The 144179-nt window shown below is 44.7% G+C and overlaps 1 protein-coding gene across 1 annotated transcript; it reads right to left on the bottom strand.

Annotated features, from left to right (window-relative positions):
- Positions 1-42834: 42834 nt before the first annotated feature.
- fam83hb (family with sequence similarity 83 member Hb) lies at positions 42835-120026 on the bottom strand. The gene is made up of 5 exons (XM_078535865.1): positions 119890-120026; positions 91538-92008; positions 90485-90649; positions 47191-47315; positions 42835-46719 (listed from the first exon to the last, which is right to left on the bottom strand). Exons 2-5 carry the CDS (start codon positions 91982-91984, stop codon positions 43782-43784), a joined length of 3675 nt encoding a protein of 1224 aa, XP_078391991.1. The 5' UTR covers positions 91985-92008; positions 119890-120026; the 3' UTR covers positions 42835-43781.
- Between the last annotated feature and the right edge of the window lie 24153 nt (positions 120027-144179).

Genomic DNA, 144179 nt, shown 5'->3' with positions numbered 1-144179 from the left:
AGACTTGGTGGTCTTATTACTGCTGAATTCAAGGCATGCATCTCGAAATTTATACAAATTGCAAAACAGATTGTGGCAGTTGTTTCAAATTTCCCTTTGCGATTTGAACAACTCAGCATTTACCATTGGATGTGCCATAATATGTAAGAACCACTGTATTTCTTGATATATATTAATGACCTAGACTTAGATGTGTAGGACACAATTTCAAAATTTGCAAATGATTTGCAGATTTGGTAGAGGTCTTCAAAATTATGCGGGGCCTGGACAGAGTAGATAGAAAAGAGAGAAAAAGAAAGACTTGCATTTATATAGTACTTTGCATGACTACCATTTGTCTAAAAGCGTCTTACAGCAAATGAAGTGCTTTTGAAGTGCAGCCTCTATTATAAGGGAGGATGTGTGACAGCCAATCTGTGTATAGCAAATTCCCACAAACAGCAATGTGATAATGATCAGATAATGTGTATTTCTGATATTGATTGAAGGGTAAAAATTGGTCAGGACACTGAGGATAACTCCCTTGCTCTTCTTTGTCAGAATGCCATAAGACCGTTTAATTCCACCTGAACGGAGAGGCATGCCAGCTGGTGGGGAAACTTTTAGAAACTATAATCTGGGACAAAATGAACAATCACTTGGAAAAATGTGGATTATTTAATGAAAACCAGCACGGATTTGTTAAAGGCAAATCATGTTTAACTAACTTGATTGAGTTTTTTGATGAGGTAACAGAGAGGGCTAATGAAGTTCACGGATTATTGTACAATTTTCAGTAACATTTGCAACTCCTCAGATATGAAGCAAGACCTGGACACTATCCTGGCTTGGACTGACAAGTAGCAAGTAACATTCGTGCCACACAAGTGCCAGGCAATGACCATCTCTAACAGGAGAAAATCTAACCATTGCCCCTTGACATTCAATGGCATTACCATTGCTGAATCCCCCACTTTCAAAAGCCTGGGGGTTACCATTGACCATAAACTGAAGCGGACTAGCCATATAAGTACTGTACTTATAAGTACAAGAGCAGGTTAGAGGCTAGGAATCCTGTAGCAAGTATCTCACCTCCTGACTCTCCAAGGAGACATGGCACAAGTCAGGAGTGTGATGGAATACTCTCCAGTTGCCCGATGAGTGCAGCTCCCACAACACTGAAGAAGCTTGACACCATCCAGGACAAAGTAGCCCCGCTTGATTGGCACCACATCCACAAACATTCACTCCCTCCACCACCGACGCACAATAGCAGCAGTGTGTACCATCTACAAGACACACTGCAGGAATTCACCAAGGCTCCTTAGACAGCACCTTCCAAACCCACGAGGTCTACGACCTAGAAGGACAAGGGCAGCAGATGAATGGGAACACCACCACCTGCAGGTTTTCCTCCAAGCCACACACCACCCTGATTTGGAACTAAATCGCCGTTCCTTCACTGTCGTTCGATCTAAATCCTGGAACTGCCTCCGTAAAGGCACTGTGGGTGTACCTACACAACAGGGACTGCAGCGGTTCAAGAAGGCAGCTCACTTTCACCTTCTCATGTGCAATTAGGGATGGGCAATAAATGCTGGCCAAGTCAGTGATGCCCAAATCACATGAAAGAATTTTTTAAAAGTTAATGTGGTTGATGTGGTGTAGATGGACTCCCAAAAGGTATTTCATATATGTTATAAAACATGCTTGTCAGTAAAGTTGAGGCCAATGGAGTAAAAGAGGTAGTGGCAACATGGTTACAAAGATTGCTGAGTGACTAGAAATAAAGAGTAGCGGTGAATGCTTCTTTTTCAAATAGAAGGACAGTTCCTCAAAGATTGCTGTTAGGACCACTGCTTTTCTTGATCTATATTCATGATTTGGACTTTGGGAGCTCGAGGCAGAATTTCAACATTTACAGGTGACACAAAACTTGGAAGTATTGTGAACAGTGAGGAGGAAAGTGATCGATTTCAAGAGAATGTAGACAGACTGGTGGAATAGTGGACATTTGGCAGATGAGATTTAATGCAGAGAAATGTGAAATCATTCATTTTGGTACAAAGAACAGGGAGAGGCAATGGAAAATAAAGGGTACAATTCTAAAGTGGGTGCAGAAGTAGAGGGACCTGGAGATGTATGTACAAAAATCATTGAAGGTGACAGTGCAGATTGAGAAAGTAGTTAATAAAGCATACAGTATCCTAGACTTTATAACTAGGGGAATAGAGTATAAAAACAAGGAAGTCATGGTGATCATTTTTTAAAAATCTGGCTCTGCCTGAGCTGGAGTATTTGTCCAAAGACGTGAAGACAAATTGGAGAGGGTGCAGAAAAGATTCACGAGAATAGTTCCAGGGATTAGGAACTTCAGTTAAGAGAATAGATTGGAGAAGCAAAGGTTGTTCTCCTTACAGAAGGTTGAGAGGAAATTTTGATGGAGGTAAACTAGAGATAAACTATGATGGGTCTGGACAGAGTAGATAGGAAGAGACAACAACAACTTATATTTAAAAAGCACCTTCAAAGTAATAAAAAGTCCCAAAGATGCTTCACAGGAGCATTATAAAACTAAGTATGACATAAGGAGATATTAGGTCAAATGACCAAAAGCTTAGTTAAGAGGTAGTTTTTAATCAGTGTCTTAAAGGAGGCGAGCACAGTGGAGAGGCAGAGAAGTGTTGGGAGGGAATCTCTGAGCCTGGGGCCTTGGCAGATGAAGGGAATGATTAAATTCAGAGATGAACAAGAGGCCCAAATTGGAGGAGCACAAATATCTTGCAGCGTTGAAGGAGGTTATAGAGATTAGGAGGAACGAGGCCATGGAGGGATTTGAAAACAAGGATGAGAAACTGCTCGGATTGGTGGAAGGGTCGCGAACCAGAGGCGACAGGAGGAAAAACTTATTTTTTACACAGTGGGTGGTCAGGATCTGGAATGCACTGTCTGAGAGTGTGGTGGAAACATGGTCAGTCGAGTGGTTAGGATCTGGAATGCACTGTCTGAGAGTGTGGTGGAGACATGGTCAATCGAGTGGTTAGGATCTGGAATTCACTGCCTGAGAGTGTGGTGGAGACATGGTCAATCGAGTGGTTAGGATCTGGAATGCACTGTCTGAGAGTGTGGTGGAGACAGGGTCAATCGAGTGGTTAGGATCTGGAATTCACTGCCTGAGAGTGTGGTGGAGACATGGTCAATCGAGTGGTTAGGATCTGGAATGCACTGTCTGAGAGTGTGGTGGAGACGGGGTCAATCGAGTGGTTAGGATCTGGAATTCACTGCCTGAGAGTGTGGTGGAGACATGGTCAATCGAGTGGTTAGGATCTGGAATACACTGTCTGAGAGTGTGGTGGAGACATGGTCAATCGAGTGGTTAGGATCTGGAATGCACTGCCTGAGAGTGTGGTGGAGACAGGGTCAATCATGGCATTCAAAATGGAATTGGATAATCATCTAAAGAGAAAAAAAATTACAGGTCTACAGGGAAAAGTCAGGGGAGTGGGACTTGCTGAGCTGCTCTTGCAGAAAGCTGGTACAGTCACTAATGGGCTGAATGGCCCCCTGTGCTAATCAAATCCTTTGATTCTATTCCTTTTAAATTTTGTCCACCTGTAGTTTCATCTAGTTCTGATAAAGTGCCTAAATCTGAATCATAATTTGCTTGTTTTCCCCAAGTTCCCCTTTAAGTTGCACTCAGGTCCTCACTCATGTAAATATCATCATTCCTTCACCATCACTGGGTCACTATTCTGGAACTCTCTATCAGAGCATCATCATGATGCAGTGATTCGTCCAGAATTATCTTATCAATGCAGCTAGGGACCATAAGACGTAGGAGCAGAAGTAGGCCATTCTGCCCATCGAGACTGCTCCGCCATTCAGTGAAATCATGGCTGATCTGATAACCCTCAACTCCACTTACCTGCCTTTTCCCCATAACACTTGATTCCCTTACTGATTAAAAATCTGTCCATCCTTGAATATACTTAACGACCCAGCCTCTACAGCCCTCTGCGGTAAAGAATTCCACATATTGACTACCCTCTGAGAGAAGAAATTCCTCCTCATCTCGGTCTTAAATGGGTGACCACTTACTCTGAGATTATGCCCTCTGGTCCTAGACCCTACCACAAGGGGAAACAACCTCTCAGCATCTACCCTATCAAGCCCTCTAAGAATCTTCTATGTTTCAATAAGGTCATCTCTCATTCTTCTAAACTCCAAAGAGTACAGGCCCAACCTACTCAACCTATCCTCATAAGAAAATCCCTCCATAGCTGGGATCAACCTAATGAAATTCTCTGGACTGTCTCCAATGCCAGTATATATTTCCTTACATAAGGGAACCAAAACTGTTCACAGTATTCTAGGTGTGGCCCAACTAGTGCCTTGTATAGTTTTAGTAAGGCTTTCCTATTTTTATACTCCATTCCCTTTGAAATAAAGGCCAACATTCCATTTGCCTTCCTTATTACCTGTTGAACTCGTATGTTAGCTTTTTGTGATTCATGCACGAGGACTCCCAAATCCCTCTGTGCTGCAGTCTTTCTCTATTTAAATAATATTCAGTTCCTCTATTCTTCCTGCCAAATTGCATAACCTCACATGTTCCCACATTATATTCCATCTGCCAAGCTTTTGCCCACTCACTTAACCTGTCTGTATCCCTCTGTAGAATCTTTGTGTCATTCTCACCACTTGCCTTCCCACCTATTTTTGTGTCATCCGCAAACTTGGTGACAGTACATTAACTTCCTTCATCCACGTCATTAATATATATTGTAAATAACTGAGGCCCCAGCACTGATCTCTGTGGCACTCTATTAGTTACAGGTTGCCATCCTGAAAATGCCTCCCTTATCCCAACACTGTCTTCTATTAGTTAGCCAATCCTCTATCCATGCTAATATACTATCCCCAACACCATGGGCTCTTATCTTATTAAGTAGCCTGATGTGCAGGACCTTATCGAACATCTTTTGGAAATTCAAATATGTTTCATCTACTGGTTCCCCTTTATCTATCCTGCTTGTTACCTCCTCAAAGCATTCTAGTAAATTTATCAGGCATGATTTCCCCTACATGAAGCAATGCTGACTCTGCTTGATTATATTATGCATTTCTAAATGCTTTGCTATTACATTCTTTATAATAGACTCTAACATTTTCCCAATGAAGGATGTTAAGCTAACTGCCTATAGTTACCTGTTATTTGTCTCCCTTTTTGAATAAGGGTGTTACATCGGCAGTTTTCTAATCCTCTGGGATTTTTCCAGAACCTAAGGATTCTTGGAAGATTACTACCAGTGCATCCACTATCTGTGTAGCTACTTTCTTTAATATCCTAGGATGCAACCCACCAGGTTCAGAGGACTTATTGGCTTTTAGCCCCATTAGTTTCCCCTGTATTTTTTTCTCTAGTGATAGTATGGGAAATTAATGCAGCAATTACAGTGTTTCACATAGTTGAGAACAAATAAAAAACAATCATTTATTCATTCCCAATACAACTATTTTCTTGAAATATTACATTCCTGCAAACACTATCGTTTTGAGCAGTTGCTTTCCTGTAGTGTTACTTTTCTGACAGTGAGTGACAGTATTGTGCTTTGTAACTGATGTCATAAACATTTTAGTCATGGGAAATGGTTCATCTTCAAGAACTAAGATCACTCTGGAAGAATTTGTGTTTTTAAAAGACACTGTCCCTTAAAGGGTTAATGCAAGGACTGGTTGCCGCTGTTCCTAGAAAAGACAGCATTTTACCAGAAAAGGTAATTAAGCAGTTTTAAAGAAGCTGGAAACCTCTTGACACTGGTGGACTGTTTAAAGAATCACACGGTGGTTTATGGCTTTGGGAAAGAAGACATGCTTTGGAAAACTGTTTAAAAGCTGGTAGGCTGTTTTGCTTTGGGGAAAACGAGAAGGATCAACTGCTTGGGTAAAGAAGACAACAGCTCCTGACCCAGTCCAGAGCAGTGAATGGATTGTAGATGGAAGATGCTCTGGAGTCGTTTTAAGTTCTGAAATCGACTGCCTGCAAGATCTTCTCGAAGTTCGTCTGAAAAGTTGTGCAGTCATTGATTGTTCCCCAGGCCAGTGCTGAGAGACCAACCGTGTAACCCGGACACCATTGCACAGACGCCACCATTTGCCAGCTTCCCTTGAGCCATTGACTTTTTTTTGGTGTGTGTGTGCGTGTTATGGCATTTTGAAAGTGTAATTATTATACTTTCATATTTCACACTGTATGTTAATGAGTTTTTCCTTTCTCCTTGACCAGTCTGGTTTTATAATAAACTAATAACTTTGTTGTTTATTGAAGAAACCTGGGCATTGAGTGGTCATTCTGAGATTAATAGATAAAGCAGATATTTGGCTATATAGCTAGCTGGAAAAATCATGTTGGCTCATAACCTCCGACTAGCATCGGAAAGTGCTGGCCCGCAGGAATTAGAAGAAATAAATGTTTACCTGCATGGCCTTGAAAATTATGTTGACACTTCCGATGGCCAGAGCTGCTTGGGGCCTGCATCGAAATACTCCTCGCAGGCCCCAGCGAAAGTAGCTCCAGCGAATTCAAGAAGGCCACGCCCCCTTTTTTTTACAGCACTCGCTGCTGTAAAGCAGGAGAGCTTAAAGGGCCAGGGAAATCGACAGGCCAGGGGGAAGGTAAGCGTCTAAGGTAACTGGATAAGATTTGGGGGGTGGGGTTGTCCGGGGGCGGGGTGGGAGTCGGAGGTCTGGGGTTGCGGGGGACATCCAAAGTCCATGGGGAGGGGGATGGTCTGAAGTCCAGGGGGTGTGGGAGGTATTGGAGGTTGGGGTGTTGGGGTTTAGAGCTCAGGGGGGGTGGGTGGAGCCCCGTGGGGGCGGGAGGGGGGTTGGGGCCGGGCGTGTGCGGGGAGTCCCATGGGTTGGTATGGGTCTTTACAATGGTTACTCAGAGGTTAGAAGACGTTTTAATTCTTCTAACTTTATCTGAGTCCTATTGGTAGAGCCTGGGCGGAACCATCCGAAGTGTGTGATTTAAACCGCGGCAGATTGTTCCACAGGGAGTGTGCACTTCTAGACAATTGCTGTGCAAACTCTTACCTGGGAACTTCCCAGAGTGTTACCCCAGTGCATCTTTGGGGTACCCCCCAAATCCAACGCTGGAGAGCTATGGGCTGTAGTGACCCGTGGAGTAGTGGGACTGGAGACAGACAGTGCACTCCACCCATCTTGGTTGTAACACTGATGCATTGAGTATAAATTTATGACAAAGAGAAATCTCAATGACAGATTGAAGGAGACTATATCTGAAAGTGCAATGCCCACTGTAAGTAGGTGAGGCCAAGGGATTTAGATTTGAGTGTATTTGGTGCACAAATTCTTAAGACATCTATCACCGGATCAGATTGGATCACATTAAATGTTTTCCTCTGGCAAATTGCTGCAAGATTATCCCAGAAAGCAAAGTTAATTCCTTCTTTTCTCCATGACTGTCTCCTGCCTTTTCCCTTTCCTACAAAGGTAAAATCTTCTGAAAAACACCCCTTGCTCTAGTCATAACCCTGCATTCATTTCTTCCTCCAGTTTGTTTCCAAATCCCCCATGACCCTATTCCCACTAACCGCCTGCTGACAATTCAGCTTTCTTTTCTGGCCTTTGCACTTAACTGTTTCAAACAGTTCCCCACCCTTTCAAAACTACCATCATCACTCCTTCTCATCCACCCTTCACATCTTCACCCTTGAAAATTACTTCAACCTCCTTTTCCTCTTCAAATTCCTTGAACAAATTGCCTCCTCTGGTGCTGTAACCATTCTTTTCTCAAATCTGCGTCTATCTTTGCACTACTCCACATCTGAATCTCTCCAATCATGTTTCCACCCTGCCACCGTGTCAAAGCAGCCCTGACCAAAGTCACAAATCACACCCTTTGTGCTATTTGTGCATTGCCCTTCTTCATCTTCCTCAGCCTGTCTTGCTTTTGGCACAGTTGACTCACTAGATTGACCAGGAATGGAGAATATTAACTATGAGAAAATATTGCGCAGGTTGGAGTTGTTTTCAGGCTGAGGGGAGATGTAACTGAGGTGGTATAAAACTGAGGGACCTAGATAAAGTGGATAGTATGAGAATGGATGTTATTGTTGCTAATGTTTTGGGGGATATTGTGTTATTCTGTAAAGAAGGCTGGATGTCTGTGGGCAGGATTTTTTGGGGGTTATCGGGCAGGCGCAGTGGGCGACCGCTCCTGGGCCCGCCTACCCCGCCCGTCAATTAACAGCCAGGCAGCGTGAAACGTGCACTGAAAGGATCAGCGCTGCTGGGGTAGAGGCGGGAGGAGAGCGAGTGCTGAGGCCTGCGCAGATGTGGGGCAGCGCGCAATGAAAGCTCCCTGAAGGCAGAGAGCTGCCTCAGGGACCTGAAGAATTTTAAAATCAAAAATAAAGATTTGGAAATTCTGGAAAAGATTTTCCCCACATGGAACTTTCTCACATGAACATGTACAAAATAAAACTTATGTCAAAACATTATTATTTTTGTTTAAATTAATGTGGGAAGCCTCATCCCGCCCGTGGATGACGTTTTCTCAAAAATGCAAAGGCCGCCTGGCCGATCGCCTGCCCGCCAACCATAACGTTGGACAGGCAGTGAAAAATCTCTCTTAATTAATAAATTAATGGCCTTAATAGGCTTCTTAATTGTCGGCGGGTGCACTGCTGACTCTTGCGTGCACCCGCCGACCGAAATATCGCCCGATGACATCGGGAAGCTCACCTGATGTTATCGCGTGCTATTTTATGCCCAATCATGTCGAGCATATGCCCACCCATCAGATGTAAAATTCTGTCACGTGTGTGTGCGATTTAATTAAGCTGAGCAAGAGATTGATTGGAGTCAGGTTGTCTGGCGGTTTGGAAACAAAATGGATAGAGGTGTAAAGTTTGAGATACAAGTAAATAGGTTAGATCTAACATTTGCATTTTTAAATAAGTTCAGAGGTTGTCTGAATATTAAAGGGAAGTCAGAGGTGGCAGAAAAATATCTGCATCTTGCAGGAGTTCGTAGGTAAACAAGTAGTGGGGATATTTTATTGACCCAAAAGCAAAGACAAGGTGGAAACATGACAGATTTTATATCTGTAAATGTTTGAGTTTTAAAGAGCTGTGTGAGAACAATGGAACGAAGATGAACGGGAAGAAAAGTAGTTTAGAGTTACTGTGGATCTGTGTTGAAGTAGTGATGGCTTTATAGCTTTTAAGCTAGAGATGGTTGGAGGTAGCTGGAGCTGTTTGACCTGTTAAGAAGTCTTAGGCTGCAGCAAACAGTTTTATTCTGAAGCAGATTCCATAGCGGAGTGGAAGAGGGCAAAGGTCATATGGTATAGCTTTATAGAAGCTACAGCAGTTTACCTTGTATAATATTACTGGATTTTTCATATTTAAACATCTATAAGGTAGTATTGCCTGGAAGGTGTTTACTTGTGGGTTTAACCAAGTAGAGAGTTTTGGAGGGAATGTTTTGTATAACTAACCTTAACTGTGTAACTGTAATCTTGTGTGCTTAAGTTATCTTTTATTTCTTGTTAACAAAACTTCTGTTTTTAATTTTAAAAAAACCCAAAAGTGTTATAGGACCTCGTACTGCTGAGATTGGTACATCATCTCCTCCTTATCAGAATACAAAAAAAAAGGTTGTGGCCTGTACGCCAAGTATCCCTCTGGGATTTGATTTTGTTAAGAAATAGAGACAGTATAAGTAAGTTATATTTTTATTTATGGGTGTTAGGAATGAGTTTTAACTTTAATGTTTAAGGTTTTGATTCGTATTTCTATATCTGTGTGTTAAGAAAGGTCAAATTGAGTTTTAGTTTCATTTTAAAAGTTGCCTGCATTTCTGAGCATTTTTGTGACTATGGCAGCTAAGTTAAATGAACAAGAGTGGAGAAACTGGGCTGTTGCCTAGCAACATAGATCCACAGAAGCAGGTTTTGAGTTTAGTTTGAAGAAAGCTGCCAAACAGAAGCTACCTAGAAGGGTAAGATTGCCAGTCCCAGGCTAAAGGAAAGACCCCAAAATCCAGGGGAGCGGAACAGGAGAAAGTTCCAAGGAGACCTTCTCGTCAAAGGAAGGACAGGAACCTGGAGAAGGTCCTGTTAAGTGAAGTTAAGATTGAGGGGCAGGGAGAAAGGCCCCAATCTTCAAATTTAAAGAGGCAAAAGATGCATAAAGCAGATTTAAAGTGAGAACAGCTTGCAAGAGGCAAGAAGGTCCAAAGAGATGGCTGAAGGTCTGTAACTCTTTGCTATAGGCATGTGAAGCAATGGTGTACTGTTTGAGGTGGCATCTGTCACTTGGCTTCAGAGTGTGGTGTGTCTGACCACAGGTCACCTATTGGTACATGGACTGTGGACGTTAGAGAATAAGAGTTTTTGTAACTTGTGTTATCTTTACAAATCTGTATATAGTTGTGGGTGAAGGAGTATTATAATATAGTTCTTTATTAAATGTTGTATGCATATGTTAAACGTTTCTTAGCTGACTCTGGTGACTCTGTTCAGTAGTCCCTCTCCACGTATCTATACAAACAAATTAAAAATTAGGATCAATCAAGCTGAGTTCATCCTGGGACCAGGCTTGTCCAGGGCTAATCTCAGCTGGGATCATAACAGTTTGCACAGTAATTAACACCAGCTATGGTCATAACAATCGGAAGAACTTATTTCCCTTAGTAGAGGAGCATAGATTTAAAAGAAGGGTTAGAGAAGAGTTGAGGAGGTCTGCTGAGGTCCAAGAGGTATATGCATCGCTGCCAAAAGAAGTATCGGTGGATTCTGATGCAGTAAAAAAGGCTATTTTGAGTGTGTATGAGTTGGTTCCTGTGGCGTACAGGCAGCAATTTTGGAATATGAGAAGACAGCCTGATCAGACTTACATTGAGTTTGAGAGAGTAAAACAAAGCAATTTTGACCGCTGGATACAGGCATTAAAGGTAGAAACAACATATGCAGCTCTTAAGAGAAGTAATTCTTTTAGAAGAATTTAAAGATTCACTTCCTTCAGTAGTTAGAACTGATGTGGAAGAATAGAAGGTTAAAATGGCAAGGCAAGCAGCAGAGATAGCTGATGATTGAGTTAGTCCATAGATGTTAACCTTTGTTTCGTCCCCCTTTTAAATGCGAGAAGGATAGAAAGTGGGAAGGTTAGTCAGGGAAGAGAAGGAGCAGCTAGAAATTTTCGGAGAGTTTCTCCTCAGACCAGAAAGGAAAGTGCTGAGGGTAGAAGTGACACTCAAAGACTTAAATGTTTTCACTGTAATAAGGTGGGACACATGAAATCAATGTGCTGGAGATTACAGGGAAAACCTAACGCAGTAGTTGGAATGCAGAAAATTTCTGGAAATAAGAGTATTGTGGATTCTGAGATCCAGGGGCAAGGAAAATCAGTGGTTTGTATACAGGTGGAGCAGGAAGAATCAGTGGTAGGTAAAGAAATGGGAATGTGTTCACAATTTACCCAAGGGAGTTCTGAAGGGCAGTTTACAGAAATGTTTAAAGATTTTATGTGTGATGGGAAAGTCTTCCCATGTGTACAGGGTGGAGGAGGCAAAGATATTAAAATTTTAAGGGATGCAGGTGCTAGTCAGTCCTTAATGTTTTGGAATAGTGCTATTTTATGTCCAGAGGGAGTATTGCAGGAAAGAGTGGTAATAAATGGAATTCATGGAGATACTAAGTTGAAAACAGGTGAGGCGATTGTTGGAGTAGTAGAATAATTGCCCAATGCAGGGGTTCAATTTATCTTAGGTAATGATATAGCTGGGTCACAAATGTTGGTGATGCCTACTTAGTCAAGCAGCCTGTGGAGATGCATTCAACAGAGATGTTGCAGAAGGAGCATCCTGGATTGTTTCAAGATTGTGTAGTAATGAGATCGCAAACTCATAGGTTGAAACAGGAAGAGGAAGAATCTAAAAGGCAGGGAAGGATGCTGACATCCAGTTAGCTGGATCTGTCTTTGAAAAGATTGTGCAGGAAGAGAAGGTTGAAGAGAACAAGGCAGAAGTGTTTAGTTCAGTGAAATTGGTAGAGTTACAGCAGAAGGGTTCACGAATAAAGAAGTTATATCAGACAGCTTATTCAGAAACAAAGGCAGAGTGTATTCCAGAATGTCATCACCTTAAAGGTAATGTGTTAATGAGGAAATCTCATATTCCAGCGGGCGGTAGTACATCAAATAATTATACCATCTGGATACAGAAATGAAATATTTAGAGTAGCTCATGAAATTCAAATAGCTGGACATTTAGGAATTAGGAAAATTCAGGCGAAAATACAAAAACATTTCTGTTGGCCTGGATTGCTTAATGATGTAATCAAATTCTGCAGAACATGTCAGGTGACAGGAAAACCTCAAGCAGTGATTAAACTGGCACCTGTAATCCTGATTCAAGCATTTGAGGAACCTTTTACCAGGATCCTGATTGATTGTGTAGGGCCCCTCCCTAAGACCAGTACTTGCTGACAATCATGGATGTGTCTATAGGTTTTTGGAAGTGATACCTTTATGAAATATTACAACAAAGAGAATTAGAGAAGTTGACCAAATTAGTTTTTACAGGATATGGCTTACCAAAAGAAATAGTCAGATCAGGGTTCGAATTTCATGTCACAGCTGTTTAAGAAAGTAATGAACAGCCAGGGGATAAAGCAGTTTAAATCATCAGCTTATCAGATAAAAACAAAAAGCTAAAAGCTACTGCGGATGCTGGAAATCCAAAACAAAAACAGAATTACCTGGAAAATCTCAGCAGGTCTGGCAGCATCGGCGGAGAAGAAATCAGTTAATTCAGCTTATCACCCTGAATCACAAGGTGCTTTAGAGTGATGGCATCAAACTTTTACAACTATGGTGAGAGCATATAGTCAAGACTATCCACAGGACCAGGATTGGGGAATTCCATTCTTGTTATTTGCTTTTAGGGATGCACCTGATAAATCGACAGAATTTAATCCTTTTGAATTAGTCTATGGTCATGATGTAAATGGACCACTTGAGTTGATTCAGGAGAAAGTAGTGGCTCAGAGTTCAGAAACTACTCTCCTGGATTACGTGACCAAATTCAGAGAAAGATTGAACCGAGTATGTGAGTTAGCTAGGAACATTTAAAGATGACACAGCAGGTGATGAAGACAAATGCAGGAATGAGGGCAAAAGCTGGTAGATTTGTGGCTGGGGAAACAGTGTTCGTTTTGTTACCAGTGTCCGGTGAACCATTAAAGGCAAGGTTTAACGGGCCTTACAGGACTGAAAAGAGACTGAGTGACGTAATTTATTTAATAAATACTGTCATAGAAGACAGAAGTAGAGGATGCATCATGTAAATATGCTTAAAAAGTACTTTGACAGGAAAGACAACCAAAAGGAGCAATTAGTAGCGGTAGATAAAGAGAAAGAGGTAGAAATGAAGGATTCTGAAAACGACTTTCCTATAATCAAATTGGATAATGAGAGTGTACTTAAAAATTTAAATTCAATATTGAGTTACCTTCCAGACAAGCGTCAAAGTAGTTTGGAGAAACTACAGCAGTCACACAAAGCTACTAGTGGGAATAAGCTGGGGAAAACAGCTACACAAGATGTAGATGTGGGAGATTCAGTTTCCATAAGGCAACATCCTTAGAGATTAAATCCAATAAAATTAGCTCAAGTGCAAAAAGAAATCGAATTCATGCTTTAGAATAGCATCATAGAGTCTAGTTGCAACTGGAGTTCACCTATTGTGATGGTGCCAAAGCCGGATGGAACGCAAAGACTGTGTGCGGAGTATCGAAAAGTAAACGCTGTGATAAAAGTGGATTCATATCCTATTCCAAGGTTGGAAGATTGCATCGAGAAAGTGAGACAATCAGAATTTATCACATAACTTTGCTCTTGCACTGCTGTGCAGGCTGAACTCCATCGCTGAGGCCATAGTTGGCCTTCCACAGTGTGTACGCGGGAGGGGTGCCGGGCAGCTTGATCTCACTCCAGCTATCCCTTCTCCTCATGGAGTCAGCCTGGGGCCCCCCAGGCATCCATAGGGAGGAGGATCAGGAGGTGCACACTCTGGGCCCATCCACCCAAGTGACTCTGAAAGTGTCTGGCCCATCCGACTCCCCTCTTCCTGTGACCTCAGCAGCTCCAGCTCCACAGGCCGAGGAGGGTGTCACTGCCACACAGCAGGACCCTGAATGTAGGCCGGGGCCCTCCAAGTCTCAGCCCTCCAGTGGACACCCGCCAAAGTCATCACAGACAGGGTGTCACAGTCAGCAGGCTGCCTCCACCTCTGCTGTGGATGTCTGGGGAGCAACAAGACGTAGCGGCAGGATTAGGAAGGTTAAGGAGAATTAGTTGCACAGCCTGGGACATGGGTGTTAATCACTTGTACATAATGTTCACTATTGTCAATAAACTCCTAGTAATGTCTCCCTGCCTGTGGCTCCTTGTTTTGATGAGCAGTGTCCTTGTCACTCAGATGTGAAACCTTTCTGCGCAAGATAAAGGCAGGAGTCTCAGTCCAGGGCCTCTTTGCCGTGCTCTGTGCAGCCTTCAGACCTAAGTGATGGTCCAGCCTCACATTCCCTTGTCAGGAAGAGATATTAATGTACACATTTATTTTTTTTAAACTAGAGGTTTAGTCCAAGTGTGTGTTAATTGGATTAAAGCCAGCTAGCCTGGTTGCTTTGATGTAGAGTAGTTTTGAGATGTAAACAGTATGTAGAGGGGACATTTTCATTTTGTTGAATAGAGCAGGGGGGTGCCAGAGGACTGGAGAACAGCTAATGTGGTTCCGCTATTTAAGAAGGGTTGTAGAGATAAGCCAGGGAACTACAGGCCAGTGAGTCTCACGTCAGTGGTAGGGAAACTATTGGAGAAATTTCTGAAGGAGAGAATCTATTTCCACTTGGAGAGGCAAGGTTTGATCAGGGATAGTCAGCATGGCTTTGTCAAAGGGAGGTCAAGCCTAACAAATTTGATTGAATTTTTTGAGGAGGTGACCAGGTGTGTAGATGAGGGTAGTGCAGTTGATGTAGTTTATATGGATTTCAGTAAAGCCTTTGACAAGGTCCCTCATGGGAGACTTATAAAGAAGGCAAATGCACATGGGATACACGGTTTTTGATAAAGTGGATTCAAAATTGGCTTAGTTGTAGGAGACAGAGGGTGATGACAGAAAGATGCTTTAGTGACTGGAAGCCAGTGTCCAGTGGCGTACCACAGGGATCTCTGCTCGGACCCCTATTATTTGTCATTTATATAAACGACATAGATGACTGTGGGGGGTAGGATTAGTAAATTTGTGGATGACACAAAGATTGGCCGGGTGGTTAACAGTGAGGTTAAGTGTCTTGGGCTACAGGAAGATATAGATGGGATGGTCAAATGGGCAGATAAGTGGCAGATGGAATTTAACCCTGAAAAGTGTAGGGTGATACACTTTGGAGGGAGTAATCTGACAAGGAAGTATTCAATGAATGGCATGACACTAGGAAGTTCTGAGGAACAAAGGGACCTTGGTGTGTGTATCCATAGATCTCTGAAGGCAGAGGGCCATGTTCGTGGGGTGGTGAAAAAGGCAAATGGGACACTTGCCTTTATCAATCAAGGCATAGATTACAAATGTAGGGAGGTCATGTTGGAGTTGTAGAGAACCTTGGTGTGGCCACAGCTGGAGTACTGTGTGCAGTTCTGGTCACCACATTATAGGGAGGATGTGATTGCACTGGAGGGGGTGCAGAGGAGATTCACCAGGATGTTACCTGGGATGAAACATTTAAGTTATGAAGAGAGGTTGGATAGACTTGGGTTGTTTTCGTTGGAGCAGAGAAGACTGAGGGGTGACCTGATCGCGGTGTACAAGATTATGAGGGACATGGACAGGGTGGATAGGGAGCAGCTGTTCCCCTTAGTTGAAGGGTCAGTCATGAGGGGACATAAGTTCAAGGTGAGGGGCAGGAGGTTTAGGGGGGATGTGAGGAAAAACTTTTTTACCCAGAGGGTGATGACTGTCTGGAATGTGCTGCCTGGCAGGGTGGTGGAGGCGGGTTGCCTCACATCCTTTAAAAAGTACCTGAATGAGCATTTGGCACGTCATAACATTCAAGGCTATGGGCCAAGTGCTGGTAAATGGAATTAGGTAGGTAGGTCAGGTGTTTCTCACGTGTCGGTGCAGACTCAATGGGTCGAAGGGCCTCTTCTGCACTGTGTGATTCTGTGAGCATTCAAGAGTTGGGGTGAAATCTTGCACCTAGCTAGGAGACACCAAGCAATGTTTATATTACTAATAAGGTTGGTACTATGAAAGGAGTTTTATTGTTAGAAGAGGTGTAGTTCAAAGGGCCTGTTTATAAAATGCGAATTTGTATTCAAAAGCGATGGCTAGGTATAATCTGAGAGGAGTTTGTGTGTGCAGGTCAGAGGCATGTAAGATCTAAGCCTGTAAGCCTATAACTGTCTGCAAAGGAACAAATTGAAAGAAACCTCATTTTGACGTCGTAAGGTGAAAATGCTTTGCCTGGTGTCTGTTTAAGTCTATTGGTTATTGTTGCCTTAATGGAGATGAATTTGGGAATTTGTTAAAAGCTATGATAGTAGTAATTTGTAGCCATGTTTATGTGTTTAATTTGTTATAAATTAATAAATGTTTCATTTAGTTTTATATAAAAACCTCAAAAACTGGTGATCTTATTCCTGAATTTAGAGCTGCATTTCAAACGTACCAATTGAAAATATAGGTTATGACAGTTGTTTAACATTTCCCCCTGGGATTTTAAATATCAGCCTTTACCAACTGCTGTGTCATAATACCCTCATTATTGACGCCTGCATCTCTGTGGTGCTTGTCATTGCTGCCAGAATGTAGTGGGCAGGCACCACAGAGTTCCCTCATTCTCTTGGTGTGCTCTCAGCACCTTTAAGGAGGGGTTGGCCCCCATCTCTTCAATATCTGTGACCACTGATGCCCTGCTCCAGCTCCTTAAGGGGTTCAGGTGCTAAGACGGACAAAGCATCAGGTGCTTCTAATGTTTCATGGCTGCGTCTCTATGATATGATCCTGATCATGGAGCGCAAGAAAGCTGCCCTCAGCCAGACAGGAGTCAGACAATCTCAGAGGCTATGTGAAGATCTATGGAGTGTCCTCATTGCATGTCGTCATCATCCTCCTGCATTCGAGCGACTATTAGAGCCTCCACTGCCTCTCCATGACAGGAGCATTCTCAGACGGTATTCATGCTGCCGTAAACCAAATGTTCACAAATGTGATGTGAGGAACTATGGGTCACCTCACTGCATGTCGTCATCATCCTCCACAAATCTAGCAGCTATATGGGCTTCCCAAGCATGCCTGCCTCGTCTGGCCAGTGCATGAGCCTCATTCCGCTCATCACCGCCTCCGAGGACCTCCTCAGCCTCATCCCCATTGGCATCCTCCTCATCGGAGGAGATGTACAGCTCTTCCATCTCCTCCTCAGCCAGCTTGTCTCCCTATTGGAACGCCAGGTTGTAAAGGTTGCAGCAGACAACGACGATGTGTGAAACCCTTTGCAGACTGTATTGCAGGGCTCCACCAGACCGGTCCAGGCACCAGAACATCATCTTCAGCATCGCAATGGTCTGCTCCACCAAGGTGTGAGCTGCAGCATGAGCCTTGTTATTACCGTCGCTCTGCTGCAGTCTGAGGCCACCGCATGGGTGTCATCAGCCACGGCTTCTGTCCCCAAGGAGCCACCTCTGCATCTTCTGTGGACGCTGGGAGACTGCAGGGATCTGCGAGTGACTCAGGATGTAGGCATTGTGCACACTCCCTGGAAACCATGCACAGACCTGCAGGATGTGTTTCTGGTGGTCGTACACCAGCTGCACGTTCAGCGAATGGAAGCCCTTGTTGTTGATGTAGTCCACCATATGTAGCGACAGGGGTCTGAGCACCTCATGAGTGCGATCGTACACTGCACCTGTGGAAAACCCGAGATCTGGGCGAATCTAATTGCTTCTGGTCCCGGGGAAAATGCATAAAGTGTGTCCCCTCGCAAAGATGGCATCCGTGACCTCATGGATGAATTTGTGGCTGGAGGCTTGAGAAATCCCACTGGCAGTGGATACCCTCCATGCCCCCGTGGCACCAAATCTTGCAGTAACTGGCAGATATGAGCCCACAAGTTCCCTAGACATTCGCAGTCTTCGGCGACACTGGTTCTCGGTCATCTGCAGGAATGAAAGACGGTGACTATAGACCCTGGGTGTTGCTAGGCGCTGGCCTGCGATGGCTCGCTGTGGTTCTTGGACGCCGTGTGAGGGAGCCCCAGCCATCCCTTCTTCCTGAGGTTGCTTCTCCTGCCTCTGTGCAGTGAGGAGCCTTTGTCACTCTCTCCTCTGTCTTCTTCGCTCTCTGTAGGCCATCAGGCATACAGCAATTTCAGCAGGCTCCATGATCCTGATGTACTCCTCCTGCAGGACGAAAGAGAGATACACGTGGTTAGCAATGGTCTACTAAGAACCTGTCCTGGTTCAGTGTGACGGCCCCTTAACGCTTCCTGGAGAGTGCTGGCCACAACTTGGATGGCCAGAGATTAGTGCGCTACATGGCTGCCCTGTTAGCTTGAACCATGGGGGAGACTGGTCCAAACCGGAACGCTGACATTGCAAAGGGCTGTAAGCACCTCCAGCAGTGACTGTGCCATGGCCAGTGAGGAGATTGTGTAACGTGTGCAGTCCAACTGCTCTGCAGTCCACTAAAGTGCAACCTCTGCTGTGGGGGAGGGGGGGCAGAGCTTTGGAGAACTTGGTGGCACTTTCATGCCTCTGCGTCGCTTGAGTGGGCAGATAAGCTAGGAGCCCAACCCCAATCATAATGTGGCTGCGCCTGAACTGTCTCAGTTGCAGAGGAATGGTCACTTTCTACAGGTTTCCCAAATGTGTGGCAGCTTCCCTCGCCCACGCTACCCCCCCCACCCACCCCCCACCCTGAATGCTTCTGTGCTATATTCAACAGCAGGGCTGCTTTTACCCCCACCACCCACCACCAGTCGCCTCATAGGCAGGGCCGCCCTTAACCGCCACCAGCTGCCTCAACAGTAAGGCTGCATTTGTCCGCCCTCACAAGTCGCCTCAACGACAAGGCTGCACTTTCCCCTCGCTTCTCCTCACCCTCAAAAGTCGCTCATAGGCGGACCCCCTTGACACCCCAACCCCGGTGTCCCTGAAGCCTGCAAAGCAAGAGATGACCCTGGCGAATTCTGCAGAATGTTGCTGTGCACTCACCTCCAGTTCACCCAAAGTGCAGGCCATCAAGTGCATGTCACCTCTGTGCTGTTGTGAAATACGTTGGTGTGTTCCCGCTGACATGGACAGACGATCCAGCGGGGTGCAAGAGCCTGGCAGGATGGCCTGATAATGATATGCTGATATATTACAATGAGGTTCCCGACGACCAATGGCGGAAATGTGGTTCGCTGTTGGCTCGCTGAGTGGACAATCATGACCTGCCTACCCACCGTCGTGAAACCGATCACCATTTTATCCGCTCACACCACTTTATCCACTCACACCACCTATCACACCCGCTGCCAGCGGGCACGGAAAATTCTGCCCACATTGTTAGACGTTAGCAATTTATATTTCTATCTTTTGACACTAGTTAAAAACAATTTGTTCAAAAAACAGTTATTTACTCGATGCTGTGGTGCCTTCTAAGAATTGCCCACAGGAGACTCAGGTACAGGTTAACGATTGTTTATTCATGGAGGGTCTGCCTTAGACTGGCCTCTGCATCTTAGACTAAAACCTAACTCTACCAATTACAGGAAAACCATCTTTTTATACACAACTTTTCACGTACATATTGCATTATTCAAATTCTAATCTTGTCAGTACATAATCACACGATAAGCAGATGTCCCCAGTCCCAGGTACACATCTTTCCTCACCCAAGCAGCGCCTCTTCATCTCGTCCTAGCCTGGTTCTGTCCCTGGCACTGTTTGTCCTTACACTTACCTGTTTATCCTCATCCCCCTTTCTGTCTCATAAACAGTTAATCCTTTATGATCCCCAAGGTCATTCTGGAGAGCTCTGCTGATATCGGCCCTTACGGTGTACAATGTTCGTTTGGAGAATTCTGTTGACCTTTGGTTTTACTAAAAACATAGAAATCCCTGTTTAACTCTTACACTTATTAAGTTCACAAACCTGGTGCTTATATTCTGTAAACCTAAACTAAACAGTTAGGTAGAATTGGGGACAATCTGATGGTTTGGTCAAACTTTTCATATTTGTTGCAGCTTGGGGAGCAGTGGGGCCTGATATTACAGCGCACTATCCTCAGTGAGTCATGACAATGTTTGGGGGCTCAGGTCCAGGATATTTTGGAACAAGAGACAACGACGATTTGGTAAGTAATAAAAACTGAAAGGAAGCACCAGGTTTGTACTGTCAAAAATAAGATGGCACTGGAAACTGCTAAAGCTTTCCTGCAAGTGGAAGGGATGTCCCTGACGATTTTACAAGGGATCCCAAAAGCCAGGTTAATCGAATTGGCAAGTAAATTAAGAGTAGGATTGCCTGCCAAAGCGAGGAAGGCACAGATAATCAAAGAGGTGGCACAGCATTTGAAATTGGAAGGAATACCCGAGAGACCGAGTTCTTCAAGGAGTAGTTCATTGGAATGGGCTCAAGTTCAGTTGCAAATAAAAAAAATGGAACTAGAGGCAGCACAAAAGGAAAGAGAAATAGCATTCCAAAGGGGACAGGCAGAAAGGGCAGAGAAAGAAAAAGGAAAGAGAGTGAGCATTTCAAAGGGGACAGGCAGAAAGGCAGGCGAGGGAAAGAAAACAAGAAAGCGAATTAGAAATGGTGAAGTTAGAAAAGGAGGAAAGAGAAAAAGAGAGAGAAAGTTCCAGCTTAGAAGGCTGGTAGTTAAAAAAGAGATACCAGTAGGTGATGCAGGACTTATTTCCAGATAAGAGCCCAGTGGGGAGATGTTTAAATTTGTACAAGCACTTCAAAATTTGAGGAAAGGGATGTCGAAACATTCTTTATTTCATTTGAGAAGATAGCTAAACAGATGAACTGGTCAAAGAAAAACTGGGCATTGCCCATACAGAGCAAATTGACAGGTAGAGCACAGGAAATTTATGCTTCACTGTCAGAGGAGGTTTCTATGTATTATGATGCGGTGAAAAAGGTCATTTTGAGTGCATGTGAGTAGGTCCCTGAAGCATACAGCATATAAAAGCTTTGAAATGTAAGGAAACAGCCTGGGCAAACTTGCATTGAATTAGAAATGATTAAGCAAAGTAGTTCTGACAGGTGGATACGAGCATTAAGAGTTAAAACTACCTATGAAGTTCTCAGAGAGACCATTCTCTTTGAAGAATTAAAAAATTCCCAACCTTCTGTAATACTATCTCATGTTGAAGGCCAAAGGGTTGCAACTGCTAGACAGGCAGCAGTAATGGCTGACAATTTTGAACTGATCCATAAAACTAAACATTTTTTCCATCACCCCCATAAATTTGAAAAGGATAGAAAGTGGGAGAGTGAAAGGAAGGCAAGTAGTCAGGGTAAAGAAGGGATAGCTGGGAATACCTTGAGATCTCCTCCCCAGATCAGGAATGAAGGTACTGAGGATGGAGGTGAAACTCAAAGGCCTAAGTTTTTCCATTTTAACAAAGTGGGACACATTTGTTCAGAATGCTGGAAGTTGCAAAGGAAGCCCATGGGACTTATTGGAGTTCATAAGGATGAGTCCGAAAAGCGAACTCAAAATGAATATGCAATGGATCAAATTGTAGCTTTAAATAAAAATAAGGGTCTGGAGGTAAACACTGCTGTGAATGCAGGTGGAGTGAATAAGGTAGATGAGAGATATAAAGCATTTTCGTCTAAAGGAAAGATAACCCCTTTTTCATTAATTGATGCAGCTAAACCTATAACTATATTAAGGGACACAGGAGCTACTCAAACTCTTTTCCTGGAGAAGGATCTAGTTTTCCCTCCAGAGGGTTCAATGAAAGCTAAAGTATTGGTAAACGGGATAAGTGGAGAGTATATCCCGGTTCCGTTGTACAAAGTACAATCGGAGTGTGATTTGTTATCTGGATCAATAGTGTAGGAGTGGTTAAGAAATTACCCGTGGATGGAGTTGATTTGCTTCTGGTGAATGATTTGGCAGGAGTGAAGGTTATAGCTTCACCCAGAATTACGGAAAGTCCGAGAGAGGCTAAAGAGATGGAGCAGTTACAAGAACAAGTTCCTGGTATTTTTCCATCTTGTGTGGTTACCCGAGCAATGGCTAAACAAAGTCCATCACCAGAGGTCAAAGTAATACCACGAGCAGATGTTAGGGTAGCTGAAACTTTCTGTAAGGATGAGGATAATTCAAAGGAAGTGTTTGGCAGGTCTTCATTAATTGAGGCTCAGAAAGCATTTCCAGAGTTAAACAAATTAGCACAGTCAGCTCACACTGAAGCTGAGTCTGAAGGAGTTCAGGAGTGCTATTACCTTAAAAACAGAGTTCTGATGAGGAAGTGGGGATACCCTCACAGACCTGTGGATGAGGAATGGACGTTTGTTCATCAGAAAGTGGTACCGCCCAAAATATAACAAGGAGACATTGCGAGTAGCACATGAAATCCCTGTGGCGGGACATGTAGCAATGTGGAAAACCCAAGCATTGCTAAACAGACATTTTACCTGGCCAAGACTTCATAAGAACGTAGTGCAATTTTGTAAAACATGTCATATATGTCAGGTAGTAGCTAAACCTCAACATGTAATCAAATCAGCACATTTAATACCCATACCAGTTTCTGAAGAACCATTCAGTTGGGTTTTAGTAGATTGTGTAGGGCCATTACCCAAAACAAAAGCAGGACATCAGTATATCCTTACAATCATGGATATGGCAAAGATAAAAACAAAAAGCTAAAAGCTACTGCGGATGCTGGAAATCCAAAACAAAATAAAAACAGAATTACCTGGAAAAACTCAGCAAGTCTGGCAGCATCGGCGGAGAAGAAATCAGTCAACGTTTCGAGCCCTCATGGCCCTTCAGCAGAACTAATAACCCAATTTCCAGAATCTATTCCTTTAAGGACAGTTACTAAGGTGATAGTGGAAAAGTTAACTCAGTTTTTCACTCGTTATGGCCCTACCAGTTGAAATACAATTTGACCAAGGTTCTAATTTCATGTCTAAAATTTTCCAGGACATAATCAGCAATTTGGCTACCAAACAACTAAAGTTTACCGCCTATCACCCACAGACACAGGGAGCTTTAGTTTACCGCCTATCACCCACAGACACAGGGAGCTTTAGTTTACCGCCTATCACCCACAGACACAGGGAGCTTTAGTTTACTGCCTATCACCCACAGACACAGGGAGCTTTAGTTTACCGCCTATCACCCACAGACACAGGGAGCTTTAGTTTACCGCCTATCACCAACAGACACAGGAGCTTTAGCGAGAATCCATCAGATTCTCAAAACCATGATTAAGACCTATTGCCATGAACACCCAAAGGATTGGGACAAAGGATTAGATTTCTTACTATTTGTTACCAGAAATTCTCCGAGTGAATCTACTGGATTTAGTCCATTCGAATTGATCTATGGTCATGAAATAAGAGATTCATTAAAATTGATTTAGTAAAAGTTCCTAAAGCAGAAAGGTGAATCCTCCATGTTGGATTATGTGTCCATGTTTCAAGAAAGACTCACAGGAGCTTGTAAAGTAGCACGAGAGCAGACTAATGGAAAAGAGCTGGAGTAACAAGTCAAATCAAAATCCAGCACATGTGATCAGGAGCAGAGTCATGGTAACAAGGTGGAATCCAGAAGTGGAGATCATAAACAGAGCAAAAGCAGAGAGCAAGAAAAAAGGGCTAAATCAAAACCTTGAAGCCGAGATAGTGAACAGAGTAAAGACAAAGATAGAGGGAAAAGGGACAAATCTAGAAGGAAAAATAGGGTAAAAGAAAAAATAAAGAAAGAGAAAAACATGCAAACTGAAGAAGCAGAGGCAGGAAACAAAAACACAAAGAAAACTGGGTTAAATCCAGCAGTAATGATGCAGAACAGGGCAAGAGTAAAGATCAAGAAAAAACGAGCAAAATCCAAAAGCAAGGAAAGGGATAGAGAAGCCGGTGGGGTACTTTTCCAAGAAACTAAATCAATATCAGAGGAAGTCCTCCACAGTAGAAAAAGAAACTCTACCATTGTTGTTGTCTCTTCAATACTTTGAAATTTATGTCTGACATGATAACAAAAAAACACCAATCTACACTGACCACAATCCACTGGCATTCATTGAAAAGCTTAAAACTCGAAATATGAAACTGTTTAGATGGCGTCTATTGTTTCAACCATTCAATGTAAAGATTGTTCACATAGCCGGTAAAGATAATATGATTGCGGATGCATTATCCCGGTTGTAAAATACTAAAATAAGTTAAAGGGGTAAGAAATGCTGAAGATTGTATAAGGGGGAGGAAGGATGAATGAAAGTAAGTCTTCTGTTTTGTTGTCCATGTGTCACATACCTTGTGATGAAGCACATTTTTGAAATGGCATTTCATCTCTTCTAAGGGTGGAGGCATATAAGGAACATCTTTTTCTGTTGGACTGTTGTAAAGAACATATATTTTTATTTTCTGTTGAACTGTGGTAAAATTACAATGGGTGCAGTTGAAAGACATGTCCATTGGAACAGGATGAGAGATGTATACAATGTTGCAGTCCTGGAACAAAGTGTGCCATGAAAGACAGGATGGTGCTGGAGAGAAGTCCTGGACCAAGGGAGCTGCCTGGCAACAGCATTTTAATTGGCTCCTGACCAGGTGACCAGGTTTTGTGTGAGTGCAGCAGAATAGCTCCTAACCTGAAAGGAATAAAACCAAAAACCTCTTTCTCTTGTGTGTGGAAGATTCCAGTAATTCCACAATAATAGCTAGCTGTTTTTTTTTCATTCTTCTCATATCTCTATAACCTGCTCTCTCTGAAAAGCCCTGTCAAGAGGCAAAGGGGAAAACCATTGTTAGAGACATTGAAAGGCAAGTGCTCAGCCAGTGAACTACAGACCAGGTGCTGGAAGACCACCTCGTGTCATCAACAAGAACTGAAAGGAATTTGGAAGACATCAATCAAAATCAACCCATCAAATCCTGTACTCCGGATTGATGCTACTGAACTGTTTTATCCCACCCTTAAAATCCATGTTTTGTGTGTCTTATGTGTCTTGTGTGTGTGTGTGTAGGGATTTAAGAAGGGGGTACAGTTAAGTTAGTGTTAGAAGTTAGCAGTTCATATTTTTCTTTTGACACGAGTTAAAGACAATTTGTTCAATAAACAATTATTTACTTATTAAGTTGACAAACCTGGTGCTCATATTCTGTAAACCTAAATTAAACAGTTAGGTAGGATTGACAGCAATCTGGTGGTTTGGTCAAATTTTTCACATTTGTCGTGGCTTGGGGAACAGTGGGGCTTGATATGACAGCACACTAACCCCAGTTAGTCGTGACAGCATCTAATTTAATTAAACTAGAGACAATTAGACTGCAAGGTTTAAATTATCAAAGAAGTGAGGTGTAAAACAGGCATTTGAAATGGAGATGAGTAAAGCTAGGGTGAGGTCAGCAGATACAGTGTGAATGAAATTTGCATTTTTAGATAAGTGTTTGATTTTCAAAGAGACTTGGAAAATGTTTATAACTGGCAAGATAATTAAGGCAAGGTTATTACGTTGATTTTTCCCAAAAGTGCTGGCCATAATGAGAACATGAACGATTTTTATACTCTGGGAAAAGTAACTTCTAAAGACAAGTGTAAGTAATGGGATTTACAAATTAAAAGGGATAAAATATATTTAAAGAAGGTTGGAAGGCTCCGAGAGGTATGGCCGTGTGAGATCTCGGAAGGCGACAGTGTGAAACACACTTGCAAAAATGCCTCTAGCCACCCTGCAGAAGTTTGATGTTCTCAAAACAAAAGTTGTGTTAAAAGCCTTTGGAATTCCATTGTTCAATGGGTGCTTGTGATAATATTGCTGGATGACTTTATAAATTTGGAATCTATTTGGACTGTTGCCTTAAAGTGGGTGTGTAGTTGGGAGATAAAAGCAAAATACGGCGGATGCTGGAAATCCGAAACAAAAACAAAAATTGCTGCAAAAACTCAGCAGGTCTGACAGCATCTATGGAGAGGAAGATAGAGTTAACGTTTCAAGTCCGTATGACTCTTCATCAGAACCAGTCTTCAACAGTGTAGTTGGGAGTCTGGTTAAGTAGAAATTTTGGGAACTATTATAACTGTGTAACTGTAACCTTGTGTGTGTGTTTAAGTTTTTTCTTTTTTTATTAATAAATGTTTTAATTTAATCTTTAAAATCTCTAAACGTGGTAGTGAACTCATGACTTCTGACTTCAGTGCACCAGCCTTCTCGTAATAAATACAAATTGCAAAATAGTTGTGATAGCGTGGCCAAGTTTCCCTTGTGGACTTGGTCAGCCTGGCAAAGACCACCTGCTGTATCATAGCGCTATAGATATTTAAATAAGAAAAATTAACAAAGTGAGAGTTGGTCCTATAAAAAATGCATCTGGGGAATTGTTAATGGAAAGTAGGGAGATGGCAGATGAATTAAAGAGGTATTCTGCTTCGGTCTTCAATATGGCAGACACAAATAACATCCCAGAAGGAGCTATAAATTAGGGAATGGAAGGGAGGGAGGAACTCAGCAAAATTACAATCACCAGGGAAATGGTATTGAACAAATTGTTGGTGCTGCAGGCTGACAAATCCCCAGGTCCAGAGGGACTACACCCTAAGGTCTTGAAAACTGACAAGTGAGATAGTTGATGCATAAGGTTTTAATCTTCCAAAATTCCCTAGATTAGGGGAAGGATCAATTAGCTTGGAAAATAGCAAATATAACTCCTTTATTCAAAAAAGGGAGGAAAACGGAAAGCAGGAAGCTATAGGCCAGTTAGCCTAACATCTGTCATGGGGGATATGTTAGAGGCTATTATTAAAGGTGTTATAACAGGGCACTTAGAAAAATTCACGGCAATCAAGCAGAGTCAACATGGTTTTGTGAAAGGGAAATCATGTGAAGGAGTCACATGTGCTGTGGATAAAGGGGAACAGGTGGATGTACTGTACTTAGAATTCCAGAAGGCATTTGATAAAGTGCCACATCAAAGGGTATTGCGGAAAATAAAAGCTCATGGTGTAGAAGGTAACAGGAAGCAGAGAATTGGCATAAATGGGTCTTTTTCTGGTCGGCAAGATGTCACGGTTGGTGTGCCACAGGGATCAGTGCTGAGGCCTCAACTTTTTACGAGTTATATAAATAACATGGATGAAGGGACCGAAGGAATGGTTGTTAAATTTGCTGATGACACAAAGATAGGTCGGAAAGTAAATTATGAAGAGGACATAAGGAGGCTACAAAGGGACATAGGTAGGCTAAGTGAGTGGGCAAAGACCTGGCAGATGGAGTATAATGTGGGAAAATGTGAAATTGTCCATTTTGTTAGGAAGAATAAAAAAAAAAGCTAATTAAATTGTGAGAGATTGCAGAGCTCTGAGATTCAGAGGAATCTGGGTGTCCTAGTGCATGAATCACAAAAGGCTAGCATACAGGTATAGCGGGTAATTTTTTTTATACGTTCACAGGATGTGGGCGTCGCTGGCTAGACCAGAATTTATTGTCCATCCCTAATTGCCCCTGTTCAGAGGGCATTTAAGAGTCAACCACATTGGTGTGGGTCAGGATTCACATGTAGGCTAGACCAGGTAAGGACGGCAGATTTCCTTCCCTAAAGAGCATTTGTGAACCAGATGGGTTTTTACAACATCTGATAATGGTTTCATGGTCATCATTAGACTTTTAATTCCAGTTTTTAAAAAAAAATTGAATTCAAATTCCACCATCTACTGTGGCGGGATTTGAACCCAGGTCCCCAGAGCATTACCCTCGGTCTCTGGATTACTAGTTCAGGGACAATACCACTAAGCCTCTACATAAATAAGGAAACCAGCGCTGTACACAGAACTCCAGATGTGGTCTGACCAGTGCCCTGTACATTAGGAAAGCTAATAGAATGTTATCATTTATTGTGAGGGGAATTGATTACAAAGGTAGGGAGGTTATGTTTCAGTTGTACAGGGCACTGGTCACACCACATCTGAAGTATTGTGTACAGTGCTGGTCTCCTTACTTAAGGAAAGATGTCAATGTGTTAGAAGCAGTTCAGAGAAGGTTTACCAGACTAATATCAGGAATGGGCGGGTTGTCTTATGAGGAAAGACTGGACAGGTTAGGCTTGTATCCACTGGAGTTTAGGAGAGTAAGAGGCGACTTGATTGATACTTTTAAAATTCTGAGGGGTCTTGACAGGGTGGATGTGGGGAAGATGTTTCTTCTTGTGGAAGAATCATGAAATAGGGGTCACTTTAAAAATAAGGGGTTGCTTATTTAAGACAGAGATGAGAAGAATTTTTTTCTCTGACAGTCATGAGTCTTTGGAATTCTCTCAAAAGGCAGCGGAAGCAGAGTGTTTGAATATTTTAAAGACAGAGCTAGCTAGATTCTTCATTAACAAGGGGGTGAAAGGTTATCGGGGTAGGCTGGAATGTGGGGCTGAGGTTACAGTCAGATCAGCCATGATCTTATTGAATGGCAGAGCAGGCTCAAGGGGCCGAGTGGCCTATTCTTGCTCCTAATTCATATGTTCCTACGTTTATGGGAGAAATCCAAAAATACCTTTGATGATGTGGAATCATCCCCCGGCCTTGGAAGGGACTAGTTCAGCCTTTTCTGAGCATTTGAATGCCCTGAATGCAGGGAGAAAGACATTTATCAAGGCTGAGGTTTAGGAGAAAATTTGGCGAGCCTTATGGCACCGCCTAAGGCCATCAGAATTAGTTTAATCCAGAGGAGATGGTATATTACAAAAGAGGAAGGCTGAATGAATGGAAAGGGCCTGGTAAGGTTATAGGCAGCGACGGAAAAACAGTAATTTTACAACATGGGAACCAAACTGTTAGGGTACATTCCTCGAGGCTAATTGGCACTGATTATACATTTACAGAATTTGAACAGGGCATAGAAGGTGAAGAGGGACCATGCACTTCACATACACATATGTTGGACATTTACGAGGGGCAGAAAATGACAGATAAAGGGCTGACTGAATATGAACAAAGTGACATTGAGGCGCAGGAGAAGACTATTTATCCCAAATTAATAAAAAAAACTACCCAATGTTGGCACTCGAGTAACTCATTTGTCACTAGGGGCCAGTGTGTGGAGGAGCACATGCCAGGAGCAGCACCAGGTATACCTAAAAATGAGGTGGCAACCTGATGAAACTTCAACACAGCACTACTTCTGTGCCAAACAGCTGAAGCAGCATTCAATAGACAGAGCTAAGTGATTCCACAACCATTGGATCAGATCTAAGCTCTGCAGTCCAGCCACATCCAGTCGTGAATGGTGGTGGACAATTAAACAACTAAAACAAAAACAGAATTACCTGGAAAAACTCAGCAGGTCTGGCAGCATCGGTGGAGAAGAAAAGAGTTGACGTTTCGAGTCCACATGACCCTTCAACAGAACTGAGTGTAGTTAGGAGAGGGGTGAAATATAAGCTGGTTTAAGGTGGGGGGGTGGAAGGAGAGAAGTTGAGGGCGGGGTGGTTATAGGGACAAGCAAGCAGTGATAGGAGCAGATAATCAAAAGATGTCACAGACAAAAGGATCAAAGAGGTGTTGAAGGTGGTGATATTATCTAAGAAAAGTGCTAATTAAGAATGGATGGCAGGACACTCAAGGTACAGCTCTAGTGGGGGTGGGGTGGAAAGACTGACAAGGTATTAGTTGTAGATTTAAAAATAATAGAAATAGGTGGGAAAAGAAAAATCTATATAAATTATTGAAAAAAAACAAAAGGGAGGGGGAAGAAATGGGGTGGGGATGGGGGGAGGGAGTTTAAGATCTAAAGTTGTTGAATTCAATATTCAGCCCGGAAGGCTGTAAAGTGCCTAGTCGGAAGATGAGGTGCTGTTCCTCCAGTTTGCGTTGGGCTTCACTGGAACAATGCAGCAAGCCAAGGACAGACATGTGGGCAAGAGAGCAGGGTGGAGTGTTAAAATGGCAAGCGACAGGGAGGTTTGGGTCTTTCTTGCAGACAGACCGCAGGTGTTCTGCAAAGCGCTCACCCAGTTTGCGTTTGGTCTCTCCAATGTGGAGGAGACCGCATTGGGAGCAACGAATGCAGTAGACTAAGTTAGGGAAAATGCAAGTGAAATGCTGCTTCACTTGAAAGGAGTGTTTGGGCCCTTGGACGATGAGAGAGGAAGTGAAGGGGCAGGTGTTGCATCTTCTGCGTGGGCATGGGGAGATGCCATAGGTGGGGGTTGAGGAGTAGGGGATGATGGAGGAGTGGACCAGGGTGTCCCGGAGGGAACGATCCCTACGGAATGCCACCGGGGGGGTGAAGGGAAGATGTGTTTGGTGGTGGCATCATGCTGGAGTTGGCGGAAATGGCGGAGGATGATCCTTTGAATGCGGAGGCTGGTGAGGTGATAAGTGAGGACAAGGGGGACCCTATCATGTTTCTGGGAAGGAGGAGAAGGCGTGAGGGCGGATGCGCGGGAGATGGGCCGGACACGGTTGAGGGCCCTGTCAACGACCGTGGGTGGAAAACCTCGGTTAAAGAAGAAGGAGGACATGTCAGAGGAACTGTTTTTGAAGGTAGCGTCATCAGAACAGATGCGACAGAGGCGAAGGAACTGAGAGAATGGGATGGAGTCCTTACAGGAAGCGGGGTGTGAGGAGCTGTAGTCGAGGTAGCTGTGGGAGTCGGTAGGCTTGTAATGGATATTGGTGGACAGTCTATCATCAGAAATTGAGACAGAGAGGTCAAGGAAGGGAAAAGAAGTGTCAGAGATGGACCATGTGAAAATGATGGAAGGGTGGAGATTGGAAGCAAAATTAATAAATTTTTCCAGGTCCCGACGAGAGCATGAAGCAGCACCGAAGTAATCATCGATGTACCGGAGAAAGAGTTGTGGGAGGGGGCCGGAGTAGGACTGGAACAAGGAATGTTCCACATACCCCATAAAGAGACAGGCATAGCTGGGGCCCATGCGGGTACCCATAGCCACACCTTTTATTTGGAGGAAGTGAGAGGAGTTAAAGGAGAAATTGTTCAGTGTGAGAACAAGTTCAGCCAGACGGAGGAGAGTAGTGGTGGATGGGGATTGTTGGGGCCTCTGTTCAAGGAAGAAGCTAAGGGCCCTCAGACCATCCTGGTGGGGGATGGAGGTGTAGAGGGATTGGACATCCATGGTGAAGAGGAAGCGGTTGGGGCCAGGGAACTGGAAATTGTTGATGTGACGTAAGGTGTCAGAGGAATCACAGATGTAGGTGGGAAGGGACTGGACAAGGGGAGAGAGAAGGGAGTCAAGATAACGAGAAATGAGTTCCGTGGGGCAGGAACAGGCTAACACGATTGGTCTGCCAGGACAGTTCTGTTTGTGGATTTTGGGTAGGAGGTAGAAGCGGGCCGTCCGAGGTTGGGCGACTATCAGGTTGGAAGCTGTGGGAGGAAGATCTCCAGAGGAGATGAGGTCAGTGACAGTCCTGGAAACAATGGCTTGATGTACCGTGGTGGGGTCATGGTCCAGGGAGATGTAGGAGGAAGTGTCTGCGAGTTGACGCTCAGCCTCCGCGAGGTAGAGGTCAGTGCGCCAGAAAACAACAGCACCACCCTTGTCAGCGGGTTTGATGACAATGTTGGGGTTGGACCTGAGAGAACGGAGTGCAGTAAGTTCAGAGGGAGACAGATTAGAATGGGTGAGAGGAGCAGAGAATTAAACAACTAACCGGGGGAGTAGGGTCCACAAATATCCCCATTCTCAGTGATGGGAGAGCCCAGCACATCAGTGCAAAATACAACATTGAAGTATTTGCAACAATCTTCAGCCCGAAGTATCGAATGTATGATCCATCTCAGCCGCATCCTGAGGTCCCCAGCATCACAGATGCCAGTCTTCAGCTAATTTGATTCATTCTACGTGATATCAGGAAACGGCTGATGGCACTGCAAAGGCTATGGGCTTGGACAACATTCCAGCAATAGTACTGAAGACTTGTGCTCCCGAACTAGCTGTACTGTTCCAGTACAACTACAACAATGGCATTGACCCAACAATGTGGAAAACTGCCCTGGTATGTCCTTTCCACAAGAAAAGGCTAGTTTGTAGTGGAGTTCTCTAGAAGTTGGCGTTAGGATCCCTGCTCTTCCTGACATATATTAATGGCCTAGACTTAGGTGTATAGGGAACAATCTCAAAATTTGTGAATGGCCTGAAACTTGCAACTATTGTGAGCTGTGAGGATAGTGTTAAACTTTAAAAGCACTAGACAGGTTGGTTGAATAGGTGGACAAGTGGCAGATGAAATTTAATGTACAGCTGTATGAAGTGACATTCACGCCACACAAGTGCCAGGCCTTGACCATCTCCAATAAGAGAGAATCTAACCATCGCTCCTTGACATTCAATGTCATAACCATCACTGAATCCCCCACTACCAACATCCTGGGGGTTACCACTGACTAAAAACTGGACTGGACTAGCCATATAAATACTGTGGCTATAAGAGCAGGTCAGAGGCTTGGAATCGTATGGGAAGTAACTCACCTCCTGACTCCCTAATGCCTGTCCACCATGAGATGCAAGAGAGGTAGTGTGCATTTGCATTTTTTGAATAGAGCATTCAAGAAGTGGGGTGAAACCTGGCACCTAGCGAACAGAGACCAAGCGATATGTTTATATTGCTAATAAAATTGGTACTATGAAAGGGGTTTTGTTGATACGGAGAATGTACATTCAATGAGCTGTACTAGGTATAGCTTCAGCAGTTTTGTGTGTGTGCAGAGCAGAGGCAATGTAAGATCAAAGTAGCTGTGAGCCTCCAACTGTCTCCACAGGAACCAAAGTGAAAGGAACCTCATTTTGAATTTGTAAGGTGAAAACGCTTTGCTTGGTGTCTGGTTAAATTCTATGGCTTGCTGTTGCCTTAGTGGAGATTAGTTTGGGAACTTGTTAAAAGTTATAATAGTAGTAATTTGTGTATATGTGTACATGTGTATATATATTTTAACTTGTGTAAATTATAAAATGTTTCATTTAGTTTAATGTAAAACTTCTTGAGAATTGGTGGTCTGACCCCTGAATTTAGAGTTGCACCTCAAACATGCCACTTTTTTGTAAAACAAAAACAGAAATACCTGGAAAAACTCAGCAGGTCTGGCAGCATCGGCGGAGAAGAACAAAGTTGACGTTTCGAGTCCTCATGACCCTTCAACAGAACTAAGTAAAAATAGGAGAGGGGTGAAATATAAGCTGGTTTAAGGTGGGGTGGGGGGGCGGGGGGGTGGTTGTAGGGACAAGCAAGCAGTGATAGGAGCAGATAATCAAAAGATGTCACAGACAAAAGAACAAAGAGGTGTTGAAGGTAGTGATATTATCTAAAAGAATGTGCCACTTTTTTGTAAATTCATTCATGAGATGTGGGCCTTGCTGGCTGGGCCGGCATTTATTGTCCCATCCCAAGTTGCCCTTGAGAAGGTGGTCGTGAGCTGCCTTCTGTGAGCTACTCATAGTGCTGTTAGGAAGGGAGTTCCAGCATTTTGACCCAGCAACAGTGAAGAAACGGTAATATATTTCCAACCCAGGATGGTGAGTGACTTGGAAGGGAACTTCCAGGTGGTGGTGTTCCTATCTATCTGCTGCCCTTGTCCTTCTAGGTGGTAATGGTTGTGGGTTTGGAAGGTCTAAGGAGCCTTGGTGAATTCCTGCAGTGCATCTTGTAGATGGTACACACTGCTGCTACTGCGCATCGGTGGTGGAGGGAGTGAATGTTTGCGGATGTAGTGCCAATCAAGCGGACTGCTTTGCCCTGGGTGGTGTCCAGCTTCTTCAGTGTTGTAGGAGTTGCACTCATCCAGGCAAGTGGGGAGTATTCCATTATATTCCTGACTTGTGCCTTGTAGATGGTGGACAGGCTTTGGGGAGTCAGGAGGTGAGTTACTCGTCACACGATTCTTAGCCTCTGACCTGCTCTTGTGGACACAGTATTTATATGGCTAGTCCAGTTCAGTTTCTGGTCAATGGTAACCCCCAGGATTTTGACAGTGGATTCAGTGATAGTAATGCTATTGAATATCAAGGCGCGATGGTTGGATTCTCTCTTGTTGGAGATGGTCATTGCCTGACACTTGTGTGGCGCGAATGTTACTTGCTACTTGTCAGCCTAAGCCTGGATATTGTCCAGGTCTTGCTGCATTTGGAACTGGGCTGCTTCAGTATCTGAGGAGTCACGAATGGTGCTGAACATTGTGCAATCACCAGCGAACATCCCCACTTCTGACCTTATGATGGAAGGAAGTTCATTGATGAAGCAGCTGAAGATGGTTGGGCCTAGGACACTATCCTGAGGAACTCCTGCAGTGATGCTCTGGAGCTGAGATGACTGACCTCCAACAACCACAACCATCTTCCTTTGTGCTAGGTGTGACTCCAACCAGCGGAGAGTTTTCCCTGTTTCCAGTTTTGCTAGGGCTCCTTGATGCCACACTCGGTCAAATGCTGCCTTGATGTCAAGGGCAGTCACTCTCACCTCACCTCGGGAGTTCAGCTCTTTTGCCCATGTTTGAACCAAGGCTGTAACAAGGTCAGGAGCTGAGTGGCTCTGGGGGAACCCAAATTGGGCATCAGTGAGCAGGTTATTGCTAAGTAACTGCCGCTTGATGTTGATGACGACATTACTGATGATCGAGAGTAAACTGATGGGGCGGCAATTGGCCGGGTTGGATTTGTCCTGCTTTCTGTGTACAGGACATACCTGGGCAATTTTCCACATAGCTAGGTAGATGCCAGTGTTGTAGCTGTATTGGAACAGCTTGGCTAGGGGTGCGGCAAGTTCTGGTGCACAAGTCTTCAGTACTATTGCCGGAATGTTGTTAAGGCCCATAGCTTTTGCAGTATCCAGTGCCTTCAGCTGTTTCTTGACAGCACGTGGAGTGAATCAAATTGGCTGAAGACTGGCACCTGTGATGCTGGGGACCCCCGGAGGAGGCTGAGATGGATCATCCACTTGGCAGTCGTGGCTGAAGATTGTTGTGAATGCTTCATCCTCATCTTTTGCACCCTTTGCTAGGCTAATCCATCATTGAGGATGGGGATATTTGTGGAGCCGCCTCCTCCAGCGAATTGTTTAATTGACAACCGCTATTCACGACTGGATGTAGCAGGACTGCAGAGCTTAGATCTGACCCGTTGGTTGTGGGATTGCTTAGCTCTATCACTTGCTGCTTATGCTGTTTGGCATGCAGGTAGTCCTGTTTTATAACTTCACCAGGTTGACCCCTCATTTTTAGGTATGCCTGGTGCTGCTCCTGGCATGCCCTCCTGCACTCTTCATTGAACCAGGGTTGATCCCCTGGCTTGATGGTAATGGTAGAACGGGGGACATGCCGGGCCATGAGGTTACAGATTGTGTTTGAGTACAATTCTGCTGCTGCCGATGGCCCACAGTGCCTCATGGATGCCCAGTCTTGAGTTGCTGGATCCGTTCGAAATCTATCCCATTTAGCATGGTGGTAGTGCCACACAACACAATGGAGGGTATCCTCAATGTGAAGGCGGGACTTTGTCTCCACAATGGCTGTGCGGTGGTCACTCCTACCGATACTGTCATGGACAGATGCATCTACGGCATGCAGGTTGGTAAGGATGAGGTCAAGTATGTTTCTCCCTCTTGTTGGTTCCCTCACCACCTTCTGCAGACCCAGTCTAGCAGCTATGTCCTTTAGGACTCAGCCAGCTCGGTCAGTAGTGGTGCTACTGAGCCACTCTTGGTGATGGACATTGAAGTCCCCCACCCAGAGTACATTCTGCGCCCTTGCCACCCTCAGTGCTTCCTCCAAGCGGTGTTCAACATGGAGGAGCACTGATTCATCAGCTGAGGGATGACAGCTGTTTAAAGTTTCCCCCTGGAATGTTTAAATAACTCAGCTTTATCAAACTGTTGCCTCATAACACCTGTGTAGTGATGACAGTGTTAGAAATAGGCAACATCCATAAAAGTCAACCCTTTTGTTCTTGAAGGAGCTGCAGTGATTGACGGGACTTCTTATCCATGGATCTTGGGGTCTTTTCCCTCTGCTGAGGTATATTTATTATCACCAGTTTTCCTGCAGGCATGCAGTAATTAATCTCTTGCAATTTTTCTTCGGTAACCGAGAAATAATTGTAGCCTTGCCAATATCACCCACATTCCAAAAACAAAACTAATAGTTATACACTTACATCTCAGACCTTCTCCGTCCTTCTGCTGTGATTCTGAGCCCACTGTTCCTCTGGTCTGCTGAGAATGACCCCTCCCCTTCCCTTCCATTATCTTTAGCAGAGCCTTAATCTTTTTCAGCATTGCCCTCTGGAACTCCCTCCCTAAACACCAGATCTGTCACCTGTCTTACCTTCCTTCTCCACTCACGCTTGGCTATTTTTGCTGTTATACGAAGCCCCATGCAATAATTTTTCTACGATAAAGGTGCAAAGTGAATGTAAGTTTGTCACACAAAAAACAGCTGTTTTACACAAATAGAATCAAAGCTGTGAGAAATGGCTCAGTGTAAACCATATAATGTTTATTTAGCTCTATTGTACAGAAATACAGGAGAATGTGATTGATTACACTGAACTGAGAAAGACAGAACAATACCCTCATCAACCAATCCATTGCAGAAAAATAAATGGCATTTTTGTTCCAGTTATATTTACATGCTTGTTAAAGCTTCCCTACTGCTTTGCTTCTCTTAATCTGTGTCCTACGCAACCCCCCCCTCACCAAGCTGGATAGCCCATCTATTGCAGATTTGGCAAATAAATTTAGAGGGAATTGGTCCCCTTCAGAAGGCCATGTTTTGTGTAAATTAAAAAGAAAGTTTATTGCCCCAGCCAGGTCACTCTGATCTCTCATTTAACACAGCTAGGTCATCATCACATCTTGGGTCCTGCTAAAGGTTAATGGTAAATGCTGCTGCCCTGCATTCCCAGTCCCCATGGTAATATTTCATCATTATTGTCAATTCTTAGACAGGGAGTAGGCATCTTCACTGGTATCATTTACCCATAATTTTGTGCAGGGAAAACTAATGTCAGTGCAGCCTGAGGCTGGGCTAAGTCGCCTGAGCAGCTTGGACACAACAACTGGTAAGAAGAGTTCTGGGAGAAAGGGTGTGTGTCTGAATGGGTATTGCTGAAGTCACAATGTCCTCCATGGCTGGTTAGCTTGTTTGGATCCACTCAGGAAGAACAGCCAATTGGGGAATCTGTATGAGGGCACTTAGCAATGGGGGAACCATACCCAGCACAAGCCAGAAGACTGGAGCTAAATAAGCGTGAACACAAAATGATCTTCCCAGAGAAACAAGTTTAAAAAAAACCTTGTCTAGTGGACATGGAATGTCTTAACATTGTCTCTGGCAGTTATTACTTTCAATTTCCTTTTAGGTGTAAAATATATTTACATACACGGACAAAATACTAAAATTATTTTAATTTAAACATTTCCCTGTTTTCTCTTCTGTTAGAAAAGTACAAATTTAAAACAAAACAAAACACACTTTCTTGAGCCCAAGACTGTCATGGTGCCCGGGAAAATGGGTAGGCTTACTGTTTTGGGCTGCTGTCCACTGTGATTTCACAGCAGAGATTGATGTTATACATACATATGAAAGGGAAATAGGAGTAGGCCACTTGGGCCCTGAAGCTTCCTCCACCATTCAGCAAGATCATGGCTGATCTGATTGCAACCTCAACCCCACATTCCCACCTATCCCCGCTAACCTTTCACCGCCTTGCTTATGAAGAATCTACCTGCCTCTTCCAGCAATATTACCAGCTATTGTAAAGTGGACTTATGAAAAAGGGTGCAATTACATTGTTCGGTGTAGTCTATAGACTGACAAATAGTGAGAAGGGTGTAGAAGAACAAACCTGTAGGGAAATTACAGAGAGATGCAGGCATTATAGAGTAGTTATAATGGGGGACTTTAATTACCTGAATGTAGACTGGGACAGTGGTAGTGTACAAGGCAGAGAGGGGCAAAAGTTCCTAGATTGTATTCAGGAGAATTTTCTACAGCAGCATGTGTCCAATCCAACAAGAAAAGACGCACCATTGGACCTGGTTCTTCAAAATGAGGTGGGGGAACATTTAGGAGACAGTGATCATTGTATTGTATGTTTTAGGATGATGATAGAAAAGGACGATAGGCAATCCAGGATAAGAATAATTAACTGGACAAGAGCTGACTTCAATGGGGCAGGAACGGAGCTGGGCCAGATAGACTGGAATGAAAGATTGGTGGGAAAAACTGTAGCTCAACAATGGGCTGCCTTCAAAAAAGAATTGGTTTGGGCACAGTCAAGGTATATTCCATCGAAAGGGAAAGGTAGGGCAAACATATCCAGAGCTCCCTGGATGAAAAAGGAGATAGAAATTAAGATAAAGAAGAAAAAGCGTGCTTATGACAGGTGTCAGGGAGAAAATACAATTGAGAACCAAGAGGAATACAGAAGGTTCAGAGAGGAGGTGAAAAAGCATATTAGAGAAGCAAAGAGGGATTATGAGAAAAGACTGGCAGCCAACATAAAGGGGAATCCCAAAGTCTTCTATAGGCATATAAATAGTAAAAGGGTGGTAAAAGGAGGAGTAGGGCCGATTAGGGACCTAAAAGGGAATTTACACATGGATGAAGGGGCCATGGCTGAGGTATTAAATGAATACTTTGCATCCATCTTTACCAAGGAGGTAGATGCTACCCAGGCCATGGTGACAGACGAAAAAACTCTGTCACTAGAAGGGTTCAAAACTGATAAGGAAGAAGTATTGAATAGACTGTCGGTACTTAGAGTTGACAAGGCACTGGGACCGGATGAGATGCATCCAAGGATATTGAAGGAAATGAGAGTGGAAATTGCAGGAGCACTGGCCATAATCTTTCAGCCTTCCCTAGACTCAGGGGTGGTGCCAGAGGACTGGAGAATTGCAAAAATTACACCTTTGTTCAAAAAAGGTTGTAAGGTTAAGCCCAACAAATACAGACCAGTCAGTTTAACTTCAGTGGTGGGCAAGATTATAGAAACAATTATTTGAGATAGAATCAGTAGTCACATGGAAAAATATGGGTTGATAAGGAAGAGCCAGCCTGGATTTCTAAAGGGGAAATCGTGTTTAACTAACTTGCTGGAATTCTTTGAAGAGGTAACAGAAAAAGGTCGAGGAGGGTAATGCTATTGATGTGGTGTACATGGACTTTGAAAAGGCATTTGACAGTGCCACACAACAGACTTAAAATTTTTTATTTTTAAAAAATTCATTCATGGGATGTGGGCTTCGCTAGCTGGGCCAGCATTTATTGCTCATCCCTAGTTGCTCTTGAGAAGGTGATGGTGAGCTGCCTTCTTGAGCCGCTGCAGTCCATGTGGTGTAGGTATGCCCACAGTGGTATTAGGAAGGGAGTTCCAGGATTTTGACCCAGCGACAGTGAAAGAACAGTAATCCAAGTCAGGATGGTGAGTGACTTGGAGGGGAACTTCCAGGTGCTGGTGTTCCCATGTATCTGCTGCCCTTGTCCTTCCAGGTGGTAGTGGTCGTGGGTTTGGAAGGTGCTGTCTAAGGAGCCTTGGTGAATTCCTGCAGTGCATCTTGTAGATGGTACACACTGCTGCTACGGTGCGTCGGTGGTGGAGGGAGTGAATGTTTGTGGATGTGGTGCCAATCAAGTGGACTGCTTTGTCCTGGACGGTGCCAAGCTTCTTGAGTGTTGTTGGAGCCGCACTTATCCAGGCAAGTGGGGACTATTCCATCTCACTCCTGACTTGTGCCTTGTAAATGGTAGACAGGCTTTGGGGAGTCAGGAGATAAGTTACTCATCACATGATTCCTAGCCTCTGACCTGCTCTTGTAGCTACAGTATTTATATGGCTAGTCCAGTTCAGTTTCTGATCAATGGTAACCCACCCAGGATGTTGACAGTGGGGGATTCAGTGATGGCAATGCCATTGAACATCAGGGGGCGATGGTTGGATTCTCTCTTGTTGGAGATGGTCATTGCCTGACACTTATGTGGTGCGAATGTTTCTTGCCACTTGTCAACCCAAGCCTGGATATTGTCCAGGTCTTGCTGCATTTGGACATGGTCTGCTTCAGTATCTGAGGAGTCGCGAATGGTGCTGAACATTGTGCAATCACCAGCGAACATCCCCACTTCTGACCTTATGATGGAAGGAAGGCCATTGATGAAGCAGCTGAAGATGGCTGGGGTGAGGACACGATCCTGAGGAACTCCTGCAGTGATGCCCTGGAGCTGAGATGACTGACCTCCAACAACCACAACCATCTTCCTTTGTGCTAGGCATGACTCCAACCAGCAGAGAGTTTTCCCCCTGATTCCCACTGACTCCAGTTTTGCTAGGGCTCCTTGATGCCACACTTGGTCAAATGCTGCCTTGATGTCAAGGGTAGTCATTCTTACCTCACCTCGGGAGATCAGCTCTTTTGTCCATGTTTGAACCAAGGCTGTAATGAGGTCAGGAGCTGAGTGGCCCTGGCGGAACCCAAATTGGGCATCAGTGAGCAGGTTATTGCTAAGCAAGTGCCGCTTGATAGCACTTGTGAGAAAAGTTATTGCTCATGGCATAAAAGGGACAGTAGCAACATGGATACAAGATTGGCTGAAAAATAGGAAGCAGAGGATAATGGTCAATGGATGTTTTTTGGGCTGGAGGAAGGTTTGTCGTGGAGTTCCCCAGGAGTCGGTCTTGGGACCCTTGCTTTTCCTGATATATATTAATTATCTAGATCTTCGTGTGCAGAGGATCATTTCAAAGTTTGCGGATGATATGAAGCTTGGGAGTGTTGTGAACTGCAAGGAGGACAGTGTGGAACTTCAACAGGACATAGACAAGTTGGTGGAGTGGGCAGATAGGTGGCAGATGAAGTTCAATGTGGAGAAGTGTGAGATGATGCATTTTGGTAGGAAGAACATGCACAGACAATATAAAATAAGGGGTCAAATTCTGAAGGGGGTTCAGGAGCAGAAAGACTTGGGTGTATATGTGCATAGATCATTGAAGGTGGCAGGGCAGGTGGAGAGAGCAGTTAATAAAGCAGATAGTATCCTGGGCTTTATTAATAGGGGCAGAGAGTACAAGAGCAAGGAGGCTATGCTGAATTTATATCAGACACTCATTAGTCCTCAGCTGGAGTATTGTGTACAGTTCTGGGTGCCACATTATAGGAAGGATGTGAACACATTGGAGAGAGTGCAGAAGAGGTTTACGAGAATGGTTCCAGGGATGAGAAACTTCAGTTATGAGGAAAGATTGGAGAAGTTGGGACTGTTTTCCCTGGAGAGGAGAAGGCTAAGAGGAGACTTGATAGAAGTTTTCAAAATCATGAAGGGGCTGGACAGAGTAGATAGGGAAAAGTTATTCCTACTCGTAAAAGGATCAAGAGCGAGAGGGCACAGATTTAAAGTGATTTGCAAAAGAAGCAAACGTGATGTGAGAAAAAACTTTTTCACACAATGAGGTTCGGGTCTGGAATGCGCTGCCTGGAAGTGTGGTGGAGGCAGGTTCAATCGAGGCATTCAAGGGGGCATTAGATGATTATTTGAATAGAAACAATGTGCAGGGGTACAGGGAAAAGGCAGGGCAATGGCACGAGGTGATAATGCTCATTTGGAGAGCTGGTGCAGAGGATGAGCTGAATGGCCTCCTTCTGTGCTGTTACGATTCTGTGATTCTTCTCCCTGGCCTTAGCATTGACAGTTTAAGCTTCTTGAAAGGCTTGTCCAGGAGAATGGAGGACTTTGCAACTCAGGCACACAGTACCACTCTCAGGGCAATTAGGAACAGGTTAGACACAGAGTGAAGCTCCCTCCATACTGTCCCATCAAACACACCCAGGGCAGGTACAACACAGGGTTAGATGAAGTAAAGTTCCCTCTACACTGTACCCATCAAGCACACTCAGGGCAGGTACAGCACGAGGTTAGATACTGAGTAAAGCTCCCTCTACACTGTCCCCATCAAACACTCCCAGGGCAGGTACAGCATGGGGTTAGATACAGAGTAAAGCTCCCTCTACACTGTCCCCATCAAACACTCCCAGGGCAGGTACAGCATGGGGTTAGATACTGAGTAAAGCTCCCTCTACACTGTCTCATCAATTATTCCAAGGCAGTGACAGGACAGATTAGAGTTGGAGAGTAAAGCAGATTCAATTTGTTACAGATAGCCTTCCCTTTATCGTATTTAACACAAAACAAAGGCCTTTTGTGAACATATATAGGCAGTAGACTTGCACAGTATCAAAAATATTTACATTGTGTACATTGCAAAAAGAGATGGTTACAAACAGGCTTACAGGCACAGGGTACCCATTTCCTCTATCAGTACACTCTCAGTGGCATTGAACTTCCACTAAGTGAAGGAAGAAAAACAGCCGGCATGTTAATCTAATCATGGTCATGATCTATCAATCTAAGATAATCACCAAGAAATCAAAAGTCAAATAAGGAAATAAAATCTTTCTTTACACAGAGTGATAAGGTGAATTTTATAGATGCATTTAAGAGAAAGCTAGATAAACACCCAAGGGGAAAAAGCAGAATCACCTCTGTGTAAACCCTGCTTATCATACACAGCGTACAGCCAGGGCAAAACAAAGATACTGTAATTAACCTCTGCATTCTCAGGCTCAGAAGGAGAAAAAGCTGCCAGGGTTCTCACTTGACTCTCACTTGTTGGAAAGTGCATGTGCATGAACACTGAGCAAAGCTGTGATATCACATAGTCTCAACCGAGGCTTACAAATAAAGAACATCCACTTTAGTGACGGATGAGAACATGGCCAGTGTGTGAGAAGTATGGCATCAACATGAACTACTGACCTTCAGGACAGAAAGGGAAACAGAAAGTGAAAAGTTAAACTGAACTGGTGTGTGTAACAGATTTAAAAAATAACCTTTAACACTGGTCATCAGTAGCTGAAACTATTGGCTTTTTATATAACAAACTATTGGCCCAAAATGCCAATCCATCTGCACAGTACATAGCTGTGAGGTTGCATTACACATGTTTGACTAATTGTAAATATTTATCTGCTAACAATTTTTATTTTTAAAGCACAAGCAAGATGAAACCTGCCCCCTATGAAAATAACTACGTTATAAATGCAAGTTTGTATACGGCTAGCTACAATTTTGGCATCTCGGAGAAACAAGCGCCTCACTCCTTCCCTTGAAACTTGTCCAATATGTGAAGGCAGCTATTCCTGTCTGTCCATCTCAATGTTTCTCTTCCCACCCCCCTCCTCAAGAAACCCATTTAAAATCCATCTCCTTGACCAAGTCTTTGATCTCCTCCTCTAAATCCTTCCCCAATTTCTGTGCAGTGTCCAATCTTTTCCTTTTCTTCCATCGCAAAGCTATGTTAAAGGCTATATGTAGGTGTCAGTTACTCAGTGCTATTGGTGACCCCCTCTCATTTCAGTTGTTGCCTACAGTTTGGAGCAGCATCCGATAATCTTTGAACAAAAATCATCAATATCAGCATCCAACATCAAGCAGTCCAGGTACTTGTGGTTTAGCTCCATTTAGTTTGGTAAGTCACAGGGAGCGTTAAAACCTCCTAAATGTCCCAAAAAATTTGGGAATAATTTTTGAAGGTTTTTTTTTGTCTCCACCATCTATGTCCTTGGAATCTAGTGTTCTGTCACTTTGTTGCCCTGCAGAGGTGTTCTCTGTTTTCGAAGAGTCATCTTTCTTGTAGAAGACTTCGAACCTACTGTAAACCCGCTTCTCCTTTCGAAAACTATCCATCCTCTTAATTAGAGGGTCTATATAATCAGGTGACGTTTGCGATTTGCCTTTGTTCTTAATCAGGTTTTCAAGCCCTGATGAGATAGCAAACTGCTTTTTATCAGAATCTGTTTTGTCTGACTCGGGTGTAACCTTCTGCTCTGTTGAGCCTCCAGGACCATCAACCTCATTGGTGGTGGAATGCTGCACTTTGGCATTCTCGGCCCGGTTCTTCTGACTGTTGGCCGAGATTTGCTCCAGGATGACCTTGGTGTCATCTCGAAGGTTGCTGCTGTACAGGGCATTGGAAGTAGATGTGGAATACCTGCTCCCCTGGACAGTTTGTAAACTTTTGGTTGCTGTGGGATTGGTTGGAGGTCTGCGTAGTTTCTCCTCTTTCTCAGGGTTGGAAGGTACTGCCTCACTATGGACAATTTTTGGTGGTTTTTCAGGATTCTTCTCATTCTCTGTGGCTGAAGTCAGAGGTTGCCCTAGCTCTACATTGCTGGCCATTTCTTTTGATTTTGTGACACCAGGGAGGTTGACAAAACTTTTCCCTCGTAAAGGACTCTTTGGAATCAAATTCAAAACTTCAGGTTCCCCTCCCACCTCATCCTCTTTACTCCCTCTTGTGTCCAGACACACAGCAGATGAATGCATCTTGACCTTTGCTAAACTGTCATTGATCTGCTCTAATGTCGAGGTAGAGGAGGAGTGAACTTCAATGGAACCAGTGGAGTGTCTCAGACCCTCTCTGGGACTGGTGGCATTATTCTGAGTAGCTGATTCAGGAGGATGGTGTCCTGGTTGAGGTGAAGGCTCGGCATCCATCTGAGAGGGTTGGGGGCCTCGTTGAGGACAGGGTTGGGGTCCTTGCTGCCCAGAATTATTGATATTTCCAGATTTTTCTAGAGGCAGCTTTTCAGTTTTTGCTGATTGTATAACAGGTGATGGTTTAATTTCTTTAGATAATAATGTGCGCTGGGTCATTTTGTAAATGGCATCTTGAACCTTTTTGCTCAGTTGAAGGTCTATTTTTGGCTGTGCCCTAGGTTGGGCACTGGATTGCATGTCTGGGTCACAACTACCCAAACCAGAATCACTCTGCTGCTTACTCAGGTCCAAGCCTGGTGGCTTTCCAGCAAAAACCTCTTTGAGATTTGGTTGTGAAGTTTTGGCAGCCTCACTTGGCAAGATGTTGGCAGGCATTGAATGTTGGATTTGTTTGGTTTGGTCATTGCTGAGCACCTGCTTGCTACTATTTTCTTGAAGACCAGCAGTTGCTGTGGGTTCCTGAATCTCTTCAGATTCCTTTTCTTCATTCTCTTTCTGCTCCCTGATGCTCAAGGTCATTTTCCCTTTTTGTGAGATATGCTGCTCTGCTTTTGAAGAATTGAAGATCAGTGAAGAACGCAGCCGAGAACTCCTTTGTAACATCGGGTTAAGCTTACTACGCATGGATTCATGCTTTGCCAGCTTCACATTTTGCTCCTCGTTTCCTTTATCTGATGACTGAGACTGGCCATCAAACACATCTGTTTTGGGGTGTTTCAAATTGTATAGATCCAAGCGTTTATAACCTGTCATCTGTGGAGGATCTCTTAACAAGGTTGTCTCAAAAGAAGTAGTGTTTTTCCTTGAATCCTGAAGCACTTCATCGTTGCCCTGAGGTTCATCTGGTGCAGAAATGCCCTCAGCAAGCTGTTCTGTGTACTCATCTGGATAAGCACTGAGATAGGAGCCAATTCTCCATCTCCTCAGCCCATGTTTGGTGGGCTGATCTTCAGATTTTCGACCCAGACTTGACTCAGTGAAGAGCATTTTTGGATCCAGAACTTGTTTCTGAGTTGGAGACTTTTGGCAGGCATATGATTGGCCAATGTTGGGGCGCTTCTGTATTTTCAGACCCAATCTTCCATCACTCACCATCTCTAGATCACTTGAACCATGTCGAACTTCTTTGGAGGAGTGAGAAGGTTCATAGTTTATCAGAGGTGGATGGACTGGTAAACCATATAGGTAAGTCTCTTCACAATTCCTGGGATCATATCTGTGCCTTGGCAGTTCCACTGACTCATCATACTGATGCCTACCTATTCTGTTTTGCTTAATTCGTTCAAGCATTCCCTGACTATCTCTTAGATGCTGACTGCTTAAAGAGTGGATTCTATTCCTTATCAATGAAGGCTCTAAAGGATACATCTTTTCTCGGAACAATTGCTCAGATCTGGCATCTAATTGATCATAGTGCTCACTTATTCGTCCATATCGATGTTCCAAAGCATCATAACTTTCCAAAGTCCCTTCTGCATAACTTCTCCGTTTGAATGCATTCATTTCCAACCTCTTTGTCCTCAGAATAGCACTGGATGTGGGTTCAAACTGAATTTTCTCCTGAAAATGTGCAAACGGTTTCATGCAGCCTCTGATGCCCCCAACGTCCTCCTTGATGTGCCTTTGTCTAAAATTGTGTGGAAAGTGATCAGGATCTGAGTCTGCCCATGAATAGCCAGAGTGCTGTGAAAGCATGTCCTCTTGCTGCATGTATCTTGGGTTTTGTTTGTATCGCCGCCTATCAGTGGGCTGGTATGGTGCCACGGTGTAATAGTTATCCATGTCTGGCATTGGATTCTCTAACCCAGAGAGAGGGTTTGACTGGGCAAAAAGAATCCGAAATTCTTCATCAAAAATTGCCACAAGCTCTCCCTGAAACCGCTGAACAATACTGCGATGAATCTTCTCAAAGGACCACATAAAGCTGCAGGATAAGGAACAAAAAATTAAGAAGAACCTTTGCATGAATCAACACATTCAGTATCAATCATTGCAGAGTGATTACAGTCCTGTTCCCCAGAACCTTTCCAAAAACACAGAGCACTACACATACAAAAGCATTCTGTCAAACCTGTTGGATATGGGAATGGGGCCAGTGTAGTTTTAGATTTACCCCCTTCGTTGCCTAGTTAGTGCAAATGTGTGTTAAGGGATTATGCTCACATCTCAAGTTCATTCATGTAGGTCCTCACCAGGTAAATAGCCAACAGGCTGCAACACTGTGAGGAAAGGCAAATTGGTATCAACAGAGTGTGAACTCTTCAATTATGCATTAGAAACAGGTTTTTCCCATGAAAGATGGCTGTGTGCATTGAATGAGATAGTATCAGCCAGCATTCTGTGCAGTTCAGAGGTCAAGAATTCAGAGAGAGGATCAGCACAGACTGATACTTACCTGTAGGAGCCACAGAGAACAGCATTACAATCCACCAGCATGAACCGCTCTATCAAATTTCCAGTGAAGGACATCCCAGATCTGCAGTTGTAGGTTGATCCTGTTAATGTCCTCACTCTCAGGAACTGGAAAGAAAAGAAAAGTGAGCACAAAGCTTCCAAGCTACACAAGAGCACAAACATTCCCACTGCACCATGATAGCGAAGGTCTACCCAATCAGTGAGCCATTTGGGGGATTACTGGGTCACATCATACAAACACAGAACCATAGAACTGTAGACTCCATTTCTATTTACTCAAATTGTGGGATGCAGCGCTTGTCCCATTAAGCTCTCTTGTCACTCATTCAATGCCTTTTTCATCGATGGAGTAAAGCTGGTTATTGCATGAGCACTAGCAAATGTGAAGGTCATAGGGTCAAACTCTACAAAGGCAATTTGAACTTAATAAGCCTCATAAATTGTGGGCTGGGAACAGAAAAAAAACTTTTAAAAGAGCCCAACTGATTTACCAATATCCATCAGACATGGGAACTTGGCAGCCTTATGTGATCTAGCCCCACAGCACTCTAGTCCTATACTACATGACTGATTCAAAGCTAGCCAATCAAACCCTCAATGGCAAAATAATCACCGTGCTAAAAATGGTGAGTGGATGCTCCATCGCAGCCAATTCAATCCCCTTCGTGTTATCAAGCAATGACTGATGGCCCTTGGTACAGTAAAGGCTATGACCCTGATAACATTCCAGATGTAGTAAGATCACAGGATCATAAGAAATAGGAGGAGGAGGTCATTTGGCCCATTGGGACTGCTCCATCATTCAGTAAGATCCGGGCTGATCTGATTGTGGCCTTAACTCCACTTTTTTGCCTGTCCCCCATAATCCCTTACTTCAGGCTTGTCCAACCTTTTTGCTTGGTGGAGGAGGCACATTTGCACATTTTTCTCACTCAAGGGGCCAATGAGAACATTTCGGTAAGATAAGGTTTGGCACCCAACTTTAAAAAAAAGTTGGGTTTTAAGGAAAGAAACAAATGCTAAGCAAAAGTACCGATATGTCACAGCACTAAACTGTTAATTTAAAAAAGAGTAATTAATAAAACTGACCAGAGTGTGCGAGGGTCAGAAAGTGTGTCCAGCTCACTCCCAGTCTCAGGGTCCTCACTCACGCCCCCGTGAGTGGGTGCATGTTTATGTGTTGGTGTGTGACAGTGAGTGAGAAAGCTGAAACAGGGTGCATGGCAGATCGCACACCCCCCACCCCCCTCCACACACACATACACTCTCTCACTCGCCCACACGCTCCCACTCGCCCACACACTCTCAGCCACACTCTCTCAATTCCCCACACACTTACAGACACACTCCTTCACTCCCCCCCACACACACACACACTCTCTCCCCCCCACCCCAGACACACATGCTCACTCTCTCACTCCCACATACTCAGCACGGACTGTCTTTTCCTTGGCCCGCCAAAATTTTGCCTTCCATGGGCCAAACGTGACTTCGCATCCTCATCCCCACCCCCTTGGGCCAGACATGACTTTGCACCCCCACCCCTACCCCCCCAGGCCCCTCGTGACTTTGCACCCCTCCCAGGCCACCAAAACCTTGCTCTCCAGGAGTGGGACGTACCTGGCTCCAGCCCTGCCATACCTTCACTTCCCTCGGCACAGCAGCCCTCAGCACACTTACCAACACCGGTGTTCACTGCTCCTCCTATCAGTTTCTGATTGAAGGATCAGCTCCATGCAGAATCTTCCATTGAAACTCACCTTTTTGACCTGAATTTTGAAAACTGGCACTGCGGGCCACATAGAGGGGCCGTGGGCCAGAGGTTGGACAAGCCTGCTTTCATCCTTTCTCAATCAAAAGTCTGCCTAACTCAGCCTTAAATATATTTAATGTCACAGACTCCACTGCTCTCTAGGATAGAGAATTCCTGAGACTAACAACCCTCAGAGAATAAATTTCTCCTCACCTCCATTTAAATGGGAATTATTTTGAAACTGTGCTCCCTAGTTCTATATTCCCCCATGAGAGGGAACATTCACTTCGCATCTACCCTGTCAAGTCCTCTCAGATTTTACATTTCAATAGATCATCTCCCATTTTTCTAAACTCCGATGCGTATTGGCCACACTTACTCAACATTTCCTCATAACACCACCCCTTCGTAGAACCATAGAAAAGTTACAGCACAGAAGGAGGCCATTCGGCTCATCTTGTCCATGCCAGCCCGAGGACACCCATGTGCCCTCTCTAATCCCACCTTCCTGCACCCAGCCCAAAGCCCTGCAGCTTACAGCACTTAAGGTGCATATCCAGGTACTTTTTAAAAGAGTTTAGAGTTTCTGCCTCTACCACCAACTTGGGCAGCGAATTCCAGACACCCACTACCCTCTGCCTAAAAAAGTTCTTCCTCATGTCCCCCCTACACCTTCTGCCACTTATCTTGAATCTCTGTCCCCTGGTTCTAGAATTCTCCACCAAGGGAAACAATTTTATCCTGTCCACTCTATCTATTCCCCTCATAATTTTGTACACCTGGTGACTTATCAACTTTCAAGGATTTCAACCCTTCGAGTACTTCCTCTCTCTTTATGACTATCCGTTCCAATATCTCGCAGTGTTCCTCCTGGACTACTATATCTACATCCTCCCTTTCCTTTGTAAACACGGAGACAAAATATTCATTCAAAACCCTTCCCACAGCCTCTGTGTCTACACACAAGTTTCTATCTTCATCTCTGATAGGTCCCACTTTTTCCTTAACTAACCTTTTAGCATTAATGTATTGGTAAAACATCCTTGGGTTATCTTTAACTTTACTTGATAATCTTTTTTCATGCCCTCTCTTTGATTTCCTTATTTCCTTTTTTACTTCATCCCTGCACTTCTGATATTCGTCTAGGCTATCTGCAGTGCTTAGTTCTTTGTGCCTATTGTACACTTTCTTTTTCTGTTTGATCTTCCCCTGTATTCCTCTAGACAACCAGGGAGGTCTAGATTTGGCAGTACCACTCTTATTTTTGTAGGGGACATGTTCATCCTAGGAGTTGGCCTAATGAACCTTCTCTGAGCTGCTCCCAGTGCAAGTATATCCTTTCTTAAGTAAGGAAGCCAAAACTGCACAAAGGACTCCAGGTGCAGTCTTACCCATGTCCTGTAGTAAGATTTCCCTACTTAAATACTCCATCTCCCTTGCAATAAAGGCCAACATTCAGTTTGCTTTCCTAATTATTTGCTATATCTCCATGCTAGCTTTTTGTGATTTATGTACAAGGATACAACGATCCCTCTGTAGTGCAGTATTCTGCAATGTCTCTCCATTTAAATAATATTCTGCTCTTCCATTCTTCCTGGCAAAGTGGACAAACTCACATTTTCCCACATAATACTCCATCTGTCAAATTTTTCCCACTCACCTAACCTATCTATATTCCTTTGCATACTCTTTATATCCTCCTCACAACTTGCTGTCCTACCTATCTTTGTATCATCTTTAAATTTAGCTACAATACTTTATCCTGTGTGGCAGGTCCCTTTATCCAATCGTTAAGATAAGTGGTCGATCATATAGGACTGCGATCAGGAGAAATTACTTCTCAAAGGATTGTGAATCTTTGGAATTCTTTGCTCAAGAGGGTTGTGGATGCTCCACATGCTTGAATACATTTAAGGCTGGGATAGATTTTTTGGTCTCTCAGGGAATTAAGGGATATGGGGAGCAGGCAGGAATGTGGAGTTGAAGCCCAAGATCAGCCATGATCATAGTGAATGGCGAAGCAGGCTCGATGGGCCATATGGTATACCCCTGCTCCTATTTGTCTTCTTCACAGTTAAGAATCAACCACATTGCAGTGGCTCTGGAGTTCCATGCAGGGCAGACTGGATAATGACGGCAGATTTCCTTTCCTAAAAAGACATTAGTGAACCAGATGGGTTTTTATGATGATCTGGGAGTTTCACAAGTAACTAACTTTAGATTTATTAATTAATTGAATTAATGGTACTGCAGACAGAATTTATGGAGCTTGGTAGAAAATTAGCATGCAGGACCTCAAAAGTAGTCATCACAGAATCACACAATTGTCACGGTGTAGAAGGAGGCCATTCGGCCCATCGTATCTGCACCAGCTTTGAGCACTGTAACTTAGTGCCAATCTCCTGCCTTTTCCCCATAACCCTGCACATGATTTCTATTTAAATAATCATCCAATGCCCCCTTGAATGCCTCAATCGAACCTGCCCCCTCCACACTTCCAGGCAGTGCATTCCAAATCCTAACTACTCCCTGTGTGAAAAAATGTTTTCTCACCTTGCATTTGTTTCTTTTGCAAAATACTTTAAAACTTATTACTCCCAGTGCCATGTGCCAGTGAGTACAGAAATAGGCAGATGAATGCATGGCTGGGAAGATGCTGCAGGAGGGAGGGCTTTAGATTCCTGGGACTGGCTCTGGAGGAGATGGCACTTGTACGAGCTGGACAGGCTACACCTGAACAGAGCAGGAATGAGTTCCTTGCAGGGCATTTTATTCATGCTATTGGGAGGGCTTTAAACTAATTCGGCCAGGGAAGGGGTGGGAACCAGGAGAGAATATTACATATGAACGTACAAACAAGGAGGAATAGGCCATTCCTAGAATGTGTTAGGGAGAATTGCCTACAGCAGTATGTATCCAGTCCAACAAGAAAGGAGGCACTGCTAGAGCTGGATCTTGGCAATGAGGTGAACCAAATAGATCAAGTGTCAATGGGAGAACATTTAGGAGACAGTGATCATTGTATTATAAGGCTTAGGATGACAGTAGAAAAGAACAATGGGCAATCCAGAATAAGAATAATTAACTGGGGGAGAGCGGACTTCAATGGGGCAAGAATGGAGCTGGGCCGGATAGGTTGGAACCAAAGACTGGTGGGAAAAACTGTAGCTGAACAATGGGCTACCTTCAAAGAAGAAGAAATGGTTCAGGCACTGTCAAGATATATTCCCTCAAAAGGGAAAGGTAGTGCAAATAAATCCAGAGCTCCCTGGATGAAAAAGGAGATAGAAATTAGGATAAAGAAGAAAAGTGTGCTTATGACATGTGTCAGGTAGAAAATACAATTGCGAACCAAGAGGAATACAGAAGGTTCAGAGGGGAGGTGAAAAAGCATATTAGAGAAGCAAAGAGGGATTATGAGAAAAGACTGGCAGCCAACATAAAGGGAAATCCCAAAGTCTTCTATAGGCGTATAAATAGTAAAAGCGTGGTAAGAGTAGGAGTAGGGCTGATTTGGGATCAAAAAGGGGATTTACACATGGATGAAGAGGCTATGGCTGAGGGGTTAAATGAATACTTTGCATCCATCTTTACCAAGGAGGTAGATGCTACCCAGGCCATAGTGACAGTCGAGGAAACTGTCACTAGAAGGGCTCAAAACTGATAAAGAGGAAGTGTTGAATAGACTGTAGGTACTTAAAGTTGACAAGGCACCGGGACCGGATGAGATGCATCCAAGGATATTGAAGGAAGTGAGAGTAGAAATTGCAGGGGCACTGGCCATAATTTTTCAGTCTTCCCTAGACTCAGGGGAGGTACCAGAGGACTGGAGAATTGCAAACATTATGCCCTTGTTTAAAACAGGTTGTAAGGATAAACCCAGCAATTACAGACCAGTCAGTTTAACTTCGGTGGTGGGGAAGCTTCTAGAAACAATTATTCGAGATAGAATTGATAGTCATATGGAAAAATGTGGGTTGATTAGGAAGAGCCAGCATGGATTTCATAAGCGAAAATCGTGTTTAGCTAACTTGCTGGAGTTTTTTGAAGAGTCAACAGAGAGAGTTGATGAGGGTAATGCTCTTGATGTGGTGTACATGGACTTCCAAAAGGCATTTGATACAGTGCCGCACAACAGACTTGTGAGAAAAGTTATAGCTCAAGGAACTCACCAAGCCTCCTTAGACAGTGCTTTCCAAACCTACGACCACTATAACTTAGGACAAGGGCAGCAGATAGATGGGAACACCACCACCTGAAGTTCCGCTCCAAGCCACTCACTATCCTTACTTGGAAATATTTCACCGTTCCTTCACTGTCGCTGGGTCAAAATCCTGGAACTCCCTCCCTAACACCAAATGGACTGCAGCGGTTCAAGAAGGTACTGCCACCTTCTCAAGGGCAACTAGGGATGGACAATAAATGCTGGCCTAGCCAGCGATGCTGACACCCCATGACCGGATTAAAGCAAAATAAAAGGACAGCAGCAACATTAATATAAAATTGGCCGAGTTATAGGAAACAGCGAGTGATGCTAAGTGAATATTTTTCAGGCTGGAGGAAGGTTTGTAGTGGAGTTCCCCAGGGGTCAGTATTGCGGCCCTTGCTTTTCCTGATATATATTAATGATCTAGATCTTGGTATGCAGGGGACAATTTCAAAGTTTGAGGATGATACGAAACTTGGGAGTGTTGTAAACTGTGAGGAGGATGGTGTGGAGCTTCAAGAGGACATAGACAAGTTGGTGGAGTGGGCAGATAGGAGGCAGATGAAGTTCAATGCGGAGAAGTGTGAGGTGATGCATTTTGGTAGGAAAAGCATGGAGAGACAATTTAAATAAGGAGTACAACTCTAAAGAGTGTGCAGGAGCAGAGGGACCTCGATGTATATGTGCATATCAAGTGTGACAGAACAGGTGGAGAGAGCAGTTAATAAAGCATACAGCATGCTTGGCTTTATTAATAGGGACATAGAGTACAAGAGCGAGGAAGTTATGCTGAACTTTTATGGGACAATAGTTAGGCCTCAGCTGGAGTAGCATGTGCAGTTCTGGGCACCGCACTTTAGGAGAGAGTGTAGAAGAGATTTACAAAATGGTTCCAGGGATGAGAAACTTCACTTATGAAGATATGGTGGAGAAGGTGGGACTGTTCTCCTTGGAGAGGAGGTTATGAGGAGATTTTGCAGAGGTGTTCAAAATCATGAGGGGGCTGGACAGAGTAGATAGAGAGAAGCTGTTCCCAGTATTTAAAGTATCAAGAACGAGAGGGCACAGATTTAAGTAATTTACAAAAGAAGCAAATGTGATCAAAAAAACTTCTACACCACTGACTAAGCTGGCCGAGTCCTAAAGGACATAGCTGCTCGACTGGGTCTGCGGCAGGTGGTAAGGGAACCAACAAGAGGGAGAAACATACCTAACCTCATCCTCACCAACCTGCTTGCCTCAGATGCATCTACCCATGAGAGTATCGATACTGCACTGCACTGTCGTTGTGGAGATGAAGTCCCGCTTCACATTGAGGATACTCTCCATTGTGTTGTGTGGTGCTACCACCGTGTTAAATAGGATAGATTTCAAACACATCCAACAACTCAAGACTGAGCATCCATGAGATGTTGTGGGACATCAGCAGCAGCAGATTTACAACCCGTAACCTCATATCCCTCACCCTACCATTACCATCAAGCCAGAGGATCAACCCTGGTAAAATGAAGAGTGCAGGAGGGCATGCCAGGAGCAGCACCAGGCATGCCTAAAAATGAGGTGTCAACCTGGTGAAGCTAGAACACAGGACTACTTGTGTGCCAAACAGTATAAGCAACAAGTGATAGACAGAGCTAAGCGATCCCACAACCAATGGATCAGATCTAAGCTCTGCAGTCCAGTCACATCCAGTCGTGAATGATGGTGGACAATTAAACAACTCACTGGAGGAGGGGGCTCCACAAATATCCCCATCCTCAATGATGGAGGAGCCCAGCACATCAGTGCAAAAGATAAGGCTACAATCTTCAGCCAGAGGTGCTGAGTCGACGATCTTTCTTGGCCTCCTCCGGAGGTCCCCAACACCACAGATGCCAGTCTTCAGCCAATTCGATTCACTCCATCTCAAATCAAGAAACGGCTGAAGGCACTAGATATGGGCCTGACAAAATTCCGGCAACAGTGCTGAAGACTTGAGCTCCAGGATTTGCTGCGCCCTAGCCAAGATGTTCCAGTACAGCTACAACACTGGCATCTACCCGGCTATGTGGAAAATTGCCCAGGTATGTCCAGTACACAAAAAGCAGGACAAATCCAACCCGGCCAATTAACGCCCCATCAGTCTACTCTTGATCATCAGCAAAATAATGGAAGAGGTCATCAACAGTGCTATCAAGCGGCACTTGCTTAGCAATTACCTGCTCACTGACGCCCAGTTTGGGTTCCGCCAGGGCCACTAAGCTCCTGACCTCATTACAGCCTTGGTTCAAACATGGACAAAAGAGCTGAACTCCCGAGGTGAGGTGAGAGTGACTGCCCTTGACATCAAAGCCGCTTTTGACCGAGTGTGGCATCAAGGAGCCCTAGCAAAACTGGAGTTAACGGGAATCAGTCGAAAAACCTCCACTGGTTGGAGTCATACCTAGCACAAAGGAAGGTGGTTGTGGTTGTTGGAGGTCAGTCATCTCAGCTCCAGGACATCACTGCAGGAGTACCTCAGGGTAGTGTCCTCGGCCCAACCATCTTCAGCTGCTTCATCAATGACCTTCCTTCCATCATAAGGTCAGAAGTGGGGATGTTCGCTGATGATTGCACAATGTTCAGCACCATTCGTGACTCCTCAGATACTGAAGCAGTCCATGTCCAAATGCAGCAAGATCTGGACAATATCCAGGCTTGGGCTGACAAGTAGCAAGAAACTTTCACGCCACACAAGTGCGAGGCAATGACCATCTCCAACAAGAGAGAATCCAACCATCGCCCCTTGACGTTCAATGGCATTACCATCACTGAATCCCCCACTATCAACATGCTGGGGGGGTTACCATTGACCAGAAACTGAACTGGACTGGCCATATAAACACTGTGGCTACAAGAGTAGGTCAGAGGCTAGGAATCCTGCGATGAGTAACTCACCTCCTGACTGCCTGTCCACCATCTACAAGGCACAAGTCAGGAGTGTGATGGAATACTCTCCACTTGCCTGGACGAGTGCAGCTCCTACAACACTCAAGAAGCTTGACACCGTCCAGGACAAAGCAGCCACTTGATTGGCATCACATCCACACACATTCACTTCACCACCGACGCACAGTAGCAGCAGTGTGTACCATCTACAAGATGAACTGCAGGAATTCACCAAGGCTCCTTCGACAGCACCTTCCGAATCCACAGCCGCTACCATCTAGAAGGACAAGGGCAGCAGATGGATGGGAACACCACCACCTGGAAGTTCCCCTCCAAGTCACTCACCATCCTGAATTGGAAATATATCGCCGTTCCTTCAGTGCCACTGGGTCAAAATCCTGGAACTCCCTCCCTAACAGCACTGTGGGTGTACCTACACCACATGGACTGCAGCGGTTCAAGAAGGCAGCTCACCACCACCTTCTCAAGGGCAACTAGGGATGGACAATTAAAAAAAAATAAAAAGCGAGGCATCGAATCACAGAATCACAGTGCAGAAGAGGCCCTTCGGCCCAGTGAGTCTGCGCCGACATATGATAAACACCTGACCTGCCTACCTTATCCCATTTACCAGCACTTGGCCCATAGCCTTGAATGTTATGACGTGCCAAGTGCTCATCCAGGTACTTTTTAAAGGATGTGAGGGAACCTGCCTCCACCACCCTCCCAGGCAGTGCATTCCAGACCGTCACCACCCTCTGGGTAAAATAGTTTTTCCTCACATCCCCCCTAAACCTCCTGCCCCTCACCTTGAACTTATGCCCCCTTGTGACTGACCCTTCAACTAAGGGGAACAGCTGCTCCCTATCCACCCTGTCCATGCCCCTCATAATCTTGTACACCTAGATCAGGTCGCGCCTCAGTCTTCTCTGCTCCAACGAAAACAACCCAAGTCTATCCAACCTTTCTTCTTAATTTAAATGTTTCATCCCAGGCAACATCCTGGTGAATCTCCTCTGCACCCCCTCCAGTGCAATCACATCCTTATAATGTGGTGACCAGAACTGCACACAGCACTCCAGCTGTGGCCTTACCAAGGTTCTATACAACTCCAACATTACCTCCCTACTTTTGTAATCTATGCCTCGATTGATAAAGGCAAGTGTCCCAAATGCCTTTTTCACCACCCCACTAACATGCCCCTCCGCCTTCAGAGATCTATGGACACACACGCCAAGGTCCCTTTGTTCCTCAGAACTTCCTAGGGTCATGCCGCTCATTGAGGACTTCCTAGTCAAATTACTCCTTCCAAAGTGTATCACCTCACACTTTTCAGGGTTAAATTCCATCTGCCCCTTATCTGCCCATTTGACCATTCCGTCTATATCTTCCTGTAACCCAGGACACTCAACCTCACTGTTAAACACCCGGCCAATCTTTGTGTCATCCGCAAACTTACTAATCCTACCCCCCACAGCCATCTATGTTGTTTATATGACAAACAATAGGGGACCCAGCACAGATCCCTGTGGTACGCCACTGGACACTGGCTTACAGTCACTAAAGCAGCCTTCTGTCATCACCCTCTGTCTCCTACAACTAAGCCAATTTTGAATCCACCTTATCAAATTACCCTGTATCCCATGTGTATTTGCCTTCTTTATAAGTCTCCCATGTGGGACCTTGTCAAAGGCTTTGCTGAAATCCATATAAACTACATCAACTGCACTACCCTCATCTACACACCTGCACTACCCTCATCTACACACCTGATCACCTCCTCAAAAAATTAAATCAAATTTGTTAGGCATGACCTCCCTCTGACAAAGCCATGCTGATTATCCCTGATCAAACCTTGCCTCTCCAAGTGGAGATAGATTCTCTCCTTCAGAAATTTCTCCAATAGTTTCCCTACCACTGACATGAGACTCACTGGCCTGTAGTTCCCTGGCTTATCTCTACAACCCTTCTTAAATAGCGGAACCACATTAGCTGTTCTCCAGTCCTCTGGCACCTCCTCCGTGGTCAGAGAGGAATTAAAAATTTGGGTCAGAGCCCCTGCGATCTCCTCCCTTGCCTCCCTCAGCAGTCTGGGACACAAATCATCCAGACCTGGAGATTTGTCCACTTTTAAACCTGCCAACACCTCCAATACCTTGATAAAAGCAAAAAACTGCGGATGCTGGAAATCCAAAACAAAAACAAAAATACCTGGAAAAACTCAGCAGGTCTGGCAGCATCGGCGGAGAGGAGCACAGTTAACATTTCGAGTCCGAATGACCCTTCAACAGAACTAAGTAAAAATAGAAGAGAGGTGAAATATAAGCTGGTTTAAGGGGAGGGGGGGGCTCTACTTGTCCCACCCCCCCGTAAACCAGCTTATATTTCACCTCTCTTCTATTTTTACTTAGTTCTGTTGAAGGGTCATTCGGACTCGAAACGTTAACTGTGTTCACCTCCAATACCTTGTCAATCCCTTTATCAATTTGCTTATGAACCTCACAGTCTCTCTCCCCGAGTTCGATACCTTCATCCTCATTCTCTTGGGTTAAGATGGATGTGAAGTATTCATTCAACACTCTAGCGATGTCCTTTGGCTGCACCCATAGATTTCCCCCTTGGTCCCTTATGGGCCCTACTCTTTCCCTGGTTATCCTCTTCCCATTAATATACTTATAGAATATCTTGTGATTTTCCCTACTTTTACCAGCCAGAGCTTTCTCATATCCCCTCTTTGCTCTCCTAATTGCTTTCTTAAACTCCACCCTGCACTGTCTGTACTCCACTAATGCCTCCACTGATTTGCTTCCCTTGTGCCTGCTAAAAGCCTCTCTTTTCCTTCTCATCGTAACCTGAATATCTTTGGTCATCCATGGTTCTCTGGGTTTGTTACTCCTTCCTATCACCCTAGAGGGAACATGTTGAACCTGTACCCTCCCCCATTTCCTTTTTGAATCCCCCCACTGTTCCTCTGTATATTTCCCCACAAGTAACTGTTCCCAGTCTACCTTGGCCAGATCCTGCCTTATTTTACTAAAATCCACTCTCCCCCAATCCAAAACATTCTTTTGCAACTTGTCTATTTCTTTGTCCATAACAAACTTAAACTGTACCATGTTGTGGTCACTATTGCTAAAATGCTCGCCCACCACCACCTCAGCCACCTGTCCGGCTTCATTCCCCAGAATTAGGTCCAGCACTGCACCGTCCCTTGTTGGATTCTCTACATTTTGACCTAAAAAGTTCTCCTGTATACATTTCAAGAAATCCACTCCATCCAAGCCCTTAACACTATGTCTATCCCAATTAATTTTGGGAAAGTTGAAATCACCTAATATAATTACCCTATTGTTATTGTTTTTACACACCTCCATATATTGTGCACATAGTTGCTCCTCAATTTCCCGCTGACTATCTGGGGGTCTATAATAAACACCTAACAATGTGGCTGCCCCTTTTTTATTCCTAAGCTCTACCCACAAAGCTTCATTTGATGCCCCCTCAAATATATCATCTCTCCTTACTGCAGTAACTGACTCCTTAACTAATAATGCAACCCCTCCTCCTCTACTGTCCCTTCCCCTGTCTCGCATGAAGATTCTGTATCCTGGAATGTTGAGCTGCCAATCCTGCCCCTCCCTCAACCATGTCTCAGTGATGGCTACTATATCACAATTCCACGTGTCAGTCCTCACCCTTAACTCATCCGTTTTACCTGTAATACTCCTGGCATTAAAGTAGAGGCCATCCAGCCTTGCCTTACTCCCTTGAAACTTAATGCAGCTGTACTCCCTCTGACTTGATTGTTTCACTGTATTATGATGTGTCCCTATTCTGCTAACATTCTGTGTCCCCTCCCCCTGCCAAATTAGTTTAAACTCCTCCCAACAGCACTAGCAAACCCGCCTGCAAGGATGTTAGTCCCGCTCTGGTTCAGATGTAGACCGTCCCACTTGTACAGGTCCCACCTTCCCCAGAAACAGTCCCAGTGATCCAGGAATCTAAAACCCTCCCTCCTGCACCAACTCTTAAGCCATGTATTCATCTGCGTTATTTTCCTATTTCTGAGCTCGCTAGCACGTGGCACTGGGAGTAATCCAGAGATTACAACCCGAGAGGTCTTGCTTTTTAGTCTACTGCCTGACTCCCTGAATTCTTGATGCAAGACCTCATCCCTCTTTCTCGAGGGCATTAGATGATTATTTGAATAGAAACAATGTGCAGGGTTATGTGTTAAGGCAGGAGAATGGCACTGAGTCATAATACTCATGCGGAGGGCCGGGGCAAACACAATGGGCCGAGTGGCCTCCTTCTGCACTGTAACAATTCTCGAATTCGGTGATTTTATGAAATTCCCCAGCTGCCTTCGTGGGATTTGAACTCAGGTCTCCAGAGCCTTAGTCCAGGCCTCTGGATTACTGGCCCAGGAACATAACCACTATGCTACCATTCCCACCCAACACCCCACCCCACCACACCCACCACCCCACTGCTAGTATTACTCTTTTGCTTTTATCCCTCGGTTTAAATTAAGTAGTATTTATTTCCACTTCTGCATCTCCTTTCCACCCTCACCAGATTCTCATTTTGAAATTTTCACTTGGTTTCCCATTCACCCAGCCAGCTTATGTTCTGTGCTCACTCTATTGCAGTGACTATCCTAAACTCACTTAATGACTTTCAATGCCTGAAAACAACTTGATTTTCAACTTGGCCTTTGCTATAACAAAATGCCCTAACCTTCAGTGTGTGAGCCGAGCAGGGAGATAGGAGAGGTGGTAAGGCAGGTGGCCCCATAGATAACCATGATATATGTCCAGAAATAGTTGAAAGGAAGAGAGGTGTTGTTACAGGACACAGGGTGTGTCAGTTTACACACAGTGAGGAACCAATTTTGAAAGATGACTGAGCAGCAATGAAATATTCATGGTGAATAACCTGAGCAACAAAAGGCTGTGGCATTCAAACAAACTCACCCAGTTTAAGGTTCACATAAGTGTCATCAAATAATTGCACAACAAGCTCCATGAAAACTGTTAACCAAATGAACACTCTGCAGGAAGACAGATTACTGTCAATCTACAAGCCCATTTGTCTGGGGTGCATGCAGTAGTTTGCAATGTTGGCATAGTATCATCAGAAATCGTAACTAAGCGTGCAGCATGTGTGAAGTTACCAACTTCCAGGCATTGTAAAATGAAGCCAACATTTGAAAATATTCCAGTTTAAGAATGCTTTGTAAATATTCATACAACCTTGGTGACCCTTCTCCCCCACCCTCCCTTCATTGTTGTCATACTAGTTGGAATAGTAATCCAGAGTCCCAGGCTTACTGAAGGAAGAGGATGAACAGCCAGAGGTCGTGGTCCTTGTTGGGACCAATGACACAGGAAGAAAGAGAAATTAGGTCCTGCAAGCAGACTTTAGAGAGTTAGGTAGGAAATTGAAAAGCATGATTTCAAAAGGTAGTAATCTCCGGATTACGCCCGGTTCCATGCAGTAGTGAGTATAGGAACAGAGGGATAGAGCAGATGAATGTGTGGCTGGAGAGATTGTGCAGGAAGGAGAGCTTTAGATTCCTGGGGCATTGAATCTGTTTCTGGGGGGAGGTGGGACCTGTACAAGTTGGACAGGTTACATCTGAACAGGACGGGACCAACATCCTCGCGGGGAGGTTTGTTAATGCTGTTGGGGTGGATTTAAACTAAATTGACAAGGGGATGGGATCCTGAAAAGTAGTTCAGAGGGGAGAGAAGCTGAGATGGAATTAGAAGTTAAAACACTAGTAAGTGAGTCTGGAAGGCAGAGAAACATAGGCTAGATAAGAAAGAAGTGAGTTTAGCAAGGCTAAACAGAATATATTTTAATGCAAGGAGCCTGAGGAATAAGACAGATGAGCTGAGGGTACAGATAGGCATGTGGGAGGATGATATCATAGTGATCACCGAGACTTGGCTAAAAGGGAAGGATTGGCAGCTCAACATTCCTGGTTATAGGCTATTCAGACGAGATCGAGAGGGGGATAGAACAGCGGTGGGGGTTGCAATATTGATCAAGGAATCAATTATAGCAGTGAGGAGGGATGATATCTTGGAAGGATCATCAAATGAGGCTATATGGGTAGAAGTAAAAAACACAAAAGGCACAAACATGCTGTTGGGTGTGTACTATAGACCCCCAAACAGTCAGGGAGAGATAGAGGATCAAATATGTAAATCAAATTTCAGATGGGTGTAAGAATAGTAAGGCAGTAATAGGAGGGATTTTAATTTCCCAAATATTAACTGGGATAGTTTTAGTGTGCAAGGTAGTGAGGGAGCAAAATTCTTAAGTTGCATCCAGCAGAACTTTTTTAGCCAGTACGTAGAAAGCCCAACAAGGGAGGGGGCAGTTTGAGACCCAAGATTTGGAAATGAGCCCGGGCAGATGGAAGGGGCATCAGTAGGGGAGCATTTTGAAGATAGTGACCATAACTCAGTTAGACTTAGGACAGAATTTTGCCGTCAGCGATTTGGGGGCGGGTACCGCTCACCGACATGTAAAATGACGCGGGATGACGCTGGGCGGAACCCCCAATGTCACCCCGCCCCATTTAAATTTTCAGGAAGGCGGGGGTGCAGCAAAATCAGCTGTCCGCCCGCCGACCTGTCAATGGCCAATTGAGGCCATTGACAGGATCATTTAAGCAATTAAAGGACCTGCCCGTCCAACCTTAAGGTTGGTGGGTCAGCCAGGAGCCCCGGCAGCAAATAGAGAAAACATGAAACCTCATCCAGCAGTGGGATGAGGTTTCATGCAGGGTTTTAAGAATTTTAATAAAGTTTTTCTGTAAATTCTGAACATGTCCCATCTCGTGTGACATTGTCACATGAGGGGCACATGTTAGGGAATTTTGTTTTCTATTTTTAATCTTTTTAAAAGTGTCAGCGATCTAGCTGAGGCAGCACTTAGCCTCAGGGAAATGTGTGCTCTTTAGTGCGCATGCATGAAAGAGCGCATTCTCACTTTTAAGGAATCCCCCGCACAGGGAGTGCATAGCGCTTCCCGCCGGACGTCACGCTGGGTGGGCCTTAATTGTCCTGCCCACTTAAATTGGCAGTGCGGCCTGCTTTGCCAGCGGGGATCGGCTCCCTGCCCACCAGAGATTGGGTCGGGCCTGCCCGTCCACCCAACAGGCAGAAAATTCTGCCCAAAGGATAGATATGGAAAAGGATAAGTTTGGGCCGGGAATAAAAGTTCTAAACTGGGGAAAGGCTAATTTTATTAAGATGAGATACGATTTGGCCCAAGTGAACTGCTTGTAGATAAAACTGTGTCACAGCAGTGGAAGGCATTCAAGGAGGAAATAGTGAGACTACAGGGCAAGTATATGCCCGTAAAGACAAAGGGGAGGACAAAGTCCGGAGAACCAAGTCCGGACAACCCTGGATGTCAAGGGACATAAAGGTTAGGCAAAAAAAAAAGAAGCTTATGGCAGATACCGAGGGCTCAATACGGCAGAGTCCCTAGAGGAGTATAAAAAGTGCAGGGGGCAATTTAAAAAGGAAACTCGGAAAGCTAAGAGAGTGTATGAGAAAGCATTGGTGGGTAGAATAAAGGAAAACCCAAAGGGGTTTTTTTAATGTATAAAGAGCAATAGAATAACTAGGGAAAGAATAGGGCCAATTAGGGACCACAGAGGTAATCTGTGTGTGGATGTGGAAGACGTGGGTACAGTCCTCAATGAATATTTTGCGTCGGTCTTCATAATGGAATTGGACAACGCAGGTATAGACATCAGGGACTGTGAAATATTAGAGGAAATTAACATACAGAGAGAGAGGAGATACTAGTGGGCCTTAAAAGTGCATAAATCCACAGGCCAGGATGAGATGTATCCCAGGCTGTTGAGGGAGGCAAGGGAAGAGAAATCAGAAGTCCTAGCAGTAACCTTCAAATCCTCTTTGGCCACTGGTGAGGTGCCAGAGGACTGGAGGACTGCTAACATTGTCCCGATATTAAAAAAGGAAGGGATAGACCAGGAAATTACAGGCCAGTCAGTCTAACCTCAGTGGCGGGGGAGTTAGTAGAAAGAACTCTGAGGGACAGAATATATCTGCATTTGGAGAGACACGGATTAATCAGGGATAGTCAGCACTGATTTGTTAAGGGCAGGTCATTTTTGACAAATTTGTTTGAATTTTTTGGAGGAGGTAACCAGGAGAGTATTGATGAGGGTAACATATTTGATGTGACCTACATGGATTTTAGCAAGGCTTTTGATAAGGTCCGACAGGGCAGACTGGTCAAGAACACAAGAGTCCATGGGATCCAAGGGAAAGTGGCACATTCGATCCAAAATTGGCTGAGAGGCAAGAAGCAGAGGGTGATGGTAGAGGGATGTTTCTGTGACTGGAAGTCTGTTTCCAATGGGGTTCCACAGGGCTTGGTGCTGGGGCCCTTGCTGTTTGTGGTGTACATAAATGATGTGGACTTAAATGTAGGGGGTATGATTAAGAAGTTTGCAGATGACACAAAAATTGGTAGGATGGTGAATAGTGAGGAGGATAGCCGTAAACTGCAGGAGGATATCAATGGACTTGCCAGGTGAGCAGAGCAGTGGCAAATGGAATTCAACCCAGAAAAGTGTGAGGTAATACACTTGGGGAGGGCTAACAAGGCAAGAGATTACACTATGAATGGTAGGACCCTGGAAAGTACTGAAGATCAGAGGGACTTTGGTGTACATGTCCACAGATCCCTGAAGGTAGCAGGGTCGGTAGATAAGGTGGTTAAGAAGGCATATGGGATACTTCCCTTTATTAACCGAGGCATAAAATACAAGAGCAGGGAGGTTATGCTGGAACTGTATGAAACGCTGGTTAGGCCACAACTGGAGTACTGCGTGCCATTCTCATGAATCTTTCTGTACCCTTGCTAATGCATTCACATCCTTTCGAACGTGTGGCACCCAGAACTGGATGCAATACTCCAGTTGAGGTTGAACCAGTGTTTATACAAGTTTAACACAACTTCCTTGCTTTTGTACTCCATGCCTCTATTAGTAAAGCCCAGGATGCCCTATGCCATGATGACCTGTTCAACACCCCCCCACCCCCCGCCCATTTTCCATCTTGACGGCCCATACGGAGCACTCTTCCTGAGCAAGATCTGCCAGCTGACATCCTTAGGATCAAGGGATGGAAACATGGAAAGTTGCTAACAAATTCCTTGTGACAAATCCCGGTGACAGTGACCCTTGTTAAACAGTTTAAGGACAGGCCAAGACCCCTGTGCAGCCAAAATCCACTGCTGGGGCCTTAGTATAAACTCCTCAAGCACTTGTGCAGAGATACAATATTGCACATTACCAAGGAGCGTCCCCTCTACAAACCTGGAGGCAGACCAATTACCTTAAACCCAGCAAATGAGACTAACGCTTGGGTTCAAGGATTCGCATTTGCTAACTAAAAATAAATAGTATCCTTGTCATAGTTCACAATACTTCCACATTGCATATCATCCACAAATTTTGGAATCGTGCCCTGAATACCAAGGTCTGGGTAATTAATTTATATCAGAAAGAGCAGGGATCCTAACACCAGTCTCTGAGGAACCCCACCACAAACTTTCCTCCTGCCCAAAAAATGACCATTCACCATGGCTGTTTCCTGTCACTCAGCCAATTTTGTATCCATGATATTACTGTCCCCTTTATTTCATGAGCTCCAACTTGGCTCACAAGGCTGTGTGCAGCACTGTATCAAATGCCTTTTGGAGGTCCATGTATACCACATCAACAGCATTACCTCTCATCAAAAAACTCCAGCAAGTTAGTTAAACACAATTCGTCCATAACAAAACCATGCTGGCTTTCCTTAATTAACCTGCATTTGCCCAAGTGAGTGTTAACTTTGATCCAAATTACTGTTTCTATTGTTTCCACCCCCCCTCCCCATCCACTCTCTCTTGCTTCAGTATCCTTGGGTACATCTCATTTGATCGTGGTGTATTAACAACTTTTAAGTACAGACAGTCTATCCAATACCACCTCCTTATCAACTTTAAACCCTTCAGGTGTCTGAACTACCTCCTCTTTCATCATGACCTGAGCAGCAGCTTCCAGGACAGATGCAAAGTATTTGTTTAATACCTCAGCAAGCATAAATCTCCGTATTGGTCTCTAGTGGGCCCACTCCTCCTTTTACGACCCTTTTACTATTTATATGCTAATGGAAGACTTTTGGGTTCCCTTTTGTTAACTGCCAGTCTTTTCTCAAACTCCCCCTTTGCTTCTCTCAATTACCCTCTGATTGAGTGCCAATCAAACAGGCTGCTTTGTCCTGGATGGTGTCAAGCCTCTTGAGTGTTGTTGGAGCTGCACTCAGCCTTATAGATGGTGGACAGGCTTTAGGGAGTCACGAGGTGAGTTACTTGTGGCAGGATTCCTAGCTTCTGACCCGCTCTTGTAGCCAGTATTAACATGTGTGGTCCAATTCAGTTTGTGGTCAGTGGTAACCCCAGGATGTTGATAGTGGGGGATTCAGTGATGGTAATGCCATGGAATGTCAAGGGATGATTCTTAGATTCACTCTTGATGGAGCTGGTCATTGCCTGGCACTTCTGTGGTGTGAATGTTTCTTGCCACTTGTCAGCCCGAGCCTGGATGTTGTCCAGGTCTTGCTGCATTTGGACATGGACTGCTTCAGTATCTGAGGAGTCACGAATGGTGCTGAACATTGTGCAATCATCAGCAAACATTCCCACTTCTGACCTTATGATGGAAGGAAGGTCATTGATTAAGCAATGGAATGGCACCGCATCCACAAACATTCACTCCCTCCACCAACGACGCACAGTAGCAGCAGTGTGTACCATCTACGAGATGCACTGCAGGAACTCATCAAGCTTCCTTAGACAGCACCTTCCAAACCCATGACCACTACTATCTAGAAGGACAAGGGCAGCAGATAAATGGGAACACCGCCACCTAGAAGTTACTCTCTAAGTCACTCGCCACCCTGACTTGGAAATACGTCGCCGTTCCTTCACTGTCGCTGGGTCAAAACCCTGGAACTCCCTCTCTAACAGCGCTGTGTGTGTACCTACACCACATGGTCTGCAGCGGTTCAAGAAGGCAGCTCACCACCACCTTCTCAAGGGCAATTAGGGATGGGCAATAAATGCTCGCCCAGCCAGCGAAGCCCACATCCCATAAATGAATGTCCAGCAGCAGGAAACCCAGCCCGCCATTGACAAGTGGAGCGGACGATTGTTAACTGGTTTGACCATTGTGTAAAACCGATTTTTGGCCTTCTTGCCATATTGTCGTCCCTGCCAACCCCCAACCAGGACATCTGATGCCAGTGGGGCCAGAAAATTCCGGCTAACATGTGGGTTGGTGTGGAGATAGAGCCCAGGAAGCACCCAGCTTAGCTGCAAAGTGAATTATCACACAGAAGTAGGATCTGACCTGTCCACTGGTGCCTTAAAGGAATCCTCTTTAAAGTTCCTGTGTGTGTAGCATGTACTTTTCTCTAAATACTCTTTCAAATGAAAACATGGCAACGTCCTCCCCCACTGCACCCCCCACACCTTCTTTAAAGATTAACATTCGGTCACAGTGAGAATGCTCTAGAGTCCTGGGATTGTGCCATCTGTTAAACAGTGCTGAACTGTCTCACAACCTGATCTTTAGCCTTGAAAATCTAAACACAAACATACAAAAACAAATCAATAAAACAAGACTTCACTAATCCAAGCAACATTACTAATATTTCCATTCACTTGCAAAGGTACAAACCCTGAGATCAGTATTTATCATCAAAGGTATCAGTATTTATCATCTCAACTGCTACCATCTAATTGCTAACCAAGAGGGCTGATGGGCAGCTCTTGTACCCCTTCCAGTATTTTCAAACGTTACAGATAATATTGTGGTCAGTGCTGCTCTGAACCTGCCCCTCATTATTCCTGACACATCCCTTTCCAACAACTTCACCACATTGAAATCCAGATTAGTCACTCTATCTGCTACCAAAACTCAGTTTTTTTTCTGCAGACTAAAAATTATGAAATGCTTATTTCACATAGTCACCCGTTCTTTCTAACTTTGGTGCCACATAACTACATCATCTTGATTTACAAGATCTTGCCTTTGCCCCAATCTTGGTGTTTCACACTCTTGGCCAGACTAATTTTGTAACCCACCCCAGCACCTCCCCTAAACAATAAATAAAAGAGAATGGAAGAGTCATCACAGGGTGTCTATACTTAACAACCAAAAACACACCAATAAACCAAAACTTGAGTATTGCTAAAAAAAAGAGACATGTTGAACCTTTTGTCTTGCACTCACCAGGACACTTTGCAAGAATACCAATATAAAGGGAAAACAACAATTTATGTTGTAACTCTTTTGAGTCAAAACAATAAACTAAATTGACAAAAAACAAGGGAACAATTTATGTTGTATGTGAACGCAGTGCTGATTGGTAGGCAAGTGGACCCCGATTGGTAGAGGCCATGGAGAATGTATCAGTCATGGTGACTGACAGTTAACTTTCAAGCATTGTTTGAAATTTAAACTAGGTAGCTTGACCCTGATTGCGAGGGCAATGCCTTGACCAATATCAAGCCAAAAAGATAGTCTGCCTATCACACAAATGAGTAATATGGTATATGAATTTCAGTGCCAGTGAGATGCTAGGTATGTGGGCCATATGTCCCAGAGACCGGCAGATCGTATCAAACAGCATGTCCCAGTTGCTGTTTGCAACAGGCAAGGTACTGACCATACCCAACCAGCCCGTACTTGCAAAGCTCAAAACACAGTGTCCAACATTAGATGTGAGTCCGCGATTGGGCAACATTTACTAAATAATCCTCAGTGTGCTAAGAATTAAGCTGACAACCAATTTAAGATCGTCAATCAGGCTCACAATGTGGTGCATTTGCATGTACTGGCAGCTACATATATAAATGAACAGGGTCCTGTTCTTTGCAGACAAAAAGAACATGTACACACATTGTACCTCTTTCAGCTAAACATAATAAATGACAGCCATTCATTGACTCATACCTCAGGGCAATGCCTTGAACAATCAGGATCAAGCTGCTTGGTTTAAATTTCAAACAATGTTTGGCAGTTAACTGTCAGTCACCATCACTGGTGCATTCTCCATGGCAACGCCTCCACCAGTCAGAGTCCACTTTCCAACCAATCTGCACTCTCTTCACATACAGTATAAATTGTTGTTTTCCCCTTATACTGGCATTCTTGTGAAGTGTCCTGAAGAGTGCAAGACAAAAAGCTTCAACATGTCTCTTTCCTCAGCAATACTCAAGTTCTGTACAACCAAACCAAAACTTCTTGCACATCACATTACAAACTTGTACATTTTTTATAGGTTTTGATTAAAAGTTCCACACACTACATAAAGGTGAAAATAGTGCGAGATCATGTGATTGAAAACCTCTCATTCTGGTTCCTCCTCATCCCCCGAAAAATTGATTTGCCAGATGCACTCCTACATTAATAAAACATGCTGAAAAGGAACCATGGATTACAAGTATTTCGATTCCCTTGAGTATCAGACTGCAAGCAACGTCAAACAGCTGATGAAATCCATAAAAGAGGGATGGAGAAGTAGGAAAGGGGAGAAGAATGGGTGTCACACTGCAGTAAACTAAAAGTCTTTCATCCTAGGCTGAAACCTGATATGAGAGCCCTCTATCTGCCAGCAGTAAGGGAAACTGGGCAGGCTCAATCCACAGCAAAAAATGATTGCCACAGCATTCACTCAGCGACTGTGGATAAGAGATATGGACAAATCTGAGGGGGCTATTTTCTTGCATCGAGCAATTTTGTTAGGACGGGAACATAGGAGCAGGATTGGTCATTCAGTCAGTCCCTCAAGCCAGCTCCACCATTCCACTAGATGATGACTGATCATCTACCTCAACGCAACTTTCCTGTGCTATCCCCATATCCCTTGTTGCATAAAATCACCAAAAAAAACAATCAGAGAGAAGTAAAATGGATAATTATAAAGCAGCTGAAATGTGATGTTTTGCAAGAACATCCACTGTGGAATAAAGCTAGTTCACTGCAAGTTGTAAAGATCAAAATCCAAAAGGTCTGCTTTGATTGAGGAAATTGGTGCGGGATATTGCCATGTTTTTATTTGAAAGAGTGTTTAGAGAAAAGAACACATTACAACGCACAGGGACTGACATAAGTGACCTTCGGTGGTGCCGGGTGAGGGATTAATGTTGACAGGAGTGTCAATGTAAAAGCACAGGGAGATCGCCTTGCACTTTAAGATAATGCCTAGTGGTTTTTCATATTCATCTGGTTAGATAGAGAGAACCTTAGTTTAGCATCTCACCTGAAGGCAGACCCTTAGACAAGTCAACACTTCCCCAGTACAGCACTGAAGCATCAGTTTGTTTTCCTGATATCGCTAGTTACCCTGAGCCAACAGTTTAAGAGTCAACAACATACCATGTGACTGGGGTCACATGTAGGCCAGATTAGGGACAGACATTAATAGCCCAGCAATCCAGAAGCTGTTTGATCATTTCTTTCTGCCAGCCCAGAAAATACCAGAGGGTTCAAAGGTTACGGGGAGAAGGCGGGAGAATGGGGTTGAGAAACTTATCAGCCATGATTGAATGACGGAGCACACTCAATGGGCCGAATGGCCTAATTTCTGCTCCAATGTCTTATGGTCTTATTTACTGAATTCAATTTCACAGTTTATCATGGTCAGATGTAACTCAAAGTCTGGGATGCCAGTCCAGCACTATAGCCACTAGGTTATTGTGCCCATTAGATACAAAATCTCTCTGCTTTCATCAGCCTTGTGTTCCTCTGCAAGAGCCCAATGAGCAATGACTGAAATGGGAAAATCTTTTAATTTCAGGGTCTAAAACATAAGGGCAATCTTTCTGCCCTTGGTTTTTTTTTTGGTAGTTCCTACAGCACTTCTTGGGCTATCTGTAGCCAGTCCTACTTGCAATCAGCTGCAATGCTCCTTCATAACTGATTTGAGAAGACCACCCTGCAGAACTCCTCCATTCTGTCCTTCCTACAGGGTAATTGCTACCACGTGTTCAGCTTCTCCTCCAATGGAAAATGAAAGACTAGTTGGAGAATGCTGGCCACAGTGCATTTCTCAATGGCCCTTCACACTGACACATCAACACTCTGTCCTTGAAGAGCAAGGTTCATTCCATTTAATGTCACCAGAAAATGTTAGATTGGAGAGGCCTCTGATTCGCTCTGCTCAACGATGTTTAGCGATATACAAGATTAACAGGCAGTAAAAGACTACTCCATCAAGCCTGCCCCTCCCACACACCAGGATGGCTAGACCCACTGTGGCTGAACACTTCGCAACTTCCCTCCCACACCATTCCAAGCAGCCATGAACTGTCTGGATAGAGGCAAAAAAGGCAGTTATCTACTACAGAATTACCTCCAGCAGAATAATACATCAGCAGAAGCCAGGCCCCTAGACAATCTGTTCCAGTACAGCTACAACACTGACATCTATCTGGCAATATGGAAAATTGCCAATTATGTCCTGTCCATAAAAAGGTCAAATCCAGCAGGGCCAATTACTACCGCAGTCTACTCTCAATCATCAGAAAAGCAATGGATGGTGTTGTCGACAGTGCTATCAAGTGCAACAATTTGCCTACCAATGATCAGTTTGCTTGCACCAGGGCCACTCAACTCCTGAGCTCATTACAGCCTTGGTCCAAACATGGATAAACGAGCTGAATACCAGAGGTGAGGTGAGAATAAGCGCTCTTGGCATCAAGGCAGCATTTGATCAAGTCTAGCATCAAGGTGTCCTAGCAAAACTGAAATCAATGGCGATCAGGGGGAAAACTCTCCAATGGTTGGAGTCATACCTAGCAGAAAGGAAGATGGTTGTGGTTGTTTGTGCCCAATAAACTCAGTCCCAGCACACTGCTGGTGTTCCTCAGGGTCCTAAACACAATGACCTTCAACTGCATCATTAATGACTTGCACTCCAACATAACGTCAGAAGTGGAGAAGTTTGCAGTTGATTTCAATGTTCAATATTATTCATAGCTCCTCAGATATTGAGTATTCTTTGCCTGTATGCAGCAAGACCTGAACAACATTTAGGCTTAGGCTGGTAAGTTGGCAAGCAATTATTTTTTTATTCATTCTTGGCATGTGGGTATCACTGGCCACCTCAGCATTTATTGTCCATCCCTAATATTCGTGCCACACAAGTGCCAGGCAATGACCGTCTCCAACAAGAGAGAATCTAACCATCACCCCTTGACGTTCAATGGCATTACCATCACTGAATCCTCCACTAACAACATCCTGGAGGTTACCATTGACCAGAAACTGAACTGGACTAGCCATATAAATACTGTGGCTACAAGAGCAGGTCAGAGGCTGGGAATCCTGCGACAAGTAACTCACCTCCTGACTCCCCAAACCCTATCTGCCATCTATAAGGCACAAGTCATGAGTGTGATGGAATACTTTCCACTTGCCTGGATGAGTGCAGCTCCCACAACACTCAATAAGCTGGACATCATCCAGGACAAAGCATCCCCGCTTGATCAGCACCCCATCCACAAACATTCACTCCCTCCACAGTAGCAGCAGTGTGTGTACCATCTACAAGATGCACTGCAGCAACTCAACAAGGCTTATTCGATAGCACCTTCCAAACCCACGACCACTACCATCTAGAAGGACAGGGACAGCAGATACATAACACCACTGGAAGTTCCCCTCCAAGTCACTCACCATCCTGAATTGGAAATGTATCGCCATTCCTTCACTGTCACTGGGTCAAAATCCTTAGGAACTCCCTTCCTAACAGCACTGTGGGTGTACCTACACCACATGGACTGCAGCGGTTCAAGAAGGCAGCTCACCACCACCTTCTCAAGGGCAATTAGGGATGGGCAATAAATGCTGACCCAGCCAGCGAAGCCCACATCCCGTGAATGAATTTTTAAAAATCCACACACCATCCTGACTTGGAACTGTATCGCCGTTCCTTCACTGTCGTTGGTTGAAAATCATGGAACTCTCTTCCTGACACTACATGGACTGCAGCAGTTCAAGAAGGCAGCTCACCACCACATTTTTAAATGTAATTAGGGATGGGCAATAAATGCTGGCCTAGTCAGCAATGCCCACATCCCACGACTGTATATAAAAAATTTGGCTACCTCCATCAGTGCTGGGCTTCCTCTTGTAGAGCTGTACATTAGCTCAAATTGGCCTTAGCATCCACTAGCTTAAGGGATGGATGATTTGTGAAAATGGCTTGTGTGTACGGGACAGAATCAAGAACACGTGGTATTATTTTTGGTTGAGTTACTTATTGATACGTGCACTTTCATTTATTTATTGTCTGAACAGTCCCTTTAAGGAGCCATCCCCCAGCATATTTAGTAGTTGGGAAAAATAAAATGCTGCTGATTCCCACATGCAAGTACAGTCCATTCAGTCCTAGGCTGTACAGGTGTACGTGTGTGATATACAATGATGCAGCACACAAGGGGGCCGTGTGACCCACCACGCCTATGCCAACTCTTTGAAAGAGATATCCGATTAGCTCCAATATCCTGCTCTATCCTAATAGCCCTACAAATCTTCCTGCTTCAAGTATTTATCCAGCTTCCTTTGATCGTTATTATTGAATCTGCTTCCTCTCATAAACCACGTCACAAAAATACTCACATCTGAATAAAAAAATATCATGTCGCTCATGGCTCTTTTGCAAGTTCCCTTAAATCTATCCCTCTGGTTACCGACCCTCCTGCCACTGGAAACAGTTCATTCTTATTCACTTGATCAAAACCCTTCATGATTTTGAATCTGTCTTGAAAATCTTCTCTTAACCTTGTCTGCTTTAAGAAAATCAATCCCTGCTTCTCATGAAAAGGCATGCTCATGGTCAAATCCGTGCTAACACTAGTTCATTCGTCAGAGAGCAGCTACACCTGAAATTGAGTTATCCTGACAGGAAACATACCTTGGGTGGAGAGAATAGCTTCAGGGGCAATACAGCAGTGAGTCACCACCCTGAACTAAATATAATTTGACTGAATTTCCACAAAGCAATTTATAATAACGCAGCACTTCCATTTGCTAACAGCTGACATCTCTATGCCTTATAATTTCAAACCAGGGTCTACAGGCCCAAAGGGGTGTGCAAGCTGATTCCAGCGCGTCTACATGTTTACAGGAATTCCCCGAGTGTGAGATTATTTACAGGAGTCCCTGGAGGCGTGTCAATAATTATAGGAAATCCACAAGACTGTCACTATTTACAGAACTCTTGGGAGTGCCTTTCATACTTAGAGCCACAGAAAAGTTATGGCACAGAAAGAAGCCATTCAACCCATCGTGTCTGTGCCAGCAAAAACAAAAACTAGCCACTCATTTTAACCTCAATTTCCAGCACCTGGTCCGTAACCTTGCAGGTCACAGCATTTCATGTGTACAGGGGGTTGCATAGAGTGCTTCATGTATTTACACACTTAAGAAAGCATATAATTGCATTAGAAGGAGTTTGAAAAAGGTACATTCGAATGATTCCTGGAATGAAGGGATTAGGTTATGAGGAAAGGATGAGCAGATTGGGCCAACACCCATTGGAGTGTAGAAGAATGAGAGGCGATCAACGAGTATGTCAGTATTTGCAGCGGGTCCCTGGGAGTGTGTCAGTATTTGCAGGGGGTCACTGGGAGTGTGTCAGCATTTGCAGTGGGTCCCTGGCAGTATGTCAGCATTTGCAGGGGGTGCCTGGGAGTGTGTCAGTATTTGCAGGGGGTCACTGGGAGTGTGTCAGCATTTGCAGTGGGTCCCTGGCAGTATGTCAGCATTTGCAGCGGTTCCCTGGGAGTATATCAGCATTTGCAGGGGGTCCCTGGGAGTGTGTCAGTATTTGCAGGGGGTCCCTGGGAGTGTGTCAGTATTTGCAGGGGGTCCCTGGGAGTGTGTCAGTGTTTGCAGGGGGTCCCTGGGAGGGTGTCAGCATTTGCAGGGGGTCCCTGGAAGTATGTCAGCATTTGCAGGGGGTCCCTGGGAGTGAGTCAGCATTTACAGGGGGTCCCTGGGAGTGAGTCAGCATTTACAGGGGGTCCCTGGGAGTGTGTCAGCATTTACAGGGGGTCCGTGGGAGTGTGTCAGCATTTACAGGGGGTCCGTGGGAGTGTGTCAGCATTTACAGGGGGTCCGTGGGAGTGTGTCAGCATTTGCAGGGGGTCCGTGGGAGTGTGTCAGCATTTGCAGGGGGTCCCTGGGGGTGAGTCAGCATTTGCAGGGGGTGCCTGGGAGTGTGTCAGCATTTGCAGGGGGTCCCTGGGAGTGTGTCAGCATTTACAGGGGGTCCCTGGGAGTGTGTCAGCATTTGCAGGGGGTCCCTGGGAGTGTGTCAGCATTTACAGGGGGTCCCTGGGAGTGTGTCAGCATTTGCAGGGGGTCCCTGGGAGTGAGTCAGCATTTACAGGGGGTCCCTGGGAGTGTGTCAGTATTTGCAGGGGGTCCCTGGGAGTGTGTCAGTGTTTGCAGGGGGTCCCTGGGAGGGTGTCAGCATTTGCAGGGGGTCCCTGGAAGTATGTCAGCATTTGCAGGGGGTCCCTGGGAGTGAGTCAGCATTTACAGGGGGTCCCTGGGAGTGAGTCAGCATTTACAGGGGGTCCCTGGGAGTGTGTCAGCATTTACAGGGGGTCCGTGGGAGTGTGTCAGCATTTACAGGGGGTCCGTGGGAGTGTGTCAGCATTTACAGGGGGTCCGTGGGAGTGTGTCAGCATTTGCAGGGGGTCCCTGGGGGTGAGTCAGCATTTGCAGGGGGTGCCTGGGAGTGTGTCAGCATTTACAGGGGGTCCCTGGGAGTGTGTCAGCATTTACAGGGGGTCCCTGGGAGTGTGTCAGCATTTGCAGGGGGTCCCTGGGAGTGAGTCAGCATTTGCAGGGGGTGCCTGGGAGTGTGTCAGCATTTGCAGGGGGTGCCTGGGAGTGTGTCAGCATTTGCAGGGGGTCCCTGGGAGTGTGTCAGTATTTGCAGGGGGTCCCTGGAAGTGTGTCAGCATTTGCAGCGGGTCCCTGGGAGTGTGTCAGCATTTGCAGGGGGTCCCTGGGAGTGTGTCAGCATTTGCAGGGGGTCCCTGGGAGTGAGTCAGCATTTACAGGGGGTCCCTGGGAGTGTGTCAGCATTTGCAGGGGGTCCGTGGGAGTGTGTCAGCATTTACAGGGGGTCCCTGGGAGTGTGTCAGCATTTACAGGGGGTCCATGGGAGTATGTCAGCATTTGCAGGGGGTGCCTGGGAGTGTGTCAGCATTTGCAGGGGGTGCCTGGGAGTGTGTCAGCATTTGCAGGGGGTCCCTGGGAGTGTGTCAGTATTTGCAGGGGGTGCCTGGGAGTGTGTCAGTATTTGCAGGGGGTGCCTGGGAGTGTGTCAGCATTTGCAGGGGGTCCCTGGGAGTGTGTCAGCATTTGCAGGAGGTCCCTGGGAGTATGTCAGCATTTGCAAGGGGTGCCTGGGAGTGTGTCAGTATTTGCAGGGGGTCCCTGGGAGTGTGTCAGCATTTGCAGGGGGTCCCTGGGAGGGAGTCAGTATTTGCAGGGGGTGCCTGGGAGTGTGTCAGCATTTGCAGGGGGTCCCTGGGAGTGTGTCAGTATTTGCAGGGGGTGCCTGGGAGTGTGTCAGTATTTGCAGGGGGTGCCTGGGAGTGTGTCAGCATCTGCAGGGGGTCCCTGGGAGTTTGTCAGCATTTGCAGGGGGTCCCTGGGAGTGTGTCAGTATTTGCAGGGGGTCCCTGGGAGTGTGTCAGTATTTGCAGGGGGTCCCTGGGAGTGTGTCAGTATTTGCAGCGGGTCCCTGGGAGTGTGTCAGCATTTGCAAGGGGTCCCTGGGAGTGTGTCAGCATTTACAGGGGGTCCCTGGGAGTGTGTCAGTATTTGCAGGGGGTCTCTGGGAGTGTGTCAGCATTTACAGGGGGTCCCTGGGAGTGTGTCAGTGTTTACAGGGGGTCCATGGGAGTATGTCAGCATTTGCAGGGGGTGCCTGGCAGTGAGCCAGTATTTGCAGGGGTCGCTGGGAACACAAGAACACAGAATCAGCCCCTTGAGCCTGCTCCACCCTTTGATAAGATCAAGGAATTCACCAAGGCTCCTAGACAGCACCTTCCAAACCCATGACCACTACCATCCAGAAGGACAAGGGCAGCAGGTAGATGGGAACACCACCACCTGGAAGTTCCCCTCCAAGTCACTCACCATCCTGAATTGGAAATATATCGCCATTCCTTCACTGTCACTGGGTCAAAATCCTGGAACTCCCTCCCTAACAGCACTGTGGGTGTACCTACACCACATGGACTGCAGCGATTCAAGAAGGCAGCTCACCACCACATTCTCAAGGGCAATTAGGGATGGGCAATAAATGCTGGCCCAGCCAGCGAAGCCCATATCCCATGAACGAATTTTTTAAAATGCTGATCTGATTGTAGTCTCAACTCCAATTTCCTGTCTGCTGCCCACTATCCTTGACTCTCTTGTGGATCAAAAATCTATCTAACCTAACCTTGAATAATTTTAATGACCCAGCCATCACTGCTCACTGGGCAAGAAAATTCCACAGACTAACGACCTTCTGAGGAAAAAAAATCTCCTCAATACTGTCATAAATGGGAGACCCCTAATTTTTAAACTGTGTCCCCTAGTTCTAGATTCTCCCCACAAGTGGAAACATTCTTTCAGCATCCACCCTGTCAAGTCCCCTTAGGGTCCTATATGTTGCAATAAGATCACCTCTCATTCTTCTAAACTCCAATGGCTATAGGACAAACCTGCTCAACCTTTCCTGATAAGATAACCCCTTCATCCGAGGAATCAGTCCTAGAAGAGAGTGCAAGAGAAGGACCCTGGGACAGGCAGTTAGCAGATTTTAATGAACAAATATTAACTGGGATAGTTTTAGTGTGCAAGGTAGGGAGGGAGCAAAATTCTTAAATTGCATCCAGGAGAACATTTTTAGCCAGTACATAGAAAGCCCAACAAGGGAGGGTACTAGCGGGTTTAGCAGTGGATGCGATGGTGTAGTGGTATTGTTAGTAATCCAGAGGTCCAGGATAATGCTCTGGGGACCAGGGTTCGAATCCCGCCACGGTCAAGGGTGGAATTCGAATTCAATAAAAATATGGGATTAAAAGTCTAATGATAACCATGAAACCATTGTCAATTGTCGTTAAAAACCCAGCTGGTTCACTAATCTCCTTTAGTGCTGTCCTTACCTGGTCTGGCCTACATGTAACTCCAGATCCACAACAATGTGGATGACTCTTAAATGCCCTCTGAACCAGGGCAATCTGGGATGGGTAATAAATGCTGGCCTGGTCAGTGATGCCCACATCCCAAGAGTGAATTAAAGAAAAGTTCTGGACCTAATATTCGGAAATGAGCCCGGGCAGGTGGAAGGCATGTCAGTAGGGGAGCATTTTGGAAATAGTGACCATAACTCAGTTACATTTAGAATAGTTATGGAAAAGAATAAGTTTGGGCCGGGAATAAAAGTTCTAAACTGCGGAAAGGCTAATTTTATTAAGGTGAGATACGAATTGGTCCAAGTGGACTGGCAGCAGCTACTTACAGATTAAGCTGTGTCAGAGCAGTGGGAGGCATTCAAGGAGCAAATAGCGAGAGTACAGGGCAAATATATACCCATAAAGACAAAGTGGGTGGGGGGGGGGATCAACTCCAGGGAAGCCTGGATGTCAAGGGACATGAAAATTAGGATTAAGAAAAGAGAAGTTTAAGGCAGATACCGAGGGCTCAAAATGGCAGAGCCCCTAGAGGAGTATTAAAAGTGCAGGGGGGAACTTAAAAAGGAAACTAGGAAAGCTAAGAGAGTGTATGACAAAGCATTGGTGGGTAGAATAAAGGAAAATCCAAAGGGGTTTTTTAAATGTATGAAGAGCAAGAGACTAACTAGGGAAAGAGTAGGGCCAATTAGGGACCACAGAGGTAATGTGTGTGTGGGCGTGGAAGACGTGGGTACAGTCCTCAGTGAATATTTTGCGTCGGTCTTCACAATGGAAAAGGACAACGCAGGTATAGACATCAGGGTGGAGGACTGTGAAATATAAGAGTAAATTAACATAGAGAGAGAGGAGCTCCAAGCGGGTTTAGCGGCCTTAAAAGTGGATAAATCCACAGGCCCAGGTGAATTGTATCCCAGGCTGTTGAGGGAGGCAAAGGAAGAGATATCAGGGGCCCTGGCAGTAATTTTCAAATCCTCTCTGGCCACAGATGAGGTGCTAGAGGACTGGAGGATGCTAACGCTGTCCCATCATTAAAAAAGGGAGGAAGGGATAGACCAGGAAATTACAGGCCAGTCAGTCTAACCTCGTGGTGGAGAAGTTAGTAGAAAGAATTCTGAGGGACAGAATATATCTGCACTTGGAGAGACACGGATTAATCAGGGATAGTCGGCATGGATTTGTTAAGGGAAGGTCGTGTTTGATAAATTTGATTGAATTTTTGCGGAGGTAACCAGGAGTGTTAATGAGGGTAATGTATTTGATGTGGTCGACATAGACTTAGCAAGGCTTTTGATAAGGCCCCTCATGGCAGATTGGTCAAGAACCTAAGAGCTTATGGGATCCAAGGCAAAGTGGCATGTTCGATCCAAAATTGGCTGAGAGACAGGAAGCAGAGGGTGATGGTAGAGGGATGTTTCTGTGACTGGAAGTCTGTTTCCAGTGGGGTTCCGCAGGGCTCGGTGCTGGGGCCCTTGCTGTTTGTGGTGTACATAAATGATGTGGACTTAAATGTAGGGGGTATGATTAAGAAATTTGCGGATGACACGAAAACTGGTAGGGTGGTGAATAGTGAGGAGGATAGCCATAAACTGCAGGAGGATATCAATGGACTGGTCAGGTGGGCAGAGCAGTGGCAAATGGAATTCAACCCGGAAAAGTGTGAGGTAATACACTTGGGGAGGGCTAACAAGGCAAGAGATTACACTATAAATGGTAGGACCCTGGAAAGTACTGAAGATCAGAGGGACCTTGGTGTGGATATCCACAGATCCCCGAGGATAGCATTGCAGGTAGGTAAGGTGGTTAAGATGGCATATGGAATACTTCCCTTTATTAGCCGAGGCATAGAGTACAAGAGCAGGGAGGTTATGCTGGAACTGTATAAAACACTGGTTAGGCCACAACTGGAGTATTGCGTGCAGTTCTGGTCACCACCTTATAGGAAGGATGTGATTGCACTGGAGAGGGTGCAGAGGGGATTTACCAGGATGCTCCTGGGCTGGAGGGTCTGAGCTATGAGGAAAGATTGGATAGGCTGGGGTTGTTTTCCCTGGAGCAGTGAAGGTTGAGAGGGGACCTGATAGGGGTGTATAAGATTATGCGGGGCATAGATAGGGTGGATAGGAAGGCACTTTTTACATCAGTAGTGGGATAAATAACCAGGGGGCATAGAATTATGTCTGGAACTCACTGCCTGTGAGTCAGAAATTCTTGTAACATTTAAAAAGTATTTAGATTTTCACTTGCATTGGCAACTGGCGGCAGAGAGCCCCTTCAACCTGTTTCTACCTGTCAGTGCCGAAGTATGACGTCACAGGAGAACAGGTAGTTGATTGGTGGGTATCTCTTCCATGACTCTTTTGATTGGCCAAGTGGTTTAAATCAGGAGACATTATTACGGCTGAAGAAATTCACTTTTAAAATATCTAACATCCAAATTAATTAATTAAATAGAATAGAGATAGCTGGGTAGGCGATGTGTTGCATCTGTTGTATGTGGGATCTGGTGGATGCTGGTGTGATCCACGGTGATCACATCTGTAGCAAGTGTTAGCTGCTCGAGGAAATTCAACTCAGATTTGATGAGTTGGTGTCCGAGCTGCGGACACTGCAACATATCTGGGAGGAGGAGAATTACCTGGAAACTGTTTCAGGAGACAGTCACACCCCTTAGATTAATTACATCAATTTTGGACCATGCTCAGGGACAGGAGGGTGTGACTGCAAGTGAGGCAGGTATGGGGATCCAGAATTTAGCTTTGGAGGAACCTCAGCCAGTGCCCTTGCCCAATAGGTACCGGGTTCTTGCACCAGATGTGGACGAGGGTAGAGACTGCAGGGAGTGTGAGTGAACTGACCACAGCACCGTGGTACAGAGCGCCATTCAAGTGGGTGGGAGGGGGGGAGAAATTTAGTAATAATAAGGGATAATATAGTTAAGGGAGTAAATACCATTCTCTGCAGCAAAGACAGAGAGTCCGGAAGGCTGTGTTGCCTACCTGGTGCCATGGTTAAGGACATCTCTTCTGGGCTGGAGAGGAACTTGGAATGGGAGGGGAAGGATCCAGTTGTCGTGGTCCATTTAGGTACCAAAGGCATAGGTAGGACTAGGAAAGAGGCTCTGCTGAGGGACTACATGCAGTTTGGGGCTAAATTAAAAAGCAGAACCACAAAGGTAATAATCTCCAGATTACTACCTGAGCCACGTGCAAATTGGTGTGTGGTAAATAAGATTAGAAAGGTAAATGCATGGCTCAAAGATTGGTGTGGGAGAAATGGGTTCAGATCATGGGGTGCTGTCACCAGAACTAGGGAAGGAGAGAGCTGTTCCGTTGGGACGGGCTTCATTTAAGCCATGCTGGGACCAGTGTCCTGGCGAATCATATCACTAGGGTTGTAGATAGGACTTTAAACTAATTAGTAGGGGGAAGGGTTCAATGGGAAGGGAAGTTTAAAAAATCAAAAAGAAACGAGAGAGCAGAGGTGCAGGGTAGGGAAGAGGCGAAAGATAATCAAAGTGTGACAGGAAGGGGCAAAAAATATAAGCAGGAGAGTTCGGCAGAAATTAGAACCAGAATGAGTAATAATGGTAAAAAGTCAAAGCTTAAGGCTCTTTATCTGAATGCACACAGCATTTGTAACAAGATAGATGAGTTGACGACACAAATAGAAATAAATGAATATGACTTTATAGCTATTACAGAGATGGGGTTGCAGGGTGGCCAAGACTGGGGACTCAATATTCAAGGGTATTCAAAGTTCTGGAAAAATAGGCAAAAAGAAGGTGGGGTAGCTTTGTTAATAAAGGAAGGTATCAGTGCAGTGGTCAGTAGTGATGTAAGAGCAATAGATCGTGATGTGGAATCAGTTTGGGTGGAAATATGGAATAGCAAGGGGAAGAAGTCACAGGTGGGAATCATCTATAGGCCCCTGAAGAGTTGCCTCACTGTAGGACAAAGTATAAATCGGGAAATAATGGAGGTGTGTAAGAAGAGTGCTAAAATTGTCGTGGGTGATTTTAATCTGCATATTGACTGGACAAATCAGATTGGCAGGGGTAACATGGAAGATGAATTTGTAGAGTGCATCAAGGATTGTTTCTTAGAGCAATACGTTGCAGAACCTACCCGGGAACAGGCTATTTTAGATCTAGTAATGTGTAATGAGGTGGGATTAATAAGAAGTCTCGTAGTTAAGGACCCTCTCGGGGGTAGCGATCCCAACGTGGTAGAATTTCAAATTCAGCTTGAGGCTGAGCAACTCGGGTCTCAAACCAGTGTCCTCAACTTAAATAAGGGCAATTACAGAGGTGTGAAGAAAGAGTTGTCTAAAGAGGGCTGAGAAAATAGACTAAGGGGATGGTCAGTGGATGAGCAGTGGCAGACATTTAAGTAGATACTTCATAGCACTCAGCAAAAATTATCCCGGTCAAAAAGAAGGACTCGATGAAAAGGATGAACCATCCGTGGTTAACAAAGGTGGTCAAGGAGAGTATCTAATCAAAAACTAAGGCATAACAAAGTGGCGAAAACTAGCGGTAGGCCAGAGGATTGGGAATTTTTTAGGAACCAGATGACTAAAAAGCTAATAAAGAGGATTATGAAACTAAATTGGCAAGAAATATAAAAACAAACAAGCTTCTACTGGTATATAAAAAGAGAGTGGCCAAAGTGAGCGTGGGACCCTTGGAGGATGTGACTGGAGGATTGATAACGGGGAACAGGGAAACAGCAGATAATTTAGACCAATATTTTGCATTGGTGTTCACAGTGGAGGACACTGTAAACACCTCAAAGATATCAGATAAGCAAGGAGCTGATGGGAGGAAAGACCTTGTAACTGTCTCTATACGAGGGTCAAAGTATTTGACAAACTAACGGGACTAGAGGCAGACAAGTCGCCAGGACCTGGTGGCCTGCATCCAAGGGTTTTAAAGGAAGTGGCTGCATAGATAGGGGAGGCATTGGTTGAAATATTCCAGAACTCACTGGATTCTGGGAGGGTCCCAGCGGATTGGGAAACGGATACTGTGATGCCCCTGTTCAAGAAGGGAGGGAGACAAAAAGCAGGAAACTATAGGCCAGTCAGCCTAACATCTGTTGTTGGGAAAATGCTAGAGTCCATTATTAAGGAAGAAATAGCAGGACATTTAGAAAAGCTTAACGCAATCAAACAGGGTCAACATGGTTTTGTGAAAAGGAAATCGTGTTTGACAAATTTGCTAGAGTTCTTTGAGGATATAACAAGCAGAGTTGATAAAGGGGAACCGGTAGATGTAGTGTATTTGGATTTCTAGAAGGCATTCGATAAGGCGCCACATAAAAAGTTATTGCACAAGATAGGAGCTCACAGTATTGAGGGTAATGTATCAGGGTGGATTGAGGATTGGTTAACACACAGAAGACAGAGTCGGGATTAAGGGTGTTTTTCAGGTTGGAAAGACGTAACTCCTCATCTCTGTTTTAAATGGGCAACGCCTTATTTTTAAACAGTGACCCCTAATTCTAGATTTTCCCACAAGAGGAAACATCCTCTCCACATTCACCCTGTCAAGACCCCTCAGGATCTTAAAGGTTAAAGGCCTCTTATTCTTCTAAACTCCAACAGACACAAGCTTAACCTGCCCAATCTTCCCTCATAAGACAACCCGTCCATTCCTGGGCTCTGCTTAGTTCTGCTCTGTTCCTCTGCTCTGATGAAGTGTCATACGGACTTGAAATGTTAACTCTGTTTTTCACCCTTTAGATGCTGCTAGCCCTGCTGAGTGTTTTCCAGCATTTTCTGTTTTTGTTTCAGAATTCCAGCACCCGCAGTATTTTGCTTTTATATTCCTGTCATTAGTCTAATAAACCTCCTCTGAACTGCTTCTAATGCATTTGCATCTTTCCTTAAACAAGGAGACTAATACTGTACACAGTACTCTAGATGTGGTCTCACCAGTGCTCTGTACAACAGAAGTAAAACTTCCCTACTTTTATATTGCTAAAAAAAGGAGACATGTCTAAACTTTTCATCTTGCACTCATCAGGACGCTCGCAAGAATACCAGTATAAGGAGGAAAACATCTATACTGTACGGGAAGAGAGTCCTGATTGATTGGCAAGTGACGTTGCCATGGAGAATGCATCACTGATGGTGACTGACAGTTAACTGCCAAGCATTGTTTGAAATTTAAACCAGGCAGCTTGGTCCTGAAAGGTCAAGGCATTGCCCTGAAGAATGAGTCAATGAATGGCTGTCACTTATTTGGTTTAGCTGAAACAGGTGCAGTGTGTACATGCTCTTTCTGTCTGCAAAGAACAGGGCCCTGTGTATTAATATATGTAGCTTCCAGTACAGGCAAATGCGCCACACTGGGAGCCCAAATGACAATCTTAAATTGGCTGTCAGCGTAATTCTTAGCACACTGAGGATTATTTAGCAAATGTTGTCCAATTGCGGAATCACATCTAAAGTCGGACACTGTGTTTTGAGTTTTGCAAGCACGGGCTGGTTGGGTACAGTCTGTACCTTGCCCTTTTGGACAGCGGCTGGGATACGGGGCAGAATTTTCTGCCTGTCGGGCGGGCCGGCCCGACCCAATCTCCGGTGGGCGCGGAGCTGATCCCCGCCAGGGAAGCGGGCCGCACCGCCATTTTATGTGGGCAGGGCAATTAAGGCCCACCCAGCGTGACGTCCGGCGAGAAGCGCTATGCGCTCCCTGTGCGGGTGGGGGGGGGATTCCTTAAAGGCGAGAGTACGCTTTTTCGCGCATGCGCATGAACGAGCGCACATCTCCCTGAGGCTAAGTTCAGCCTCAGGGAGATCGCTTCCACTTTGAAAAATATTAAAAATAGAAAAAAATATTCCCTTACATGTGCTCCTCATGTGACAATGTCACACGAGATGGGTCATGTTCATAATTTACAGAATAACTTTGTTAAAATTTTTTAAATCTTGCATGAAACCTCATCCCGCCGCTGGATGAGGTTTCATGTTTTCTCTATTTGCCTCTGGGGCTCCTGGCCTGCCCACCAACCTTAAGGTTGGACGGGCAGGTCCTTCAATTGGTTAAATGAGCCTGTCAATGGCCTCAATTGGCCATTGACAGGTCAGCGGGCCAGCAGCTGATTTTGCTGCGCCCCCACCTTCCTGAAAATTTAAATGAGGCGGGATGACATCAGGGGTTCCGCCCGACCTCATCCTGTGTCATTTTACGCATCGGCGAGCGGGCCCTGCCCCCTGCTCACCAACGGCAAAATTCTGCCCATGCTGTTTGATATGATCTGCCAGTGTTTGGAATGTACGGCACATATACCTAGCACCACACTGGCACTGAAATTCATATACCATATTACTCAATTTGTGTGATAGGCATCTTTTTGACTTGATGGCAGCATCCTGTTAGTGGTGAATATCACTCGTGCTGCTACTGCGTAGTAGCACGTGAAACAACTAGCTTCACTTCTCCAAATTTTGAGATACTAATCAGCACTCTCTTCTCAAACTGTTTTCCCCCTATATTGGTATTCTTGTGAAGTGTCCTGATGAGTGCAAGATGAAAAGTTTTGACATGTCTCTTTTTCCTTGCCTTATATTGGGTATTTGTTCTGTACTGTGTATGATCTGTCTAAATACCATTCAATTTGCTTTCATACTATTTCCCACTAGTGCTGTTCAGTCCAGCTTCCTGAGATCATCACATTATCAATATTTCTAATACTACTATTGTTTTCATGTAGCAATGTGAAATGATGCATTTTTGGGGAGAATGAGGTGAGGCGGTATCATTAAATGGTACAATTTTTAGGTCGGTGCAGGGAAGAGCGATGATGGGATTTATACAAATGGACCTTTGAAGCTGGCAGGAAAAGCTGTTCAGTTTGTTCAGAAAGCATATGGAATCCTGGGCTTTATAAATAGAGGCAGAATGCAAAAGCAGCTTCTCTGGAGTATTTAATCCAATTCTGAGCACGACACTTTATGTACAATGTCAAGGCCTTGGAGAGGGTGCAGAGGAGAATGAATAGAATAATGCCAGGGATGAGGAACATCAGTTATATTGAGAGAATGGAGAGGTCGGAATTGTTCTCCTTGGAGCAGAGAAGTCGGTGGGGAGGGGTGTCATAGAGATTTTCAACATCATAAGGGATTTCAATAGATTAATTAAGGAAAAACATTTTCCAGTGGCAGGAGGGTCAACTTGGATTTTAACACAATAAACAGTTCTTCACAGGGATGCTATAAAACAAAATATGACACTGAGCCACATATCGAGTTATTTGGGTAGATGGCCAAAAGCTTGGTCAAAGAGGTAGGTTTTGAGGAGTGTCTTAAAGGAGGAAAGTGAGGTGGAGAGGCAGAGGGGTTTAGGGAGGGAATTCCAGAGCTTGGGGTCTAGGCAGCTGAAGGCACGGCCACCAATGGTGGAGCAACGGAAATTAGGGATGCTCACAGGCTAGAATAGAGGAGCACAGGTATCTCAGAGTTGTGGTGCTGAAGATTATAGATTTAAGATAATTGGTGAAAGAACCAGAGGGGAGATGGGAATTTTTTCACACACTGTTATGATGATCTGGAATGCCCTGCCCGGTAGGGTAGAGGAAATCAGATTCAAGAATAACTTTAATAAGGGAATTGGATAGTTGGAAAAGAGAAATTTGCATGGCTATAGTGAAAAGAACAGGGGAGTGGAGCTAACTGCATTGCTTTTTCAAAGAGCTGCCACAGAGTTGAAGTCCTCTTCTGTGCTATATGGTTCACATTTCAGTGATAAACCTAAACTGAAACTTTCCCATTTTGTGTTACTGAGGTCTGCGAGTTCCTGACTCTATAAGGCCTATTAACGCCTGAAATTTAAAACTATCATCCTTGTGTCCATGGCCTTGTCAAAAGCCCTGGAAACCTCCTCGTACCAACCGCCAATCTCTCGCATCCTTGTGCATAGCCATCTTTCTTCATCCCATCATTGGTAGCTGTGCCTTCAGAATCCTCTCCCTAAGCCTGTTTCTCCCTTCCCCTCCCCCTCTATTTTTGTGCCCCTCCTTTAAATCAACGAATTTGGCAAAATATTGGTCACCCCTCCCCATCTTTCTTCCATTCATTCAGCATCCACCTATTCTTGTAGATTGAAAGTTTTTTTCTAACATGCTATGTTCCTAGGTCAGTGGGATACAGGGGCTCGATTGGAATACATATGCAGCAGCACAGATTTGCACAGAATTACTGAGGTTACAGGTGAAACCATTTGTTCATTCAGGTTGTAAAGGAAACACAAGTCCTCTTCCTGAAAGATCGTCCGCCTGTAAGCAACTGTCGACCCTCCATCACCGCTGAAAATTCACAGGTTCTGCCTTTAGGCATGGCTCCTAACCCTGAGCATGGAACCCTTTCCTGGGCCTGGGGTGACCAACAGAAGAGCAGGGATGAGCATCCCCGAGGTCTCAAATGATCATGCTGTCCAACAATATGGCTATGCCAGTCCTTTTCTCCACAAGTCACGAAGTCTAACAGCCTTCACTCTTGTATTCTTAGATATGCTATTTAATCTAATCCCATAGTCCTTATCACTCTTCATCTTCTTGAAATCCGAAGCCTCTGTAGATTTGTATCAACACTGCTAAGGTACCCAGGACTTTAAATCTCCACTTCCGATATCTAATCCATTGTGCAGTTCCTGACTTCTATTCACGAACAAGAGCTTGTAGTAATTTAGGATTTGGAAAGGGGAGATGCTGCTTTAATTCCCACAAAGCAACGATATAGCAGAGGTGGCAGCACAGTGGTATACAATCAGGTCAGAGCATACGAACATAAGAATTAGGAGCAGGAGTGGCCACTTGGCCCCTCGAGCTTGCTCTGCCACTCGATAGGATCATAGCTGATCTGATTGTAACCTTAACCCCATATTTTTGAGTTGCCTAGGGAGTCCTCAACATCGACTCCAGAACCCATGGCATCAGGTCAAACACAGGCAACAATTCTGCTGATTACCACGTACCGCCCTCCCTCAGCTGATGAATCAGTGCTCCTCCATGTTGAACACCACTTGGAAGAAGCACTGAGGGTGGCAAGGATGCAGGATGTATTCTAGGTGGGGGACTTCAATGTCCATCACCAAGAGTGGCTCCATAGCACCACTACTGGCTGAGCCCTCAAGGACATAGCTGCTAGACTGGGTCTGCGGCAGATGGTGAGTGAACCAAGAGGGAAAAACATACTTGATCTCATCCTCACCAACCTGCCTGCCGTAGATGCATCTGTCCATGACAGTGTCAGTAGGAGTGACCACCGCACAGTCCTGCCTTCACATTGAGGATACCCTCCATCGTGTTGTGTGGCACTATCACTGTGCTAAATGGGATAGATTTGGAACTGATCCAGCAACTCAAGACTGGGCATCCATGAGGTGCTGTGGGCCATCAGCAGCAGCAGAATTGTACTCAAACACAATCTGTAACCTCATGGCCCGGCATATCCCCCACCCTACTATTACCACCAAGCCACAGGATCAACCCTGGTTCAATGAGGAGTGCAGGAGGGCATGCCAGGAGCAGCACCAGGCAGACCTAAAAATGAGCTGTCGGCCTGGAGAAGCTACAACACAGGACTACCTGCATGCCAAACAGCATAAGCAGCAAGTGATAGAGAGAGCTAAGCGATTCCACAACTGATTGATCAGATCTAAGCCACATCCAGTCATGAATGCTGGTGGACAATTAAACAAATCACAGGAGGAGGAGGCTCCACAAATATGCCCATCCTCAATGATCCAAAACAATGATCCACCTTGGCCTCCTCCGGGGGTCCCCAGCATCACAGATGCCAGTCTTCAGCTAATTCGATTCACTCCATGTGATATCAAGAACTGGCTGAAGGCACTGGATACTGCAAAGGCTATAGGCCCTGACAATATTCCGGCGATAGTACTGAAGACTTGTGCTCTAGAACTTAGAACTTGCCATGCCCCTAACCAAGCTGTTCCAGTACAGCTACAAAACTGGCATCTACCCGGACAATTACCGCCCCATCAGTTTACTCACAATTATCATCAAAGTGATGGAAGGGGTCATCAACAGTGCTATCAAGCGGCACTTGCTTAGCAATAACTTGCTCACTATTTTCATTAGATACATACATTGCACACACACATTTCTCACCAACTCTTATGTTCACCAGGTAGATAAGAGATTGTCCCATTATTATGGGCTATATTTGAGCATTGATCCCAGAGGACAGATCAATAGGAGTAATTTGAGAAGGAAGTATTCAATGAACGGCATGACACTTGGAAGTTCTGAGGAACAAAGGGACCTTGGCGTGTGTGTCCACAGATCTCTGAAGGCAGAGGGGCATGTTAGTGGGGTGGTGAAAAAGGCATATGGGACACTTGCCTTTATCAATCGAGGCATAGATTACAAAAGTGGGGAGGTCATGTTGGAGTTGTATAGAACCTTGGTGAGGCCACAGCTGGAGTACTGTGTGCAGTTCTGGTCGCCACATTATAGGAAGGATGTGATTGCACTGGAGGGGGCGCAGAGGAGATTCACTAGGATGTTGCCTGGGATGAAACATTTAAGTTATAAAAAGAGGTTGGATAGACTTGGGTTGTTTTTGTTGGAGCAGAGAAGACTGAGGGGCGACCTGATCGAGGTGTACAAGATTATGAGGGGCATGGACAGGGTGGATAGGGAGCAGCTGTTCCCCTTAGTTGAAGGGTCAGTCACAAGGGGGCATAAGTTCAAGGTGAGGGGCAGGAAGTTTAAGGGGGATGTGAGGAAAAACTTTTTTACCCAGAGGGTGGTGACAGTCTGGAATGCACTGCCTGGGAGGGTGGTGGAGGCGGGTTGCCTCACATCCTTTAAAAAGTACCTGGATGAGCACTTGGCACATCATAACATTCAAGGCTATGGGCCAAGTGCTGGTAAATGGGATTAGGTAGGTAGGTCAGGTGTTTCTCACGTGTCGGTGCAGACTCGATGGACCAAAGTGCCTCTTCTGCACTGTGATTCTGTGAATATATAAACCAGCATATCATCCAGTCCCCCAATTTTTAAAAACAGCTTCACCATAGCTCCATGGTAAACCAGATTAAAATTGACTGGTTCTTACTTGTATGTGACTCAGATTCACTTGGAGTTTCTTGACCATATCCAGAAAGTGATGAGAGAACAGTTCATCCAAGAGGAGGTAGACAGGGATCCCGTGACTCGCAGCCTCCAGCACCTCAGCAAACAGATCGATATCAGTGAAAACATCCATTACAATCGCAATAACCTGCAAGGAGAAACAAACCCAGGACTAAACATCAACTCTTCATTCCTCAGCAGAGAGGTGTGAACAGAAGCAGCCACCACTGGATAGTGAAGGGTTAAATCATAAAACAAACCATAACATGCTGAGTCAGAAGTTAGTTCTAGTGGGTCAGTGAGAGTGTATTGTGGTCAGAACCATTGGGGAACTGCAAATGTTACATCCCTGTTTAAAAAGGGGAGAGGGATAAACCCAGAAACTACAGGCCTATCAGCTGAACATTGATGGTGCGAAAACTTTTAAACTCAATAATCAAGAGAGAAAATTAACTTTGGGAAAATATGGATTAACAAATGACAACCAGTACCAATTTATTAAAGGCAAATCGTGCTTGACATTTAATCAAGTACTTTGATGAAGTAATGGAGAGGGTTGGTGAGAGTCGTACAGTTGATATGAGGACTTTGAAAAAAGATTTAATAAAATATTACATAATAGACTTGTTAGCAAAATTAAAGCCCAAAGAGCCAGTGGCAGCACAGATAAACAATTGGTTAAGAGATAGCTAATTGGCTAAAAATGTTTCACAATTGCTTTGTTTAGACTGAAGGTAAGTGTGCGGCAGACTAGTGAAAGGGCAGTGAGTGGAACTAATTGGATAGCTCTTTTGAAGGGCCAGCACAGGTATGATGGGCCAAATGACCCCCTGTGTTGCATCATTCTACGATTCTACAGTGATATTAAAGATGACTCTAAGACTCAGTGTATGATTGTTAAAGCAGTTGACGACACTAAGCATCAATGTGCAACAACTCTTCGCAATGGCTCAGCACAGAATTGACAGGGGTAAATGAGACCTGAAGTATTACCTTGCCTACACTATCTTATTGCTCAGATCATTAATCTCCTTACCTGGGTGGCTGACCTGATGAGTCTCCTGACCTCTTCCTTGATGCTGAGGGTTTCAGGGGCTGGTGGATGGACAAATATAGTAACATCAGAGGGTCCCCTGCACATATGAATATTGGGCCATCCTAGATCTAGTGCCGGGGCAGCAATGTCCGTGTGAACCGGCCAGTAGGTTCCCGATGAGTCTGATTCAACATAGTCACCTCCACCAAATTCAAGCTCATCCAAGGGAATTGTGGGTTTCTTCAGGTACTTATTAATGTGCTCAATCTCAGAGCTGCTGAGAAAATCCACCTCCTTCTCATCTGCCAGAAAGCGGTAGTATGCATCGATTCCCTCCTCAGCCAGGACATCAATAGCGATGCGGTAATATTCCTTGTAGTGAGGAGGGATAAAGTTGGGATCATTGTCCACATTGCCCAAGGACGAAGATTGAGAACGGTGTGCCATGTCACATCCACTGCTGCAGCAAACCTGCACATACAAATCTGAGTTAGTGACACTGAGGGACACACACACACATACATACGAATTTCAAGCAAATGTTACCCATTCCGCCCCTTGAGCCTGCCCTAACATTTGATAAGATCATGCCTGATTTAACTGCGACCTCTGTTTTCCTATCCAGCCCCACTACCCTTTGGCTCCCTTGTCAGTCATCTGAGTTAGAATCCATCCAACTCAGTCTCAAAAACGTTCAATGACCCTGACTCCACTGCTCTTTGGAGAACAGAATCTACAAGATGCACTGCAGAAACTCACCAAGCCTTCTTCGGCAGCACTTAAGCAAAGGAGGTGATGGAGTAGTGGTATTGCCACTGAATGGGTAATATAGAGACCCAGGGTAATGCTCTGGGGACCTGGGTTCAAATCCTGCCTCAGCAAATAGCAGAATTTCAATTCAATAAAAATCTGGAATTAAAAGTCGAATGATGACCATGAAACCATAGTCGATTGTTGTAAAAACCCATCTGGTTCACTAATGTCCCTTTAGGGAAGGAAATCTGCCATCCTTATCTGGTCTGTGGAGTCATGTGACAGGAATGTGGTCGACTCTTAAATGCCCTCTGAAATGGCCCAGCAAGTTGCTCAGCTGTATCAAACCACAACAAAGTCTCAAAAAGCACCACCCGACATCAACCTAGATAAACTCAGCCCTGTCAACCCTGCATCTAAGGGCTAGTCCCAAAACTGGGAGAGCTGTCTCACAGACTAGTCAAACACAGACTGACAGTCACCCTCACGGAATCATACCTTACAGAAAATGTCCCAGACACCACCATCACCATCCCTGGGTATGTCCTATCCCACCAGCAGGACAGACCCAGCAGAGGTGGCAGCACAGTGGTATAGAGTCAGGGTCAACATTGACTCCGGGCCCCATGAAGGCATGGGGAAGGAAACCTCCTGCTGATTACCATGTACCGCCCTTCCTCAGCTGATGAATCAGTGCTCCTCCATGTTGAACATCACTTGGAGGAAGCACTGAGAGTGGCAAGAGCACAGAATGTACTCTGGGTGGGGGACTTCAATGTCCACCACCAAGAGTGGCTCGGGAGCCCCACTACTGACCGAGCTGGAAGAGTCCTAAAGGACATAGCTGCTAGACTGGGGCTGCAGAAGGTGGTGAGTGAACCAATAAGAAGGAGAAACATACTTGACCTCATCCTCACCAGATGCATCTGTCCATGACAGTATCAGTAGGAATGACCACCTATTGTTGTTGTGCGAGATGAAGTCCCACCTTCACACTGAGGATACCCTCCATCGTGTTGTGTGGCACTACCACCGTGCTAAATGGGATAGAGTTCAAACAGATCTAGCAACTCAAGACTGGCACCCCATGTGCCTCAGAATTGCAGCAGCAGAATTGTACTCAAACACAATCTGCACCTTCATAACCTGGCATCTCAAACCAGGGGATCAACCCTGGTTCAATAAAAGGTGCAGGAGGGCATGCCAGGAGCAGCACCAGGCATATCTAAAAATGAGGCTTCAACCTGGTGAAGCTATAACACAGGACTACTTGTGTGCCAAAAAGCATCAGCAGCAAGTGATAGACAGAGCTAAGCGATCCCACAACCCTCAAATTAAATCTAAGCTCTGCAGTCCTGCCACATCCAGTCGTGAATGATGGTGGACAATTAAACAACTCACTGGAGGAGGAGGCTCCACAAATATCCCCATCCCCAATGATGGGGGAGCCCAGCACATCAGTTATTTTTTATTCGTTCCTGGGATGTGGGTGTCACTAGCTAGGCCAGCATTTACTGCCCATTCCCAATTGTTTAAGAGTCAAACGTATTGCTGTGCGTCTGGAGTCACATCTAGGCCAGGCCAGGTAAAGACAGCAGATTTCCTTCCCTAAAGGATATTAGTGAACCAGATGGGTTTTTACAACAATGCACAGTCGAGTGACAATATCACTGTGCCTCCGCCACCACCACCCCTCATCAGCGCAAAACATAAGGCATTTGGTACAATATTCAGCCAGAAGTGCCAAGTAGATGATCCATCTCGGTCTCCTCCGGAGGTTCCTAGCATCACAGATGCCAGTCTTCAGCCAATTCAATTCACTCCACATGATATCAAGAAACGGCTGAAAGCACTGACAAGGGCCCTGACGATATTCCAGCAATAGTACTGAAGATTTGTGCTCCAGAACTTGCCATGCCCCTAGCCAAGCTGTTCCAGTACAGCTACAACACTGACATCTACCCGGCTATGTGGAAAATTGCCCAGAAATGTCCTGTACACAAAAAGCAGGAAAATCCAACCGGCCAATTACCACCCCATCAATCTACTCTCGATCATCAGTAAAGTGATGGAAGGGGTCATCAACAGTGCTATCAAGCAGCACATTCTTAGCAATAACCTGCTCACTGATACCCAGTTTGGGTATCACCAGGGCCACTTAACTCCAGACCTCATTACAGCCTTGGTTCAAACATGGACAAAAGAGCTGAACTCCCGAGGTGAGATAAGAGTGACTGCCCGTAACATCACGGCCACATTTGACCGAGTGTGGCATCAAGGAACCCTAGCAAAACTGGAGTCAATGGGAATCAGGGGGAAAATTCTCCACTGGTTGGAGTCGTACCTAACACAAAGGAAGATGGTTGTGGTTGTTGGAGGTCAGTCATCTCAGCTCCAGGACATCACTGCAGGAGTTCCTCAGGTAGTGTCCTCGACCCAACCATCTTCAGCTACTTCATCAGTGACCTTCCTTCCATCATGAGGTCAGAAGTGGGGATGTTCCCTGATGATTGCACTATATTCAGCACCATTCGCGACTCCTCAGATACTGAAGCAGTCCATGTTCAAATGCAGCAAGAACTGGACAATATCCAGGCTTGGACTGACAAGTGGCAAATTACATTCATGCCACACAAGTGCCAGGCAATGACCATCTCCAACAATCCAACCATCGCCCCTTGATGTTTATTGGCATTATCATCACTGAATCCCCCACTATCAACATCCTGGGGGTTACCATTGATCAGAAACTGAACTGGATTAGCCGTATAAATATTGTGGCTACAAGAGCAGGTCAGAGCAGGAATCGTGCGACGAGTAACTCACCTCCCGACTCCCCAAAGCCTGTCCACCATCTACAAGGCACAAGTCAGGAGTGTGATGGAATACTCCCGACTTGCCTGGATGAGTGCAGCTCCCACAACACTCAAGAGGCTTGATACTGTCCAGGACAACGCAGCCGGCTTGATTGGCACCACATCCGCAAACATTCACTCCCTCCACCACCAACGCACAGTAGCAGCAGTGTGTACCATCTACAAGATGCACTGCAGGAATTCACCAAGGCTCCTTAGGCAGCACCTTCCAAACCCATGACCACTACCATCTAGAAGGACAAGGGCAGCAGATAGATGGGAACACCATCACCTGGAAGTTCCCCTCCAAATCACTCACCATTCTGACTTGGAAATATATCGCCGTTCCATCACTGTCGCTGGGTCAAATACTGGAACTCCCTCCCTAAACACCATGGGTGTACCTACAACACACGGACTGCAGTTGTTCAAGAAGGAAGCTCACTACCACCTTCTCAAGGGCAACTGGGGATGGGCAATAAATTATGGCAGAGCCAGTAAAGCCCACACCCCGTGAATGAATTTTAAAAAACTAACGAGAAACAATCTCTTTATCTCCGTCTTAAATGGAAGACGTCCTATTTTCTAACGGTGTTCCTTAGTTCTAGCCTTTCTCATAAGGGAAACATTTTTTTGGGATCTATCCTGTCAAGTCCCCTCAAAATATTTCAATGAGAATCACCTCTCATTCTTCTAAACTCCAAAGGATACAGACCCAACGTGTCTAACCCATCCTCAAAAGACTACCCCCTCGTTCCAGGAATCAGCCAAGTAAATCACCCCTGACCTGCTTCTAATGCAACTATATCCTTTCTTAAATAAGGAGACCAAAACTGTACACAGTGCTCCAGATGTGGTCTCACCAACACCCTTAAAAACTGCAGCAAAATTTTCCTACTTTTATATTCCATTCCCCTTGCAATGAACACCAACAACATTACATTTGTCTGCTAACCACTCTCTGTACCTGCATCCTAACTTTTTGTGATTCATGTACCAGGATTCCCAGATCCCTCTGTACCACAAATTTCTGCAAACTCTCCCCATTTAAATAATATGCTACAACAAAAGCAAAAATAGCTGGAAAAACTCAGCAGGTCTGACAGCATCTGCGGAGAGGAACACAGTTAACGTTTCGAGTCCGTATGACTCTTCAACAGAACTAAGGAAAAATAGAAAAGAGGTGAAATATAAGCTAGTTGAGGGAGGTGGGACAGGTACAGCTGGATAGAGGGTCAGTGATAGGTGGAGGCAAAGAAGAGATTGCCAAAGATGTCATAGACAAAATGACAAATGGGTGTTGACGGTGGTGATATTATCTAAGGAATGTGCTAATGTTGACATTAAGGGTAGAAAGCAGGACAAACAAGTGGCAGATAGCCCTAGTGGGGGTGGGGTGGGGGGAAGGGATCAAAATAGGCTAAAAGGTGGAGATAAAACGATAGATCGAAATAAATTTAAAAATAGGTGGGAAAAGAAAGATATATTTTAAAAATTATAAATTATTGGAAAAAGGGGGATTGGAAAGGGGGTGGGGGTGGAGGAGAGAGTTCATGATCTAAAATTGTTGAACTCAATATTCAGTCTGGAAGGCTGTAAAGTGCCTAGTTGGAAGATGAGGTGCTGCTCCTCCAGTTTGCGTTGAGCTTCACTGGAACAATGCAGCAAGCCAAGGACAGACATGTGGGCATGAGAGCCGGGTGGAGTGTTGAAATGGCAAGCGACAGGGAGGTCTGGGTCATGCTTGCGGACAGACCGAAGGTGTTCCGCAAAGCGATCACCCAGTCTGCGTTTGGTCTCTCCAATGTAGAGGAAACCGCATTGGGTGCCGCGAATGCAGTAGACTAAAGTGAGGGAAGTGCAAGTGAAATGCTGCTTCACCTGAAAGAAGTGTTTGGGTCCTTGGACAGTGAGGAGGGGGGAAGCAAAGGGACAGGTGTTGCACCTTCTGCGGTCGCATGGTAAGGTACCGTGAGAGGGGGTTGAGGTGTAGGGGGTGATGGAGGAGTGGACCAGGGTGTCCCGGAGTGAATGATCCCTGCGGAATGCCACCGGGTGGGTGAAGGGAGGCTGTGTTTTAGTGGTGGCATCATGCTGGAGTTGGCGGAAATGGCGGAGGATGATCCTTTGAATGCGGAGGCTGGTGGGGTGATAAGTGAGGACAAGGGGGACCCTATCATGGTTCTGGGAGGGAGAGAAAAGTGTGAGGGCGGATGCGCAGGAGATGGGCCGGACACAGTTGAGGGCCCTGTCAACCACCGTGGGTGGAAAACCTCAATTAAGGAAGAAGGAAGACATGTCAGAGGAACTGTTTTGGAAAGTGGCATCATCAGAACAGATGCGACGGAGGCGAAGGAACTGAGAGAATGGGATGGAGTCCTTACAGGAAGCGGGGTGTGAGGAGCTGTAGTCGAGGTAGCTGTGGGAGTCGGAAGGCTTAGAATGGATATTGGTGGACAGTCTAACACCAGAAATTGAGACAGAGAGGTCAAGGAAGGGAAGGGAAGTGTCGGTGATGGACCATGTGAAAATGATGGAGAGATGGAAATTGGAAGCAAAATTAATAAATTTTTCCAGGTCCAGACGAGAGCATGAAGCAGCACCGAAGCAGTCATCGATGTACCGGAGAAAGAGTTATGGGAGGGGGCCTGAGTAGGACTGGAACAAGGAATGTTCCACATACCCCATAAAGAGACAGGCATAGCTGGGGCCCATGCGGCTACCCATAGCCACACCTTTTATTTGGAGGAAGTGAGACAAGTTTAAGGAGAAATTGTTCAGTGTGAGAACAAGCTCAGCCAGACGGAGGAGAGTAGTGGTGGATGGTAATTGTTCGGGCCTCTGTTCAAGGAAGAAGCGGAGAGCCCTCAGACCATCCTGGTGGGGGATGGAGGTGTAGAGGGATTGGACGTCCATGGTGAAGAGGAGGCGGTTGGGGCCAAAGAACTGGAAATTGTTGATCTGATGAAGGGTGTCAGAGGAATCACGGATGTAGGTGGGAAGGGACTGGACAAGGGGAGAGAGAATGGAGTCAAGATATCAAGAAATGAGTTCCATGGGGCAGGAACAGGCTGACACGATCGGTCTGCTGGGATAGTCCTGTTTGTGGATTTTGGGTAGGAGGTAAAGTCCGAGGTTGGGAGACTATGAGGTTGGAAGCTGTGGAGGGAAGATCTCCAGAGGAGATGAGGTCAGTGACAGTCCTGGAAAATCAAATTGGCGGAGGTAGACACGTGGAAGAATTCATAGAGTGTATTTGGGACAGTTTCTTAGAACAATATGTTGTGGATCCAACCAGGGATCAGGCTATTTTGGATCTGGTAATGTGTAATGAGGCAGGTTTAATAAATGATGAGAGTTTTTTTTATTCATTCATTGGATATGGGCATCGCTGGCTAAGCCAGCATTTATTGCCCATCCTTAACTGCCGTTGTTCAGAGGGTATTTAGAGTCAACCACATTGCTGTGGGTCTGGAGTCACATGTAGGCCAAACCAGGTAAGGATTGCAGATTTCTTTCCCTAAAGGACATTGGTGAACCAGATGGGTGAAGGATCACCTAGGAAACAGTGACCATAGCATGGTAGAATTTAGCATTCAGTTTGAGAGTGAGAAACTTGGGTCAGAAACAACTGTGCTAAACTTAAATGAGGGTAATTACAATGCAATAAGGGCAGAGTTGGCTGGAGTGGACTGAGAAAGCAGTCTAGGAGAAAACATGGTTGATGCACAATGGCAGATGTTTAAGAAAATAGTTCATCTCTCTCAACGAAGATATATCCCAGTGAGGAAGGAGGATTCTAGGAAGGGGATAAACCAGCCATAGTTAACCAAGGAAGTTAAGGACAGTATCAAATTGAAAGAAAAAACATACAATGTGGCAAAGATTAATGGTAAGTCAGAGGATTGGGAAAGTTTTAAAAACCAACAAAAGATGACCAAAAAAATAACAGAGGGAGAAAATAAACTTTGAGGGGAAATTAGTAAGTAATATAAAAATGGACAGTAAGAGCTTCTTTAAATATATAAAAAGGAAGAGAAAGGCCAAAGTGAACATAGGCCCCTTAAACAATGAGGCTGAGGAAATAATAATGGGGAACTAACTAGGAAACGGCAGAGGAGTTGAATATATACTTTGCTTCAGCCTTCATAGTAGAAGATACTAATAGCATTCCAAAAATACTAAATAATCAAGGGGCAAAAGGAGTTGGGGGGGGGGGGGGGGGTGGGTTGGGGAGGAAATAAATATAATAACTATCGCTAGAGAAAAAGTACTAAGGAAACTAATGGGGCTAAAGGCTGATAAGTCCCCTGGACCTGATGGGTTGCATCCAAGGATATTAAAGGAAGTAGCCACAGAGATAGTGGATGCACTGGTAGTAATCTTCCAAGAATCCTTAGATTCTGCAAAAGTCCCAGAGGATTGGGGAACAGCCAATGTAACACCCTGATACAAAAAGGGAGGGAGACAAAAAAAAGGTAACTATAGGCCAGTTAGCTTAACATCTGTCATTGGGGAAATATTGGAGCTTATTATAAAGGATGTAATTGCAGAGCATTTAGAAATACATAATATAATCAAGCAGAGTCAGCATGGCTTCATGAAGGGGAAATCATGCCTAACAAATTTATTAGAATTCTTTGAGGAGATAACAAGCAAGATAGATAAAGGGGAACCAGAAGATGTAATATATTTGGATTTTCAAAAGGTGTTTGATAAGGTACCACATATAAGGCTACTTAATAAGATAAGAGCCCATGGTGCCGGGGGTAGTATATTAGCATGGATAGAGAATTGGCTAACTAATAGAAGACAGAGAGGTGGGATGAGAGGGACATTTTTGGGATGGCAACCTGTAACTAGTGGAATGCCACAGGGATCAGTGCTGGGGCCTCAATTATTTACAATATATATTAATGACTTAGCTGAGGGAAGTGAATGTACAAGTGCCAAGTTTGCAAATTATACAAAAATAAGTGAGTAGGCAAGTGGTGAGGTTGACACCTGGAGTCTACAGAGGGATATAGACAGGTTAAGTGAGTGGACAAAAACTTGGCAGATGGAATATAGTGTGGGAAAATGTGAGGTTATGCACTTTGGCAGGGAGAATAGAGGAGCTGGATATTATTTAACCGGAGAAAGACTGCAGAAGGCTGCAGCACAGAGGGATTTGGGGGTCTGTGTGCTTGAATCCCAAAAAGCTAACATACAAGTTCAACAGGTAATGTTGGCCTTTATTTCAAAGGGAATGGAGTATAAAAATAGGGAAGTCTTGCTAAAATATACAAGGTAAAATATACAGTTCTGCCGAAGGGTCATGAGGACTCGAAACGTCAACTCTTTTCTTCTCCGCCGATGCTGCCAGACTTGCTGAGTTTTTCCAGGTAATTCTGTTTTTGTTTTAAAATATACAAGGTACTTGTTAGACCACACCTAGAATACTGTGAACAGTTTTGGTCCCCTTATCTAAGGAAAGATATACAGGCATTGGAGGCAGTCCAGAGAAGGTTCACTAGGTCGATCCCGGGTATGGAGGGATTTTCTTATGAGGGGAGGTTGAGTGGGTTGGGCCTGTACCCATTGGAGTTTAGAAGAATGAGAGGCGACCTTATTGAATCATATAAGATTCTTAGGGGGCTTAACAGGGCAGATGCTGAGAGGTTGTTTCCCCTTGTGGGAGAACCTAGGACCAGAAGGCATAATCTCAGAGTAAGGGGTCACCCAGTTAAAACAGAGAAGAGGAGGAATTTCTTCTCTCAGAGGGTAGTCAATCTGTGAAATTCTTTACCGCAGAGGCTGTAGAGGCTGGGTCGTTAAGTATATTGAAGGCTGAGAAAGACAGATTTTTAATCAGTAAGGGAATTAAGGGTTATGGGGACAAGGCAGGAAAGTGGAGTTGAGGATCATCAGATCAGCCATAATCTCATTGAATGGCGGAGCAGACTCGATAGGCCGAATGGCCTACTCCTGTTCCTACATCTTATGTCGCTAACTCTGGTGTGTGTGCAATGAGGGACAAGAGACCTGTACAGAAACACATGAGTTAGTGATACTGAGGAACACAAGTATTTGTACATGCATGCACACACGCACCCCCCTCCACCCCCAAGTTAGTGATAATGAGGGACACGGGGACCTAGACACACATAGATGAATTAGTCATACTGAAGAATACAGCTACAATCCTACGTACACATATCTGAGCTTGTGACATAGATGGGGATCTAGCTGCTTGTGTCCACCATTGAATGACATATGGGTGAGAGGGCTCTCAACGTTTGCATAAAATAGAAGGCTTGGAAGATCATTCTGAAGTCCATAACAGGACATTTACAGGGGGGAGGAAAAGACAAACAGCTGGAAGTTAGAAATTAATGCGAATAAATCTGAGACAGAGCATTTTGATTAAAATAAGAGTCAGAACTGATGAAGGAACTGAGAGAATTCATATAGGTAGTGCAGTAGGTGTATACATGGGCTCTCCAAAAAGGTATTTGAAAAGGTATTTGATAAAGTATCACAAAACACACTATTTGGAAAATACAAGTAAATGGTAATAAAAAAGGTGGGAGCTTGGGCACTTGATTGGTCAAGGGACAGGAAGCACAACTTAGTGCTGAAGAGGTGTTTTTCTGATTGGGAGTTAATCAGAGTCAACTCTACGGTCCACTGGCAAACCTCTGTCAACACAACCACTGCAAATCTAACTCTAAAACAGCTCCTGAATTCACTTGCTCTCCAGTGTGGTATCCCAGGGTTCGGTATTGGGAATATTGCTTTTTGTGTCATAAATAATGGTCTAGTCTTGGCTGTAGGGAATAGTATTTTGTGGATGACACAATTTTTTTTAAAAATTCATTCACAGGATGTGGGCTATGCTGGCTGGGCCAGCAGTTATAATGCATGGCTTTGTAAAGCGAGATATTGAATAGAAAAACAAGGAAGTCATTTGAAGGCCTGGAAAGGATACAGAGAAGGTACCAGGAGAATTCTTCTTCTTTTTGAGTTCTCTGCAGGTCCAAGCCACAGGGCCGGAATCTCCACCAAAGGTAGGGCAAGGAGGTAGGTCCCAAATCCACCCCAGCTGGAATCAGGATCGAACCCAGTGCTGTTGGCACCAATCTGATCCACAGCGGCCGGATCCACACCAGCCCTTCAGCAAAGTAAACCAACCGGTCCAGCAAGGAGTCCGAGTTGCTGTACATGTAACATACACTATTAAGCGGAGATTTAACTTTCTTTTAATTCTTTCATGGGATCTGGGCATTGCTGGCAAGTCCAGCATTTGTTGCCCATCCCTAATTGTCCTTCAGTAGATGCTGCTGAGGCACCTTCTTGAACTGCAGTCGTCCATCTGGTATGACTTTTCTGTAGTGGTTTGGTACACGGCTTGCCAGACCATTTCAGAGGACAGTTAATAGTCAACCACATTGCTGTGGGTCTGGAGTCACATGTGGACCTTACCAGGTAAGAATGGCAGATTGCCTTCCCTAAAGGGCATTAGTGAGCCAGATGGGTTTTTAATGACAATCAGTAATGGTTTCATGGTCACCATCACTGAGACTAGCTTTATAATTCTGGATTTATAATTGAATAGGAAGGCAAATGGTATGTTGGCCTTCACTGCAAGAGGATTTGAGTTCAGAAGTAGGGATATCTTACTACAGTTATACCGGGTCTTGGTGAGACCACACCTGGAGTATTGCGTGCAGTTTTGATCTCCTTACCTAAGAAAGGATATACTTGCCATAGAGTGAGTACAGTGAAGGTTCACTAGGCTGATTTCGGGGGTGGTAGGACTGTCATATGAGGAGAGATTGGTTCGACTGGGCCTGTATTCACTGGAGTTTAGAAGAATGAGAGGGGATCTGATTGAAACATATAAAATCCTAACACGGCTAGACAGACTGGATGCAGAGAGGATGTTTCCCCTGGTTGGGGAGTCTAGAACTAGGGGCCACAGTCTCAGGATAAGGAGTGGGCCATTTGGGACTGGGATAAGGAAAAATTTCTTCACTCAGAGGGTGGTCAACCTGTGGAATTCTCTCCCACAGAGGCTGTGGAGGCCGGGTCACTCAGTATATTCAAGAAAGAAATTGATAAGTTTTTGGATATTTGGGGCATCAAGGGGTATGGAGAGAGAGAGCGGGAATATGGCGTTGAAGATCAGCCATGATCATATTGAAAGGTGAAGCAGGCGCAAAGGGCTGAACGGCCTACACCTGCTCCTCGTTTCTATGTTTCTACATTTCTATGAATTCAAATTTCACCAGCTGCCATAGTGGGATTTGAACCCGTGTTCCCAAAGCTTTAACCTGGGCCTCCGGATTATTAGTCCAGTGACATCACCATTATACCACCCTCACTCCAACAATTTAATAGAGGTATTCAAAATTATGAGCGGTTTTGATAGATCAAGTAGGGTGAAATGATTTCCTCTGGCAAGTGGTTTGATAAGCAGAAGTCATAGATTTAAAATAATTGGCAAAAGAACAAGAGAGGAAATGAGCAGGAATTTCTTCCAAGGCTCTGTTATGATCTGAAAAGCATGACCTGAAACTGTGGGAACATCAGATTCCACAGGAACTTTCAAAAGGACTTGAAGAGGATTAATTTGCAGGGTTCTGGAGAAAAAGCTGGGGAATGGGATTAGACTTCTTTCAAAGTGCTGATATAGGAATGATGGGCCAAATAGCCTCCTTATTTGGTGAAAGATTCTATGACCCTAATTTGAATGGAGAAAAGCTGGATGATGTGGGAGAGCAGAGAGATTTGCATGATATTAAAAGCAGCAGCTCAGCAGATAAAGCTATAAATAAAGCTGATGGAACATTGGATTTTATGCTAAGAGATATAGATTAAAAATTGAGTTGTAAAAGTAAATCTATAAAAACCATAGTAATACAGAAGTTCTAATAGCCTGTGAAGATCTGGCTCATAATCAACTCTATGGTCCACTGGCAAATCTCTATCAACACACCACTGCAACTCTAACTCTAAAACAGCTCCTGAATTCACTTGCTCTCCACAACCAGCTCTTGGCATGTCAAATACTCCATATTGACTTCTCCCTGTTTACCAGTCAATTTCATCGAAGAACTGGTTCCCAGGTTCTCTCATATCTGTTTTCAAGGACCTGTATCTCCTAATCTGCTATGCCTATGGAACCTGAATTTCTGTAGCCAAAAACTCAGTTGTGCACTTTAGCTGCTGTTCTGAACCCAATTCCATTTCCATTTTTTATCATTTTTTCCCCTCGAGTCCCCTATTCCCCTTTTTCAGCCATCCAGACATTTTGTTTCAATTCATTCTCGAAATGTGTGCGTTGTTAGCAATACAAACATGTACTGTTCATCTCTAATTGATCTGAGGTGCTGGTGGGGCATCTTGAAACATTACAGTCTGTGTGGTTAAGGTGTTCCTACAATCCTGTGAATGAGCTCCAGATGTGACCCAGTTATGATGAACTGACAGAAATACTTGTCCAAGTTGCGGGATTGGGGGAGAGGGGGATGGTGGGGTATCCCATTGGAGGGGATCTTGAAATGAGGTTGTTATAATGCACTGGCTTCCCATGGTCCTCTGAGTGCTCAAAGTCCCAGGTTTGGGAGTTGCTACAAAAGGATCCTTGATGAACTGCTCTGGTGCTTTCTGTAAATAGTACACACAGCAATCACAATATGCCACAGCAGGAAGGGGCAGACTGTCTTTCATAGATAATGTCAGGCTTGTGTGTGTGTGTGTGTGTGTGTTTATAGCAGAATTCATACAGCCAATTTTTAAAAATTCTATCACTGGATGCAAGCTTCGCTGGCTGGGCCAGCATTTGTTACCCATTCCTAATTGCCCTTGAGGAGGTGGTGGTAAGCTGCCTTCTTGAACTTCTGCAGGTACACCCACAGTGCTGTTAGGGAGGGAGTTCCAGGATTTTGACCTAGCGACAGTGAAGGAACGGCGATATATTTCCAAGTCAGGATGGTGAGCAACTTGCAGGGGAACTTCCAGGTGGTGGTGTTTCCATCTATCTGCTGCCCTTGTCCTTCTAGATGGTAGAGGTCAGTGGTTTGGAAGGCGCTGTCAACAGAGGCTTAGTGAGTTACTGCAGTATATCTTGTAGATGGTAGACACTGCTGCCACTGTGCATCGGTGGTGGCAGGAGTGAATGTTTAAGGTGGTAGACAAGGTGCCAATCAAGCAGCTGATTTGTCCTCAATGGCTTTGAGCTTCTTGAGTGTTTTTACAGCCACACTCATCCAGACAAGTAGAGAGCATTCCATCACACTCCTGACTTGTGCCTTGTAGATGGTGGACAGGCTTTGGGGAGTCAGGAGGTGAATTACTCATTTTAGGATTCTCGGCCTCTGACCTGCTCTTGTAGCCATAGTATTTATATGGCTAGTCCAGTTCAGTTTCCAGTCAATGGTGACCCCCAGGATGTTAATGGTGGGAAATTCAGCGATGGTAATACTGTTGACCATCAAGGCGAGAAGGCTAGAAAGGAGAGTTAGATTTTCTCTTGTTGGTGGTGGCTTTTGCCTGGCTTGAATTACTTGCCATTTATCAGCCCAAACCTGAGTGAGGTCTTGCTGCATTTGGACATGGACTGCTTCAGTATCTGAGGAGTCACGAATGGTGCTGAACATTGTGCACCATCAGCGAACATCCCCACTTCTGACCTTACGAGGGAAGGAAGGTCATTGATGAAGCAGCTGAAGATGGTTGGGCCGAGGACACTACCCTGAGGAACTCCTGCAGTGATGTCCTGGAACTGAGATGACTGACCTCCAACAACCACAACCATCGTCCTTTGTGCTAGGCTAAAAGCAAAATACTGCAGATGCTGGAAATCTGAAATAAAAACAGAAAATGCTGGAAAAATTCAGGAGGTCTGGCAGCATCTGTAGAGAGGGAAACAGAGTTAAAGTTTTGAGTCCGTATGACTCTTCTTCAGAGCTCTCAAGAGTCATAAGGACTCGAAACATTAACTCTGTTTCTCTCTCCGCAGATGCTGTCAGACCTGCTGAGTTTTTAAAGCATTTTCTGTTTTTATTCCTTTGTGCTAGGCATGACTCTAACCAAAGGAGAGTTTTCCCTCTGATTCCCATTGACTCCAGTTTTGCTAGGGCTCCTTGATGCCGCACTCGGTCAAATGCTGCCTTGATGTCAAGGGCAGTCACTCTCACCTCCAGAATTCAGGTCTAGTGTCAAGTGGCCTTGGTGGAATCCAAACCAAGTGTCAGTGAGTGGCTTATTGCTGTGTAAGTGATGCTTGATAGCACTGTCAATGACACCTTCCATCATTTTGCTGATGATTGAGAGTAGACTGCTAGGTGATAATTAGCCATAAGACCATAAGACATAGGAGCAGAAATGAGGCCATTTGGCCCATCGAGTCTCAGATTAAACTTGCCCTGTTTTTTGTGGACAGGACATCCCCGGGCAATTTTCCACTGTCAGGTACATTCCAGTGTTGTAGCTGTACTGGAACAGCTTGGCTAGGGGCGTGGTTAGTTCTGGGAGTAAAAGTCTTCAGTACAGCAGCTGGAATGTTTTTCAGGCCTATAAACTTTACAGTATCTCGTGCCTTCAGCTGTTTCTTAAAATCACCTGGAATGAATTGACGTCCTCCACCCAGAGTACTTACTGTACCCTTGGCTACCCTCAGTGCTTCTTTCAAGTGGTGTTCAACATGGAGGTTAAGCAGTGGTTCTACAGCTGAGGGGGGTTGTGGGGACGGGGCTCAGTAGGTGATAATCAGCAGGACATTTCCTTGCCCATGTTTGACCTCATGCCATGAAACGTCATTGGGGTACAGAGTCAATCTTGAAGACTCCAAGGGCCACTTCTCTCGACTGTATACCACTGTGCCAATACCTCTGGTGGCACAGGACATACCCAAGAATGGTGATGGGGGAGTCTGGGAGATTGACTCAAAAGTATGATTCGGTGAGTATGACTTTTGTCAGGCTGTTGCTTGACTCATCTGTGGTACAGCTCTCCCAATTTTAGCACAAGTCCTCGGATCATGAGAAAAACTTTGCAGGGTCGACTGACAAAGCGTGCCTTTGTTGTTTTTGGTGCCTAGGTCAATGCCAGGTGGTCCACTTGGTTTTATTTCTTTTCACCAGATGGGGAGTATTCTGTCAGCCTCCTGATTTGTGCTGAACAGGTGGTGAAGATGCTCTGGGGAGTCAGAAGGTAGGCCACTCACTGCAGAATACCCAGTCTCTGGCTGTCTCTACCTATCCTGGTAGCCACAGCATTTATGTGGCTGGTCCTGTTGAGTTTCTACTCAATGGTGACCACAGTTTGTTGATAGTGGGGGATCTGGCAATGGTTCAAAAAGAAAGACTTGTATTTAGACAGCACTTTTCATAACCTCAGAATATTCCAAAGCACTTTACAGCAAATGAAGTATTTTCTAAGTGTAGTCACCGTTACAATGTAGGAAATGCAGCAGTCAACTTGTGCACAGCAAGATCCCACAAATACCAATGTGATAACAACCAGATAATCTAATTTGTAACGTTGATTTTTTTTTAATTCATTTCCGGGATGTGAGCTTCACTGGCTGGACCAGCATTTATTGCCCGTCCCTTGTTGCCCCTTGAGAAGGTGATGGTGAGCTGCCTTCTTGAACGGCTGCAGTCCATGTGGTGTACATACACCCACAGTGCTGTTAGGAAGGGAGTTCCAGGATTTTGACCCAGTGAGAGTGAAGGAACAGCGATATATTTCCAAGTCAGGATGGTGAGTGACTTGGAGGGGAACTTCCAGGTGGTGGTGTTCCCATGTGTCTGCTGCCCTTGTCCTTCTAGATGGTAGTGGTCATGGATTTGGAAGGTGCTGTCGAAAGAGCTTTGATGAATTGAGATATAAATATTGGCCAAAACACTGCCATTCTTCTTCAAAATAGTGCCATGGGACTTTTTTTCCTCTCTGCGTTCATGGGATGTGGGCATCGCTGGCAAGGCCAGCATTTTATGCCCACCCCTAATTGCCGTTGAACTGAGTGGCTTGCTAAGGCATTGCAGAGGGCAGTTAAGAGTAAACCAGATTGCTGTGTCATTATGTAGGCCAGACCAGGTAAAGACGGCAGATTTCCTTCCCTCAAGGACATTAGTGAACCAGATGGGTTTTTAACGACAATCATGATAGTTGTCATGGTCACCATTACTGAGAATAGCTTTCAATTCCAGATTTATTAATTGAATTTAAATTCCACCAGTTTTCATGGTGGGATTTGAACCCATGTCCCTAAAGCATTAGCCTGGGCCTCTGGATTACTCATAGGAACATAGAAACATAGGAGCAGGAGTAAGTTATTTGGCTCCTCAAAACTTCATTGAAACCTTAAAGTTTCTGAGGGGGGCTTGATAGACTAGATGATGAGAGATTGTTTTCACTAGTCGGGTACTCTGAAACACAGGGGCACAGTCTCAGGATAAAGGGGTCGATCATTTAGGACTGAGATGAGGAGAAATTCCTTCATTCAAAGGGCTGTGAATCTTTGGAATTCTCTACCCTGGAGGGTTGTGGATGCTCCATCGTTGAATACATTTAAGGCTGGGATAGACAGATTTTTGGTCTCTCAGGGAATTAAGGGCTCTGGGGAGTGGGTGGGAAAATGGAGTTGAAACGCAAGATCAGCTATGGTCTTGTTGGATGGTGGAGCAGGCTAAACGGGCCTTATGGTCTATTTATGCTCCTATTCCTGGTGTTCAAGTCTGCTCCGTCATTTAACTAGATCATGGCTGATCTTCTAGTGCAACATCATCTTCCTGCACAATCCCCATATTTCTTGGTGCCATTGGCACCCAGAAATCTATCAACCTCTGCTTTGAACATACTCAATGAGTATGGGGTAGAGAACTGTAAAGATTCCCCACCCTCTGGCTGAAGAAATTCCTCCTCACAGTTCTAAATGGCCTACCCCTTATTCTGAGACTGTGTCCCCTGGTCCTAGACCTCCCCAACCAGGGGAAACATCCTTCTTGCCTCCGCCCTGTCAAGCCCTGTAAGAACTTTGTATGTTTCAAGGAGATCACCTCTCATTCTTCTAAACTCTCAAAAATACAGACCCAGTCTCCTCAATTTTTCTTCACAGGACAATCTCACCATCCCAGGGATTAGGCTAGTGAATCTTCGTTGCACTCCCTCTATGGCCAGTATATCCTTCCTTAGGTAAGGAGACCAAAACTGTACACAACACTCCAGGCATGGTCTCACCAAGGCTCAATACAACTGCAGCAAGACTCCCTTACTCCTATGCTTAAGTCCCCTTGCAATAAAGGCTAACCAACCATTTACCTTCCCAATTGCTTGTTGCACCTGCATGTTTGCCTTCAGTGACTTATGAACAGGAACATCCAGGTGCCTTTGAACATCAACACTTCCCAATCCCTGGAGGAACGGAGGAACTGGAGGAACAGCACCTCATCTTCCGATTAGGCACTTTACAGCCTTCCGGACTTAACAATGAGTTCAACAACTTCAGACCATGAGCTTTCTCCTCCATCCTCATCCCCCTATTTTTAATCCCCTTTTTTCTACATTCATTTTTATTTTGTACCCACTTATTTTTATTCATTTATCCGTGGTTTTATCCCCTTTTTTTATCCCATTTTCTATCCTTTTCTTTCCCACCACCGCCCCATCCCCCCACCCCATCCCCTACAGGGCCATCTGTTACTGTGTCTATGTTATTCGTTCACACAATGCTATCCTTGTTCTGCTATTATCACATTCTGCTTTCTTACCTTTATGCCACCAATAGCACCTTTTTTAGCACTAACCACTACCACTAACACTCCCTTTGTCCTTTAGTTCATGCATTATCTGTCAACACCTCCTTTGTCCCCACCTATCGCTGGCCTTCTATCCAGTTCCACCTAGCCCACCCCCCTTAAACAGTATAAATTTCATCACATTTCCACTTCTCTTCAGCTCTGAAGAAGAGTCATACAGACTCGAAACGTTAACTCTGTTTCTCTCACCACAGATGCTGCCAGACCTGAGTTTTTCCAGCATTTTCTGTTTTTGCTTCCCAATCTCTCTCCATTTAAAAACTCTGTATTTCTGTTTTTCCTACCAAAGTGGATAACTTCACACTTATTCACATTATATTCCATTTGCCATGTTCTTGTCCATTCACTTAGACTGCCCAAATCCCCTTAAAGCCTCCTTGCATCCTCCTCACAACTCACATTCCCACCTAGTTTTGTGTCATCAGCAAACTTGGAACCATTACATATGGTCCTCACATCCAAATCATAGACTCATAGATGTTTACAGCACAGAAGGAGGCCATTTGGCCCATTGTGTCCACACCAGTAAACAAAGATCTGACTATATTAATCCCATTTTCCAGCCCTGGAGGCTACGGCAATGCAAGTGAATATCTAAATACTTCTTAAATACATTATAGGAAGGACGTAATAGCTCTGGAGAGAGTGTAGAGGAGGTTTACAAGAATGTTGCCAGGGTTAGAAAAGTGTAGCTACGAAGAGAGATTGGATAGGTTGGGGTTATTTTCCTTAGAACAAAGAAGGCTGAGAGGTGACTTGATTGAGGTGTACAAAATTATGAGGGGAATAGATAGAGTGGACAGGATCAAATTGTTTCCCTTGGTGGAGAATTCTAGAACCAGGGGACATAGATTCAAGATAAGTGGCAGAAGGTGTAGGGGGGACATGGGGAAGAATTTTTTTATGCAGGGGGTAGTGGGTGTCTGGAATTCACTGCCCAAGTTAGTGGTAGAGGCAAAAACTCTAAACTCTTTTAAAAAGTACCTGGATCTGCACCTTAAGTGCTGTAAGCTGCAGGGCTATGGGCCGGGTGCAGGAAGGTGGGATTAGAAAGGGCACCTGGGTGTCCTTGGGCTGGCATGGACAAGATGGGCCGAATGGCCTCCTTCTGTGCTGTAACTTTTCTACGGTTCTTTATTATGAGGGTTTCTGACTTAACCACCCTTTCAGGAAATGAGTTCCAGACTCCCAACACCCTTTGGGTGAAAGAATTTCTCCTCAACTCCCTTCTTAGCCTTCTACCTCTTGCCTTAAATCTATGCCCCCTGATTATTGACCCCTCTACTAATGGAAAAAGTGCCTTCCTATCCACCCTATCTATGCCCCTCATAATCTCATCCACCTCTATCAGGTCCCCTCTCAACCATTACTGTTCCAAGGAAAACAACCCCAGCCTATCCAATCTTTCCTCATAGCTCAGACCCTCCAGCCCAGGCAGCATCCTGGTGAATCTCCTCTGCACCCTCTCCAGTACAATCACATCCTTCCTATGGAGAGAGAAACAAAGTTAACATTTCAAGTCTGTATGACCCTTCTTCAGCTCTGAAGAAGCATCATGTGGACTCGAAACATTAACTTTGTTTCTCTCTCTCCACAGATGCTTTCAGACTTGCTGAGTTTTTCCAGCATTTTCAGCTTTTGTTTCAGATTTCCAGCATCCGCAGTATTTTGCTTTTATTTACATCCTTCCTGTAGTGTGGTGACCAGAACTGCACTCCAGTTGTGGCCTAACCAGCGTTTTATACAGTTCCAGCATAACCTCCCTGCTCTTGTATTCTCTGCCTCGGCTAATAAAGGCAAGTATCCCATATGCCTTCTTAACCACCTTATCTATCTGCCCTGCTACCTTCAGGGATCTGTAGATATGCACACCAAGGTCCCTCTGATCTTCAGTACTTTCCAGGGTCCTACCAGGTTCCTAGTATAATTCCTGGCCTTGTTAGCCCTCCCCAATTGCATTACCTCACACTTTTTCAGGTTTAATTCCATTTGCCACTGCTCTGCCCACCTGACCAGTCAATTGATATCCACCTGCAGTTTATGGTTGTCCTTCTCACTATTCACCACCCTACCAATTTTCGTGTCATCCATGAACTTCTTAATCACACTCCCTACATTTAAGTGCACATCATTTATGTACATCATAAACAGTAAGAGTCCCAGCACCGAGCCCTGTGGAACCCCATTGGAAACAGACTTCCAGTAACAGAAACATCCCTCTACCATCACCCTCTGCTTCCTGTCTCTCAGCCAATTTTGGATCCAATGTGCCACTTTGCCTTGAATCCCATGGGCTCTTACTTCCTTGACCAGTCTGCCATGATGGACTTTATCCAAAGTCTTGCTAAAGTCCATGTAGACCATGACAAATACATTACCCTCGTCAACACTCCTGGTTACCCCCTCAAAAAATTCAATCAAATTTGTCAAACACGACCTTCCCTTAACAAATCCATGCCGACTATCCCTGATTAATCCATGTCTCTCCAAGTGCAGATATATTCTGTCCCTCAGAATTGTTTCTAGTAACTTCCCCACCACTGAGGTTAGGCTGACTGGCCTGTAATTTCCTGGTCTATCCCTTCCTCCCTTTTTTAATAATGGGACAATATTAGCAGTCCTCCAGTCCTCTGGCACCTCACCTGTAGCCAGAGAGGATTTGAAAATTACTGCCAGGGCCCCTGATATCTCTTCATTTGCCTCCCTCAACAGCCTGGGATACATCTCATCCGGGCCACCTGGTTTATCCATTTTTAATGCCGCTAAGTGCACTAGTATCTCCTCTCTCTCTATGTTAATTTCCTCTAATATTTCACAGTCCTCCACCCTGATGTCTATACCTGTGTTGTCCTTTTCCATTGTGAAGACCAATGCAAAGTATTCATTGAGGACTGTACCCACGTCTTCCGGGTCCACACACACATTACCTCTATGGTCCCTAATTGGCCCTACTCTTTCCCTAGATATTCTATTGTTCTTTATCTATTTAAAAAAAACCCTTTTGGGTTTTCCTTTATTCAACCCACCAATGCTTACTCACACACTCTCTTAGCTTTCCTAATTTCCTTTTTAAGTTCCTCTCTACACTTTTTTATACTCCTCTAGGGACTCTGCCATTTTGAGCCCTCGGTATCTACCATAAGCTTCTCTTTTTTTCTTAATCCTAACCTTTATGTCCCTTGACATCCAGGGTTCCCCAAACTTGGTCCTCCCCTTTGTCTTTACAGGAACATATTTGCTCTGTACTCTCAATATTTCCTCCTTGAATGCCTCCCACTGCTCTGAGTAGCTGCTCCCAGTCCACTTGGGCCAAATCATATCTCAATTTAGTAAAATTAGTCTTTCCCCAGTTTAGAACTTTTATTCCCGGCCCAAACTTATCCTTTTCCATAACTATCTTAAATCTAATTGAGTTATGGTCACTATCTCCAAAATGCTCCCCTACTAATACACCTTCCTCCTCCCCGGGTTCATTTCCAAATATTAGGTCCAGAGCTGCCCCCTCCCTTGTTGGGTTTTCTATGTACTGGCTAAAAAAGTTCTCTTGGATGCAACTTAAGAATTTTGCTCCCTCCCTACCTTGCACACTAAAACTATCCCAGTTAATATTTGGGTAGTTAAAATCCCCTATTACTGCCCTATTATTCTTACACTCCTCTGAAATTTGATTACATATTTGATCCTATATCTCTCCCTGACTGTTTGGGGGCCTATAGTACACACCCAACAGCGTGTTTAACCCTTTTGTGTTTTTTACTTCTACCCATATGGCCTCATTTGATGATCCTTCCAAGATATCATCCCTCCTCACTGCTATAATTGATTCCTTGATCAATATAGTGACCCCCACCCCCGCCCCCTCCTCCTTCTATTCCCCTCTCTATCTCATCTGAATACCCTATAACTAGGAGCGTTGAGCTGCCAATCCTGCCTTTCTTTTAGCCAAATCTTGGTGATCGCTATGATATCATCCTCCCACATGCCTATCTGTGCCCTCAGCTCGTCTGCCTTATCCCTCAGGCTCCTTGCATTAAAATATATTCCATTTAGCCTTGCTAAACTCATTTCTTCCTTGTCTAGCCTATGTTTGCTCTGCCTTCCAAACTCACTTACTAGTGTTTTAACTTCTAATTCCATCTCAGCTTCTCTCCCCTCTGAACTACTTTTCAGGATCCCATCCCCTTGTCAGTTTAGTTTAAGTCCGCCCCACTGATATAAATTATGAATAGCTGGGGCCCTAACACTGGTCCTTGTGGCACCCCAGTAGTCAGAGCCTGCCAACCTGAGAATGATGCGTTTATCCCTACTCTGCTTTCTGTCCGTTAGCCAATTCTCAATCCCCCAATCCCATGTGCTCTAATTTTGGTTACTAACCTCCTGTATGGGAGCTTATCAAAAGCCATCTGAAAATCTAAATACGCCACATCTACTGGCTCTCCTTTAACTCTCCTGCTAGTAACATACTCAAAAAACTCCAACAGGTCTGTCAAACATGATTTCCCTTTCATAAATCCACATAGAAACTAATGGCGAGAGTGGTCAGAGTCAAAGTGTCCAGTTATCACACCCTTTGGAACAGGTTTTAGCATTTTCCCTAATAATGATGTCAGGCTAACAGATCTGTAGTTCCCTATTTTATCTCTCCATCCTTTCTTAAATAATGGGGTTAGATTTGCTATTTTTCAATCTGCAGGCACCAAAATCAGAATCTATAGAATTTTGAAAGATGATTACCAAAGTGTCCACCTCTTTCAACACTCTGGATGTAGATCATCTGGCACAGGGGATTTATCAACTTTCAGTCCCATTCATTTCTCCAGCACTAACTTTTTCCAAATATTAATTTCCTTCAGATCCTCAATCTCACTAGTCCTTTGGCTGCCCAATGTTCCAGGGAGATTTTTTGTGAAGACAGACACAAAGTATTTGTTTAGATTCGCTGCTATTTCCTTCTTCCCCATTATAAATTCTCCATTCTCTGCCTGTGATGGGCCCATATTTGTCTTTACTAATCTTTTCCTGTTTACATACCTATAGAAGCTTTTACAGTCCGTTTTTATGTTCCTCGCTACTTTACTTTCATATTCTATTTCCTCTTTCTTCATCAATTTCTTGATTCTCCTTTGCTGAATTTTAAAATGCTCCCAATCCTCCGGCTTACTACTGATTTTTGACAATTTTATAAGCCTCTTCCTTTGTTGTGATAGAATCCTTAACTTCTCTTGTTAGCCATAGTTTGATTACTTTTCTTGTTGGATTTTTTGTGTCTTAAAAGGAATGTAAATGTGTTGCAAACCATGTATTAATTCTTTAAATGCTAGCCATTGCTCATCTACTGTCATGCCTTTTAACGTAGTTTTCCAACTAGCTAGCTGAAGCCAAGCATTGACATAGAAAGGAGCACGTGGCAACCAAGGGAGTCCACCCACCCGTTCCCCCACCACAATCTGCCCCACCTGTGACAGAGACTGGGTCGCACATTAGACTCTTCAATCACCTGAGAACTCATTTTTAGTGTAGAAGCAAGTCATCCTTGACCCCGAGGGATTGCCCAACAAGATGTAAATGGCTAGTCCAGTTCAGTTTCTGGTCAATGGTGACCCCCAGGACGTTGATATTGGGGGATTCAGTGATGGTAATGCCATTGAACATCTTTTGTTGGAGATGGTCACTGTCTGGCACTTGTGTGGCACAAATGTCACTTGCCAGCCCACGCCTGGATATTGTCCAGGTCTTGCTGCATTTGGACATGGTCTGCTTCAGTATCTGAGGAGTCGCGAATGGTGCTGATCATTGTGCAATCATCAGCGAACATCCCCACTTCTGACCTTATGATGGAAGGAAGGTCATTGATGAAGCAGCTGAAGATGGTTGGGCCGAGGACATTACCCTGAGGAATTCCTGCAGTGATGTCCTGGAGCCGAGATGACTGACCTCCAACAACCACAACCATCTTCGTTTATGCTAGGTATGACTCTAACCAGCAGAGAGTTTTTCCCAATTCCCATTGACTCCAGTTTTGCGAGGGCTCCTGGATACCACATTCAGTCAAATGCCACCTTGATGCCAAGGGCAGTCATTCTCACCTCACCTTTTAGTTCAGTTCTTTTGTCCATGTTTGAACTGAGGCTGTAATGAGGCCAGGAGCTGAGTAACCCTGATGGAACCCAAACTGGGCATCAGTGAGCAGGTTATTGCTAAGCAAGTGCCGCTTGATAGCACTGTTGATGACCCCTTCCATTACTTTACTGATGATCGAGAGTAGACTGATTGGGTGGTAATTGTCCAGGTTGGATTTGTCCTGCTTTTTGTGTACTAGGCAATTTTCCACATAGCCAGGTAGATGCCAGTGTTGTATCTGTACTGGAACAGCTTGGCTAGGGACGTGGCAAGTTCTGTAGCACAAGTCTTCAGTACTATTGCCGGAATATTGTCAGGGCCCATAGCCCTTTTTGTTATTTATTGTTTCATGAGACGTGGGTGTTGCTGGCAAGGCCCATCCGAATTGCTCTTGAACTGAATGGCTTGCTAGGCCATTTCAGAGGGCAGTTAAGAGTCAACCACTTTGCAGTACCCAGTGCCTTCAGCCATTTCTTGATATCACATGGAATGAATCGAATTGGTTGAAGGCTGGCATCTGTGATGCTGGGGACCTCCGGAGGAGGTCGAGATGGATCATCGACTTGGCACTTCGGGCTGAATATGGTCACAAATGCTTCAGCCTTATCTTTTGCACTGATGTGTCGGGCACCCCCATCATTGAGGATGGGGATATTTGTGGCGTCTCCTCTTCCAGTGAGTTGTTTAATTGTCCACCACCATTCACGACTGGATGTGGCAGGACTGCAGAGCTTAGATCTGATCCGTTGGTTGTGGAAACGCTTAGTTCTGTCTATCACTTGCTGCGTATGCTGTTTGGCACGCAAGTAGTCCTGTGTTCTAGCTTCACCAGGTTGACACCTCATTTTAAAGTATGCCTGGTGCTGCTCCTGGCATGCCCTCTTGCATTCTTCACTGAACCAGGTTTGATCCCCTGGCTTGGTGGTAATGGTAGAATGGGGGATATGCCGGGCCATGAGGTTACAGATTGTATTCGAGTACAATTCTGCTGATGGCCCACAAAATCTGTTCAAAATCTATCCCATTTAGCAGTGGTAGTGCCACACAAAACGATGGACGGCATCCTCAATGTGAAGACAGGACTTCCTTCTCACAAGGACTGTGCGGTGGTCACTCCCACCTGTCATGGACAGTAACTTTTTTTTAATTCATTCATGGTAATGTGGACGTCGCTGGCTGGGCCAGCATTTATTGCCCTCCCTAACTGCCCTTGTTCAGAGGGCATTTAAGAGTCAACCACATTGCTGTGGGTCTGGAGTCACATGTAGGCCAGACCAGGTAAGGACAGCACATAGCCTTCCCTAAAGGACATTAGTGAACCAGATGGGTTTTTACAACAATCGGCAATGGTTTCAGGGTCATCATTGGAGTTTTAATTTCACCATCTGCTGTGGTGGGATTTGAACCCAGGTCCCCAGAACATTACCATGGGTCTGTGGATTACTAGTCAGTGACAATACCACTACGCCACCACCTGCCCCTGTTATTATATAATTGTAGCTATTATTATAATCTGTGATTATTACTTTTGAGGTTCTGCTTTTTAATTTAGCCCCTAGCTGCTCATACTCTCTAAGCAGTACCTCCTTCCTAGTTTTATATTCTTTCATGGGATGTGGGCAAGGTCAGCATTTGTTGCCCACCCCTAATTGCCCTTGAACTGAACACTTCAGAAGGCAGTTAAAAGTCAGCCACATTGTTGTGGGTCTGGAGTCACATGTAGGCCAGACCAGGTAAGGATGGCAGATTTCCTTCCCTAAAGGGCATTAGTGAACTAGGTGGGTTTTTACAATGGAGGAAAGGTCATTGATGAAGCAAATGAAGGTAGTTAGGTTGAGGAAGCTGCTCTGAAGAACCTCTATCGTGTTGTCCATTGTCTGGGGCTGAACCAGATAGTTTGCATCCTCATTGAACCAAATCTGAGCTTGGCCCCATATCATCCCCATCAAAGATTTACTACTTCCACCTCTGTAACATCATCCCTAACTCAGTCCAGTCACTAATAAAACCCATGTGGGTAGCTCAGTCATCTCGACTCAGCTATTCCAATGTTCTCCTTGTTTGCTCTCACACTCTAAACTGCACCTACTGCTCCTATCTTTTTCTAAACCCCAAGCCTCACTCCCCTGTCTTTGCATCTGTTCTTGCTGCCTACAATGGCTTCTGTTCCTGTTTACAATTTGAAGCCTCATGTTTTGTCCCATCGCAACGTTGTAACATCCTTTCCTTCCCAATAAACTCTACATTCCACTGACATTGGCCTCTTGTACATCCTTGCCTAATGGCTATCTGGCTCCCTGTGCTTTCAGGTTGCTGACATGTTCTTATGAGCCAGAAAAGGTGATAAGAAAAGGAGCAGGAGACCATTCAGCCCCTCGAGCCTGCTCCACCATTCAATAAGATCATGGTTGATGTGACTGTGGCCTAACTCCACTTTTCTGCCTGTGCCCCCCACCCCCTCTAACCCTTGACTCCCTTGTAAATCAAAAAACTGCCTAACTCAGCCTTGCATATAATCAATGACCCAGCCTCCACTCTCGGATTCCAAAAATTAATGACCCTCTGAGAGAAGAAATTCCTCCTAATCTCTGTTTTAAATGAGAGACTCCTAATTTTGAAATGGATCTCCCTAGTTCTAGATTCCCCCACAAGGGGAAAGATCCTGTCAGCATCTACCCTGGCAAGGCCCCGTCAAAATCTTACGTGTTTCAATAAGATCACCTCTCATTCTTCTACAGGCCCAAACTGCTCAACTTTTCCTCATAAGACAATCCTTTCATCCCAGGAATCAGCCGAGTGAACCTTCTCTGAACTGCTTCCAATATAAATATAACCCTCCTTAAGTAAGGAGACCAAAATTGTACACAGTACTCCAGGTGCAGTTTCCCCAATGGCCTCTATAGATTTATACTTTTATATTCCATCCCCCTTGCAATAAAGGCCAACATTCCATTTTCCTCCTTAATTATTTGTTAATATGGTGCAGGTCCATTTCTGTCTGATTTTGTTAAAGACACGACATAAGTGCAAGTATTTACTGTTTTTATTATCTTGACTCTCACAGGGACACAGGTTTTCCTGTACACACACCGCTGAATTAATGACAGTCGCAGCAACACAGGTACCAATCTGCATACTTACCTGTACACACAAAAGTTAGTGACACTGATAGGGACACAGGTACTTTCCTGTACACACACTCCTGAATTAGTGACAGTTACAGGGACACAGGTACCTTCCCGTACACACACTCCTGAATTAGTGACAGTTACAGGGACACAGGTACCTTCCCGTACACACACTCCTGAATTAGTGAGTTACAGGGACACAGGTACTTTCCTGTACACACACTCCTGAATTAGTGACAGTTACAGGGACACAGGTACCTTCCCATACACACACTCCTGAATTAGTGACAGTTACAGGGACACAGGTACCTTCCCGTACACACACTCCTGAATTAGTGAGTTACAGGGACACAGGTACTTTCCTGTACACACACTCCTGAATTAGTGACAGTCACAGCAACACAGGCGCCAACCTGCATACTTACCTGTACACACGAGAGTTAGTGACACTGTTAGGGACACAGGTACTTTCCTGTACACACACTCCTGAATTAGTGACAGTTACAGCAACACAGGCGCCAATCTGCATACTCAACTGTACACATAAGAGTTAGTGCCACTGATAGGGACAAAGGTACTTTCCTGTACACACACGCCTGAATTAGTGACAGTTACAGGGACACAGGTCTTTTCCTGTACACATACCCCTGAATTAGTGACAGTCACAGGGACATAGCTTGTTCACTTACCTGCCAGTCAGCTCTGGGGTGTGGGAAGCTTAGACTTTCCGCTTGCTAACAACTCCAGTCCAGATATTTGCAAAGACCCCTCCCTGTTCCTGACTGGGGCCACACGATCTCTGTACCTGGCGCTTCCACCTGAGCTGCTGGAAGTGAGACGGCCGCAGGTCGGTCGTAACGGTTCGCGGCTCGGACTCGGGCTCGGGCTCCAAACTACAGCGATCGCAATTCGCAGCAGCGGCGGTCGGTCGGTCATAACCTGCCACTGTCGGTCAGATCCAGGAAACCTGGCTTCGACACCGGAGGAACCTGGAACTCCACATCCGGTGAAGAGAGCCTGTCCCTCCCAGCAGGGTGTGGAGGGTGCAGGCACTCCCACACTCAGTTAACAAACTTTCACCCAACTGGAAAGCCTAGTGTTGCTGAAACAGCAGAACAGGCAAATCCCAGGCACTTCCACAGGGAAAACAAACACTTTTCGCAGCGTTTGACTTTCAGTAAATAAAAGTTCATCTTTGTGTTTTTGTCCATTCTCAGGTGAATTTGCTGAGCTGAACAGCCCCCACCCCACCAACCCTTCTGGGATTATCCAGAAATTGAAGGTTAATCTGGTGGGTGCTGTTGAGAGCAATTGGGGGTCAGGAAGGTATACATTTTTTTAAAAAGTTTTATTTTATTTGCACACTTATTTATTATTTATAATCAGAGTGGAAATCAGGAGTCTGTTTTCTTGGACATGAATGTTACCAGCTAGAGTTGGTAGCCCCCGACACTCCAAATAATCAGCAAGGAATGAGCCAGGTTTACAAGGCCTCCCAAACCAATGTATAAAGGTGCCTGTTAGAACCTGCCTCACCATGGCAGGAATGCAACTCTCAATCATCCAGTCCTTGCTCTGTCCTGTACCTGCAGCAAACTGGATTCCAGCTGAATTCCAATCCAGCCAGTCACTTCCATTGAAAGCTTAATCCACATATTCCCTGCTGCAGAATTGTTCTGGAGTTATTTCTCTTTCGCCCACCCAAATTTCTCCATTAACTCATGTCAAACATTCTACAAAACATAAACAGAATTACCTGGAAAAACTCAGCAGAACTGAGTTCTGTTGAAGGGTCATGTTGGACTCGAAACGTCAACTCTTTTCTCCTCCACCGATGCTGCCAGACCTGCTGAGTTTTTCCAGGTAATTCTGTTTTTGTTTTGGATTTCCAGCATCCGCAGTAGCTTTTTGTTTTTATCTCTACAAAACATGTTTTATAATCAAACAAAAAGAGAAGCATTTATCCAAATGGTGAGAGATTGCAGAGCCCTGAGATTCAGAGGGATCTGGGTGTCCTAGTGCATGAATCACAAAAGGCTAGTATGCAGGTACAGCAGATAATTAGGAAAACTAATAGAATGTTATTGTTTATAACGAGGGGAATTGAATACAAAAGTAGGGAGGTTATACTTCAGTTGTATTGGGGAGGTGTCAGCTGTGGCTCAGTTCATAGCACCCTCGCCTTTGAATCAGAGGGTTGTGGGTTCATGTCCCACTCCCGGAAACCAAGAACTGTGATTGTACTCGAAAGAGTTGCAATCTGTGACTGTTGATAACTCGAAAGAGTTTCAGTTGTATTGGGCACTAGTGAAACCACATTTGGAGAACTGTGTACAATATTGGTCACCCTATTTAAGAAAGGATGTAAATCCGTTGGAAGCAGTTCAGAGAAGGTTTACCAGACTAACACCTGGAATGGGTGGGCTCTCTTATGAGGAAAGGTTGGACAGGTTAGGTTTGTATCCGCTGGAGTTTAGAAGAGTAAGAGGCGACGTGATTGAAACATAAGATCCTGAGGGGTCTTTACAGGGTGGATGTGGAGAGGATGTTTCCTCTTGTGGGAGAATCTAGAACTAGGGGACACTGTTTAAAAATAGGGGTTGTCCATTTAAAACAGATGAGGCGAATTTTTTTCACTCAGAGGGTTGTGAGTTTTTGGAACTCTCTTCCTGAAAAGGTGGTGGAGGCAGAGCCTTTGAATATTTTTAAGGCAGAGGTGGATAGATTCTTGGTAAGCAAGAGGATGATCGGTTATCGGGGGTAGGTGGGATGCAGATTTGAGGTTACGATCAGATCAGCTGTGACCTTATTAAATGGTGGAGCAGGCTCGAGGGGCTGAGTAGCCTACTCTGGCTCCTTGTTCATATGAATGTACGTGTCACGCTTAAATATATCACACCTAACATTGAGGCTGAGTGTCTTGGGCTACAGGAAGATATAGACGGGATGGTCAAATGGGCAGATAAGTGGCAGATGGAATTTAACCCTGAAAAGTGTGAGGTGATACACTTTGGAAGGAGTAATTTGACAAGGAAGCATTCAATGCACGGCATGGCACTAGGAAGTTCTGAGGAACAAAGGGACCTTGGCGTGTGTGTCCATAGATCTCTGAAGGCAGAGGGGCATGTTAGTGGGGTGGTGAAAAAGGCATATGGGACACTTGCCTTTATCAATCGAGGCATAGATTACAAAAGTAGGGAGGTCATGTTGGAGTTGTATAGAACCTTGGTGAGGCCACAGCTGGAGTACTGTGTGCAGTTCTGGTCACCACATTATAGGAAGGATGTGATTGCACTGGAGGGGGTGCAGAGAAGATTCACCAGGATGTTGCCTGGGTTGAAACATTTAAGTTATGAAGAGAGGTTGGATAGACTTGGGTTGTTTTCGTTGGAGCAGAGAAGACTGAGGGGTGACCTGATCGAGGTGTACAAGATTATGAGGGGCATAGACAGGATGGATAGGGAACAAAAAGCTAAAAGCTACTGCGGATGCTGGAAATCCAAAACAAAAACAGAATTACCTGGAAAAACTCAGCAGGTCTGGCAGCATCGGCGGAGAAGAAATCAGTTAACGTTTCGAGCCTTCATGGCCCTTCGGCAGAACTGAAGCATAGATAGGAGAAGGGAGAAATATAAACTGGTTTAAGGTGGGGCGGGGGGCGGGGTGGGGGGGAGGGCGGGGGGGTGGAGAGAGACGTTGAGGGTGTGGTGATTGTGGAGATAAGCAGTGATAGGAGCAGATAATCAAAAGATGTCACAGACAAAAGGGTCAAAGAGGTGTTGAAGGTGGTGATATTTGTCTAAGAAAAGTGCTAATTAAGAATGGAAGACAGGATATTCAAAGTACAGCTCTAGTGGGGGTGGGGTGGACAGACTAACAAGGTTTTAGTTTTAGATTTAAAAATAATGGAAATAGGTGGGGAAAGAAGAATCTATATAAATTATTGAAAAGAAAAAGGTGGGGGGGGGGAGAAACGGGGTGGGGATGGGGGGAGGGGGAGTTTAAGATCTAAAGTTGTTGAATTCAATATTCAGCCCGGAAGGCTGTAAAGTGCCTAGTCGGAAGATGAGGTGCTGTTCCTCCAGTTTGCGTTGGGCTTCACTGGAACAATGCAGCAAGCCAAGGACAGACATGTGGGCAAGAGAACAGGGTGGAGTGTTAAAATGGCAAGCGACAGGGAGGTTTGGGTCTTTCTTGCGGACAGACCATAGGTGTTCCGCAAAACGGTCGCCCAGTTTGCGTTTGGTCTCTCCAATGTAGAGGAGACCGCATTGGGAGCAACGAATGCAGTAGACTAAGTTAGGGGAAATGCAAGTGAAATGCTGCTTCACTTGAAAGGAGTGTTTGGGCCCTTGGACGGTGAGGAGAGAGGAAGTGAAGGGGCAGGTGTTGCATCTTCTGCGTGGGCATGGGGAGGTGCCATAAGTGGGGGTTGAGGAGTAGGGGGTGATGGAGGAGTGGACCAGGGTGTCCCGGAGGGAACGATCCCTACGGAATGCCGTCAGGGGGGGTGAAGGGAAGATGTGTTTGGTGGTGGCATCATGCTGGAGTTGGCGGAAATGGCGGAGGATGATTCTTTGAATGCGGAGGCTGGTGGGGTGATAAGTGAGGACAAGGGGGACCCTATCATGTTTCTGGGAAGGAGGAGAAGGCGTGAGGGAGGATGCGTGGGATATGGGCCGGACAACTTTGTTGCCTGTGTCTTAACTCACAGCAAGCCTTGTTCCCTTATTACCCCCGGTACTCGCTTACCCACATTCTGCCGTATTTTCAAATCCCTCCATGGCCATGACCCTCCCTAACTCTCCAACCTCACAAACCTCCGAGATCTCAGTGCTCCTCTAATTCTGGCTTCTTCCACATTTCCAATTACAATTGCTCCATGACTGAAAGCCTTCATTTGCCAAGGTCCAAACTCTGGAATTTCCTCCCTAAATGTACAAACATAGAAACTAGGAGCAGGAGTAGTCCATTTGGCCCTTCGAGCCTGCTCCACCATTCACTATGATCATGGCTGACCCTCTAACTCAACACCATATTCCCACTTTCTATCCTTACCCCTTGATGCCCCTAATATCCAAAAGCTTATCAATTTCTTTCTTGAATATACTCAGTGACCCGCCTCTGTGGTAGAGAATTCCACAGGTTGACCGCCCTCTAAGTGAAGAAATGTTTCTTCATCTCAGTTCTAAATGCCTTGCTCCGTATTCTGAGACTGTGGCCCCTGGTTCTAGACTCCCCAACCAGGGGAAACAACCTCCCTGCATCCAGTCTGCCAACCCTGTTAGAATTTTATACGTTTCAATCAGATCCCCTCTCACCAATCTCTTCTCATACAACAATCCTGCCGCTTCCGGTATCAGCCTAGTGAACCTTCACTGCACTCCCTCTATGGCAAGTATATCCTTTCTTAGGTAGGGAGACCAAAACTGCACACAATACTCCAGGTGTAGTCTCACCAAGGCCCTGAATAACTGCAGTAAGACATCCCGACTTCTGACTGAAATATTCTTGCAATGAAGGCCAACATACCATTTGCCTTCCTAATTGTTGCTGCACCTGCCTATGTACTTTTATTGACTGGTGTACAATGACACCCAGATCCCTTTACAGTCACATTTTCCAATATATCACCATTTAAATAATACTCTGCCTTTCTGTTTTTCACACCAAAGCGTATAACTTCACATTTCTCCTTGTTATACTGCATCTGCCATGTCTTTGCCCACACATTTAACTTTTCTAAATCACCCTGAAGCCTCCTTGCATCCTCCTCACAACTCACAACCCCGCCCAGTTTTGTGTCGTCAGCAAACTTGGAAATATTGGTTTCCTCATCCAAGTCATTTATACTTATCATGAATAGCTGGGGCCCAAGCACTGATCCCTGTGGTACACCATTAGTCACCACCTGCCACGTGGAAAAAGACCCATTTATTCCCACTCCATTTCCAGTCTGTCAACCAATTCTCAATCCATGCCAGTATATTACCCCCGATCCCATGTGCTTTAATTTTGCCCGCTATCCTCTTATGTGGGACCTTATCAAAAACCTTCTTGAAATTCAAATACACCACATCCACTGGTTCTCCCTTATCTATTCTACTAGTTACATCCTCAAAAAACTCCAGTAGATTAGTGAAGCATGATTTCCCTTTCATAAACCCATGCTGACTTTATCTAATTCCGTTAATGCTTTCCAAGTGTTCTCTTACCACGTCTTTTATAATAAACTCTAGCATTTTCCCCACTATTGATGTTAGGCTAACTGGTCTGTAATTCTGTTTTTTTTTCTCTCCCTCCTTTTTAAATAGTGGGGTTACATTTGTCACCCTCCAATCTGTAGGAACTGCTCCAGAGTCTATAGAATTTTGGAAGATGACCACCAATGCATCCAATATTTCCAGGGCCACTTCCTTTAGTACTCTGGGGTGTAGATTATCAGGCCCTGGGGATTTTTCAGCCTTTAACCCCATTAATTTCTCTAGCACTTTTTTTTTTTACTAATACTGATTTTCTTCAATTCCTCCCTCTCACTAGACCTTTGGTTCCCTAACATTTCTGGGAAATTATTTGTGTCCTCTTTTGTGAAGGCAGAACCAAAACATGTGTTCAATTCTTCTGCCATTTCTATGTTCACCATTATAATTTCCCCCATTTCTGACTGTAAGGGACCTACATTTGTCTTTGCTAATATTTTCCCCTTCACATATTAATAGAAGCTTTTACAGTCAGTTTTTATGTTCCCTGCAAGTTTACTCTGATACTCCATTTTCCCCTTCTTGATCAATCTTTTTGTCCACTTTTGCTGAATTCTAAACTGCTCCCAATCCTCAGGCTTGCTGCTTTTTCTGGCAATTTTATATGTCTCCTCTTTGGATCTCATTCTATCCCTAATTTCCTTTGTAAGCCATGGTTGGGCCACCTTTCCTGTTTTATTTTTGCGCCAAACAGAAATGAATAATTGTTGTAATTCTTGCATACGTTCCTTGAATATTAGCCATTGCCTATCCACTGTCAACCTTTTTAGTAAGATTCCCCAACCCATCATTACCAACTCGCGCCTCTTACCCTTGTAGTTCCCTTTATTTAAATTCAGGACCCCAGTTTCAGATTCAACTTCTTCACTCTCCATCCTAATGAACAATTTTATCATTTTAGGGTCGCTCTTCCCCAAGGGACTCCACACAACAAGATTGTTAATTAATCCTTTCTCATTGCACCATACCCAGTCTAGGATCGCCTGCTCTCTAGTTGGTTCCTCAACATATTGGTCTAAAAAATCATCACGTACACACTCCAGGAAATCCTCCTCCACAGTATTATTGCTAGTTTGGTTTGTCCAATCTATATGTGGATTAAAATGATTACAGTTGTACCCTTATAGTATGCATCTCTAATTTCCTGTTTAATGCCTTCCCTTACATCTCCATTACTGTTTGGGGATCTATGGACAACCCCCACCAATGTTTTCTGCCCCTTGGTGTTTCTTATCTCCACCCAAACAGATTCCACATCATGATTTCCCAAGGCAATATCCTTCCTCACTATTGCATTGACTGCCTCCTTTACTAACAATGCTACCCCCCTCCTTTCCCTATTTGTCTGTCCTTCCTAAATATTAAATACCCCTGGATGTTCGGTTCCCATCTTTGGTCACCCTGCAGCCACGTCTCCGTAATTGCAACTATATCATAACCGTTTATATCCATTTGCGCTGTTAATTCATCTACCTTATTGCGAATTCTCCACACATTAAGTAACAATGCCTTTAGGCTTGTCTTTTTAATCTTGTTAGTCATCTTAGCTTTATTTTGCACTATGACCTCATTTGTTTTTTGCCCTCATGTTTTCTGCCTTTGCATTGTTTTCCCTCCCCAAACACACTTCTCTGGGTTGAATTCCATTTGCCACTTTTCTGCCCACCTGACAAGTCCATTGATACCTTCCTGCAGTCTACAGCAATCCACCTCACTATCTACCGTGTTGCTAATTTTTGTGTCATCTGCAAACTTCTTGTTCATTCCTCCTACATTTACGTTCAAATCATTAATAGATATCGCAGAAAGCAGGGGACCTAGCACGGAACTCTGCAGAACCCCACTGGAAACAGTCTTCCAGTCAGAAAAAACATCCATCAACAATTACCCTTTGTTTCCTGCCACTGAGCCAATTTTGTATCCAGTTTGCTACATTCCCCTTGGTCCCATGGGCTTTTATTTTTTTAACCAGTCTGCCATGTTTGATCTTGTTAAACTTTGCTAAAATCCATGTAGACCACATCAACTACACTACCCTCATCAATCTTCCTTGTTACTTCCTCAAAAAATTCAATCAGATTATTCAGACACGATCTTCCCTTAACTAATCCATGCTGACTGCCCTTGATTAATTCATACCTTTCTAAGTGACAGTTTATCTTGTCTCTCAGAATTGGTTCCAATAATTTGGAATGACTGACTGGCCTGTAATTATTTGGTCTATCCTTCGCTCCCTTTTTAAGCAAAGGTGCAGCATTAGCTGACTTCCAATCCTCTGGTGCCTCATCTGCATCCAGTGAGGATTGGAAAATGATGGTCACTCTGCATTTTCCTCTCTCGATTCTTTGAACAGCCTGGGGTACATTTCATCTGGCCCTGGTGACTTATCCATTTTCAAGGATGCCATATACTTCCTGAATACTTCCTCTCTCCCTTATGTTTATCACATTCAATACTTCACACTCCTCCTACAATGTCTGCATTGTCCCCTCTTTTGTGAAAAAAAGCAAAGTATTCATTAAGAACCACACCCACATCCTCCACCTCCACACATTTTGGTCTTTTCTGGGCCTTACACTTTCCTTAGTTGTTCTCTTACTCTTAAGGTATTGATAGAACATCTTTCTCCTTGATTTTTCTTGCCAATATTCTTTCATGCCCTCTCTTTGCTTCCTAATTTCCTTTCTGAGTTCACCCTTCCCCTTTCTATACTCCTCTTGGCCACCTAGAAGAGTGGGCAAAAAGAGGACCCAGAGGCAGTAACCACCACCTAGAAGAGTGGCCCAAAAGTCAACCTGGAGGCCAGGGTGATCCAGGGCGAACAAGTCTACGTTAAGTGTCTGTGGTTTGAGCATCTTTGGCTCAGAGTCATTGAGCTGGTAGCCGAGCTGCAGACACTGTGATGCGGGGAGGGGGAAAGTTACCTGGACAATTTGTATCAGGAGGCAGTCAACAGCCCTTAAGATAGGGTCTTCTGATTGGTCAGTGGTCAGGGACAGGAGGATGTGACTGTGAGTGAGGCAGATGTTGGGACCCAGAATGTAGAAGTGGAGGAGCATCAGCCTTTGCAGTTGTCCAACAAATCTACAAGTCCTTACACCCTGTATGGATTGACATGGTGGCAGCAGGGTGGGTGAGGAAGCTGATCATAGCCATTCAAGTAGAGGCAGGAATGTAGTGGTAGTTGGGAACAGTATAGTCAGGGGGATAGGCACAGTTCTCTGCCTATCCGCCGAGAGTGAGAGTCCAGATGACTGTGGTGCCTGCCTGGTGCCCGGGTTCGGGACATTTGCCCTGGGCTGGAGAGGAGCTTGCAGTGGGAGGGGGAGAATCCAGTGGTTGTGGTCCACATAGGTATCAACGACATAGGTAGAACCAAAAAAGATATTTTACTGAGGGAGTATGAGCAGCTAGGACCTAAACTAAAAAAAGCAGAAGCTCAAAGGTAATAATTTCTAGATTACTCCTGATCCACGAGAAAATTGGGATGGGTAAATCAGATAAGAGATTTAAATATGTGCCTCAAAGATTGGTGTGAGAGAAATGGTTTTCAATTCATGGGGCACTGGCAACAGTACTGGAGGAATTGGGGGCTATAACATTGGGGTGGTCTTCCCCTGAACTATGCTGGTGATTCGTATAACTAGGGCAGTAGAGAGGGCTTTAAACTAAATAGTGGGAGCAAGGGATCAAATTTGGGAATTAAATAGAGAAGACATGGCAAAAGAGCAAAGTAATAATAACAGAATGATGACCACAGTGTGTCAGGAAGGGACAGAATGCACAAAATTAGGAGTGCACCAGAAAAAGTAATAAGACAGAACTAAAGGCTCTGTATCTGAATGCACTTGGCATTCATAACAAAACAGATGAATTGACAGTACAAATAGAAATAAATATGTATGACCTGATAGCCATTACAGAGACATGGCTGTAGGATGACAAAGACTGAGGCCTGAACAAGGGTACATGACATTTAGGAAGGACAGGAAGCTAGAAAAAGAGGTGGAGAGGTAGCTCTGTTAATTAAGGATGACATTGTACAATAGAGAGAGATGACCTCAGAGTTCTGGAAGTCAAGATGTAGAATCAGTTTGGGCAGAGATGAGAAATAGTAAAGGTAGGAAATCATTTGTGGGAGTGGTTTATAGGCCCCCTCATAGTAACCACACTGGAGGACGGGGTGTAGAGGAAGAAATAATAAGGACTTGTGAGAAAGGTACAGTGATAATCATGGGTGATTTTAATCTACCTATAGATTGGATAAATCAGATTGGGAAAGGTAGCCTGGATGATGAGTTCATAGATTGTTTCCAGGATAGTTTCTTAGAGCAGTATGTTTTAGCACCAACCAGAGAACAGGCCATACACTAGGTAGCAGTGATCATAACATGATGGAATTTAACATTCAGTTTGAGGGAGAGATCAGTGGATGTAAGACTAGTGTTTGAAACTTAAATAAGGGCAATTATGAGGGAATGAAGACAGAGCTGGCTAAAGTGAACTGGGAAATTAGGTTGAGGGATAGGCAACAGAGTTGCAGTGGCAGACATTTAAGGAAATATTTCAGAATACTCAGAAAAGATACATTCCGGTGAGAAAGAAATACTCTAAGGGAAGGATACACCATCTGTGGCTAACTAAAGAATTTAAAGATAGTATCAAATTGAAGAAAAAGCATATAATTCTGCAAAGATGAGTGGCAGGTTAGAAGAATGGACAGAATGTAAAGAACAGCAAAGCATGACTAAATGATTAAAAAGGTGGAGAAATTAGATACGAGAGAAAACTAACTAGAAACATGAAAACAGATTGTAAGAGTTCCTACAGGTATTTAAAAGGAAAAGAGCAAGTAAAGTGAGCATTGGTCCCCTAGACAGTGAGAATGGGGAATTAATAATAGAAAATAAGGAAATGGCGGATGAATTGAACAGATATTCTGTGTCTGTCTTCGTTGTAGAGGATACAAATAACATCCCAGAAATAATTGCGAATCAGGAGGTGAAAGGGAGGGAGGAACTTAAATCAATTACAATCACCAAGGAAAGGGACTGAGAAAATTATTAGAACTAAAAACTGACAAGTCCCCAGGTCCTGATGGGCTTCACCCTAGGGTCTTAAAAGAAGAGGCTGCTGAGATAATAGATGCATTGGTTTTAATTTTCCAAAATTCTCTAGATTCAGGAAAGTTCCTGTCAGATTGGAAAATAGCGAATGTGATTCCTCTATTTAAGAAAGGAAGGAGACAGAAAGCAGGAAACGTCAGGCCTGTTAGCTTAACATCTGTCGTAGGGAAATTGCTGGAATCTATTATTCAGGAGGTTATAATGGTGCACCTAGAAAATCTCAATTCAATCAAGCAGAGTCAACATGGTTTTGTGAAATAGAAAGCATGTTTGACTAATTTATTGGCGTATTTGAAGAAGTAACAAGCAACATGGATAAAGGGGAACCTGTGGATGTGCTGTACTTAGATTTCCAGAAGGCATTTGATTGAATTTTTCGAAGAGGTGACCAGGTGTGTAGATGAGGGCAATGCATTTGACGTAGTCTATTTGGACTTCAGCAAGGCTTTTGATAAGTTCTCGCATGGGAGACTGATAACGAAGGGAAGAGCCCATGGGACCCAAGGCAATTTGGCAAATTGGATCCAGAACTGGCTGAGTGGCAGGAAGCAGAGGGTGATGGTCGAGGTGTTTTTGTGACTGGATGCCTGTGTCCAGTAGGGTTCCACAGGGATCAGTGTTGGGTCTGTTTGTGGTATATATAAACGATTTAGACTTAAATGTTAGGAGGGTTGATCAGTAAATTCGCAGATGACATGAAAATTGGTGGGGTGGTAAATAGTGAGGAGGATAGCCTTAGATTACAGGAGGATATAGACGGGCTGGTCAGATGGGCTGATCAGTGGCAAATGGAATTTAATCCGGATAAGTGTGAGGTGATGAACTTGGGTAGGACAAACAAGGCACGGGAATACACGATGAATGGTAGGACCCTGGGAAGTACCGAGGATCAGATGGACCTTGGTGAGCATGTCCACTGGTCCCTTAAGGTAGATAAGATAAGGTAGTTAGACGGGTAGATAAGGTGGTTAAGAAGGCATATGGGATACTTGCCTTTATTAGCCGAGGCACAGAATGTAAGAGCAGGGAGGTTATGTTGGAACTGTATAAAATGCTGGTTAGGCCACAGCTAGAGTATTGCATGTAGTTCTGGAATCCACATCATAGGAAGGATGTAATTTCACTAGAGAGAGTGCAGAGGAGATTTACCAGGATTTTGCCCAGGCTGGAGAGTTTTAGTTATGAGGAGAGATTGGATAGACTGGGGTTAAATCTCCTCTGGAGTAGAGGAGATTGAGGGGGGACATGATTGAGGTGTATAAAATTAAGAGGGGCATGGATAGGGTAGACAGGAAGGCCCTTGGTGGAGGGATCAATAACCAGGGGGCATAGATTTAAGGTAAGGGGTAGGAGGTTTAGAGGGGATGTGAGGAAGAATTTTTTCACCCAGAGGGTGGTGGGAATCTGGAACTCGCTGCCTGAAAGGGTGGTAGAGGCAGAAACCCTCATAACATTTAAGAAGTATTTGGCTGTGCACTTGCGATGCCATGGCAAACAAGGCTATGGGCCTGGTGCTGGAAAATGGGATTAGAATAGTTAGGTACTTGTTTGACCGGCACAGACTCGATAGGCTGAAGGGCCTTTTTCTGTGCTGTAGACCTCGATGACTCTATGACTCTACGCATCTGAGAGGGTGTCACATCAAAGGTTACTATGCAAAATAACCTCATGCTGTAGGGGATAACATATTAGCATGGATAGAGGATTGGTTAGTTAACAGGAAGCAGAGAGTAGAGCTAAATGGGTAATTTGCAGATTGGCAAGATGTGACGAATGGAGTGCCACAGAAATCAGTGCTGGGGCCTCAACTATTTGAAATTTATATTGACAACTTGATGAAGGGACTGAATGTCTGAAGACACAAAGATGAGTAGGAAATCAAGTTGTGAAGAGGACGTAAGCAGTCTGCAAAGAGACATAAATGGGTTAACTGAGTGGGCAAAAATTTGGCAGATGGGGTTTAATGTGGGAAAATGTGAACTTGTCCTTGGCAGGAAGAATAGAAAAGCAGCAAATTATTTAAACAGGGAGAGATTCCAGAACTCAGAGGTACAGAGGGATCTGAATCAGGAAAAGTTAGTAAAGTCAATTCCCGTTGTTCGCAGTTGTTCTGTTCCTACAAAATCTCGTGAAGATGAAATTGCGAATGGTGAACTTGTGCATGTGCAGTAGTGGCACACTTTCTACGTGGGAAAGAGTTTAACAGTCTGAATCATGGATGATTGACATTTTGGGGGCCCGAACCACGATTTGGTGTACATACACATTTGCGCAGGTAAACAAATTTGCAGTAAATGATGAAAGTTAACTGTACGCAGGTAGAAGAATTTTTTTTCCCTCAGAAGGTTGTGAATCTTTCGAACTGTCGATGAGTTGTTGGAGCTTGCGTTCCTTTGCACCTGAAAGAAAGAGACAAAGTTTCTTGTTGAGGCGTTGGATGAGACGAAGAATAAAATGAAACTGGGGGCACGCACAGCTTAGAAATAGGGTGCAGCGGTGCTGCCGGAGAGAGAGGTCGAGTGTGTTCATATGGTGGCGCATGGCTCAGTGTGGATATCAGAATGCGACGGGAACAGCAGTCCAAGGAGCGTTGTATGTCCCGGAGACACCTGTAATCCTGGGTGGGTTCGAAACATGAGGAATGGAACTTCAGTTAGAATCCACGTGGGGTAAGTTGGAGACGGAGACAGTCACTGAGGAAGGAAATATGGCTGTGAAAGTGGGTTTTAGTAAACACCTTGTCAAACACCAGGAGAGAAATGGAAAGCAATGAAGGTGAACAAGGCAAAAGAGAGATATCCTGTTGGAGAGAAGAGCAAGACTTCTTCAAGGTAGGCATTCCTTGAAGAGAAGTGACAGTCAATTAAACACTAAGATAAAAGCAAAAAACTGCAGATGCTGGAAATCCAAAACAAAAATAAAACCAGCTTCTCCAATCTATCCTTGTGACTGAGGCCCTCATTTCTGGAAATATCTTGATAAATCTTTTCTGCATCCTCTCTAATGCCACGAACAGGATGCTGCCATCAAGCCAAAAAGACATTCCGCCTATCACACAAATGAGTAACGTTGTATATGGATTTCAGTGCCAGGGTGATGCTGGGTATGTAGGCCATATGTCCCAAAGATTGGCGGATTGTATCAAACAGCATGTCCCTTCTGCTGTCTGCAATGGGCAAGGTACAGACCATACCCAACCAGCCTGTACTTGCAAAACTCAAAACACAGTGTCCAACATTAGATGTGATTCCGCGATTGGACAACATTTACTAAATAATCCTCAGTGTGCCAGAAGTTACGCTGACAACCAATTTAAGATTGTCAGTCAAGTTCACAGTGTGGCGCATTTGCGTGTACTGGAAGCTACATATATTAATACACAGGGCCCTGTTCTTTGCAGACAGAAAGAACATGTACACACATTGTGGCACTTTCAGCTAAACAAAATAAGTGACAGCCATTCGCTGGTTCATTCCCTCGGGCAATGCCTTGACCAATCAGAGACAAGCTGCCTGGTTTAAATTTCAAACAATGCTTGGCAGTTAACTTTCTGTTAGCATTAACTGATGCATTCTCCATGGCAAAGCCTCTACTAATCAGAGTCTACTTGCCAACCAATCAGCATTCTCTTCGCATACAGTATAAAATTGTTGTTTTCCTCTGACATTGGCATTTTGATGTGAATTGTCCTGATGAGTGCCAGACGAGAAGCTTTGACAAAAAATGTAATTTTTTCAGCAATACTCAAGGTAGGGGGATAATTAGAAAGGAGGGAAGGATAGTGAGAGAGGGGTAGAGAGAGGAGAGTGGGGTTAGGGAGAGATGCACACCCCTTTTCATTCACTATACCGTGTATAGTCTAAGTGGACTATATGTTTTCCATTTCCTCTATCTGTACTCCCTTCTCTGATGATTCAATAATGTTCAGCACCATTTGCGACTCTTCAGATACTGAAGCAGTCCATGTCTGAATGCAGCAAGACCTGGACAATATCAAGACTGGGCTGACAAGTGGCAAGTGATATTTGTGTCACAGAAGTGCCAGGCAATGACCATCTCCAACAATAGAGAATCTAACCATCACTCTTGACATTCAATGGCATTACCGTCGCTGAATTCTCCACTATCAACATCCTGAGGGTTATCATTGACTGGAAAATGAACTCACCTCCTGGCTCCCCAAAGCCTGTCCACCATCTACAAGGCACAAGTCAGGAGTGTGATGGAATACTCTCCACTTGCCTGGATGAGTACAGGTCCCACAACACTCAAGAAGCTTGACACCATCCAGGACAAAGCAGCCCCGCTTGATTGGCACCACATCCAAAAACATTCATTCCCTCCACCACCAATGCACAGTAGCAGCATTGCACACCATCAACAAAGTGCACTGCAGGAACTCACCAAGATTCCTTACACAGCACCTTCCAAACCCACATCACTGATGAAGCAGCTGAAGATGGTTGGGCCTAGGACACTACCCTGAGGAACTCCTGTAGTGATGTCCTGGAGTTGAGATGACTGATCTCCAACAACCACAACCATCTTCCTTTGTGCTCAGTATGACTCCAAACAGTGGAGAGTTTTCCACCTGATTCCCATTGACTCCAGTTTTGCTGGGGCTCCTTGATGCCACACTCGGTCAAATGCAGCCTTGATGTTAAGGGCAGTCACTCTCACCTCACCTCGGGAGTTCAGCTCTTTTGTCCATGTTTGAACAAAGGCTGTAATGAGGTCAGGAGCTGAGTGGCCCTGGCGGAACCCAAACTGAGCTTTAGTGAGCAGGTGATTGCTACGCAAGTGCCGTTTGATAGCACTGTTGATGACCCCTTCCATTACTTTACTGATGATCGAGAGTAGACTGATGGGTGGTAATTGACCGGATTGGATTTGTCCTGCTCTCTGCGTACCGGACATACCTGGGAAATTTTCCACATTGCTGGTTAGATGCCTGTGTTGTAACTGTACTGGAACAGTTTGTCTAGGAGTGTGGCAAGTTCTGGAACACAAGTCCTCAGTACTATTGCCAGAATATTGACAGGGCCCATAGCCTTTGCACTATCCCGTGTATTTAGCCATGTCTTGATATCAAGTGGAGTGAATCGAATTGGCTGAAGACTGGCATCTGTGATGCTGGGATCTCTGGAGGAGGCCAAGATGGATCATCCACTTGGCACTTCTGGCTGAAGATTGTTGCAAATGCTTCAACCTTATCTTTTACACTGATGTGCTGGGCTCCCCCATCATAGAGGATGGGGATATTTGTGGAGCCTCCTTCTCCAGTGAGTTGTTTAATTGTTCACCACCATTCACGATTGGATGTGGCAGGACTGCAGAGCTTAGATCTGATCTGTTGGTTGTAGGATCACTCAGCTCTGTCTATCACTTGCTGCTTATGCTGTTTGGCATGCAAGTAGTCCTGTGTTATAGCTTCACCAGGTTGGCACCTCATTTTTAGGTATGCCTGGTGCTGCTCCTGGCATGTCCTCCTGCATTCTTCATTGAACCAGGGCTGATCCCCTGGCTTGATGGTAATGGTAGAGTTGGAGTTATGTCGGGCCATGAGGTTACAGATTGTGTTTGAGTACAATTCTGCCGCTGCTGATGGCCCACAGCGCCTCATGGATGCCAGGACTTGAGTTGCTAGATCTGTTTGAAATCTATCCCATTTAGCACAGTGATAGTGCCACACAACACGATGGAGGGTATCCTCAATGTGAGGATGGGACTTTGTCTCCACGGTGATTGTGCCATAGTCACTCCTACCGATACTGTCATGGACAGATGCATCTGCAGCAGGCAGGTTGGTGAGGATGAGGTCAAGTATGTCTTTGCCTCTTGTTGGTTCCCTTACCACCTTCTGCAGACCCAGTCTAGCAGCTATGTCCTTTAGGACTTGGCCAGCTCAGTCTGTAGTGGTGCTACCGAGGCACGTTTGGTGATGGACGTTGAAGTCCCCCACCCAGAGTGCATCCTACACCCTTACCACGCTCAGTGCTTCCTCCAAGTGGTGTTCAATATGGATGAGTGCTGATTCATTAGCTGAGGTGGCGGGGTGGGTGGTGAGGTGGTGGTATGTGGTAATCATCAGCAGGTTTCCTTGCCCATGTTTGATCTGATGTCATGAGACTTCACGGGGTTTGGAGTCGATGTTGAGGACTCCCAGGGCAACTCCCTCCCGACTGTATACCGCTGTGCCACCACCTCTGCTGGGTCTGTCCTGCCGGTGGGACAGGACATACCCAGGGATGGTGATGGTGGTGTCTGGGACATTATCTCATAAGGTATGATTCCGTGAGGATGACTATATCAGGCAGTTGCTTAACTAGTCTGTGAGACAGCTCTCCCAATTCTGGAATGTTGTCATTTATTGCAAGGGGAATTGAATCTAAAAGTAGTGTTGTTTGCTACAGTTGGTGAGATCACATCTAGAGCATTGTGTACAGTTTTGCTCTCGTTATTTAAGAAGGGACATAATTGCATTAGAAGCAGTTTGGAGAATGTTCACTTGACTGATTCCTTGGATGAGGGGGTTATCTTCTGAGGAAAGGTTAGACAGGTTTGACCTTTTTCAAATGAATTCAGGAGAATGAGAGGTGATTATTGAAATATATAAGATCCAGAGGGGACTTGACAGGGTGGATGCTGACATGACATTTCCCCTTATGGGAGAGGCTAGAATTTGGGGTCACTGTTTAAAAATAAGGGGTCTTTTATTTAAGGCAGAGATGAGGAGAATTTTGTTTCTTAGAGGATGGTGAATCTGTCTAACTCTCTTCCTCATAGAGCTGTGACTCAGGGCCATTGAATATTTTTAAGGCTGAGTCAGATAGATTCTTGATTGACAAGGGAGTCAAGGGTTATGGGGAGTAGACAGGAAAATGGAGTTGAGGTCACAGTGAGATCAGCCCTGATCTTATTGAATGACGGAGCAGGCTCGAGGGGCTGAATGGCCTATTCCTGCTCATACTTCGTATGCAAGTATGATCTCCCTGCTGAGCATTGCGGGGCAAGTATATGCACATGTTGCCTTTGTTGGACTGCAAATTCTGGCAGAATGCATCTATCCCGAATCCCAGTGTGGCTTCAGAACTGGAACATCTACAGTTGACGTGACCTCTCAGTCCAGTAGCTGCAAGAGAAATGCAGTGAACAAAGGAGACCACTATATGTTGCCTTTATCAATCTCACCAAAGCATTCGACCATGTGAGCAGAGATGATCTGTTTAAGCTGCTGGGGGAAATTGGCTGCCCTCTGAAGCTGCTCGATGTAATCTCCTCTTTCCATAACAACATGATGGGTAAGGTCGGCTACGATGGGGCAACTCCGGAACCCTTTAAGATCCACAATGGAGTCAAATAGGGTTGTGTCTGGCATTGGTACATTCCACAAATACTTTCACAGAGGGGTAGTTACCCATAAAAATAGCTACAGTCTTCAAATTGCAGGAAGTGCTTGAATTTCTTATTGAGAAACAAGCTGATTGAGTTCTAAAAGAATGTGTAATTGAGGCAGAGTTGCTTGGCTTCAAAAATACACTCAATTTCCATTGCACTTCAGTCTGAGACACACCTGGCACAGGTTATCTATTGACTTGACTCAGCAGGCAGCATTTCAATTGACTTAGAAGGATGTGGATTCAAGACCTGTTCTAAACTTGAGCACACAGCCAAGACTGATGAGGTAGTGCTATACTGTCAGAGGTACCAGCTTTTTGACACAATGTTAAACAAAGGCACTGTCTGCATTCTCAGGTGGCCATAAAAGATCCCATGTCTCTGAAAGGAAATATCAGACCCTATGGGCCTGATTTTCATGAGCCAGGGCAACTTCAGAATCATTTAAAAATCGTGGATGGAACCCAATTCTGGAACCCCCACCTCCATTCGTGGCACTGGCTAATTTTGCCAGGGTGGGTTAAGGGTGCAAGTAGCGCACCTGAACCCTACACTCACAACTTGACTGGCTCCATTGAGGGGCTAGGCATTTCCTAACCATGCCCCCGCCCACCCACCCTGCAGTTTTCGTGGAGTCAGGCCAGCTTCTCCATGACTCATGGTTCAAGGCCATAAGACCATAAGATGTAGGAGCAGAAGTAGTCCATTTGGAGCATCGAGTCTGCTCCGCCATTCAATGAGATCATGGCTGATCTGATAATCTTCAACTCCACTTTCCTGCCTTTTACCCATAATTTACCCTTAATAATTAAAAATCTGTCTATCTCAGCCTTGAATATACTAAACGATCCAGCCTCTGCAATAAACAATTCCACTACCCTCTGAGAGAAGAAATTCCTCCTCATCTCTGTCTTAAATGGGTGACCCCTTACTCTGAGATTATGCCCTCTGGTCCGAGACTCTCCCACAAGGGGAAACAGCCTCTCAGCATCTACCCTGTCAAGCTCCCTAAGAATCCTATAGATTTCAATAAGGTCGCCTCTCATTCTTCTAAACTCCAATGAGTACTGACCCAACCTACTCAACCTCTCCTCATGAAAAAATCCCTCCATACCCGGGATCAACCTAGTGAACCTTCTCTGGACTGCCTCCAATGCCACTATATCTTTCCTTAGATAAGGGGACCAAACCATTCACAGTATTCTAGGTGTGGTCTAACTAGTGCCTTGTATAGTTTTAGCAAGACTTCCCTATTTTTATACTCCATTCCCTTTGAAATATAGGCCAACATTCCATTTGCCTTCCCTATTACCTGTTGAACTTGTATGTTAGCTTTTTGTGATTCATGCATAAGGACCCCCAAATCCCTCTGTGCTGCAGCTTTCTGCAGTCTTTCTCCATTTAAATAATATTCAGCTCCTCTATTCTTCCTGCCAAAGTGCATAACCTCACATTTTCCCACATTATATTCCAACTGCCAAGTTTTTGCCCACTCACTTAACCTGTCTATATCCCTCTGTAGACTCCTTGTGTCATTCTCACCACTTGCCTTCCCACCTATTTTTGTGTCATCCGCAAACTTGGCGATAGTACATTAACTTCCCTCATCCAAGTCATTAATATATATTGTAAATAATTGTGGCCCCGGCACTGATCCCTGTGACATTTTACTAGTTACAGGTCGCCATTCTGAATATGCACCCTGTATCCCATCTCTCTGTCTTCTATTAGTTAGCCAATCCTCTATCCATACTAATATTCTACCCCCAACACCATGGGCTCTTATCTTATTAAGTAGTATTAAGTGTGGACTATAGTCTAGATTCAGGAATCTTTTGAAAGCTAAGTCCAAAATGTTGTATCCATGACCCCATGCCACCTTCTTGCTCCCCCCCCACCATGGCATCTCCATGCCACCATCATGCCACCTCCATGTGGCCCTTCCATCCCCCATCCTTGATGCAGAACAGCCTTGCTGTTGGAGAGACCAAACGCAGACTGAGTGACCGCTTTGCGGAACACCTTCAGTCTATCTGCAAGCATGACCCAGACCTCCCTGTTGCTTGCTATTACAACACTCCACCCTGCTGTCATGCCCACATGTCCGTCCTTGGCCTGCTGCAATGTTCCAGTGAAACTCAACGCAAACTGGAGGAATAGCACCTCATCTTTCAATTACTAATTTTTATTTAATGTTTAATCCCCTTTTTTATCCCTCCTTTTTTATCCCATTTTCTATCCTTTTTTCCCCAACCACTGCCCCCTGTCCCCATCCTACCCTCCACAGGGCCACCTGTTACTTGTTCCATGTTGTTCTTTCACAGAATGCTGACACTTGTTCTGCTATTACCACATTCTGCTCTTACCTTTATGCCACTATCAGCACCTTCTTTAGCCCTCACCACTACCAGTAACACTCCCTTTGTCTTTTCATCCATGACACCTTTGTCAATCTCTCCTTAGCCCCCACCTATCGCTGGTCTTCTATCCAGCTTCACCTGCCCCACCCCCCCTTAAACAGTATAAATTTCATCACATTTCTACTCCTCTGTAGCTCCAAAGAAGGGCATACGGGCTCGAAACATTGACTCTGTTTCTCTCTCCACAGATGCTGTCAGGCCTGCTGAGCTTTTCCAGCATTTTCTGTTTTTATTTCAGATTTCCAGCATCTGCTTTTAGCCTTGCTGCAACGTGCTATATTGTAAATAATGAGGCATAAAGATTCGCCATAATACTGAAATCAACTGGCACTGTTTATTTCCTCTTTTATGCACATGTGATCAGTTGGCAAGGATTGGAACAATGTTCTGTTCCAGATTTGTGCCACCTACCTTACCACACCATCTCAATGATTCCATTGTTTAAAAAAGGAATTGTGGCAGATTGCAGGGTTTCATTCTGCTGTGATGAGGGAGACAGGCAACAAGAAATAAAGATAGAGAGAGACAGAGGCAGAGACTATAATCTGGGCATAGAACAAAGAACAAAGAAAAGTACAGCATAGGAACAGGCCCTTCGGCCCTCCAAGCCTGCGCCGATCATATTGCCCGTCAACTAAAACATTTTGCACTTCCGGGGTCCGTATCCATCTATTCCCATCCTATTCATGTATTTGTCAAGCTGCCTCTTAAACACCACTATCGTACCTGCTTCCACCACCTCCTCTGGCAGCGAATTCCAGACACTCACTACCCTCTGCGTAAAAAACTTGCCCCGCACATCTCCTCTATGGTTTTCTCCTCTCATCTTAAATCTATGTCCCCTAGTAATTGACTCTTCCACCCTGGGAAAAAGCTTCTGTCCATGCCACTCATAATTTTGTAAACTTCTATCAAGTCGCCCCTCAATCTCCGTCGCTCTAGTGAGAACAATCCGAGTTTCTCCAATCTCTCCTCACAGCTAATAACCTCCAGACCAGGCAGCATCCTGGTAAACCTCCTCTGCACCCTCTCCAACGCCTCCATATCCTTCTGATAATGTAGTGACCAGAATTGCACGCAATATTCCAAGTGTGGCCTAACCAAGGTTCTATACAGCTGCAGCATGACTTCCCAGCTTTTATATTCAATACCCCTGCCAATGAAGGCAAACATGCCATATGTCTTCCTGACTACCTTATCCACTTGCGTTGCCACTTTCAGTGACCTGTGGACCTGTACACCCAGATCCCTCTGCCCGTCGATGCACTTAAGGGTTCTGCCATTTACTGTGTAATAGACTGGAATTTTCTGTGTCTTCTCTGTTCCTCTGCATACCCCTTTTACTCTGTATATACTCTTGTTGTTCTGTGCACACACTTGTAATTTTATATACTCTCTGCTGGACATTTATCCAGGCTGTGTATATGCTACCCCAAGCTGTGTATACACTGTCCCTGGTTGTATACAGACTTTCCCTGCCTGTGAAACACTGTTTTTTTTTCTGTGCAAATGCTTTGCATATACACCCTCTTATTCACTGTCTGTAGCTTAGGTTCAATAGGAGCGCTCAGAGAATTTATGTGTACTATTATCTAACCTTTGGTCCCTAAGGTCACGTCTGCAAAGCAGAAAGTGTCTGATTTTGTCTCCATTGTTCCAATATTCTTCAGTTATTTAGCACGTGCTTGAACAGAAAAGATCTGGCGAAGGGGGAAATTCAGCTTTATTTTGGATGGTGAAAACCAAATTATTAGCTGCAAGCCAATAACTGGGTGTGCCGTTGACAAGTACTTGCAGGGTGCAGTCAGGAAAAGAATGTAGAAGGCTGGATGGAAGCCAAGGACAGCCTCCAGGTGACTAAACCAGAGAGCTCTAGAATTCCTTTGTAACAGAGGAGTCTTTCAAGAAATCTCATGAAGCTTTTAAGATCACATGTGCTTCAGTATAAAAGGCCAAACATGCTGGAATAGATCAATACCAGCTGCATGTACATACTATCTGCTCCAATCCCATAGCCCTGCTGATACCTGTTAATATGAGGTTACTCAACAGGTGATTCAGGAAAATTGCTCAATCTGTTATTTTGGCCACAGATTTTGTTTAGAATAAAAAATAAACAAGAATTTCTTTAGCAACCACAGGATGCCTCGAGTGATAGGACCAGTGAAGTTATTTTTGAAGCATACATACTTTTGTAATGTAAAATACACGGCAGTCAATTTCAACACAGCAAGTTACCACAACAATGAGATATGTAACCAGGTAGTCTCTTTTACAATGTTGTGTCAGGAAGGTATAATAATTTTCATAATGTTATTGGAATTTATTGTAAAGTGGGGTCTGTGTCTGTGTGTGTGTGTGTGTGTGTAGGACTTAATTGAATTAAAAACAGCTGGTCTGAAGGCTTTGATGTAACAGAAGTTAAGCTAGTTTGAAATGTTGAGTAAACATAGGGTGTAAAGGGAACATTTGCATTTTTAAATAAACCAGCCTAGATTGAATTCAAAAGAGGGGGGAGGGGGTGAAATGTTTCACTTAGCTAGGGGAAGTTAAGAAACAGTTTGTTTAATTTTCCCAAAGATTACTGGTAAAATTGGTACTTTGATGGATTTTTATTATTAGGGAAGTGTAAGTCCAAAGACAGTGAAACAATGGGAATTTGTATTCAAAGGGGAAAATATGCATAAAGGAGAGAAGGCTGTGTGCAAGAGAAGGCATTCTAAGATTTAACAAGTGTGAAAAGTTTGCCTGGGCCTTTTAAAAAACAATGTGTCTCACCTTAACACCTCAACTGAGGTGTAAGTGGGGTTTAGATTAATTAGGAGATTTAGAAGCTAGTAGTAATTTGTAGATCTATGTACTTAAAATCATTTCTTCTGTTAATAAAGTTTTGTAAGAAACCTGTAAGACTTAGTGGCCTTCTTTTTACTGAATTCAAAGCCTGTATCTCGAAATAAGTACAAATTTCAAAATAGTTGTGGGGCTGCTTCAAATTTCCTGCTGGGATTTGGGCAGCTTGGCATTTACCATCCGTCTGCCATAACAGTTGATTGAGTGAGAAAAATTGGCCAGGGCACCAGAGAAAACTCCCCTGCTTGTCTTCAAAATGGGCCATGAGAATTTTTACATCCGCCTGAGATAAAGGGAAGAATGGTCCCAGGTTTTCCCAATGTGCGGTCGAGGGCAGGAAAAAGACGGCCACAATGGCGGATTTTCACACCGTATCATCTCAATCCCGCCTCATTAATTATGCATTCCTGGGAAAAATGCCATTTTGTTGGTGGGTGTCCTCTGATTCGTCCACCATGCTGTCACCTCATTGCTTCCTCATGCCAGGCGCTATATGTAAAGGGCAGCTGTGTGCACACCTCTCATCCTTCCAGCCCAGCACTGCTGCAGAGAAGACATGGCCCCAAAAGGTAAGAAGACCGCAGCGCCCTGATTCAGTGATGCATCCCTGGTACGCCTTCTGGACATTGTTGGAGCCCTCTGCATTGTCCTCTACCCCAGCTTTGGCTGCACGAAGCCCATCCGTGTCACCATCCTGGCTTGGGAGGCGGTGGTAACGGTGGTCAGTGCCAATGCCGCACAGAAGAGCTCGGCTATCCAGTGCAGAAAATGGATGAATGATCTCGTCCATGTCGCCAGGATAATCGTATCACTCTAAACTCACACACTCACAAGCCCATCACACATTCACTGGCATCTCACCCACTACCAGCTCAAGCGACGCTGCCACTCACTCTCTCACACAAACCCTCACATCTCCATCTCA

Source organism: Cetorhinus maximus, chromosome 3 (genome assembly GCF_964194155.1).
Source record: "Cetorhinus maximus chromosome 3, sCetMax3.hap1.1, whole genome shotgun sequence".
In the NCBI taxonomy this organism is placed as follows: Eukaryota; Metazoa; Chordata; class Chondrichthyes; order Lamniformes; family Cetorhinidae; genus Cetorhinus; species Cetorhinus maximus.
This window is presented reverse-complemented; position numbering and strand designations above follow the sequence as displayed.

What these genes read in the sequence shown, in the direction of transcription:
- fam83hb (XM_078535865.1), bottom strand. Translation starts at nt 91,984, where the DNA reads ATGGCACACCGTTCTCAATCTTCGTCCTTGGGCAATGTGGACAATGAT. An exon ending in TCATCAGGTCAGCCACCCAG is followed by an intron (nt 90,650 to 91,537) that starts GTAAGGAGATTA and finishes TTCTCCTTGCAG; the next exon opens with GTTATTGCGATTGTAATGGA. An exon ending in GTTCTCTGTGGCTCCTACAG is followed by an intron (nt 46,720 to 47,190) that starts GTAAGTATCAGT and finishes CTTATCCTGCAG; the next exon opens with CTTTATGTGGTCCTTTGAGA.